General features: G+C 52.7%; 6 protein-coding genes across 18 annotated transcripts; 2 read left to right on the plus strand and 4 right to left on the minus strand.

Annotated features, from left to right (window-relative positions):
• Window positions 1–11843: 11843 nt before the first annotated feature.
• On the plus strand, window positions 11844–65601 carry PAK4 (p21 (RAC1) activated kinase 4). Of its 12 annotated transcripts, none has more exons than XM_031004347.2 (10): window positions 11844–12032; window positions 54370–54452; window positions 55671–55896; window positions 59103–59561; window positions 59763–60206; window positions 61148–61281; window positions 61529–61655; window positions 62789–62914; window positions 63874–64008; window positions 64623–65601. In XM_031004347.2, the coding sequence occupies exons 3-10, from the start codon at window positions 55693–55695 to the stop codon at window positions 64776–64778; spliced, it is 1785 nt and encodes a 594-aa protein (XP_030860207.2). In that variant the 5' UTR covers window positions 11844–12032; window positions 54370–54452; window positions 55671–55692; the 3' UTR covers window positions 64779–65601. The 12 variants fall into 12 exon arrangements, with proteins under 12 accessions (XP_030860207.2, XP_030860211.1, XP_030860208.2 ...); XM_031004348.2 differs by having other exon boundaries at window positions 11859–12032; window positions 54370–54442; XM_055369335.2 differs by having other exon boundaries at window positions 11888–12032; window positions 54003–54452.
• Window positions 65602–83045: 17444 nt separating this feature from the next.
• NCCRP1 (NCCRP1, F-box associated domain containing) lies at window positions 83046–88004 on the plus strand. Its single transcript, XM_004060702.5, has 6 exons — window positions 83046–83428; window positions 84149–84211; window positions 84298–84349; window positions 85295–85390; window positions 86466–86604; window positions 86734–88004. Exons 1-6 carry the CDS (start codon window positions 83092–83094, stop codon window positions 86872–86874), a joined length of 828 nt encoding a protein of 275 aa, XP_004060750.1. The 5' UTR covers window positions 83046–83091; the 3' UTR covers window positions 86875–88004.
• Window positions 88005–88965: 961 nt separating this feature from the next.
• SYCN (syncollin) lies at window positions 88966–90968 on the minus strand. Of its 2 annotated transcripts, XM_055369340.2 has the most exons (3): window positions 90892–90968; window positions 90004–90461; window positions 88966–89137 (listed from the first exon to the last, which is right to left on the minus strand). In XM_055369340.2, the coding sequence occupies exons 2-3, from the start codon at window positions 90396–90398 to the stop codon at window positions 89128–89130; spliced, it is 405 nt and encodes a 134-aa protein (XP_055225315.1). In that variant the 5' UTR covers window positions 90399–90461; window positions 90892–90968; the 3' UTR covers window positions 88966–89127. The 2 variants fall into 2 exon arrangements, with proteins under 2 accessions (XP_055225315.1, XP_055225314.1); XM_055369339.2 differs by having other exon boundaries at window positions 90004–90968.
• A 27449-nt stretch (window positions 90969–118417) lies between these two features.
• Window positions 118418–129840, minus strand: LOC109024085 (interferon lambda-3-like). Its single transcript, XM_063701190.1, has 5 exons — window positions 129817–129840; window positions 123732–123809; window positions 123322–123484; window positions 123109–123223; window positions 118418–118421 (listed from the first exon to the last, which is right to left on the minus strand). The coding sequence occupies exons 1-5, from the start codon at window positions 129838–129840 to the stop codon at window positions 118418–118420; spliced, it is 384 nt and encodes a 127-aa protein (XP_063557260.1).
• Window positions 129841–129973: 133 nt separating this feature from the next.
• Window positions 129974–131763, minus strand: LOC101153729 (interferon lambda-3). Its single transcript, XM_019014911.3, has 6 exons — window positions 131581–131763; window positions 131301–131482; window positions 130936–131013; window positions 130527–130676; window positions 130343–130426; window positions 129974–130249 (listed from the first exon to the last, which is right to left on the minus strand). The coding sequence occupies exons 1-6, from the start codon at window positions 131588–131590 to the stop codon at window positions 130151–130153; spliced, it is 603 nt and encodes a 200-aa protein (XP_018870456.3). The 5' UTR covers window positions 131591–131763; the 3' UTR covers window positions 129974–130150.
• Window positions 131764–132818: 1055 nt separating this feature from the next.
• LOC109024120 (interferon lambda-4) lies at window positions 132819–135360 on the minus strand. Its single transcript, XM_031004356.3, has 5 exons — window positions 134936–135360; window positions 134431–134502; window positions 134215–134358; window positions 133897–133971; window positions 132819–133739 (listed from the first exon to the last, which is right to left on the minus strand). The coding sequence occupies exons 1-5, from the start codon at window positions 135083–135085 to the stop codon at window positions 133641–133643; spliced, it is 540 nt and encodes a 179-aa protein (XP_030860216.1). The 5' UTR covers window positions 135086–135360; the 3' UTR covers window positions 132819–133640.
• Between the last annotated feature and the right edge of the window lie 3350 nt (window positions 135361–138710).

A 138710-nucleotide genomic window follows, 5' to 3' on the forward strand; every position in this document is an offset into this window, starting at 1 on the left:
TCTCGGGCTGGATTGGGGACTCTGGGCTCCCCGCTAGTTCCAGTCCTGCGCATTCTAGGCCATCACTGTTTGGGGATGGGTCTCCCTGACTCTCCCACTGGACTTCAACCTCAGAGGGATGGGGCCCAGAGCTGCATCCCAGCATTGCCCAGCACAAGATAGATACTTAATAAATATTGATTGCCTTAATGAAGGCCACCACATGCCAGGCTCCAGCCGGGCAATGCCAGGGACAGCAATGAATCAGCTACAGTCATGCCCTCTGGGAACTCGCAGGCAGGCAGGGAAACACAGTTACTCACAGGTGATGAGCAGTGAGAGAATCCCGTGGCGGGCCAGGCCAAGACCGTGAGGTCACAAGCTGGACAGTCATGGAGTGCTGTGGCCGCCGACTGAACTTGTGCCCTGTGTGGGTCTGGCATGCCCTGTCCCAGGCTGGGTGAGGCTGTGGACATGCCGGGAGGTGGCAACCTCCACAGAGGGCAGAGGTCGGACACTGGAGTCAAACAGAAACTGGTTCAAATCCCAGCCCCACCAATTCCTGTGTGACCATGGGCAAGTCGGCAACCCTCTCTGAATCTCTGTTTCTTCATCTATAACCCAAGAATGATAATACTCTGTGAGGCTGCCTTGGGGTTAAATGAGATTGAAAGCCTTGGGATCGATCTTGATTCCTCTCTTTCTCACACTCCACATCCAAGTATCTGGAAAATCCTGTTTGCCTTGCCTTCGAAATCGATCTAGACTTTTTTTTTTTTTTGACATGGAGTTTCACTCTTCTCGCCCAGGCTGGAGTGCAGTGGTGTGATCTCGGCTCACTGCAAACTCTGCCTCCTGGGTTCAAGCAATTCTCCTGCCTCAGCCTCCCAAGTAGCTGGGATTACAGGAGCGTGCCACCATGCCTGGCTAATTTTTGTATTTTTAGTAAACATGGGGTTTCACCATGTTGGCCAGGCTGGTCTCAAACTCATGACTTCAGGTGATCCACCTGCCTTGGTCTCTCAAAGTGCTAGAATTACAGGTGTGGGCCACCATGCCCAGGTTGATCTAGACTCTCTACGCTTTTGGCACCCCCAAAGCCCCCACCCTGGTCCTGTCTACACTCATTTCCTACAGACTCCTTGGACTTCCTGCTCCCTCCTTTTCCCGGGAGTCTGTTCCCCACACACAGCCCAAGGCACCTGTGAACACCTGCATCAGATCACATCCGCCCTTGCTCAGAGCCCTCCTGTGGCTCCGTCTCAGGTCCACGAGGCCCTAGACGATCTGTCCCCGTCACCCCTCTGTCCTCACCCCCTCCAATCACCCCCCTCGCCCACTCTGCTGCAGCCACACTGGCCTCTGCATTGGACTCCTCACCCACTTTTGCACTGGCAGTTCCCTCTGCCGGGGACACTGTTCCCCCAGGGATCTGTATGACTCCCTTTATCCCCCCCTCAGGCCTTTGCTCAGTGCCACCCTCTCTGACCCTCTTGTTTAAAACAGCTCCACCTAACCGGAGGTCATCAGGTTTGGTGAAATAAGCCAGGCACAGAAAGACAAACCTCGCATTGTCTCACTCATTTGTGGGAGCTAAAAATCAAAACAATTGATGTCATGGACACGGTGAGTAAGAAGGATGGTGACCAGAGGCTGGGAAGGTTGCTGGGAGGCTGCAGGGGATGGGCTTTTTTTGTTTTTGTTTTTGTTTTTTGAGACGGAGTCTTGCTCTTTCGCCCATGCTGGAATGTAATGGTGAGATACCGGCTCACTGCAACCTCTGCCTCCTGGGTTCAAGCAATTCTCCTGCCTCAGCCTCCTGAGTATCTGGGATTACAGGCACCCGCCACCACACCTGACTAATTTTTATATTTTTAGCAGAGACAGGGTTTCACCATGTTGGCCACGCTGGTCTCGAACTCCTGATCTCAAATGATCCGCCCGTCTCGGCCTTCCAAAATGCTGGGATTACAGGCGTGAGCCACTGCACCCAGCCTCGGTTTTGTTAATGGGCTAAAAAAAAAGAATGAATAAGACCTACTATTTGATCACACAACAAGATGACTATTCTCAATAATAATTGTACATTTTTAAATAACCAAAAGAGTGTAATTGGGTTGTAACGCAAAGGATAAATGCTTGAGGGGATGGATACCGCATGCCTGTATCAAAATATCTCATGTACCCCATAAATACATACACTTACTATGGACCCAACAAAAATTAAAACCTAAGGCTGGGCACTGTGGCTTATACCTGCAACCCCAGCACTTTGGGAGGCCGAGGTGGGAGGATCACTTGAACTCAGGAGTTTGAGACCAGCCTGGCCAACATGGTGAAACCCCGTCTCTAGCAAAAATACAGTTAGCTGGGCGTGGTGATGTGCACCTGTGGTCCAGCTACTCAGGAGGCTGAGGTGGGAAAATCGCTGGAGTCCGGGAAGTTGAGGCTGCAATGAGCCAAGATCGCACCATTGCACACCAGCCTGGATGACAGAGTGAGATCCTGTCTCAAAAATAAAAAAAAATTAAATAAATTCTTACAAAAGTAATAATTAATAATAAAATAAAACAGCTTTACCCTCCATACACCTCCCATCTCCCTTCTCTGCTTTATATTCCTTCAAGACACTGAGGGCTGGGAGCGATGGTTCGTGCCTATAATCCCAGCACTTTGGGAGGCCAAGGTGGGCGGCTGACCTGAGGTCAGGAGTTCAAGACCAACCGGAGGTCATCGGGCTGGCCAACATGGTGAAACCCCGTCTCTAGTAAAAATACAAATTTAGCTGGGCGTGGTCATGCACACCTGTAATCCCAGCTACTCGGGAAGCTGAGGCAGGAGAATTGCTTGAACCTGGGAGGCAGAGGTTGCAGTGATCCAAGATAGCACCACCTGCACTCCAGCCTGGGTGACAGAGCAAGATTCCATCTCAAAAAAAAAAAAAAAAAAGGCATTTAGATCTTGTGACCCACTATATAGATACATGTTTGATTATTTTTTCCTTTTCTCCCCCAAGAGAATGTGAGCTCCCTGGACCACAGGGTTTTTTTGTTTGTTTGTTTTTTGTCAGTTCTGTCCCCTGCTGTTACCTTGGTCACTGGTATATAGTAAGTGCTCAATAAACATGGTTTACGTGGAAGAAAGAAGGAATGAGAAATAAAGGTAAGCTGTGGCCTGGCACTGAGGGATGCTTATCAGTAGGAATGACAGTGACTTAGGTGACTCAGATAAAGGCTCAGCCCTCGGGAGCTCCCCGTGGCTGGGTGCGCAGCAGACAGGCATGCAGGACTGGTTGCAACACCTGCCCTGTGTGACGTGCACAGGAAGTTGCAGGTTGCAGGGCCAGAGACCCTGAAGCTTCTGAGAGGCGAAGCTGAGCAAGGTCTTTTTTTTTTTTTTTTTTTTTTTTTGAGGCAGGGTCTCACTGTGCCGCCCAGGTTGGAGTGCAGTGGCGCAACCATGGCTCACTGCAGCCTTGGCCTCCCCAGGCTCAAATGATCCTCCCACTTCAGCCTCCCGAGTATCTGGAACTACTAGGCGTGCCACCATACCCAGCTAATTTTTGTATTTTTTGTAGAGATGGGGTCTTGTTATGGTGCCCAGGCTGGCCTCCAACTCCTGGACTCAAGCAATCAGCCAGCCTTGACCTTCCAAAGTGTTGGGATTACAGGCGTGAGCCACCACGTCCCCCGCCACGAGGCTTTCAAAGGCCACACAGATGCCTACGCTGCAGGCTGGGGTTGGGAGGTAGCGGGTGGTCCCAGAAAGGGAAGCAGGGCCACAGGGAGAGCTCATGGGAAGGCTGGGGGATCCATGGGGCTCTGGATTCATTCATCAATAAGTATTTATTTATTAAACTCCTTTGTTGCTCAAATCAGCCAGAAGTGGTTTCTGTTGATGGCAACTGAGAACCATGAAAGAAACGTGGACCCCCTATGAAGGGAAAACATTTGAAACTGTGTTTTTCTCTCTGCTCTCACACCACAACGGCCGGGCGCAGTGGCTCACACCTGTAATCCCAGCACTTTGGGAGGCCGAGGCAGGCAGATCACTTGAGGCCAGGAGTTGGAGACCAGCCTGGCCAACATGGTGAAAACCCGTCTCTACTAAAAATACAAAAATTAGCCAGGTGTGGTGGCAGGCGCTTGTACTCCCAGGTACTCGGGAGGCTGAGGCAGGAGAATCCCTTGAACCTGGGAGGCAGAGGTTGCTGTGAGCCGAGATCGCACCACTGCACTCCAGCCTGGGCAACAGAGCAAGACTCTATCTCAAAAAACAAAACAAAACGAAACACCACAACAACAATCATCAACATAGACTGTGATCAAACGCAGGGGGCGGGTTCTTCCACAGACCAGGCAGCAGACACCAGCTGGGTGTCCTCCAACTCATTTCTGACACTATCTACCCAAAGACGGCCTCAGATCCCACAGGTTGAGGGTTCAGTCCCACACACTGCTCCCTCCCTCCCTCCCCAGCTGCACGTCTGGGTCTCCGGAACTTCTGACTGGCCAGCTTCAAGTTAGGGTTTCCACGACCCCCTCTTGGGGTTCGATTTATTTGCTAGAGCGGCTCACAGAACTCAGGGAAACAGTTACATTTGCAGGTTTATGACTAAGGATATTTTAATGAAGAGATGCATAGGGCGAGCATAGCAGCTTCTGTCCCCATGGAGTTGGGGCGCACCACCCTCCCAGGACCTGGATGAGTTCTTCTTTTATTCTTATTTTTTGAAATGGAGTGTTTCACTCTTGTTGTCCAGGCTAGAGTGCAGTGGCGCAATTTTGGCTCACTGCAACCTCTGCTTCCTGGGTTCAAGCGATTCTCCTGCCTCAGCCTCCCAAGTAGCTGGGATTACAGGTACCTGCCACCACACCTGGCTAATTTTTGTATTTTTAGTAGAGACGGGGTTTCACCATGTTGGCCAGGCTGGTCTTGAACTCCTGACCTCAGGTAATCCACCCACCTTGGCCTCCCAAAGTGCTGGGATTATAGGCGTGACCGACTGCACCTGGCCTATTTTTATTTTATTTTTTGAGACAGGGTCTTGCTCTGTTGCCCAGGCTGGAGTGCAGTGGTGCAATTACAGCTCACTGCAGCCTCAACGTCCAGGGCTCAAGCAATCCTCCTGCCTCAGCCTCCCAAGTAACTGGGACCACAGGTGAGTTCCACCATGCCCGGTTAATTTTCTAAATTTTTTTTTTTTGTAGAGACAGCGGTGCGGGGCGAGGGGTAGGGGGCGGGTCTTGCTATGTTTCCCAGGCTGGTCTTGAACTCCTGGGCTCAGGTGACTCTCCTGCCTCCCAAAGTGCTGGGATTCCAGGCGTGAGCCACCACGCCCGGCCTGCATCTTATATTTTTATTGGCTAAATTTGGCCATCCTAAGATTGAGCAAGGGGGACATGGAGGGAGATGAGAATAGAGCATGTGGAGTGGGCAAAAAGTTGAGAAGGAGACTCGTAGATCCTACAAACACAGCCAAAGAGACAAACCTCTTGGAAGTTTTTTGCAAGGGCTTCTGTTATATGGGCTCCCTCCTTGGACAGGAGTCCCTCCTCCCAGCCCCTTCCTCCCTCCAGATCTTCAGTGCTTCTTTTCAGCAAATTTTAAAAATGGCAATAGTTTTATTTTATTTCAGGTGAGAAAGCAACACACTCATTGCTAAAAATATATCAACTCAAACCATGCAAAAAAGAATAAAGCAGACACAAACACGATAGTTATGTGAGGTAATGCATATGTTAATTAGCTAGAGTTAGTCATCCCAAACTGTATATATACTTCAAACATCATGTTGTACACGTTAAATACATACACTTTTATCTGTTAATTTTAAAAAAGAGGGCTGAAATCCCACCACTTTGGGAGACCAAGGCAGGAGGATTGCTTGAGGCCAGGAGTTCAAGACCAGCATAGGCAACAAAGTGAGACACTCTCCCCGTCCTTGCTACCTAGCTAGCTAAATAAAAAAGAAATAATAAAATAAAATAAAAAGAATGTAGGCCAGGCGCGGTGGCTCACTGCTGCAATCCCAGCACTTTGGGAGGCTGACGAGAGCAGATCACCTGAAGTTACAAGTTCGAGATCAGCCTGGCCAACATGGTAAAATCCCGTCTCTACTAAAAATACAAAAAGAAATTAGCCAGGCATGGTGGTGTGCACCTGTAATCCCAGCTACTCTGGAAGCTGAGGCAGAAGAATCAATTGAACCCGGGTGGTGGAGGTTGCAGTGAGCCTAGATTGCACCACTGCACTCCAGCCTGATGAGAGAGAGTCCGTCTCCAAGAAAAAAAAAAAAACAAACAACATATTAATATGGCCTTTTGTTAAAATTGATAAACCAATATTGATATATTATTATTAACTAAAATCTAAATTTTATTCTGCATTTTAAAAACATTTTAATATAACTCTATTGAGATATAATTTTTTTTTTTTGGAGACGGAGTCTCGCTCTGTCACCCAGGCTGGAGTGCAGTGGCGAGATCTCGGCTCATTGCAAGCTCCACCTCTTGATTCATGCCATTCTCCTGCCTCAGCCTCCTGAGTAGCTGGGACTACAGGCGCCCGCCACCACACCCAGCTAATTTTTTGTATTTTTAGTAGAGATGGGGTTTCACCGTGTTAGCCAGGATGGTCTCAATCTCCTCGCCTCGTGATCCGTCCGCCTCGTTCTCCCAAAGTGCTGGGATTATAGGCGTGAGCCACTGCGCCCGGCCTTTTTTTTTTTTTTTTGAGACAGGGTCTCACTCTGTCACCCAAGCTGGAGTGCAGTGGTGTAATCTAGCTCACTGCAACCTCTGCCTCCCGGGTTCAAGTGATTCTCCTGCCTCAGTCTCCCGAGTAGCTGGGATTACAGGAGTGTGCCACCATGCCCGGCTAATTTTTTTTTTTTTTTTTTGAGACGGAGTCTCGCTCTGTCTCCCAGGCTGGAGAGCAGTGGCGCGATCTCGGCTCACTGTAACCTCTGCGTCCCAGGTTCAAGTGATTCTCCTGCCTCAGCTTCCCTAGTAGCTGGGACTACAGGTGCCCGCCACCACGCCAGACTAATTTTTTGTATTTTTAGTAGAGACGGGGTTTCACTTTCTTAGCCAGGATGGTCTCCATCTCCTGACCTCGTGATCAGCCCACCTCGGTCTCCCAAAGTACTGGGATTACAGGCGTGAGCCACTGCGCCTGGTAAATTTTTTGTATTTTTAGTAGAGATGGGGTTTCACTATGTTGACCAGGCTGGTCTTGAACTTCTGGCCTCAAGTGATTCACCTGCCTCAGCCTCCCAAACTGCTGGGATTGTAGGCGTGACCACCACGCCCGGCTTAAGCATCAGTTTTGAAATCAAGATTTCCTGGTTACAAGCCCAGCAGAGTTGCTTCCAGGTGGTGGGACTTTGTTCTACTTTCCACTCTATTTCTGTGCCTCAATTTCCTCATCTGTTAAGTGGAGCTAAAGATCCCACTTTAAATATAAATAGTGACAATTAGATAAGATCACGTAGTTAGGCTGGGCACGGTGGTTCATGCCTACAGCCCAGCACTTTGGGAGGTCAAAGTGGGAGGATCACACGAAGCCAGGAGTTGGAGACCAGCCTGGCCAACATATCGAGACCCTGTCTCTACATAAAATTTAAAAATGAGCTGGGTGTGGTGGCGCATGCCTGTAGTCCCAGCTACTCAGGAGGCTGAGGCAGAAGAATCACTTGAACCCAAGAATAAGAGGTTATAGTGAGCTTTATGATCCAGCCATTGTACTCCAGCCTGGGTGACAGAGAGACCCTGTTTTTAAAACAAAACAAAAGATATGTAGGTAAAGTGGATTTAGAGAGGGTCTGGCATAGAGGGTAGGGAAAAACTCAGAAGCAACCCAAATGTCCAATAATAGGGGATTCAAGTACTTTTTTTTTTTTTTTTTTTTTGAGACAGGGTTTTGCTCTGTCACCCAGGCTGGAGGGCAGTGGCCGATCTCAGCTCACTGCAACCTCCACACACACCCCCTCCCCAACTGGCTCAAGTGATCCTCCCACCTCAGCCTCCCAAAGTGCTGGGCTATAGGCATGAACCACCCAGCTAATTTTTGTATTTTAGTAGAGCTGGGGTCTCGCTATGTTGGCCAGGCTGGTCTTGAACTCCTCATCTCAAATGATCTGCCTGCCTTGGCCTCCCAAAGTGCTGGAATTATAGGCATGAGGCACTGTGCCCGGCCCAAGTACGTTATGATACATCAATAATATTACATATAAAAAGCAATAGTTATAATAAACATTAAAATAGTACTTACTAATGATGAATATTTGCATATATACACCTTTATCTATGTTTTTTTTCCTAAAGACAGCAACACTAGTCTTTCTTTCCCTTTAAGATCAGTTCCTAGAAGTAGAATTGCTGTATCAAGAGGTAGATAGGAATATTAAGTCTCTTGATAAATATCACCAAAAAGCTGCCCAGATCCAGTCCACAGTGGGGTATGAGAGTGCTGATGGCGTGTACTCTCATCAGCACTAATTATATATTATAATATATTAATATTTAAAAACATTTTTCTGAGAGACCAAAAGCAAATCTCAGTTTAATACTTATTTCATTAATTGCTTGTTCACCAATTCAATTTTTTGTATTCACTGATATTTATTTATTTTAGGTCCTTTGCCTGTTTTTTTCTGTTGTATGTTTACCTTTTTCTCTTATTGATCTGCAGATGTTCTTTACATATGAAGGACAGAAAGCTTTGCTTGCCATCCATATGTCACAACTTATCTTTTTCCTTGATGTACTGAAATGTATCATTTTTATGAAGCCAAATCCTCGTCACCCTCCTCGCCTTTTTCCATCCCTCAAGGGTCACCTCCTCAACACCCCCACTGGGAAGCCTTCTGTAGGATGCTCTTTGGAGTCTGATTTTCCTCTCCCAGGGTCCTGGAGTAGCAGGGCCTGATTGCTCACCCTGAGTAAGCCCTTGGGTTAGATCTGTCCCTGGGATTGTTCCAGGGGTCTGACTATTGATGCAATCCCCAACTAGTTACAAGGGGACTTCCCCAAAAATGAGTTCTAGAACCTAAGGCTCTGAAGTTTGTGCAGGGCGTTAAAGAGGCAAAGGCTGCACCTGCCCCTCCTCCCATTACTATGACCTGAATAAGGTGTTATCATCTCAGCTCCTGGTCTTGGTTTTTTGGTTTTTGTTTGTTTTGTTTTTTGTTTTTTTTTAAATGAAGATTCTGCAAGACACACAAGCATTTCAAAAGAGTGCAAAAACAAGAATGTTTCATGCTGACAAGGATTATTTTTATTTATTTATTTATTTATTTTTGAGACAGGGTCTTGCTCTGTCGCCAGGCTGGAGTGCAGTGGTGCAATCTTTTTTTTTTTTTTTTTTTTTTGAGACAGAGTCTCGCTCTGTTACCAGGCTGGAGTACAGTGGCTCGGTCTCGGCTCACTGCAACCTCTGCCTCCTGGGTTCAAGCGATTCACCTGCCTCAGCCTCCCAAGTAGCTGGGATTACAGGCACGTGCCACCACGCCCGGCTAATTTTTGTATTTTTAGTAGAGATGGGGTTTCACCATGTTAGCCAGGCTGGTCTTGAACTCCTGACCTCGTGATCCTCCCGCCTCGGCCTCCCAAAGTGCTGGGATTACAGGCGTGAGCCACTGCGCCCAGCCAAGTGGTGCAATCTTGGCTCACTGCAACCTGCACCTCCGGATTCCAGCGATTCTCCTGCCTCAGGCTCCTAAGTAGCTGGGATTACAGACGCCCACCACCACGCCTGGCTCATTTTTGTATTTTTAGTAGAGACAGGGTTTCACCAAGTTGGCCAGGATGGTCTCGATCTCTTGACCTTGTGATCCGCCCACCTCGGCCTCCCAAAGTGCTGGGATTACAGGTGTGAGCCACCACGCCCGGCCCCCAGTGCTGACAAGGATTCTTTAAAGGGCGCATTCTCTCTGAAGGCTGGTGGGAGCGTGAGTTGGATCCCTACAGCACAATTTGGCAATGTGTGTCCCAGGCCATGAGGAGGCAGCAGAGGGCAGTCAATGAGAACAGTGCCCGGGAGTCAAAGCTGGGTTTGCCCCATTGGTCCTTGAGTTTGAGCAAGTGAAGTTACTTCTCTGAGCCTCAGTTTCCTCCTCTGGAAAAGGGATGAATATTCACAGCTTTAGCTGTTACAATTACATGGCTTAGCACCATGCCTCCTGATGCACAGAAATGCTTGAAACATGGGAACTGTTACTATTCACTCACTCTGTCACCCAGGGTGGAGTGCAGTGATGCCACCTCTGCCACCTCGGCTCACTGCAACCTCCGACTCCCAGGTTCAAGCGATTTTCCCGCCTCAGCCTCCTGAGTAGCTGGGATTACAGATGTGCACCACCACGCCCGGCTAATCTTTTGTATTCTTAGTAGAAACGGGGGTTTCACCACGTTGGCCAGGCTGGTCTCGAAATCCTGACCTCAAGTGATCCGCCTGCCTCGGCCTCCCAAAGTGCTGAGATTCCAGGCGGGAGCCACCACACCCGGCCACTGTTACTATTCTTAATTCTTAAAGATACACCTTCTCCTTGACCCAGAAGTTTCATTTGTAGTAGGAACAATAATTAGAGACAGGCACAAGGAAATAGAGATGGGCACAAATATTTAGCTGCTTGGATTTTGCATGACAGGGAGGGGGATTATTTATAATGGCAAGGTACTACAGCATAGATGTTCAAAAGGACAGTGATTAAACAAATTCGAGTTCATTGATAGGATGGCATCTTATGCAGCCATTAAAACTAATCTTCTTGAAGAATATTTAATGACATGGAAAGACACTGGTGATATTTACAATCTTGTGGTTTAAAAGACAACATTCTAGGCTGGGTGTGGTGGCTCACGCCTATAATTCAAACACTTTGGGAAGCCAAGGCGGGGCGGATCACCTGAGCCCAGGAGTTCAAGACCAGCCTGGCCAACACAACAAAACTCTCTCTTTAAAAATAAAAGAAAAAGGCCAGCTTGGTGGCTCACACGTGTAATCCCAGCACTCTGGGAGGCCGAGGCGGATAGATCACCTGAGGTCAGGAGTTCGAGACCAGCCTGGCCAACATGGTGAAACGCTGTCTCTACTAAAACTACAAAAAATTAGCTGGGTGTGGTGGTGGACGCCTGTAATTCCAGCTACTCAGGAGGCTGAGGCAGGAGAATCTCTTGAATCCGGGAGGTGGAGGTTGCAGTGAGCTGAGATCGCGCCATTGCACTCCAGCCTGGGCAACAAGAGCGAAACTCTGTCTCAAGACAAATAAATAAGTAAAAATAAAATTAAAAAAAAATTTTAAAGAAGATGTCTGCTGTTTGTTTCCAATATTTTGACCAATTACTTCGTAAAAACTTATCTAAAAATTGAAGAGCAAACAGTCTCAGGTTCCCGGGCTCAGACAGACCAGCGTTCAAAACTCATTACCTTCTTTCTGTGATGCTAAGCCAGCTATTTCACCCTCTGAACCTCTGTTTCTTTATCTGTAAAATGGGTATTAATGATATTATACCACAGGGTTGTATATGCAGCGAGAAAATGCAAGTAAAGCACTTATCCCGGTGCCTGCCTCCTAGTAGGTGCTTAAGAACTGTTTCTCCCCATTAACTCATTACTTTCTCCCAGCCCCTAACTCCTTCTTGGGGGGAAGTTAGAAAATCCGTATCACACGAAAACAGTCATTTCCCCTTTAAGGACCTCAGTGGGCCGGGAGGCAGCCTTCCCGCACCTTTTCCAAAATTTCCAATCCCCGCTTGGCATTTTCTGCCCGAAGGTCTCCGATTGGACGCTCTCTACCAATCGGAGGCTGGAGCGGGCCCTGAGAGGCACCCGACTCCGCCCCCGCACTGGCCCTGCCCACTGCCCGGTCAGCCTCGTTGCTATGGGGACTGGTGGGCGGTGAGGGGGGAAAGCCCCGGATGTTCGTTGGGGATTCAACATGGCGGCGGGAGTGGCCGCGGTGGTGGCGGTGCAAGAGAGCTGAGGGAGGCGCGAGGGCGCGGAGTTCCAGGCCGAGCAGTTAGGCCGCGAGCGACTGCGGCGCCGAGCCGGTAGGATAAGGGGTCCGGCCAGGGGCTTGCGGTGGGCCGGGCGCTGGCGGCGGGACGGAGTTTCCGCGAGGAGGGGGGCGGGGCCGCCGGGGTCAAAGGTCACTGGTGGAGGGAAGGGTCGCGTCCGAGGGGTCGGGGGTTAACGCAGACTGGAGGGAGTTGTAGTGGAGGTCGGAGATCAAACCAGCGAAGGGGGCGTGGCGAAGGGGAGTGCAAAGTTTGAAATTCGAAGTGGGGGCGCGTTCGAGGGGATCTGGGCGAGTCTCAAAAAAGGCAGGGTCAAAGTTAATAATTTGAGGGAAGGCTGCCCCCACGAGGGTCACAGGTCACAGCCCCAGGGGCGCCAGGTTGGAGGTTTAAAGCTGCCCCCAGCGGAGCAGATGAATGAGTTTTAGGTTCGGGGGCGTCTTTTAGGGGTTCAAAGCTGGGGCGTGCCTAGAAGGTACAAAGGTGAGAATCTGACAGCGGGGCAGCTGTTTCCCAGAGTCAAAAATTAAAACCTAAGGAGGGCGTATTGCGGGGGACGGGGGGGCGGGGCATCCAGGGGCGGGGTCAGAGATGCTTCCTGGTGACAGGAGAAAGGGGAACCCTCCCACAAATAATAATGGCAAACACTCATGAAACACTATGGGCTAGACCCTCTTTTTAACGCTTTACTTGTATTAGCTTATTCAGTCCTCACTATAGTCTTAGGGGGTCTTAACCTGGTATTAAGAGGTTAAGTGATTTGCACAAGGTCACCCGATGCATAAGTTGTGCGCTGGGATTCTAACTCTGGAGTTCTGGCCCAGAGCCCTGCTCTGGCCGACCGCCTCTCAAATCATCATAATGTCGGTTAATGTTTAATGAGGGCTCACACTGTGCTCCACGCCCTGTCCACGCCCTGTGTGCCCGGTCGTATTTCACTCCTGCTGCAATCTTGTGGAGTGCTCAAGATGAACCTACTTTACAGACGGGAAAAATGAGGCTCAGAAGCTTCTGCTGAAGGCAGAGTTAGAATCGAAGCTGGGCCTGGGTGATTCCAGGGCTCCTGCCCCTGGTCGCCACATTGTCCGGTGCCAGCCATTAGGTCTCTCCTGGAAGCAGGGGGCTGGGCAGGGCTGGGCCACTCCCTGGGCGGATCGGATTGTCTGCTTGGTTTCCTTGGAAGGGTGTGATCTGGCAGGGAAGATTCCTGTGAGCCTATGGGAGTAGGGTGTTTGTAGGTGGTCTGGAGTCCGAGCAAGGGAGTCCGATGGGCTTCTGACTGGGGAGAGTGTCCCTGGGTTGTACCCCGGGCAGAGCGGGGTGTTCACTGTTCTTAAAACCCTAAGCTCTCACTGTGGTCCTCAGTCACTCCCACGTCACTTCTTATGGCTCTGCCCATTTCTCCCCAGCCCCTTTACTGTTCTCCAACTCCAGGCCCATGCCTCCCGCCCGGTCTTTGACCTTCCTGTTCCTTCTGCTGGGAATCCTTTCCCCACCCTGCCCTCTCTCACTGACGGGTCGCTCACTCTCAGCTGGCCCGGGACCACCCTGGCTCGCACTTGCTGCAGGCTCTTTTTCTCTCATCTGACCAGCCCTTACCTCCCTCCTTACCTTAATTATTAGGGTGCATGGCGGAATTGCTCTGTGGGGTTCCTTGCCTCGGTCCCCACTGAAGCCTTGCCTGGCCTGCAGAGGATGTGACATTGCTGGGGGTTGACTGTTGGGCACTATGCCGGGTGCTGGGAGTGTGGCAGGGGACGAGATCCACAGAGCCCCTAGCCTCAGAGGGCACTCAGTTCCCTGGTGGGAGCAGAGTGGAACCAGCCCCCAAGCCAGTGACACAAGACTGCGTCTCTGCAAACGGTGATGTGGCTTGCGAGGGCATTTTCAGAGAGCCAGGAGAGTGCCCCTACCCTGGGCTGAAGCCTGAGTCCCTTTCCCCTGGGAAGGCTCTGAAGGATGGGGAGGAGGGCTGGGAATGGGCTCACCAGGCAGGAGGAGCAGTGTGTGCAGAGGCCCTGGCATGAGTGGAGGTCAGGACTCGGGTGCACAGTTGGGGATCTGGGCAACATGTAGCCTGTGCAGGTTCAGGGCAAGACCCTGAGGGGACTCAGCCTTGGAGGGATGGTGGGAGCAGGGGAGGGCTGAGGAGTACCTGTATGTGTGGAGCTGCGTGAGGCCGTGATGGAGCGTGGTTCAGAAAGCAGTGCTGGGCCAGGGATGCCTGGTACGCACCCCTCTCCATCACTCACAGAGCATGTGAGGACCTCCGTTTCCACTTCTGCAAGATGGGCATAGTGTTAGCGCTGCCTCATAGAATTGCTGTGAGGATGCAGTCTAGAGAGCCTTGGCCCAAGGCCCGGCATACAGTAGTTGCTGTGTAAGCATTAGTCTTGCTGCTGCTGCTGCTGCCACCCCACCACTGCCTGGGGAGGGCCTCAGAGACAGTGGAGGCCCTCGCTCCACCTGCCTCCTGGCTTTCTCTGGCAGCCACCCCATCCCCACCTGGCTCTGGCAGGGTCAGGGAGCCGGCACGCTGCCAGGCAGCCCTCTGAGGCTGGCCCAGCCTCCCAGCCTTGCAGTGCCAGCTCACTCAGCGTCTCAGGGTTTGGCACAGATAAAGAAGGATAGGGTTTGGGCATTGGAGACCCATATTCAGGTCCCTCCCTTGTCACTTACCAGCCATGGGACAAATGATTTATTTGCCACTTTTATTCCTTCAACACGTTTGGCTAGGGGAAAAAGGGCGTTCAGTATAATGAAACACTCATGCATCCGGCCATCGTCTGGCCTGGGACAGAACACACCGTGATACAGTTAGAGGCCAAGGGTCTCCTCCTCACCCCCCCTCCTCCCTCCCTTCCAGGGGCAGCCTCTGTCCTGGGTGTGGCAGTCACCATTCCTCTGCAGCCTTTCATACTTTGACTGCCCTTGAATGTATTCACCAACAGTACAGCAACAGCTCTTGCCCCTGGCTGCACATTGGAACTCCCTGGAGAGCTTTGAAAAGATGCTTTGGCCCAGGCCCGCCGTGGAAATTCTGCTTCCAACTTACTTGGTCTGGGCTGGGGCTGGCCTCAGGCTTTTGGAAGCTCCCTGGGCAGTTCTTATGGCCAGCAGGGGCTGACGACTGTTGTTTCACAGTTCAGATAAATGGTGTCACCATAAACATGCCTTTCTGCAAGTTGCTGTTTTTGTTCAACATTATAGGTATATTTGAGATGGGATCTTGCTATGTTGCTTAGACTGGACTCTAACTCCTGGGCTCAAGCTATCCTCCCACCTCAGCCTCTGGAGTAGCTGGGATTACAGGCACGCACACCTGCTCCCCGCTTTGAGCTGAGCATTGGAGTCTGGATCTCTCTCGGTGGGGATGTGTGTAGGCCTGGGACAGGCCATTTGTTTTTCCTGTTGGTGTTTCTTTTTGTGATCGTGTCACACAGGAGTTGCCTGTTCACCTGTTGATGGCCACTGAGGTGGTCCGTTGGGGCTATAACAGTGCGGCAATGGGCCTTCTGGAACGCATGTTCCTGTAGACCATGGCCAGAGTCTCTCTGGCATATGCCTAGTAGTGGAAAAGCCGGAGCTCCCCGCTTTCCTAGCGGTTGCCAAGTCACGCCCCCAGTGGCTGGACCACTGTACTCCCCAGCAGGCTCCGGGGCTCCCTTTATTCCAAGTCCTGCTTTGGGCAGCTTTGTGGCCCTCACTGAAATGATTTCCTCGGCCGTGAGATGGGAGGTTTATGGGCCCACCCACCTACCCAGCAGGCTGTTTGGAAACAGATGGGGAGATGGTTCACACAACTGGCTTAGCTGGGACCTCGTCCCCACTGATTCCCTACACCCAGAGGAGAAGACAGGATGGAAGGGCTTTCACCTTTACCCCCTTGGGCATCCAGGACGGTGACTGCAGCTTTGCCCCAACTGCCCTTGGGGGCAGGTGCCAGGGGTGACAGCTGGGAAAGAGAACTATACTGATTCGAACCTCTCAGGAGGGAGGCAGGGAGGACGGAGGTGAAAGTTGGAGGATGGGTGAGGCCTTGTAACATTCTTTCTGTGTATCTGACTGTTGGTCCCAGTGGTAACCAACACAGCCCAGCTCCACCCTTTGTAGATTATAGTACAGTGAAGGAGACAGACCTGCTGTCCCCAGACGGTGACAGCCCAGAGAGGCCAGGGCTGTGAAGGAGAGGCCTAGGCGAGGGTCAGGGCGGGATGTGGGGGGGACCCAGGCAGAAGGGTCAGGGCGGGATGTGGTGGGGACCCAGGCAGAGGGGTCAGGGTGGGGTGGTGGGACCCAGGCAGACGGGTCATGGCGGGATGGGGGCGGGGACCCAGGCAGAGGGGTCAGGGTGGGATTGGGGGGGACCCAGGCAGAGTGGTCAGAGAAGGATGGGGAAACCCAGGCAGAGGGGTCAGGGCAGGATGGGGAAACCCAGGCAGAGGGGTCAGGGCAGGATGGGGAAACCCAGGCAGAGGGGTCAGGGCGGGATGGGGAAACCCAGGCAGAGGGGTTGGGGCTGGATGGTGGGGAGGGGCACAGAGAGGGATTGGGACTGGGATGGAGGCGCAGGGACTGTAGGAAGCCCGAGGAGGCATGTGGCCCAGCGTGGGGAGTTGAGGAGGGCTTTCTGGATAAGATGACATCTGACTGACGAGAACATATGAGCGAGGCTGGAAGGAGGTGGAAAGAATGTAACAGGTCATGGGTACAGAGGTGCCAAGGCCCTCAGGGTCGGAATGACCTCGGAATGGTCGAGGATCATCAGATAGGCCGGTGTAGGCTACGCTGTGCACCCTGACTGTGTGGTAGCCTTGCTCTGCAAAGAGCAGTTAAAGAAATACATAAAATATAAAATAAATAAATGAAAAAGCAAAAAAAAGAAGCCAGTGTGGCTGAGCAGGGGGTGGGGTCAGAGGCTTGGAGGCTGTGTTGGATACAGCAGGGCCTAGCAGAGCCAGGTGGGGTGTGTGGATTCCTTTCTGTGCATAATGGGAAGTCATCAGAGGCTTTAGCGACATCTGGTTTTCCCCTTATAAAGATTGCTCAGGCTGCTGTGTGGGGGACGGATCGCGGGGGGTGGCGACAGGGAGGCTGTGGGGAGGCTGCTGTGACAGTCCAAGCAGAAGAGGGTGGAGAGGACGAGGGGACAGTGATGGAGGAGCGTCCTCGTGCCAGCCGAGGTCATCAGCGCTTTACCCCTGTTACCTCACTTCATCGTCACAGCAACCTGTGAAGTAGGTGCTAGTATCATCCTCACTCTAGAGATGAGAAAGGAGGCCCAGAGAGGTACGGGACTTGCTTAAGGTCACACAGCAGGCAGTGGCAGAGGTAGGATTGAACCCCAGGCCTTGGGGCTTCAGTGTCACTGATTACTGGGGCTGCCCTCCCGTGATTTGGAACTGGCTCGGACAAGACGGGCCTGATTCCTGTTCAGCTGGTTCTTACCCAGGCTCCTTTGTTAACAGAAGGTCCGTGGAGACCTGTTCCCCCTGGGTAGTTTCTGGGCGCTGGGTCCCTACCTCCCTCAGGGCCTCCCTTTCCTTTCTCATCTACTCCTCGTCCCACTGGCTCGTGGTGAGCCAGACTTCCTGGCCAGACACCGGTCAGGGGTGTCCCCAGCAGCTGTTTCTCCCATCACTGAGCCCAGCCCCGCACATGCTGCCAGCAGGAAGCAACCTCCTTCCAAGTCACGGCCAGGGAAGTGGGACCCTTCCCGCCTAGTCACCCATCCGGGGCCAAGGCTTCTTGTCTGCCAGACGCCTTGGCCCACAGGAAGGTTGGGGGGGCCAAGGAGGGTGAGAAGGGGAACACTCTCCCATCCCAGGGGAGCCAGCGCTGGCGGATGTGACAGAAGCCACCGCTCACTGAAGCCTCTCTCCTGGGGCCCTCCGGTCCTGCCCTGACCCTTCCCAGGCTGGGAGGCCATCTGCTGCCTTCCCGAGGGGCAGTGGAACTTCCCTGCCAGGGCTGCTCAGTCCACACACATCCCTTAGCCTTTCCCACTAGCTGGGAGCCCCTGGGGAAGAGACAGAACTTCCCTGGGCCTCTGATCCCTCACCTGTTACAGGGAGTATTGGTGGCCACCTCTCAGGGCTGTGGGAGGGCGGAAGATCACGTGTGTGCGTCGTGCTTAGCCCGATGCTCGGCACTCAATAAGTGCTTGGTAAATGTTGAACTTGGTGCTTTTGATGGTTTCCGTCCCTTGCACCCTGTCCCCCTCTGGGTTCTCATCCCGTAGTGAGCTGTAATAACCCCAGCCCCCCGGGGTCCCAGCTCCACGTGCCAGGCACGCGTGTGCTGTGAGTCTATGAGCATGGTCATGTGGCTGTACCCAGAGACCCTGAGGAGGAGGTGTTATTAACCTCGTTTCTCTTTTCCTGTGTTTTAATTTTCAGAAAGCACGTTTTTCCTGCATGTGCATGCATTACCTATTCCCCTAAATAATCACTGAAAAACTGCACACAGCACAAAAGGATGTACAGGGACGAGCAAATCTCTTTCCCACCCGCCGCCTGCCAGGCCCTTCCCAGAGATAGCATCATCACCCCCGGTTTCTTTTCTTTCTTTCTTGAAATATTTGTTCCCCCAAGTGCCCGCCCCTCCCTTTTGTTTTTACTCAAATGGGGCGGACTTCCCATGTTTATATTCTGTCCTGTGCTTTGCGTTTCCCACTCCGAAGCTCGCTGTCAGGACACAGAGTGCCGCCTCAAGTGTCCCACACACACGCGTGCCCCCACGGACAGCACAGCCATTCTGTGCTGATGGCCGTCAGGCCGTTCCCGTCTTTCCGTGCTGTGAACGGGGCTGCGCCCGCCTGAGTGTGGCTGTGCACACGTCTCTAGGTGTGAGTCTGAGCTTGTGGCCTCGTGGTCTGAGACAGGCGCCCTGTTAGCTTTGCTGGTAGTGTTAGTGTTTCACCCTGCTGGGGAGGTTGTCTGGCTCACACTCCCACCCCCCAGTGTCTGATGACACCGGGGTTTCCTCACTCCCTTGCTGGAATAGACGGGTGTCACCTGACATTCTCACCTTTGCCGGTCAGATAGGTGACAAACAGTCCCATCATGGTTCTGATTTTAATCAGAGCAAAGTGGGACAGCTTTGTGTTGTTGAAAGCCATCTTGAGCTTCCTTTTCTTGGAACTGTCTATTCCTGATAATTTTACTTTCTCTGAGAGGGGAAACTGAGGCACAGGCCAGCAGTCCCACAACAAATACATGGCAGATGTGGCACTCAAACCTTGGCTCCGTTCTGGAGCTCCTAACCCGTCTGACACAGAAGAGGTCAAGGGCTTGGCCTCCAGAGCCAGCTTTGTCTCTTACTAGCTGTGTGACCCCAGACAAGTCACATCACCTCTCTGTGCCCGGGTGTCCTCATCTGTAAAATGAGGGTGCTAATGTTATCTACTCTTAGAGTTGTTTTGAGGATATAAATGTATATTCGGAAGGCAAAATGTATAGTAAGTGCTCCAAGACTGTTAGCTGCGTTACTAATAGCCGTATTATTAATATTATAGCTATGTCACCAATAGCCGTGTTATTAATATGAGCAGGCACTGTTTGAGTGCTTTCTGTGAACTAACCTACTGGACCCTCCCATCAACTCCAAGACACACGTGTTCTTATGATCTCCCTTTTCTAGGGAGGAGACTGAGAGCCTGGGGGACCTGCCCCCGGTCACAGAGCAAGAGGAACTGGGATTTGGATGCTGGAGGCCTGGCTGGTAATCGCTGTGGCCGCTTCCCCTGCTACCCGGGGCTAAGCCCGAGGGTTACAAAGCTCTCCCTCCTGCTTCCCCCACCCACCTTCTGCTGTCTGCATTCCAGGCAGGCTGCCCAGGAGCTTTCGAGCAGACACCTTGAGGGTTGGGAGCACCGGGTGGGCAGGGTCCTGACCTAGAGAGCTCCCCTCCCAGACCTTCCCTGCTCCTGCCACCTGTCCTGGGAACTCCTGATAAAGCGGCATTGTGCAGCAGTTTTGAGTTCACTTCCCAGCCCGGTTTTGCCACTCCCACACTTCACTCCCAGAGGCAGAAGGCGGCCGGTCTTCCTGGGCTGCGTGGGGTGCCAGCCCCCCTCCCCTTCCCTTCCCTCCCTCACTGCTCCCACAGTCACCGGTCAGCACTGGGCATGGGGAGAAAGTAGGACCCTGCGGGCCACTGGCCCCTCCGCAGACCCGTCCCCAGGTGAAGACCCTTCCCTGCCCTCCCCACAGGAGGCCCCTGTCCTTCTCTCCCGAGGAACCTTCCTTCCCTGCCACCCACAGGGGCCTCCATAGTTCTGTCGTCCCTTCCCTGCAAATCTTCCACTGCAGCCTGGGCCCACGTTATTTGACTCTGAAATGCTATATATATACACAGCGCTTCTAACTCCACTGCTTTTAAAAAACCTTTAATAATTGTCAATTATAATATGCCCACAGAAAAGTGCATAAAATGCACAGGTAAGTTTAGCGAAGAATTACAAAGTGAACAACGCTTCCCCACCACCTCGGTAAAGACAGAACACAACCTCCCAAAAGCCGCCTGCCCATAACCCCTGTCCATCACGACCACAGTCGTGAGTGCTCTCCTGACCTTGGTGGTCACTGTGTCCTTGCTTTTCCTGATAGTTTTTACCATGAGGTATGCATCCTTGAATTATAGAATGTCATCTTGCCTGCTTTTGAACTTGACATAAATGGAATCTTCCAGTATGTCCTTGTCTGTGCTTTCTTTCGCCTTTAGGCCTGTGAGATCCATCTGTGTGCTGAGTGTATCTGTAGTCATTCGTCTTTGTTGCTGTATAATATTCTTTTTTTTTCTTTGACACAGAGTCTCGCTCTGTCACCCAGGCTGGAGTGCAGTGGTACAATCTTGGCTCACTGCAGCCTCTGCCTCTTGGGTTCAAGCGATTCACCTGCCTCAGACTCCCGAGTAACTGGGATTACAGGCATACACCGCTATGCCTGGCTAATTTTTTTTTTTTTAATTTTTAGTAGAGAGGGGTTTCACCACGTTGGCCAGGAGAGTCTTGAACTCTTGACCTCAGGTGATCCACCCACCTCAGCTTCCCAAAGTGCCAGCATTACAGGTGTGAGCCACCGTGCCCAGCCCCATATAATATTCTGTTCCTCCATCTCCTGCTGCGCTGGTGCGAGCCATCTCTTTGTAGCATCTCCTGGGGTGCTGGTGCCTGCGTTTCTTCAGGGAATATACCCAGGAGTGCGTAGCCCATGGCAGAGGGTAGGGTAGCTTCAGATTTAGTGGGCGCTGCCACACAGCCTCCCAAGGTGGTCAAATCTGTGTATCCTCCTAGCAGTGGTGACTGAGGATCTTAGTTGCTCCACCTCCTCGCCAACATTTGGTACTGTCAGACTTTTTGGTTGACCTTGGAACATTTTTATTCTTTTTTCCTGCAAAAGTAACACCACTGGTTATCATCGGGCTGAGCCCCTCATGTTATTTTGTCCTTCCCTTGCTCTTGTCCATTCCGACTCTCACCCATTCTGTGGACAGGAGTCAAGTGCTTATTCTTTTTTTTTTTTTTTTTGAGATGGAGCCTTGCTCTGTCACCAGGGCTGGAGTGCAGCAGCGTGATCTCAGCTCACTGCAACCTCCTCTTCCCAGATCCAAGCCATTCTCCTCCCTCAACCCCTCAAGTAGCTGGGATTACAGGCATGTGTCACCACGCCCGGCTAATTTTGTATTTTTAGTAGAGACAGGGTTTTACCATGTTGGCCAGGCGGGTCTCAAACTCCTGACTTCAAGGGATCCACCTACCTCAGCCTCCCAAGGTGCTGGGATTACAGACGTGAGCCACCGCGCCCTGCCCAAGCGTGTATTCTTTGACCAGCTTTGTGCTGGGGCCCAGCGACTGAAGGGTGAACCCAAGCAACAGGCAGCCCTACCCGAGCTCAGTCCGGTGGGAACACAGACCTCGACTGCAGAGCAACAGAAAGATAAGCCGGGCTGGAGGCTCCCGGCCCCCATCTTCCCACAGTGACCCCATTTTGGGAACAGGAACCCCCATCCCTCGTCTTGTTTCGGGATTAGGCTTCTCCAAATCTGGCACCCTGTCACCTTGACTCCTCTCTTGCCCCCACCCCCCTGCCACATCCAAAGTGTCTGGAAAGCCTGTCACTCTACATGAGAATGTAACCTGGTGCTGCGGGCTCCTCTTCCTTGTCACTCCCCTTCCTCGTCATCCCTCTTCTTCGTCACCCCCCTTCCTCACCACCCCCTTCCTGGTCACACCTCTTCCTCGTCACCCTTCTTCCTTGTCACCCCTCTTCCTCGTCACCCCCCCTTCCTCATCATCCCCCTTCCTCGTTACCCCCCTTCCTTGTTACCCTCCTTCCTCGTGGCCTCCTAGTTCAAGCCACCCTCATCTCCCTCCTGGACCATTGAGGCGTGCTCCCTGCTCCCTTCTCCCCCACTGTCCCCACAGTTGTCCCCACACAGCCAGAGGTAGCCGTGCACACCTGGTCAGGGCAGGAACCCTCCCCTGGCTCCACCTCTCCCAGGAGAGAAGCTTGCAAGGTCCCAGGCAACCTGGCCACTTTCCTGCCTGCCCTGCTTCCCTCTTCTCCTGCCGCCATTCCTGGAACATTCCAGGCAGGTCCTACCCCGGGGCCTTTGTTCTTGCTGCCCCCTGGGCAGGCAGCACCCTCCTTCCTTCCGTTCAGCCAGCCTCTGCTAATAGTGGCCCCCTTGGGGAGATGTTTCTTCCCGACCATGGGTCCCCAGGAGCAGCCCCTGTCACCCTCCCTCTAGCACCTTCCCCTGGTAACCCTCATGATGGTTACTTACATTATGACATGTGGGTCTGTTGGTTTATTTTGTCTCCTGGCATAACATAGCCTCAGGGCATGGGGGTAGGGGTAGAACCACAGGGCCTTGCCCTGCCCCTTGCTGTGTTCTCAGGGATTGGAGTGTGGTAGTCTCAGTAAATGCTGGTTGACTGACTGACTGACTGACTGAACTGTAGTAAGCTGGGCTGCCAGAGCGTCTAATGGGGACCCGCCCTGGGTGGGGCACACCGGGAAGGTTTTCCTGAGGAGGAAATGCCACTTGAAGGATGAACTTGGCCTCGACTAAGGGAGGAGGCTGAGGCAGCTGCCATTGCAGAGGTCTCCCGGCAGGGGAGTGCAGGGGGCCTTTGAGGAATTGAAGGAAGACAGGTAGGTCGGTTCTTGGGTTGGTCTGGATTCCAGTCTTGACAGCTGCTTGGGCCTCTCTCTGCCTCAGCGTCTTCCTCTCTAGAAGGTGGCTGCTTCAGGTGTTCCTGGACATTCCTGAAGTTCTGCTCCTAACACACTTATCCTGGTGCCTGATACATAAATATAAATGTGATTGTTTATTTTTTTCCAACAAATTTGGTGGAGTGCTGACCCGTGTGGCCTCCAGGGATGCGGTGGTGGATAAACAGACCCGGTTGCCACCCGTTTGGAGCCTGGCCTCTGGAGCCATCTGGGGCACCCCTGCTTGGAGGCAGGAGAAGGCCTGGTGTGACCTTGGGCCCGGGGAGTCCTTATTCTAGATCTGGGAAGCTCTTCAGGGTGATGAATAGGAAAGACGAATGGAGGGTTTGTGCGTGCCGGCCCTGTGCCCCGGCCAGTGCTCCCAAGCTGCTGCCTGGGCCTCCCTGAAATCCCAGGAGGTAGCCGCACCCGTGTGACCCATTTCACAGATTAGCAGGTGAGGGGGGCACCAATGCTAAGTCCTTCGCCCATTTTGCAAACTAGAGTAGATCTGGTGGTGTTTCCTCTGTGGTCTGATGTGTTTTTCTGGTAGCCAGTCAGGTGGGGCAGCTTTCAGTTTGTTTTTCCAGACTCCTGTGAAGGAAGGGCCAGTTCAGGTCACTTTCCTTTTTTTTTTTTTTTTTGAGACAGAGTCTCGCTCTGTCACCCAGGCTGGAGTGCAGTGGCACAATCTTGGCTCACTACAACCTCTGCCTGCCGGGTTCAAGCGATTCTCCTGCCTCAGCCTCCCGAGTAGCTGGGACTACAGTCGTGCGCCACCATGCCTGGCTAATTTTTTGTGTTTTTAATAGAGATGAGGCTTCGCCGTGTTAGCCAGGATGGTCTCGATCTCCTGACTTTGTGATCCGCCCACCTTGGCCTCCCAAAGTGCTGGGATTACAGGCGTGAGCCACTGTGCCTAGCGTCTTAGCCATTCCTGAGGTTTTTTTTTTTTTTTTTTTGAGACAGGGTCTTGCTCTGTCACCCAAGCTGGAGTGCAATGGTACAAGATCGGCTCACTGCAGCCTCCGCCTCCTGGGTTCAAGCAGTTCTCTTTCCTCAGCCTCAGTAGCTGGGACTGCAGGTACACGCCACCACGCTGGGCTAATGGGCTAATTTTTTTTATTTTTAGTAGAGGTGGGGTTTCACTATGTTGGCCATCCTGTTCTCAAACTTTTTTTTTTTTTTTATATTTTTATAGAGATGGGATTTCACCATGTTGCCCAGGCTAGTCTCAAACTCCTGAGCTCAAGCCAGCTGCCCGCCTCATCCTTCCAAAGTGCTGGGATTACAGGCATGAGCCACTATAATGGGCATCCAGCCCATTCTTGACTTTTTGTAATTCCCTTTAAATATTAGACAAGCATATTGTCAGTGTACGTACGTGTGCTCGTGCGCACACACCCGACACTGAGTCTCCCAATCCATGAACGTGGTATGTCTCTCCATTTGTTTATGTCTTCTCATTCATACTTTTCCAGCCGAGGCCTTGCCCACCTCTTGTGGGGTTTTTCCCAGGGTAGTTCATGATGTGGCAGGGAGTCTGTGCCCTCCACTCCCACAAGATGCCTTGCACCCTGGGTTTAGCCTTGCTGGCTGAGGACCTCATGGCGGCGGCAGGAGGCCACTTCTCCCATTCTCTGCTTCCTCCCTGGCACCGCCCCTGGACCCTGGCGGAGGGCGGGCAGGGTGCCCAGAAAGGAGGCTGTAATTTTCCTGAATTATTTCAAGGGCTAATTAAAGGTTTGCCTTGACTAATCAGCTTACGGTTTAATTATTAGGGAACAGGCTCTGGGATTCGGGAAGCAGCTCAGCTGGGGTCTCCCCACAGCGTGGCAGGAAGGAGCCAGGACCCAGCCCTACTCTGTGGGGGTGGCAGGATATGGGGATACCCCAGCACCCTCCAGTGGGTCAGTGGGGGGTTCTCCATCCCCCACTGCGCTGTGACAGGTGGAGGGCAGCAGGTGTGATGGAGATTACAGCCGATTCCTCCCCTGATTCACATCGTCCCCCACAGCCCATGGCTGGCTGGGGAGGGGCTGGCCCTGTCCCTCCAGCAGCTTTGGCAGGGCCCGTCCCTCCCCACTTTCCTGCAGCACCCCAGCCTCGCTGGCCTTTGTGGAGTGCTTGGACTTCATTTATTCTGTGGGTCTTGGCTTAAAGGTCAGCACCTCTGGGAAGCCTCCTCGGGCCTCCCTCCTGTCAGAGCTGGTGATCAGCCGCACGGCCCCTTGCCAGCTCTTGGGATCATGGTTGTTCATCCGCTGCTCCTCCTGCAGACACTGAGAAGTACACTGAGGGGGATGCCTGAGCTGGGCCAGTGTCAGGGTACCCAGCGGGATAAAGAGTTCGGGACCTGGGCTCCAAGGAGGGGGCTGGGAAGGGGTGTTCAGGGAGGACTGAGTGATGGCTTGGAGGCGGCTGGACCAGGAACACCTCATGGGAGTTTGCGAAGGGGGAGGGGACTCTGGAGATGGCTGTGCCAGGCCTGGCTTCATTCCTTGCATTCCTCAGCAGGCCCCAGACTCCTGATGGTCCTAAATGGGGGAGGGTGAGCGAGAGAGGGCCTTCTGGGTACTGCCCTCCCCCCACTCCATCGGTCTGTCTCAGTCTCTCTTTACACCCTCCCCCATCCAGGTCTCAGGGCTGGATCCATCCTCCTGCCCACTCCCCAATCTCCTTATCCTTTGGCTGCGCCTTAGGGTCACCCGGGGTGGGAGTCACTGCAGGGGCCCAAGCTGGACCATTTGAAGCTGACTCTACAGCTGTGGGGTCTGGGCATTGGGGTTTTTTAATGCTCCCCTGGCGACTCTGACATGCTTCTGAGCTGGAGTGAGGGCTGCTGGCCTGCAGGAATGGCAACAAACGTGTTTTAGCTTTTGGCATGTTCTGGGTGCTTTTCTAGGCTTCTGACATGGAGGGGTTAAGTCACGGCACGCTACGGGGACATGTGACTGTGATTCCTGTGTTCCAGATAAGGCAACTGAGGCCCAGAGAAGGCCTCAAGCTTGGCGATGGCAGTCTCTGTCACTGTCTTATCTTCCCATTTCTGGTCTGTCCAGATGTCTGTCTGGGCCCTCACTGTTTCACCTCTGTCTCTCTCCCTCTTATCTGCCTTCCCCACCCCCACCCCCCCCCTGCATTTCAGCTTCCCTCCTCCCCTGGCAGAAACTTCCCAGATTTCTATGTTTTGAGGCAGGATCTGGCTGAAGCCACAGAGGGGAGATGGGTTCTGCAGGCCCGGGACATCCTTCTGAGGGGAAGGATGCTGATGTCACCACGCTGGCCTCCCTTACAGCTCCTGACACGTGGAGTCTGGGGCTGGGGGCAACACGCCATCTGACTGACAGTCCAAGGGTGCCTAGGGCTGGCTCTGCAAGCTTGCAGGGAGGACTGTCCCCACGGGTTGACTCTGACATGCCCTGTGACACCAGCCGCCTCTACGGTCCCGGGAGTCCTCTACTGCCAGTTAATGTTTCAGCTCTTGTGGGTAGGACTGCCTGTCGGTCAGTAGTTTAATTGCAACAAAGGTTTGTGCTAAAAAGGCGAATATTACATTGCAAGAGCCTTTATTATTTGATGGGACTAGGGGGTACTGATAGCTGATGGTCCCATATGTCCCCACTCACTGAGGGCTGAGGGCTCCCCTTGCCTCCTCTCCCCCTACCCCTCTCCAGGGAAGGGCTCAGGAGTCCACCTCCACCTCCAGCCTCTCCCTGCTCCAGCACAGCATCCTCTGACCTTGGGCGAGGCCCTGAGCCTCAGATGTTTCTGAGTTCCCACATCTGGAGCAGGAGGATAATGATTCCTGCTGCCTCCCAGGGTTGCTGGGAGGATGAAGTGAGTCTGCTGTGTGATGCTCAGAACAGGGCCACTGTCATTATGCCATTCTGGTTACTAGTACTCTTATTACCATTACACTTATTAGAGAGGCAGGATCCGTGCTTGGATTTAGTAGTTAGGATTCACAGGGTGGGTGATCCATAATTCTTTGCCATTACGATGAGGTCACATTTCCTTTGGTAAAATGTTGAACACCTTTGTATTATGGAAATGTTCACACATACCCAGAAGAATAGTCTCGCGCCCTCCTGGGGTCCCTGTCAGCAGCTCAGCAGGTAGCAGCTGTGGCCAGGCCTTGTCGCCTGTGCCTGCTCCTTATCTCCCTGCTTATTTCAGAGCAAATCCCAAACGTTGTACAGCCAGAAATATTCCACTTTTCCAGAACAAGCCTGCCTCAGTGTCCTCATGCTTCCCCAGTTGTCTTATAATCCTTTTTTTTTTTTTTTTTGAGACAGAGTCTCACTCTGTCACCCAGGCTGGAGTGCAATGGTGCAATCTTGGCTCACTGCAACCTCCACCTCCTGGGTTCAAGTGATTCTCCTGCCTCAGCCTCCCGAGTAGCTGGGACTACAGGCGCGTGCCATCACGCCCGGCTAATTTTTGTATTTTTAGTAGAGATGGAGTCTCACCATATTGACCAGGCTGGTCTTGAAGTCCTGACCTCAAGTGATATACCCATCTCAGCCTCCCAAAGTGCTGGAATTATAGGCGTGAGCCACCGTACCCTGCCATAATCCTTTTTCATTTGTTTTTTGTTGTTGTTGTTTGAGACAGTCTCACTCTGTCTCCCAGGCTGCAGTGCGGTGGCACGATCTTGGCTCACTGCAACCTCCGCGTCCCAGGTTCAAGCACTTCTCCCTGCCTCAGCCTCCCGAGTAGCTGGGATTACAGGCGCCTGCCACCACGCCTGGCTAAGTTTTGTATTTTTTAGTAGAGACAGAGTTTCCTAGGCTGGTCTCGAATTCCTGACCTCAAGTGATCCACCCGCCTCGGCCTCCCAAAATGTTGGGATTATAGGCGTGAGCCATGGCGCCCGGCCCATTTGTTTGATTTGGGTCTAGACAAGGTCTACACTTTGCATCCGGTTGATAGGCCTCTTTTTTTTGTTTTGTTTTGTTCCCTTTGTCACCCAGGCTGAAGTGCAGTGGAGCGATCAGAGCTCACGTGCAGCCTTGACCTCCCCTGCTCAAGCAATCCTCCCGCCTCAGTCTCCTGAATAGCCGGGACCACAGGTGTGCGCCGTCATGCTCAGATACTGGCATCAGCTCTTTGGCGTGCATGTTGTGGTAGTTTTTCTACAGGCGACCTAGGCCATTTGTCCTGGAGTTTTGCAGTCTGGGGCCAGCTGATACATCCTTGTGGTGTCATTGCACGTGTTCTCTGTCTCTGTGCTTCCTGTAAGTTAGGACTTAGGTCTAGAAGCTCGATCTGATGCAGGTTCAGTTTCTTCTGGCAAGCACGCTTTCTTAGGTGGTGCTTGGATGAGCATCAGAATTACTTAAATGTCTGTATGACTGTCAAGTTCACTTTTCAAGTAAAAATTAATTTTTTTTTTAAAAAGCGAGTGGGTTGAGAAGAACACTCTGAAGTCACTCCTAGTAAGGCTGGTACCCAGATCCAGCAGAAGTAGGGTGGGAGGGACCAAAGGACTGAGGCTCGGGTCCCCCCCTTCCCCACCCCCCGGGGCCTGGGAGCAATAGGCTGGGTGCCCCGGCTTCAAGTAAACCAGTGGCATTAACGTGGGCCTTTGGTTCCTGCTTTGCTAGGGCCACAGGCTTCCAGCTGAGAGCTGCTGCCACCCACCCTGGCAACCCCTTCCGCATCACATGGTGGTGACACCTTCAGAACAGAGTGGTCTCCCACCCCAGCTCTACCCTTGGCTGCCTGTGTCACCCTGGGTGGCTTTCCCAGCCTCTCTACCTGCTTCCTTCTTGACAGCCTGATGGTGGCCATACGTCCCTTGGGCTGTGGTGACTGGGCCTCTGGGAACTGCCCTTCCACTTCTGCATTTTAACATAAACCTCCTTGACCTCAGCTGCTCCATTCTCTGCTCCCTTCCAGCCACTCGGATTCCAGTCCTGGGGGCCTCCTCACTGACCATGCCCTCCACCCTCAGTGCTGTTCCCCGGTACTCTGCATGGCTTCCTCACCTGTATCCCGTCTTTGCTCAGACGCCACCCCTTTAGAGACCTCCCTGACTGTGCCCTCTGAAAGAGCACCTTGTCACTCTCTGTCCCTTCTCCCACTTGTTTACTTGTATATTGTGTTCCCACTAGAATGTCAACTCCAGGAGAGCAGAGACTCTTGTCTTATTCACTGCTGTGTCCCCGGTGCCTAGAACAGTGCCTGGCACCTGCTAAGTGCATGTTAAGGAGTCGTTGCTCACTGGGTAGAAGCATTAAAAAAAAAAAAAAAAAAAAAGGCTGGGTGTGGTGGCTCACGCCTGTAATCCCAGCACTTTGGGAGGCAAAGGTGGGTGGATCACCTGAGGTCAGGAGTTCGAGATGAGCCTGGCCAACACAGTGAAACCCCATCTCTACTAAAAATACAAAAAAATTAGCTTGGCAAGGTGGCAGGTGCCTGTAATCCCAGCTACTTGGGAGGCTGAGGCAGGAGAATTGCTGGAACCCAGGAGGCGGAGGTTGCAGTGAGCCAATATCACACCAATGCACTCCAGCCTGGGTGACAGAGCAAGACTCTGTCTCAAAAAAAAAAAAAAAAAAAAAAAAGAATTTTTGAGTGCATGAATGAATAAAAGAAAGAAAATGACTGGGCGCAGTGGCTCACATCCCAGCACTCTGGGAGGCTGAGGTGGGCAGATCACTTGAGCCCAGGAGCTTGAGACCAGCCTGGGCTATAGTGAGACCTCCGCTCTACAAAACATTTTTAAAATTATTGTTTTAAAATAATTTAAACATTATTTAAAATTTAAAAGGGCATGGTGGCATGTGCCTGTGGTCCTAGCTACTCAGGAGGCTGAGGTGGGAGGATTGCTTGAGCCCAGGAGTTGGAGGCTGCAGTGAGCTATGATGGGGTCCTAGCTACTCAGGAGGCTGAGGTGGGAGGATTGCTTGAGCCCAGCAGTTGGAGGCTGCAGCTCTGATTGCACCACTACACTCCAGTCTGGGTGACAGAGCAAGACCTATGATGATGGATAGATAGATAGATAGATAGATAGATAGATAGATAGATAGATAGATAAGATAGAGCGAGCAAGACCCTATCTCAGATAGATAGATAGATAGATAGAGAGAGAGAGAGATAGAGAGATAGATTAGATTAGATAGATAGATATGGTTAAGTGAGTGGACTTTGGTCCTGGTCAGACTTGCCACGGAATCCCAGTTCTGATACACTCGCCGTGTGACTGAGGGCTGACATGTCTTCTCTCTGAGCTTCACTCTACTGCTCTGCAAAGTAGGGTGTGAACGGCACCCTCCTCGCTGCCTTCTTTTGCACCAGGATGGAGCCTGCATGTAACACTTTGTAGTGGTCTCACTGCTGTCCTGTCTCCAGCACGGGGCACCGATGAGCCAGCCAGAAGCCGTCCCTGCCAGGGGGATGCTTGACCCAAATCTTCAGTAATAACTCCTTCCACTCTGGGTGACCAGCTGTAGTGCCCCAGGGCAGGGACTTGTTGATCTGGGTTTGTTCTGGAGGCCAGAAGGGTTTCCTGGGGACTGGGATTGGAGCAGGATTGAGAGTGCCTGGTATGTGGAGAGACCTGGCTGTTGTGGCGTGAGTCCGAGGGCTCAGGGGCCGGCTGCTTCCCGGCCTTTGTCTTCCTTGCAGGAAACAGGCCAGGAGTTACAAGGGGCCAGAGGATGCTGCTGTGGTTATGGTGGAAGTTAACAGCTTTGGGAAGTGTGCATGTGTGTGTGTGTGTGTGTGTGTGTGTGTGTGTGCACTTGTGCTCATTGTAAAGAGAGAGACGGTAAAGAAATGAGAAGAGACTGTTTGCAGGCACATGCAAATACAGAGAAAGCTTTCAGTTGTCAGGATCGCTCTCCCAGTTTTTCCTGCATGGTGGTGTAAAATCTGACATGTGTACAGAAAAGTGCGTAAAACCTCCATGTTCAGTTTAATGAATAATTATAAAGCAAACAGCCATGAAACTACCACCCAGATCAAGAAGACAGGCATCACCAGCTCCCTGAAAGCCCTCTCCTTCACCTGCCCTTCCCAGTGCTAACAAAAACATTCTCCTCCCTTTCTTTTCATTGTTACCTCTTTTTTGGTGAATTGTGAAAGATTTCAGACAGCCCCAAGAGAACAGAGAATCACCTGCTGACCACCCTCAGGCCCGCTGCCCAGCTAAAAGACTAAACACTTGCTGCGGGTGCAGCCCCCAGGTGCCTCCCCCAGGGCCCCAGGCCTCGCTGGCCCTGCGTCTGCTTCCCTAAACAGTGTCCCGCATTGTTCTGCAGGATTTTAAACTGCGTGTAAATGGTACGAGGCCAGCGGCACTTGGCTGCAACTCTCTCAATATTTTGTTCTTGAGATTTCTCTGGGTGGAGTAATGAAGCTCTGTGCCAGGAGGAATGGTTCCCAGCGGGGGTCAGGGCACCCCTACCCCTGGCCAGAGGAAAGCAGCTCTGCCCTGGGGGGGCCCCAGGAGGACGCTCTGGGCTCCTCTCACCCAGGCCCGCAGCCCCCTGCTCCACATGGGTTTGAGGCGGCCACCTCCGGAAGTGGTAGAGCGCCGTTGGCTTCCTAGGGCACCACATGGGACCCAGTTACAGCCGTGATGTGAAGGGGCCCTCCCTGAGCTTATGTAAGGTGTAATGGGGCACTGGTGCCGCCTGGGGCCTGTGTGTACCACGGAGGGGCCTTCTCTGGAGGAGGGCATGGATCAGCAGCTGGGGACAGGAGGGCCTCTTCTCTTCCCATACTGCCCTCCCCCGGCGCCCGCCCACTCCCCACCCTCCCTCACCCGCCCTGTTTGCCAGGCTCACACAGCCTTTCTTGGGGAGGCCCTCTGGCGGGGAGTTTACTCTCAAAGGCTCTATATCTAGCTGGCCTGGGATTGCCACCCAGCTCCGCCACCTTCTAGCTGGATGACCCTGGGCATGTGTTGACCCCTGCCCCACCTCTGTTGGCCTCAGTTTCCCCATTTGTAAAATGGAATTGTGTAAGGGTTATTTCATCCATGCAAAGCACTCGTAGAAGCTAGTGTGTGGAAGCCTCTTAATGAGCCTTAGCTGTTAGTATCTTTGTCGTGCTTGCCATTCATTCAGTCATTTTTGTTGATAGTCACTTTTTGCCTCCTCTGAGTCCAGCCCTGTCAGGCTGAGGTCCTGCCTTCATGGAGCTTATAATACAGTGACGGAGACAGACATGGAGACAGACATGGTACTAGGCAGTGACAAACCAGAGTGACCTTGGAAGGCACAGGCCAGAGTGTGACAGCTGTGATGGGAGAAGACCCAGAGGACTGTGGGAGGCCCTGGCTCCAGCCTAGGAAATCAGGGAAGGCCTCCTGGAGGAGGAGACTTCAGAGCTGAGGCCTGAAAGAGGAGCAGGGTTAGTTTGCGGAACATTGTCCCAAGGAGAGCAAATAGCATGTTCAAAGGCTAAAAGATGGGAAAGGGTCTAGCATTTTAAATAAACCATTACTATTTTTAAGAAAACTTTAAATTCTGAGATCATTGGAGATTCTCCTACAGTTGTAAGAAGTAACTCAGAATGGCCAGGCGCGGTGGCTCATGCCTGTAATTCCACCCCATTTGGGGAGGCCAAGGCAGGAGGATTGTTGGTGCCTAGGAGTTCGAGATCAGCCTGGGCAACCTGGGGAGACACCATCTCTTCACAAAATAGAAAAACTTATCTGGCTGTGATGCTGTGCACCTGGAGTCCCAGCTACTTGGGAGGCTGAGGTGGATCACTTGAGCCTGGGAGGTTGAAGCTGCTGTGAGCTGTTAATGGCACCACTGCACTCCAGCCTGGGCGACAGAATAAGGCTCTGTTGCAAAAGAAAGAGAGAAAGAGAGGGAGAGAGGGAGAAAGGGAGAGAGGGAGGGAGGGAGGGGGGGAAGGAAGGAAGGAGAGAAGGAGAGAGGGAGAAAAGAAGAGAAAAGAAAGAAATAATACAGAGAGGAGGTCTGGCGCACCTTTACCCAGTTTTCCCCAATGGTAACACCTGCGAGACTGTAGTACCAGATACCAGAGTGTCAACTGACATTGATACAGTTAAGGTACAGAGCATCCATTCAATCACAAGGATCCTTCCTAATACCTTCTCATAGCTACACCCTTCCCCTGCCCATCCCTAACCTCTGGCAACCACTCATCTGTCTATTCCCCCATTGTTAGGATTTTGTCAATTCAAGAATGTTATGTAAATGGAGCCACCCAGTATGCACCCTTTTTGCATTGACTTTATCCCTTCAGCATGATTCTCTGGAGGTGCATCCGCATTGTTGTGCTGGTAGTGACTACTGAGTAGTATTCCGTGGTCTGGATGCCCCACCGTTTGTTTAACTATTTCCCATTGGAGGACATCTGGGTTTTTCTAATTTTTTGGCTATTACAAACAAAGCCACTATAAACCTTGACAAACAGGGTTTCGTGTGAATGTCAATTTTTGTTTCTCTGGGGCCAATACCCAGAGGTACATACAGTTGCTGGGCAGCGTGCTGGTTGCATGTTTTAAGAAAACCATCAAAACCATTTTCTAGAGTGGCTGTACCATGTTATATTATCACCAGCAGCAGGTTCCCCACATCCTCACCAGCATTTGGTGTTGTCACTATTTTTTATTTTAGCTCTTCTAATAAGTGTGCAATGATAACTCACTGTGGCTTTAATTTGCATTTCTCTAATGGTAATGATGTTGATTAGCTTTTCACGTGCTTATCTGCCATCTGTGTATCCTCTTCAGTCAAAGGTCTCTTCATGTCTTCTGCTCATTTTCTTATTGGATTGTTTGTTTTCGGGTTTTTTTTTTTTTTTTTTTTTGGCTGTTGAGTTTTGAGTTTTCACTGTTCTTTTTTTTTTTCTTAGCCCCACCAGGTTCTCATATGAGATCTTTATCTATTCTCTCTCTCTTTTTTTTAGACAGAGTCTCACTCTGTCGCCCAGGCTGGAGTACAGTGGTGTGATCTCGGTTCACTGTGGCCTCCGCCTCCTGGGTTCAAGCGATTTTTCTGCCTCAGCCTCCCAAGTAGCTGGGATTACAGGCATGTGCCACCACATCCAGCTAATTTTTGTATGTTTAGTAGAGACGGGGTTTCACCATGTTGGCCAGGCTGGTCTCGAACTCCTGACCTCAGGTGATCCGCCTGCCTCGGCCTCCCAAAGTGCTGGGATTACAGGCGTGAGCCACCGTGCCGGGCGAGATCTTTATTCTATATACTAGTCTTTTGTCAGATACGTGGTTTGCAAATATTCCCTCCCAGTTTGTAGCATGTCTTTTAATACTTTTCGTATGGACTTTTGCAGAGCAAAAGTTTTTAATTTTGTATTAATTTTTTTCTTTTATGGATTGTGCATTTGCTGTCAAGTCTCAGAACCCTGTGCCCTGTCTTAGGTACCAAATAAGTTTCTTCTGCTTTTTTTTTTTTTTTTTGAGAGAGAGTCTCGCTCTGTTGCCCAGGCTAGAGTGGGCTCACTGCAGCCTCTGCCTCCTGGGTTCAAGTGATTCTTCTGCCTCAGCCTCCCAAGTAGCTGGGACTAGGGAGGTGCCCACCACCATGCCTGGCTAATTTTTGTATTTTTAGTAGGCACAGGATTTCACCATATTGGCCAAGCTGGTCTTGAACTCCTGACCTCGTGATCCGCCTGCCTCGGCCTCCCAAAGTGCTGGGATTACAGGCGTGAGCCACCACACCCTGCCTGCTTTTTTTTTTTTCCATAAAAGTTTGATAGTTTTACATTTAAGTCTGTGATCCATTATGAGTTAATTTTTGTACGAAGTATAAGTTTTGGATTAAACTTCTTTTTTTTCCCCCGTTTGGCATATGGATGTCCAGTTGTTCCAGCCAGCATTTGTTGAAAATGCTGTCTTTCCTCTGTTGAATTGCTTAGGCTTCTTTCACAAGAATCAGTTACCACGATGAGATACTACATCACACCTACTAGGATGGCTGCTGTCAAAAAAACAAAAATAACAAGTGTTGGGAGGATGTGGGGAAATTGGAGCCCCGTGCATTGCTTGTGAGAATGTAAAATGGTGCTGCCGCTGTTCGGCATAGAATTACCTCGTGACCCAGCAATTCCGCTCCCAACTGTTCGTCCAAAAGAATTGAAAGCAGGGACTCGAACAGATGTTTGTACACCCAGGCTCATCACAGCATTATTCACAAGAGCTAAAAGGTGGAAACAGCTCCGTGTCCATCAGTGGATGAATGGAGGAACAAAAGATGGTATACATGATGGAATATTATTCAGCCATAAAAAGGAATGAAATTTTGAGTAGAAAGCTATCATGTGGATGGTCTTGAAAACATTATGCTTAGTGAAATCAGCCAGACACAGAAGGAGAAATCCTCTATGATTCCACTTGTATGAGGGACCTAGAGTAGGCAGATACAAAGAGACAGAAAGCATGCATGGAGTCCCAGCTATTCGGGGGCAGGAGGATCACCTGAGCCTAAGAGGTTGAGTCCAGCCTGGACAACATAGTGAGACCCGGTCTCTTTTAAAATATATGTATATAGGCCAGGCGCGGTGGCTCATGCCTGTAATCCCAGCACTTTGGGAGGCCAAGGCTGGCAGATCAAGAGGTCAGGAGATCGAGACCATCCTGGGTAACACGATGAAACCCCCTCTCTACTAAAAATATAAAAAATTAGCTGGGCGTGGTGGTGGGCACCTGTAGTCCCAGCTACATGGGAGGCTGAGGCATGAGAATGGCTAGAACCCGGGAGGCGGAGGTTGCAGTGAGCTGAGATTGCACCATTGCACTCCAGCCCAGGCAACAGAGAGAGACTCTGTCTCTAAATAAATAAATAACAAAATATATGTTTATGTATATATAGAGAGAAAGACAGTAGAACAGAGGTTATCAGGGTTTGAGGGGAACAGGGAGCTGTTGTTTAATGGGTACATAGTTTTTGTTGGAATGATAAACATGTTTGAATATAGATGGTGGTGATGGTTATACAACATTGTGGATATATTTAATGCCACTGAATTGTATACTTACAGATGGTTAATGATGATAAATATGCTGTATATTTTACCATAATAAAAATAAATTTTTGAAACCAGCTAGGTATGTTGGTGTAGATCTGTTTCTGAGTTCTCTGTCCTGTTCCGCTGCTCTGTTGCTGTGACTGTCCCACCCCATCTGGGTTACTTGCTGCAGCGCTGGGAGAGGGGTTCCTCTGGCTTCCTCTCTCTCTCTTTTCTCTTTTTCAAGATTGAGCTCTTGAAAAAAGAGCTCTGGGAGCTGGCATTTTGGAGCTCCTCTAGGGTTGCGCGTGTAGAAGACGGCACTGTGTTGGGCCTAGGTTCAGAGTCATCCTTGACACCACCTCATCCTCAGCCCGTGTCTGACTCGTCGGCGAGCATTGCCTTTTCTTGGTAGACATAGCCCAGGTCTGTCCCCCTCTCTCCACTGCCGCTGTCCTGGCTGCCTCACAGTTGCCCGAACAGCGCTGCCTCCTTGTCACTCATCCTCACGCCCACTCAGGCCCCTTGATTCCGTCCTTCACAGGGCACCCAAAGTTACATCTGTAAAACCCAGGCCTGGACCAGGTGGAGTGGCTCCCACCTGTAATCCCAGCACTTGGGGAGGCCGAGGTGGGCAGACGGCTTGAGCTCAGGAGTTCGAGACCAGCCTGGACAACGTAGTGAGACCTTGTCTCTAAAAAAATAAATTAATAAAACTTTAAAAAATGTAAAAACCCAGGCCTGTCCTTGGCACCCACGTTGTCTCCCCTTGCTCTCTCATGATCTGCCTCCACCACACCGTCCCCGTTCAGGGCTGCTGCCCCCCCCATCCCTCCAGCCAGTGTGTGTCCGCTGGACTTTCACATTTTTTGCGTGTGGTGCTTGACTATAAGCCTGATGGGGTAAGGCCCACACTGCACTTCTGCCCCCGCACAGGCGGCACGTGACGGACGTGCATTAGATTTCTGTCGGTGGACGCCATGAGCGTGGGAAGGAGGTTGTGTGTGGCCAGAGCTGGTGATTGGGGGCGGAGAGTGTGCAAAAATGAGGACAGAGAGGTGGGCGCGACCTCGGTGAGGAGACGGCTTTAGCTCTGTGGGCCCGAGTAGGTTTTTAGCAGGAGAGGATACAATCAGATTAGATTTACAAAGGTCTCCCTGACCTAGCAGAAAAAGGCAAAGGCTTTGAATAGACACTTAGCGGAAGAGGACATTCTGATGGCTTTTATAAATATGAAAAATGCTCAACCCTACTAAATAGAAAAATACAAATGAAAACTAGGCTGAGGGGGGCCACACCTCACATATCAGCAGAGATCAGAGAGACTGGCCACGCCCCGTGCTGCAAGGCCGAGGGGAGATAGGTCCTGGCACCGCCGAGGGGCTGTGAGTGGGGACAGGCCTCACGCAGGGCCGCTTGGCAGTGGTGAACTTTACTGGACATTTACCCACAGACAAACTTGCACACCTGTGAAATGACAGCTGCACACAGTGAGTGTTGCTGCACCATTTATAAGAGCAAAAGACAGGAAACCACCACTCTGGCCCCATGGGGACTGGCTCCAGACATCACGGTCCTTCCACACAGCTGCCAAAGCAGCAAGGCAGTGCTCTGCCAAGATCAAGGCAGGGAAAGATCACCAAGACACACATATATATGCAGCATGTCTGTGGTTTCAGTTACCTGTGACCAACCATGGCCCAAAAGTACATGGAAAATTCCAGAAATAACCAATTCATATGTTTTATTTATTTATTTTTTTGAGATGGACTCTCTGTCACCCAGGCTGGAGTGCAGTGGCACCATCTCAGTTCACTGCAACCTCCGCTTCCTGGTTTCAAGCGATTCTCCCACCTCAGCCTCCCAAGTAGGTGGGATTACAGGCATGCGCCACCACGCGCGGCTAATTTTTGTATTTTTAGTAGAGACAGGGTTTCACCATGTTGGCCAGGCTGGTCTCAAACTCCTGACCTCAAGGAATCCACCCAAAGTGCTGGGATTACAGGCATGAGCCACTGCGCCGGCCCAATAGCTCATACATTTTAAATTGTGCACCATGCTGAGTTATCGTGATTTTTTTTTTTTTTTTTTTTTGTAGAGACGAGGTCTCCCTATATTGCTCAGCTGGCCTCGAACTCCTGGGCTCAAATGATCCTCCTGCTTCAGCCTCCCAAAGTGCTGAGATTACAGGCAGGAGCCACCACACAGCCTCGTGATGAAATCTTGAGCCATCCCACTCTGTCCTGCCCGGGACGTGAATCACCTTTCTTACCCCACATATCCATGGTGTATGTGCTACCCATCTGTGGCTACTCAGTAGCTTTCTCGGTTCTCACATCTACTGTTGCGGTATCACAGTGCTTATGTTCAGGTAGCCCTTATTTCACTTAACATTGTCCCCAAAGTGCAAGAGTAGCGATGCTGGCAATTTGGATATGCCAAAGAGAAGCTGTAAAGTGCTTCCTTTGAGTGAAAAAGGGGAAAGTATTGAACCTAATAAGGAAAAGAAAAAAAATTGTATGCTAAGGTTACTAAGCTTTACAGTAAGAACGAACCTTCTATCCATGAAATTGCGAAGAAGGGAAAGAATTTGTGCTGGGTTTACTGTCACACCTCAAACTGCGAAAGTCAACAGCCGCAGGGCATAAGGGCTTGGTTAAGATGAAAAAGGCATTACGTTTGGGGGGTGGAAGACAGGAACAGAAACGTGTTCCAACTGATGGCAATCGGGTTCAATGTTATCCACAGTTTCAGGCATCCATTGGGGGTCTTGGAACATACGCCTTGCAGATAAGGGGAACTGCTGTATATATAGTTGGCCCTGGGTATCATGGGCCCTCAGGATCACGGGTTCTGCACCCACCCATTCAACCAACGAAGGACTGAAATTTACTATGGAGGGCCAGCTTTTCCATCCGTGGTTATGGAGGGCTGACTGAGGGACGTGAGCATCCCTGGATGTGGTACCTCCTGCGGGGGTTCTGGAGCCAATCTCCCTCAGCTACCGAGGGAGAATTGTATAGATACATAAATTTTTTTCTTTCAAATCATAATTATAAATTGTTAGGATACACAGTGAAAATTGCATAAAACATAAATGTATAGCAAAACCAATTACTATAAAGGGAAAAATCTATGTAGCCACCCCTCCAGGTGAAGAAACAGATGGTGCCAGCGTCCCCCAACCCCCAAAAGCTCCCAGTCCCTCCCTTCCCCCAGAAGCATCCACTCTTTTTAATTTTAATTTTTTTTGAGACAGAGTCCCACTCCATCACCCAGGCTGAAGTGCAGTGGCACAATCTCGGCTTACTGCAACCTCCACCTTCTGGGTTCAAGCAATTCTCGTACCTCAGCCTCCCGAGTAGCTGGAATTACAGGCATGTGCCACCACACCCGGCTAATTTTTGTGTTTTGTTGTTGTTGTTTTATTTTTTTGAAACAGAGTCTCACTCTGTCACCCAGGCTAGAGTGCAGCGGCACCATCTCGGCTCACTGCAACCTTCGCCTCCCAGGGTCAAGTGATTCTCCTGCCTCAGCCTCCCGAGTATCTGGGATTACAGGCGCCTACCACCACGCCCCGCCAATTTTTATATTTTTAGTAGAGACGGAGCTTCACCATGTTGGTCAGGCTGGTCTTGATCTCCTGACCTCAGGCGATCCACTCGCCTTGGCCTCTCAAAGTGCAGGGATTACAGGTGTGAACCACCCCACCTGGCCTTAATTTTAATTCTCTAAAAATGTAGAGATGGGGTTTCACAATGTTGGCCAGGCTGGTCTCAAACTCCTGGCCTCAAGTAATCCTCCCGCCTCGGCCTCCCAAAGTGCTGGGATTACAGGCATGAGCCACCGTGCCCAGTCAAACTCTCCTGACTTTTGAGGCCATCATATGCTTGCTTTTCTCTCTGTTTGCCACCTCTGTCTGCAGCCTGAAGCAGTTTCCTTTTGCCTGGCTTTGAACCTTAAAGTCGGAGGATGGAGTATTGTTCGATGTTTTTGCCTCTTCTGTGTGGCGTCTTCTTTGATGCTTATCCACATGTAGCTGTAGTCATTCATTCATTCTCCCTATCATGTGCGATGCCATGGAGCCTTCATTCACCACCTCCTGGGGACGAGCATTTGTCTTGTTTCTAGTCTCTTCTCGCGTGTGCTCCCTGCCCCATGGGCCTGCATTATGCTGGAGTGTGTACCCAGGAGAGCTCTTGCTAGGTCAAGCGTGTGTCCCCACTTCCGCTGGATGCTGCTAAGCTCCTGCCAAATGCCAGCAGCGTGGGAGAGCCACGGAATGTTTTCGAGAAGAGCAAAGTACAGAATATTGTGTGTCGTGTGGCTGCCATTTCTCTTGTTTTTTAAAAAGCAGGTAATCATGTGTATACCCATACACACACGTAGGATCTCTCAGAAAGGAAAAGAAAAAACCTGAAAGTCTAGTAGTGGTTGCCTCCAGGGCTGAGCTGGGCCAGGGTGGGAGGAGGACGTCCTGTCACAGTTTACCCTTTGGCGCCTTTTGTCTTTTGAACCGTGTGCCTGTATTACAAAGACAGAGAGAAGGAAAAGGGGTAGATGAGTGTAAATGTGGTAAAGTGAGAATCACTGAGAATCGCCCAGTGCAGCTCCCTCTCCGTCCATTGGGGACCTCGTTTCCTGTGGCTGTCCAGAGCTGTCCAATCCCCACCCACTCCCCGCCAGAGCCCAAACCTGCCCGTCTGGTTTGCAGAGCTGCCCCACCTGGCTCCTCTCCGGGTGGTTACTCGACAGATGCCCCACCCCCCACCCCATGGGGAGGCAGTGGCCTGAGATCTGGGACTTCTGGATCTAGGCCCCTAGACCTGCCCTGCTGTGGTCCAGAGCCTGGCCCAGCCCCTCCTTGGACTTCCTCCTCACTGTGACAGGGGGTGGACAGAGGTGGAGATGGGAGTTCCAGGCCCTGAGAGCAAGCGCTGGCCTCCCAGCCCACGTTCTGTGTGTGGAGATAACATCTGCCCTCAAGGAGTTGGCTGCAGGGGCAGGGGTGTGCCAGAGCAGGGTAGTGGGAAGGACCCAGGCACCTCTGTCTGCCGTGTGCCGGGGCGCTTGCTCACTGTTGTCCCTGGATTCACCATGGCCTGGGCGCCCATCCTGGGTCCGGGCACCCAGCAGCCTTGGTCCCTACCGCCTACCAGACTGGAGTCCCTGGTAGAGCCCCTCTAGGATGTCAGCTCCCGTGGGCAGGAAGTTTTGTGGAGTTTGTTCAGTGCTGAATTATCAGGGCCTCCCACAGGTGTGCCTGGTATGTGCCTGGAGCTCAGTGAATGAATGAGAGGCGGGCAAGCTGCAGACAGCGACAGCCTGGGTGCTCAGGGCTGGCATGGGGAGGTGCAGGGTGGAGTGCACAGGGCTGGAGCCCAGAGGATACCTGACCCAGCCTGGGGTGGCAGGGAGGGCTTCGTGGAGGAGCAGATGCCTCAGGTGGGGCCGGAGGGTGAGAAGGGATGAACCAAGCAGCCCTCCGGAGGCCTCGAGGGGAACAGACAGTGTTCACAGGAGAAACAGTTACACCTGCGAGCTCTGCCTCGGGCCAGCCTTTGCACTGGAGGTGGGATTTGAAGGGGAGGGAGGGGTGCTGTGGAGCATCTTTTTCTTCTGTTCCTGAACGGGGGTTCTGATCACATCAGCCTCATGCTTGGAGCAGCTGGTTAAGGGCACAGACACCGGGACAGACATCCAGCCTGGGAGTCCCAGCGCCTGACCTCCCCTCGGGCATCAAGTCACTCCGCCTCTCCGCGCCTCAGTTTCCTCCATGATGAAAGGAGCCTGCTGAAGGACCTGTCTCATTTAGGGCAGCAGTGAGGCAAAGCCCCGGAGCCCACGCCTGTGCCAAGAGCAGGGCCTGGCCCAGAATAAGGCCTTGTCACATTGAGCTGCCTATTTTCAGCAGGGTTAGTTTCATCCTGGTGAGGCGGCGCCAGCATGGCGTTCCACCTCTTGGCCTCCTCTCCCTCCTCCTTTTCCTGCCATCCACACCTCCCAGCCCTATTCTGACACCTCAGGATGGCGATATGGGGGCTTCACCGTGGTCTCCCCTGACCTCGCCCCTCCCCCGGTCAGGCTAAGTCTCAGATTCCTCCTCATGGGTGAGGGGGGCAGAGTGGCCCCTTTCCTCTAGCCCATGCTGGGCACTTGCTAGAATCCCAGCCTTGGTCGGGGTGGAGGAGAAGCAAGTTCCAGCTCTCCAGTTCTGCCTCCATATCAGAAAGCCCACCCACCCCTCTCCCCGGTGCTCTATCCTGCACCTAGTGGCCCCTGTCACTCCCCAGCCGCCCCCACGTACATACCCTGGTCCCTTGTTTCAAACCTGGCTGCCCCTTAGCCGCCTGGCCAGCCACTTGCAGGCACTCAGCCTTGCTGTGTAGTCACCCCCTCCAGCCCCTGGCACCTAGCCTGGCATAGGGGGGTGAGACGGGGTGTGCCTGTTGGTGGGAGGCTGACCCTGCTGAAGCAAAGTCTGTGGCTGGGGTCCCCGCCCAGCCCTGCCCTCTGTCCAGGCAGCTATGAGCCACGTGGCCCAGGCCCACCCACCCCAGCTCCAGGCCCAGCCCCGCCTCCCTCCCGCCCTCCGTGGGTGGAAGCCACAGCCGAGGCTCAACTCCTGGCCGCGTCACCACCGCTGCCCTGGAGGCTGGAGCATAGAGCCCAGGCAGCCCTCCTCGGTGGGTGCCCATGTTGAGGGCCTGGGGAGCCCTGGATCTACTCTGCTTTCCCAGCTGGAAGCCTGTCTGTCCACAGGCCCGCCCCATTGAGGCTGGCCCAGGAAGTGGGAAAGAGCGTGGTGGAGGTGAGCTGGCCAGGCCTCGGGAGGGGAGGGGGAGGGCTAGACTGGCTGCCGGGGAACAAGGGTCTGCCCCTGGCCACTGGAGCCAGGGTGAGTGTGTGCGAGGGCCGCACCTTTCTTGGGGTTGGAGCGGGGTCACTGTGTTTCCATGTGTGCGAGATGGCAGGTGCCTGTCTGCTGGGGACTTGCAGGCATCTGAGCATAGGTCCCTGAGCCTCTCTGTGGGAGCACGCTCCTGGGGTCTGGCTTGCATGAGGGCAGAAGTTTCCGTGAGACTGTGCCTCACTCAGTCACTCTGGGTGACCCTGGAGTTGACTGGGTGTGCCTAGGTCCATGGAGGTCTCCTTGCCTACTGTGTGTGGTTTTGGGGTCGGGGGAGGCCTCCTAGTGTAGCTTTGTATCTTGGGGGTTATTCCTAGGTGCGTGTGTGTCCTGGGGTGAGGTGCGGCTTTCCCTCGAAGTCATGGAGTGTCTGCGGCATTGTGTGTATACACACGTGTCCCTGTGTTTCTATGTGTGGATCTCTTTGGGAGTCTCTGCATCTCTGGGTGCACGAGTCTTTGCAGTGTGTATGAAAGGGTCGCAGTCCACGGTCCATCCATGGCTCTTCTGGGGCCCATGTGCAGGCTGGCTGAGCCGCGGCCTTCCCATTTGCTGCGCATGTACTCTGAGCCAGGCTGGCTTTAAGAGCCGCTCCCCCACCTTCTCCCACTGAAGTCTCAGAAGCTCCCTCTGGGGCACGCTCTGCTGGTGCCCCATATTCTAGAGACATGAACGGAGGCTCTTGGTAAATGTCCTTTTCCCCTGCCCCACGGCAAGCAAGGCACTGACCCCTGGCCACCAGCCTCCTAAGCCCATGGTCCAGTACGGGCCGCCGCGAGGTGCTCAGGATGTTGTAGGGTTGAGGGTGGATTGTTGCTGTTGCCGGCTAGCCGGGAAGTTTTCTTTTTTTCGCCTAAGATAAATATTGGAGAAGAATGGCCAGGGAGCTTTCCATGTGACCAGTTCATGTGCCTGGAGGCCTGTGGTTTGTGTGGCTGGGTGTGTATCTGCATGTCTGTGATGGTCTTAGGACTCGGCTCTGTGAGGTGTCAGCTGTGGATGTCTTGCATGCTCTGGCATGTCATCACATGCATCTGTGTCTAGGGATCATGCATGTGTGTATGCATGTGTGAGAGTGTGCATGTGTGTGCATGTATGTGAGCATGTATTTGTGAGCGTGTGTGTGAGCATGCATGTGTGCGTGCATGTGTGTGCATGCATGTGTGAGCATTGTGTGAGTGCGTGTGTGCATGTGTGTGAGCGTGTGTGACCATGTGTGTGCATGTGTGTGCATGTGTGTGAGCGTGCATGTATGTGCATGTGTGAGTGTGCGTGTGTGTGCATGTGTGTGCGCACATGTGTGAGCATGCATGTGTTGCGGGATGGCTTCGCTCGCTGCTGTGTGTTGGGTGCGTGAGGAGAGGCCGTGGTTGCTGCCTGGTGTGTGTCCTGGCGTCTGTGCACGGCCTTGTGTGTTGCATGGCAGGGGAGGTAGACAGTGAGAGGGCTTGGGTGCTGGAGCCTGAGAGGGGCAGGGCCTCTTTCCTGCCACATCACCCCCTTCCCCCTGCCCAGCCTCAGGCGAGGAATAAATGACGTCTGCTCTGATTTCCCAGGCCGTATGGGCTCCCACACACTCTGTTGTGGTGTCCATCCCCACCCTGAGTACCTCTGGGGGGTGAAGGGCACCAGCAGTGCCCTTTGTGTCTGTGCCCTTTTGTGCTGGGCCAGATTCGGGGCAGGAGGGCTTGGCCCTGGCATCACTGGGGGCTCTGAGCGCCAGCCTGGGCCTGTCTGGGTAAAGGAAGCATCATCTCTTCATTGAGCCACACTCTCTGCGCTGAACCTTACCTTGTGCTAGGCAAGCCTGGGGACACAGAGATGGCCCCAGGCCCCGCCCTCCTGGGTCTCCCAGTCCAGTGGGAGAGGCAGACCTGTTATCAGACAATAACAGCCCATCAGGCTCCTCCCTCCCAACCCTGGAGAAAGTAAGACTAGCATATTTGCTCTGCAGAAGGGACCATGCCCGGCATCCTCTGTAGTGTGTTTGTTCATTCATTCATTCATCATTCAGCAGCAAGAATGCAGTAATGATAACAGCAGCGAGCCTACAGTGAGGCCCCACTCGGCACCAGTCACTGTTGTAAATGTTTTACATGTGTCGTCTTATTCGCTCGTCCAACATGCCCAGGAGGTAGGGACTATCACTACCCCCAGTTTGCAGATGAGGACACTGAGGCCCAGAGAGGTTGAGTCACTTGTCCAGGGGCACACAGCTTGGAGTAGTAGAGCCAGTACCTGGGACTGGGCAGTCGGCTCTTAACCACCAGTACAGGCCTGCTGAGCCCCTGTACTGCCCCAGGCCTCTGCTGAGGACAAAGCAGTGGCTAGGAGAGACAGGCCCTGTCCTCGTGGGGCTGCCCGTTCATTGCAGGAGACATACTAATTAAGGACTATAAGGACAAAGGTAAAATTACAGCTGTGACAGATGCTGTCAAGGGGAAGGCACGGGACATGCAGGGTTTTTTTTAGAGTCTCACTCTGTCGCCCAGGCTGGAGTGCAGCGGCGTGATCTTGACTCACTGCAACCTCCGCCCCCTGGGTTCAAGTGATTCTCGTGCCTCAGCCTCCCAAGTAGCTGGGACTAGAGGCACATGCCACCACGCCCAGCTAATTTTTGTATTTTTTTTTTAGTAGGGATGGGGTTTTGCCATGTTGGCCAGGCTGGTCTCGAACTCCTGACATCAGGTGATCCACCCACTTTGGCCTCCCAAAGTGCTGGGATTACAGGTATGAGCCACTGTGCCCGGCCATGGACCTGCAGTTTGAAGGAAGAGGAAGGGATAACAAGGTGAAGGTTGAGGGGGCAGGGGGCTCTTCAGGACCCAGGCTAAGGGCACAGTCCGTGCAGAGGCCTGGTGGCGGGGACGGCGCTATACCTGGAGGAACGAAGGAGAGCAGGGCTGCCCCCTCCACCCTCCACAGACGCTGCTGAATCCAGGCCCCACTCCAAAGGCGTCCCCCCCGCTGGATCTGTGTCTTTATGGGCTTTTACCCATTGTGGGGGCTCATGGATTTCCAGAGGCACCCCCCATGTGATTTGGCTTTTGCCAGGATACACTGCCACTTCCTGAGATTCCCAGCGTAGGCCACGTGGCTGGGTGGGCCCCCCTGCAGTGGGGAGGGCCTGGGCGTTCACAGCGGGGGTACCTTTTGTGGTGTTGGGACACACACCAGCTTACTTGCGGAACAGCCAGATTCAGTCTCTGAAGACCCATTTTCTCCCCATGCGTCAAGGTCAGACTTCCAGGGAGTGAGTGTACGAGGCCCAGGGACTTGTGTCTGTCTCGGCCCCATCCCCATGCCCTGCGCCTCCTCAGGGACCGGGCTCATTACTTTGGTAATGGCATCACCCATTTGTTCCACAGATATGTCTCGAGCACCTACTGTGTTCCAGCCACTGCTCTAGATGCCAGCAAGAACCAGACAGACAGACAGGTCCCTGCCCTCAGGGCACTGACATTCTGCTGGGGGCACTGCCAGTCAGTAGGTGTAGGATGCCAGGGGGGTGGTAAGTGCCACAGAGACATAAAAAGCGGGGTGCACATTTTGTTCAGGGGTCAGGCAGCCTCTCGGAGGAGGTTTTATTTGCACTAAGACCTGAATATCAAGAAAGGCTGAGCAGTGCAGTTCTGGCAGAGGGAAGATAGATGCAGAGGCCCGGAGGCTGGAACAGCTGTGATGAGTCCAAGACATATACGGAGGCGGCCAGCGCGGCTGGAGAGAAGCGAGGGGAGGAGATGAGGTTTGCGAGGTTGGCAGGGCCCTCCCAGTCAAGGCCGTATTGAATCAGTGTTTGAGCCAAAGTGGGAAGCCCTGTAGAACTGTGTGTGTACATTTGTGTAATGTCTTCAGATTCCCTTCTAACCACGGTGGCTTTTCTGGTCTTGGTCTGGTCATTGTCAGGGACATTGTCCCTTCCTGTTTTTGTCCCATAAACCCCCAAGGTCCTTTCTTTAGAGTGGAGGCCTTGGCTGGAGCCGGAACCACTGGGGAACAGGAGGCTGGGGGATGTTGACTTGCCTTCTCTGTGGGACAGAGTGGCTGCTTTTGTGACCTGGCACTGGATAGCCCTGGGCAGTGAGTTCCCCTCTCTGGGCCTCAGTTTCCTGGTTTGGGGAACAGGAAGGAAGAGGACTCCCCACCCAGCACCCAGCACTGTTTAGAGGGCTCCGCGTGGCCTGGTCTGTGTGCCTGGCACAGCCTGGGCAAGTCCACAGCCACGAAGGGGAGCCCTTGTGAGTCCACGCCCTGCTGTAGGCACTGAAATGCAGCCATCATGAACCAAAACGCGGTCCCTGTCCACATGAGCCACTGACTTAGCGAGGAAGATGGCCACAGACAGGCAAACAACTGTAATGTGTGAGGCAACGCTGAGGGCCCTGGAGGGAACGGACCTAGGCTGACTGCGCCAGGCTCCGCGCCAGGTGCTGGGGGTGCCACATGGAGCAAGACCAGGCCAAGCCCCTGCCTATGAGCTCACGCTGCAGCCCTCGGCCAGTCCTGCCACCTCCACCTTTACAGTGTGCCCAGAACCTGCTCATGCTGCCCCCTCTGCAGCCCCCACAAGGTCCTGTCCCCTTGATTTCCACTGGGCCATCACAGCCTTCTCCTCCCTGGTCCCCCTTTCGGTTCTGCCCCCACAGACTGTTCCCAGCCAGTGGGAGCCTGTGAACTCCTGAGTCAGGCGGTGGCCCTCCTGGGCTCAGAGTTCCTGCAACTCCGTCTCACTCGGGAAAGGACCAGGCCTTCCCGGTGGCCCCCAAAGCCCCACACGATCTGCCCCATTACCTCCTTGGCCTGTCCTTCCACTCGCCCCCTCGCCCACCCTGCTCCAGCCCCGTGGCCTCCTCGCTGTCCCTTGACCATATCCAGCAAATTCCTACCGCGCTGGCTGTTCCTTCCTCCTGGGCTGCCCTTCCTCCAGGGCCCTACATGGCTCCCTCTCCCCTCCTCACGCAGGTCCCTGCTCACGTGTCCCCTTCTCAGCAAGGCCTGCCTGACCACTTTATTTTATAATAATAGTTATTATTATTATTTTGAGATGGAGTCTCACACTCTGTCGCCCAGGCTGGAGTGCAATGGCGCGATCTTGGCTCGCTGCAACTTCCACCTCCCAGGTTCAAGCGATTCTCCTGCCTCAGCCTCCCAAGTTGCTGGGACTACAGGCGCCTGCCACCACGCCAGGCTAATTTTTTGTATTTTTAGTGGAGATGGGATTTCACCATGTTGGCCAGGCTGGTCTCCAACTTCTGACCTCAAGCGATCTGCCTGCCTTGGCCTCCAAAAGTGCTGGGATTACAGGCATAAGCCACTGCGCCCAGCCTGTTATTCTTATTTTTAAGACAAGGTCTCACCCTGTCACCTAGGCTGGAGTGCAGTGGCACGATCACTCACTGCAGCCTCGACCTCCCAGGCTCGGGTGATTCTCCCGCCTCAGCCTCCTCAGTAGCTGGGACCACAGGCGCACACCACCACACCTGGCTAAATTTTTATTTATTTTTTATTTTTGGGGTAGAGACAGGGTCTCACTAGGTTGCCCAAGCTGATCTTGAACTCCTGGGCTCAAGCGATCCTCCCTCCTTGGCCTCCCAAAGTGCTGGGATTACAGGCGTGAACCACCGTGCCCGGCCTTGACCACTTTATTGAGAATTCCAGCCTCCCCTCCCCTCAGCTCCTTTCTGATTGCTGCATTATTTTCTATGTCAGCATTTCTCACCCGACTTAGTAGATATTTTTCTGATTTATCTCATACATTGACTGCCTCCTTCCTTCTAGAATGTGAGTGCTGCAAGGACAGGGATGTTTCTGACTGTTGGGTGCACTGCTATGGGCCCCAGGCCCAGCAGAGTCAGCCCTTGGTAGATATGGATGGGTGCATGGGTCGATGCGTGGGTGGGTGTGATCGGGTCACTTGTGGGTGGAGTAGGTGTTTGCTAAGGAAGATCCTGGGGATGTGTCAGTCCCAAACCTGAGGACTCCTTGGAGGAACGAGGCTCAGTGTGGGAGGCCTGAAAACAGATGTGGATAGAGGAAGGTTGGGGGCCGTGCAGGATGGGGGCAAGAGCTAAGCCAAGGTTTGGAGGCAGGAATGGCGTGGGGGACTCAGGACAGCGAGGAACCTGCTGTGCCGGGACGGGAAGCCAAACTCCCAGCGCCTCCACCATCAGAGCACATGCCCAGAAGGTAGGAGGTAAACTGAGGCAGGGAGGGGCCCTCCCAGAGCTGGTACGTGAAGATTGTGGCAGGGTGGTGAGTGGGACCCAATGGTGGAAGGCTGAGTGCAGGCTGGAGGCAGTGAGTGGTCTGGGTCCCCTTCCTGATTCGAGTTTCATTTTGGTGATGATGAAAGGATGCCTGTGGTCCTGGCCACCTCCCCTGCTCTGCCCCTGGGCCCCTGGGTTCCGGCTGGGCCAGTCCCCTCCCTTCCAGGGGCAGCAGCTTTGATCAGAGCCTGGAGGGGGCGGGGCAGGAGGTAAGGGTTTTTGCACGCGCACGTCTGCTGACACTGACAGCTTTGTCGCACGGTGGATCTTGCTTTTCCATTTGCGCCAGTTAACCTTGTGGGGGAGAATGGGGGTGGTGGGACCCTTTTCCTCCCATAAAAGGTCAGAGGATGCAGGGGGTGACTGGAAAATCTGAAGTGTCTGCTAGGCCAGGCCAACGCTGCCTGTCCCGCATGTTAAAGAATTCAAAAGATTTTTTAAAATTTGAAATAAACATTTTAGAGTAGGATACAAAATGCGCCTGCATTTCTGGGATCAAATACTGGACTTCAGAGGCATCTGCGCCCCGGCTGGGGCAGAAGGCTGCACCTTCCTGCTGCTCTGGGACTACTGCCCCCAGGTCCCAGCTGCTTATCTGAAAGATTTCCCGGGTGCTGCTGGGCCTTGTCCAAGGCCTCTGAGCAGGGGAATAGTGCAGCGGACAGGGACGATCATTCCACGGAGTCCCTACTGTGTGCTGCCCTGGGCTACGAGGGGGCAAGACAGAGGACAGTCCCAGCCCTGTGAAGCTGACACATTCTAAGGGAGAGGCAGATGCTAAAGAATTACACACATGGCTGGGCCCGGTGGCTCGCGCCTGTAATCCCAACACTTTGGGAGGCTGAGGCAGGTGGATCACCTGAGGTGAGGAGTTCAAGACCAGCCTGGCCAACATGGTAAAACCCCATCTCTACTAAGAATACAAAAATTAGCCGGGTATGGTGGCGGACGCCTGTAATCCCAGCTTCTTGGGAGGCTGAGGCAGGAGAAGCACATGAACCCACTAGGCGGAGGTTGCAGTGAGCCAAGATCATGCCATTGCACTCCAGCCTGGGCAACAAGAGTGAAACTCTGTCTCAAAAAAAAAAAAAAGAATTATACACACACACACACAAGCACGCCATATATGTGGTAAGAGCCCTGAGGAAAGATAAAGCAGAGACAGGTGTAGAGGGCGACAGGACAGGAGCAGGGCTTGTGAGCACAGGCGGGCCTGGGAAGTCAGGGAAGGTGGGAGATCAGTGAGAGGAGAGTTCCAGGTGGGGCATTCGCCCATGCAAAGGCCCTGAGGTGGAACCATGTCTAGGATTTGAGGAACAGCAGGGGGACCTGTGTGGCCAGGGCACAGTGAGTACATGGGTGCTTGGGAGGAGAGGAGGGCAGCATGGTGATGGGCGCATCCTGTGGGGACTCTCAGGCCACGAGGAGGCATTTTGGGGGCCAGCAAAGGGTTTAAGGCTGTGAACTCTGGAGTGGGCAGGACTCTGGCTTCCAGGCCCAGCTCTGCTCGGTGAGCTTAGTGAGAGATTTTACCTTTGTGAGTCTCTGTTTCCACAGCTGCAAAATGGGGCTCAGAATGGCCACTCCACCGCGGTTGAGGGTGCCTGTGAGCTCAGCGTCAGCGTCTGCTCTGGGCCATGGGTCCCTTGTGGTGGTGGCGATGGTGGTGGGAGTACCGAGCTGAGCCTCAGGCCACATTTGGTGGGAGAGGTTGGTTTTAAGCATCTTTCCTGCTGCACAGGCCTGTGGGAAAGGCTGGTGTACAGCCATTGGGGAGGTGGGGGCCCCGGGGCCCACTTTGTGCCTCCTCCCACTACCCTGGGGTCCAGGACAGGTCACACAGGAGGGAGGGACCCTCACTCAGCAGAGACTAGGCCAGGAGAGGAAAGGCAAGGTCTGGGTGTAGACAGAAAGAATGGGAAGGGAGGGAGAGGGGAGGCCAGGACCAGCCTTGAGAGGATGATGATGATGATAAAAATAATAATAATAATAAGGCCGGGCACGGTGGCTCACACCTGTAATCCCAGCATTTTGGAAGGCCGAGGCAGGTGGATCATGAGGTCAGGAGATCGAGACCATCCTGCCTAACACAGTGAAACCCTGTCTCTACTAAAAATACAAAAAAAAAAAAAAAAAAAAAAATTAGCCAGGTATGGTGGTGGGCACCTATAGTCCCAGCTACTAGGGAGGCTGAGTCAGGAGAATGGCGCAAACCCAGGAGGCGGAGGTTGCAGTGAGCTGAGATTGCACCACTGCACTCCAGCCTGGGCGACAGAGCAAGACTCCCTCTCAAAATAAATAAATAAATAAATAAATAAATAAATAAATAAAATAATAATAGACAAAACCAACAGTGTCACCTCAGCCCTCCAGGGCAGCAGGACAGGCAGGTAAGAGCCCAGCCTTCAGTGCCTTCCACACACAACCGCCCAGGTTCAAATCCTGGCTGCTTCTTATGTCTGCTTCTCACTGGCTGCTTCTCCTGTCCATGCCCTGGACAAGGGCCTTCCCTTCTCTGGGCCTCAGTTTCCCCATTCGTCAATTGGGATGAGGATGCTTGTGAGGATGGAACGGGATTAGACGCACAGCAGGGCTGGAACCTGCGAATCTCTGCAGACAGGCCTGGAGTCTGGTGTCCACTCTGCCACCCTAGCTGGGTCACCTGGGTTAATGAGGTCCCCCTCTGTGCCTTGTTTTCCCTGTCTGTAATCCGGGGCTTATAACGGCCTCTCCCTCCAGGGTCATATGTGGGACTCCGGGTAAAGTGCCTGGAAGAGGGCTGGTACACAGTAGGTACTCAGTAAGTGCTGGCTGCTATTGGAATGGTGACCGGCACTTACTGAGCACTTACTGTGTGTGATTTGCCTTGGTTCTGATCCCAACCACTGTCTCTGGGCCAGGCCCTCCGTGCCCTCTGTTCTGTGTAATTCCTTCTAAAAATTCCAGGAAGGCCAGGTGCGGGGCTCACGCCTGTAATCCTAACACTTTGGGAGGCCAAGGCAGATCACTAGAGGTCAGACCAGCCTGGCCAACATGGTGAAACCCCATCTCTACTAAAAATACAAAAATTAGCTGGGCGTGGTGGCAGGTGCCTGTAATCCCAGCTACTTGGGAGGCTGAGGCAGGAGAATTGCTTGAAGCTGGGAGGCGGAGGTTGCAGTGAGCCAAGATCGCACCACTGCACTCCAGCCTGGGCGACAGAGCAAGACTCCGTTTAAAATAAATAAATAAATAAATAAATAAATAAATACTCTACGAAGCAGCTACTATTATCGCCGTCTTTGAACAGAGGAGGAAACTGAGGCACAGCGTGGCTGAGTTGCTCACCCAGGGCCACATATTGAGGTCCCCAGGTTGGGTTAGAGCCCCAGTTCACAGACACAGAAAGTGAGGTCACATAGGGCCGGTCGTGGCAGCCCTGCTGGGGTTTGGAGCCCTAGGCAGCCTGACTGCCAAGCTTGGAGCTGGCCTGGGAGCCCAGCCCCCACCCTTCCCTCCCTGCACCTGGGCAAGCCCAGCCTTTCTGCCTAGCTCTTCTCCCTCTTCCCAGGCCTGGCACGGCCTCTGTGGCCCCCATGAGGTCAGGAGCATCTGCTGGGAAGGGAGCACCTGCTGGGGAAGCCGGCAGGGCTTGGAGCTGCACAGGACGGCCCAGGGTGGGGTCCCTGCCTGGTCATTATAAACATGTTCAGTTCCTCTGTTTGTCCTGCCCTCTGTGCGGTGCCCAGAGGGAAGGGGTGGCCCCAGGCAAATATCCGGAGGCGTGCCCCTTGCCCCCTTCCCTTGGGGGTTTATGGGTGGGAGGGCAGGAGGCCAGGCGTCGGAGGGCATCCTCCAGACCCCATGCTGCCAGCTGGGCCAGCCGCCCGCCCTCCAGGCTGCTCTTGCCCCGTCCCTAGGTGTCCCCCACCTCAGGGTCTGCCTGGCTGTCCGCCCTCCGGGCTTAGTGAGGGGTCACATGGCTGATCCTCTTCCCGTGGCTGTGGGAACTGCCTAGTGCCCCGCAGTGGGGAGGGAGCGGGATGGGGCGGGGTGACAGGTTCACGATGAAGAGGCCTGGGCTGGGCATGGGGCCAAAGGGGGTGGAGGGACATCTGGGAGGACGGAGAGGCCGGAGGACATGGGACGCAGATCTGGAGTGACAGCAGGCAGAGTGGGCAGATGGGGACTGTTGGGGTATGTTGGGGTATGGGAGCTGGGCCTAGAAAGCCATGAGAGAGTAGGTCAGGGCCACCAGGGGTGGGCCGGGCTGGAAGGCCACGAGGGAGGGGTGGGCAGCACTCAGGGCGCCAGCATTGGGCTCAGAGAAGGGGCTGGGCAGAGACAAAGGAGGCCCCCCGTCAGCCCTCCATCCTGGGCCCCAGGGCAAGCAGGGAAACTGGGCCAACCCTGGGAGCCTTGGCCAGGCCCGGCTCTGACCACCCGCTGGCCTCTTGGGACCAGTTGAGACAGGTTGACTGCCGAGCCCCCACCCTCCTCCCACGGGGCTCCCGCTGCCAAACCGGTTCCCCTGGCTGGCTCCCATGGATGGTCCTAGCTCTGGGCAGGGCCTCACCTTTCCCAGCTGCTCCCAGGAAGGCAGCCTGAGCCGGGAGGAGAAGTAGGTGTGGAGGGGCCATGTGCATCTGCGCATCCTCTGTCCTCTCACTAGGGCCACAGGACTTGCTGTGCCACGTGCTGTGCCAGGCATGGGGGAGCCAGCTGGGAACAAGACAGAACAGAAACTCCACCTGCATGTCCCCTCGTCCTCTGGTCTCAACTCTTCTCCTCTTCCTGGAAGCCTTCCTGCTGCCCACCCCGCGTCCCTCCAGACTGGGTCCTGTGCTCCCGTCCCCCAGCCCTGACCACCCTGGGCTGCTGCTGCATGGGGACAGATCTGTCTGCCCCACACGAACTTCCCATGGGTCAAAGGCTGTCTGGGTCACTGCAGTGGCCACAGAGGAGGCCCATTGCTGAGTTCTTCCTAAATGAATGAATGAATGAGTGAGTGAATTGGATGCATTCCTCTCATTTTACAGATGAGTAACCCGAAGCCCTTAGAGGAGTGGTCACCTGCCTGAGGGCACTTCTGTCCCACCAGCATCAGACCAGGTGTGTGCAGGTGTGTGCGACTGCAGGGCCCAGGCCCGGGACAGCTGGGGTGGGGCCTTCGGGGGGAGCAGGACCTGGGCCCCTCCTCCCACAGGCACTGTGGGAGCCGCCCCAGCCATCACAGTGGTCCCCACCGATAGGCCCCCCATATTTGCCCAGCCCTGCACCAAGCTCTTTGCTCCCAGTCACCCATTACCCCTCGCAGCAGCCCTGTGGGGGTTCATCCACAGCACAGAGAGGTTGTCACCTGCCCAAGGTCACGGCAGCATGTGATGGAGAGTGGAACTCTGGCCTCTTGGCTCCCCCTCCCATCTTTCTCCAGGCTCTCTATGGGATGCCGCCATCAGAATGTCTCTCCCTCAGCCCCTTTGTTTTTTAAAGTGGATTTGGTCGAGCATTTGCTCTGTGCTTGGTACTGTGTCAAGGGCCCGATTGAAGACCACAGATCCTAAAGATAGGGGAGTGTCGCGGCAAGGCTGCCTGGAGTGCCCTCTTAACCCAGGGGATCAGTAACCCTGTGCTGAGTCAATATCCAAAGGTGTGTGTGTCCCCAGCCCAGACTCATGGCTGGACCAGTGGCAGTGGCCAGGCCATCAGTGACCGTCCATCGAGTACACACCATGTACCAGGCATAGCAGGGGATGTGGGGAAGCGGGGCGGATGAGACCCAGCCAGAATGTGGCACTGACACTCTAGCGGTGCGGTGTGGATGCTGCACTCATGAACCTAAGAAGGAACAACAAACAGGATTTCCATGAGTTCTGGGCTGTGACTGTGATGTAGAGCGGGGGGACTGTGGGACACGGGGCTGTTTGCCTTGGGGTGGTCAGGAAAGGAGTCACTGCTGCTCTGAGAACTGAAGGAGGGGACGGGGAGCCCTGTGCAGACACTGGGAAGCGAGCTCCTGGCAGAGGGGCCAGCCCGTGCAAAGGCCCTGAGGTCTCCAGGGGGGTGAGAACAGAGAGGTGATGGGGCCTTGTGGGCCTGCAGGAGACAGAGCGGCAGGAAAGTTCTGAGCAGAGGGACGTGACCGCTCAGGTGCTCACGGGTACCCTCTGGCTGTGTGTGCCACACAGATGGGGGCAGGGGGTGGGCAGGGAGACCCAGAAGAAGGCTACTGCCTCCTGTTGGTCCCGGTGTAAGATGAGGGTGGAAGGGACAGGGCAGGGGCAGAGGAGGAAGAGACATGGGCAGGCTCTCACTCACCCACCGTGATTCCCTCCCGCAGGCCGCACCGAGTCCCCGGCACCATGTTTGGGAAGAGGAAGAAGCGGGTGGAGATCTCCGCGCCGTCCAACTTCGAGCACCGCGTGCATACGGGCTTCGACCAGCACGAGCAGAAGTTCACAGGGCTGCCCCGCCAGTGGCAGAGCCTGATCGAGGAGTCGGCTCGCCGGCCCAAGCCCCTCGTCGACCCCGCTTGCATCACCTCCATCCAGCCCGGGGCCCCCAAGGTATGCGGCACCCACCACCACCTCCCCCAGCCCACCCCAACCCCCGAGTGGCCCCGGCCCTCAACCCCACACTCGACCCTGTGACCGACACCTCCTCACTGACATGGAAATGGAGACAAACCCCAGCCTTCCACCCCTATCCTGGGTCCAGTGCTGGCCTTTCACCCTCAGCCTTCCACCCCTATCCTGGGTCCAGTGCTGGCCTTTCACCCTCCACCCACTGGCTCCGAGTCCTAAGAACCCACGCCACCCCAACCTGAGCCCCCCCATGGCCCATCTGACAGCCCCCACACCAGCCTCCAAGCTCTGCTGTCTCCCGCAGACTCATGTCCCGGGGGCCATGCTGCTGTACCCCAGACCACACTCCCGTCTCACCCAACCTTGAGCCTTTCCAGAGCTCCTGGCAGTGGAAGACAGACCCATTCCCAGAGGGTGACAGCCCCAAGTGGTCAGGGCTTGGGTGGGGGAGCCCGGAGGAGGCACCTGACACAGACCAGGGGTCCAGGCAAGCTTCTGGGAGGAGGGGACACCAAGGCAGAGCCCAGGGCTGAGGAGGAGGAGGAGGAATTCCAGCAGATGCTGGGGAAGCCGGGCTTTAGTGGAGAAAATCACTCCTGTGAAACGCTGGGGGCTTTTTGGTTTTGGGTTTTTTTTTTTCTTCCTGCCATCTAGAGCAAAATGGCAAGGTTGGGATTTGAACCAATGTCTGTTTCCAAGGCCCATGCTCTTAACCCCTCTGCTGCCTCCATGTGAAATCATAAGAGTCGTGGAGCCGGTGTCTGGGTGTGGCCTGGCATGAGGCTGGCCTGGCCTGAGCCCGTGCTGGGCCTCGGAAGCCAGCCTTGGAGCCTGGACTCTCTCCCATGGTCAGTGGGGACCGGGAGGGGCCGCAGGCCAAGGGGAACTCGGCCAGGTTTGCATCCAGCGGGTGGAGATGGGTGTGCCTGGGGACTCACCCTCCCGGTGCCCAGCCCAGCCTGGCAGGGAGAAGCCCCAAGGCCCACAAGTTGGCCATAGACACAAGTGCAGCCTCAATGTGGTAGCCCACTGAGGGGTCCGTGTGGTCCTTGCAGGGTGCTTTTGAATGCTTTGACTTCTTTGCCTCCACTGAGAAAGTGACAGACTTCACTTCCAAAGCCGTTTCTGGCATCTGGTGACAGACCAGCTGGAGGCGAGTGGCAGCTGCCTCCACAGGCGGGGCACTGGCTCTTCTGGGCCACAGGCCGCACCCGACCCGCCTCAGCTCCATGCCCTGCCTGGCTCTGTGGCCACTTGCATGTAGGCTTTGCCCCCACCAAGGTGTCTCCAAAAACCCAGCCCCTGCCTGGCTTGCCAGATGTGAGGCCTGCCTGTGACTGTCCCAGCAGGAGGCAGGGCACTTGAATTCACACATGGGGCCTTGTGGCCAGCACTGTCCTGGGGCCCCATGGGCACTTGTGTTTGCTGCCCTTGACCGGGCCTCAGATCTCCCAGGACCTTCTCGACTCCCTGTTGGTTTTTTTGTTTTGTTTTTTTTTTTCGAGACACATTCCTGCTCTGTCTCCCTGGCTGGTGTGCGGTGGCGCCACCTCGGCTCACTGCAACCTTCCCCTCCTGGGTTCAAGCGATTTTCCTGCCCCAGCCTGCCGCGTAGCTGGGATTACAGACGCCCACCACTATGCCCATCTAATTTTTGTATTTTTAGTAGAGACGGGTTTTCGCCATTTTGGCCAGGCTGGTCTCAAACTCCTGACCTCAGGTGATCCTCAGCCTCCCGAGGTGCTGGGATTATAGGCGTGAGCCACTGCTTCTTGCCTCAACGCCCTGTTCTAACAGCAAAGTCTGGCCTTGTGTCCACCTTGACTTCCTGGGGCCCCTGGGCAAGGCCCAGCTTCAGGCAGACAGCCACGGCCAGGAGAGACAGGGCAGCGGCAGACCACAGATTTTGTGGGATCAGTGTTTTCTACACGTTACAGGCAGGCCTCCGGCTGGGATGCCTGGCAGCCCCAGGCAGGGTCCGGGTTTCGTGGGATCAGTGTTTTCCACACATTAGAGGCAGGCCTCTGGCTGGAGGACATCTGGCAGCCCCGGGCAGGGTCCCTGTCAGCAGGGCCCACGTTCTCAGCTCACTGTGGCCTTTGCACAGACACCTCACTCACTACGTGGTTTAGCAAAAGTTCACTGAGCCCCTGCTGTGCGCCAGATGCTGGTCTAGGTGCTGAGATGGAGCAGGACCCGAAGCAGACAGGAAAAAACAATCCCTGCCCGGAGCATGCACTAGGCAGAGCCGGGAGCAGGCAGATGCCTGTGTGCTCTGTATCAGCTGCTGTTAGGTGCTCTAGGTAGAATGCAGGCAGGGCAGGGGCCGGGGAGGGCAGGGGCTGGCATTTTAGATGATGGGAGGCCAGCAGAAGCCTCACTGAGAAGCTGAGTTTTGAGCAAAGACCTGAAGGAGTGGAGGGAGGGAGCCGCGGGGACCCTGAGAGCTGATGTTCCAGGCAGAGGGAGCCGCCAGCGGAGAGGCCCTGGGCGCAGGGGGGCGGGGGTGGGGGAGACACCCGTGTGTCTGGAAATGGAGCAGGGGCAGAGGGGGCCTGCAGGACATGACTCAGACCACAGAGGGTGGGGACAGGGTGACTCGGGATGCACTGGATGCTCTGCCTGGTCCCCATCTGCATTTGTATTTGCCACCCGGCTCCTGGGACCCCCTTGCCCTCTACTTTGGGACCAGGCCTTTCTGACTCTCCCTGTCCCCCACTCCGTGTTCATGGGAGCAGAGAGTGTGGTTTTGGGGCTAAGGAACACTGGCGCCCACATGGGAGGAAGTGCCAGGCCAGGCCCTGGCCCCAGCACCCTGTCATTTGCAGCCCTCGGGGCTGATTATGGGGTGGGTCAACTTCTGCCCTTCCTCCCCCCAACCCCGCAGGGCAGGACTATTCCACCAGTGTGAGGAACAGGAGAAAAACAAGGGGGGCCTTTCCAGGGTCCCACCGAGCCCAGGGGGCAGCAGCCTGGCCATGGCAATCACTCCTCCGGCCCCTGCAGCTGTGTCACCAGGGAGGGGAGGGGCTGCACTGCCCATGCCATTGTCACTCCATGGCATCTCTTCATTGCGTCTCTGTCTTGTCTCTGTGTGTGTCATGCTGTCCTGTCCCTGCGTGTCGGATGCACGTCCTGTGTGCCCCACTCCTTGCTGGGCCCCCACCCACCATTGCCTGGGACCCCAGACCATCGTGCGGGGCAGCAAAGGTGCCAAAGATGGGGCCCTCACGCTGCTGCTGGACGAGTTTGAGAACATGTCGGTGACACGCTCCAACTCCCTGCGGAGAGACAGCCCGCCGCCGCCCGCCCGTGTCCGCCAGGAAAATGGGATGCCAGAGGAGCCGGCCACCACGGCCAGAGGGGGCCCAGGGAAGGCAGGCAGCCGAGGCCGGTTCGCCGGTCACAGCGAGGCGGGTGGCGGCAGTGGTGACAGGCGACGGGCGGGGCCAGAGAAGAGGCCCAAGTCTTCCAGGGAGGGCTCAGGGGGGCCCCAGGAGTCCTCCCGGGACAAACGCCCCCTCTCCGGGCCTGATGTCGGCACCCCCCAGCCTGCTGGTCTGGCCAGTGGGGCGAAACTGGCAGCTGGCCGGCCCTTTAACACCTACCCGAGGGCTGACACGGACCACCCGTCCCGGGGTGCCCAGGTAACCCATCCCCCGCCCCAGGGCCCCCACTGTCCCCTGCCCATTGCTCCTCTGTCCCCACCTTCCAGCCCCGCCCCACCACCATGCATCTCATCCTGACCACCCATGTGCCTGTCCCATCGCTGGGTCTCTCTCCTGCTTAGGGAGCAGAGCTGCTCCCTGGCACCCATCACTGACAGCTACCTCTCTCTTCTGTTTCAGGGGGAGCCTCATGACGTGGCCCCTAACGGGCCATCAGCGGGGGGCCTGGCCATCTCCCAGTCCTCCTCCTCCTCCTCCCGGCCTCCCACCCGAGCCCGAGTTGCCCCCAGCCCTGGAGTGCTGGGACCCCACGCCTCAGAGCCCCAGCTGGCCCCTCCAGCCCGCACCCCCGCTGCCCCTGCCGCCCCTGCCGTTCCTGGGCCCCCTGGCCCCCGCTCGCCACAGCGGGAGCCACAGCGAGTATCCCATGAGCAGTTCCGGGCTGCCCTGCAGCTGGTGGTGGACCCAGGCGACCCCCGCTCCTACCTGGACAACTTCATCAAGATTGGCGAGGGCTCCACGGGCATCGTGTGCATCGCCACCGTGCGCAGCTCGGGCAAGCTGGTGGCCGTCAAGAAGATGGACCTGCGCAAGCAGCAGAGGCGCGAGTTGCTCTTCAACGAGGTGCGGGCGCTGCTGCCCTGCCACCCTGCTGGTCCTCCCACCCCTCCCTCCTGCCCTCCTTCCCCTCCTCCCTCCCCGCCCACCCTGCGCTCCCTCCTCTCCCTGCACTCCTCCGTGCTGGGCCAGGCTCCCCTCCTCCCCTCACTCCTCTCCCTGCCCGGGCCGTCTCCTCCGCCCCAGCTGGGTCCCTGCCTCTGTCCTCACAGCACCCTCACCCACATCTCTGTCCCTGAGCCCCAGACCCAGGGTTCCTCGGGCCACTGACCCCCCACCCAGTGTCTTCCAGGCCCCTCGCACCCACTGAGGCCCGCCTGGGCTCCAGGGTACAGTGTTCTCCAGACCTGCCCCTCCTGGGTTCCCTGTGCCCCGCCCTGGCCTCCACTCCTGGGTGTCCCTCGGCACAGCCCACACAACCACCAAGAGTATGTTTCTGACGTTCAGGCCCACCCCGTCCCCGTCCCTCCTTAGAGACCCTGGCAGTGCCCCGTAGCACCCTGACGATAGGAAGCCCATGTCCCTTTGCTGGGTGTGTGAGGCCCCTCTTGACCCCGTTGCCCATCACAGCGCCGGGCTGCACCATGGAGCTCCTCGCCTGGGTTCCTCATCCTCCCCCACACACACGCCTCTTCTCTCATCCTTGCCCTTGTCCGGGTCTCAGCCCTGTGCTTGAACGCTCTCTTCCCACCTGCCCCCCAGCACTAGCCCAGGACTGACCTGAGATGGGCGTGTGCCCAGGGGGGCGCACCCCCAGAAGGGAGGCGTGGGCTTCAAGCTGGCTCTGAGGCCCACGTGGCTGTGGCAGTAGGGGAGGGCAGTCCAGGTGGCCCCAGTGAGCACAAGCTCAATGTGGAGCTGCAGGGGGAGCCAGGGGGTGGCGGTGGCTGGGTCTGGCACTGGCAGCCCTCCCGCCTCCCTCCACCACTGACCCAGCCCCTGCACAGGTGGTAATCATGAGGGACTACCAGCACGAGAATGTGGTGGAGATGTACAACAGCTACCTGGTGGGGGACGAGCTCTGGGTGGTCATGGAGTTCCTGGAAGGAGGCGCCCTCACCGACATCGTCACCCACACCAGGTATTTCTGGGGCCTCAGACCCCTCCTGTGACATGACCAAGTCCCCTCCAGACCACTAGGGGTGGGGCCACATCTCCAAACCAGCTGTGCTCCAGGCCCCCGGGATGGGGTCGTGTCTTCCATTCCTCCCACTCCAGAGTGGGGTCAAGTGGTCTCAGATTCCTCCCACCGCAAGGCAGGGCTGCGTCCCCCTCGGCACCCCGGGGTGCTGTCCACCTGGCTGCTCACCCCCAACCCCATCCCGCAGGATGAACGAGGAGCAGATCGCGGCCGTGTGCCTGGCAGTGCTGCAGGCCCTGTCGGTGCTCCACGCCCAGGGCGTCATCCACCGGGACATCAAGAGCGACTCGATCCTGCTGACCCATGATGGCAGGGTGAGGGGACGGGCGGCGGGGTACGGGGGCAGCAGAGTTCCGGCTGCAGGGCTTCCCTGCCTCTTCCCATCCCCTGTGAGGGTAGGTGAGCTCTGACCCCCAGGTCTGTGTGTTGAGGAGCTGGGAACTTCGTCCCTCCCTGGTGGAGCAGCCCAGAGTCAGGTTCCAGCTCAGTGGGGACTCTGTGTAGTGGGAGGGCACAGGCTGGCGGGGGCTCTGCCATCAGCACAGGACACTGGGCCCAGGGGCAGGGATCTGGGCAGACAGCGCAGCCCCCGCCACAGGCTTCTCCCTCCACTGAAAAGCTGCTCCCTGTCCAGCACCCAGGGTGGTCCGTGGACCCCAGTCCTGTCTTCCATACTTTGGACTGAGGTTCCGAATCTGAGGCTGTGACAATTATAACGTCGGGTGGACATGATTTTCTGTGAGAAAGGGCCCTTGACTTGAATGAAATGCTTGCAGAAGTGGATGACTCCATCCCCTCCCCCAAGGAAGATTAAGCCACACCATCAGTCCAGGCAGAGGCAGAGAGAGCTCTGTGTCACTGACAGTCTGTGAAAATCTCCAGATGTCTATAGATGTGTTTTGGGGGCGACATCTGTGGGCCACCTGAGATTGTCCACACACGGTTGTGGGGATGTTTGCTGGAGGCAGGAAGACCCATAGAAATCCTCAAAAATCGGAAAGGGACCCACAGTTCCTAAGAAGGTGTGAGGGGCCTGGTTGTCGCAAAGGCAGGCTGTGTCCCCTCACGGCCCTAGTGCAGGGCTACTTTCCGCTCCAGCCGAACTAAAGACTTGCTCCAGGGCAGCAGGGCCCCAGGGCACGGGGTTTGGGGCCACCCCTGTTCCCAGCTCCGGCCCTGCCTTTGCTATCTGTAGTACTCAGGCCAGTGTCCCCAAAAGCCCCAGAGGCTGTCAGGGAGGGAAATGGGGGGATCGTGGGGGACGTGACTTGCCCGAGGGCCCCCACCGGGAGGTGGTGGAGCTCCCCAGTGGTCTGGCTCTGGACCCCAGCTCTGACCTCTGGGCCGCACATCATGTCTGAAGCCAAGGAGTGATGCAGGCAGACGCCCCTGCTCGCCCTCCTGCTGTGCCAGCTCCTCTGACCCCACTGCGTCTGCCCTGTCCCAGGTCAAGCTGTCAGACTTTGGGTTCTGCGCCCAGGTGAGCAAGGAAGTGCCCCGGAGGAAGTCGCTGGTCGGCACGCCCTACTGGATGGCACCAGAGCTCATCTCCCGCCTTCCCTACGGGCCAGAGGTGAGCCCCGGGGTGGCTTGGTTGTCCTGCCGTGGACAGCGTACGCTGCCATTTTCCAGCTGCAGCGCTGGCGGGAGGTGGGGCCCAGTCTGGGGAGTCGTTGCCAGGAATGGTGCTCTGGACAAGGAGGTACTGCAGGCATGCATGTATTCATTCTTTTTTTTTTTTTTTGAGATGGAGTCTCACTCTGTTGCCCAGGCTGGAGTGCAGTGGTGCAATCTCAGCTCAGTGCAACCTCCACCTCCCGGGTTCAAGCGATTCTCCTGCCTCAGCCTCCCGAGAAGCTGGTTTTACAGGCACCCGCCACCATGCCGGGCTAATTTTTGTATTAGTAGAGATGGGGGTTTCACCATGTTGGCCAGGTTGGTCTTGAACTCCTGACCTCAGGTGATCTATCCGCCTTGGCCTCCTAAAGTGCTGGGATTACAGGTGTGAGCCACCGCGCCCAGCCTTGGCTCTGCTTTCTGAGCATTGTCTTCACAGGCCGGCTTTCCCCTTGTGGGAGCAGAGCTGGCCCCGGCAGCTCTGGGAAGTGTCTCCCACCTATGGGCTCCTCTCTTTCCGTGGGTGTTTTGGGTAAAGTCCCCAGGTTGGCTCTTATTGGCTCAGCCTGGGTCCTGTGCCTGTTTCTGAACCAATCACTGTGTCTCCACTGTGGTGATGAGGCCGCGTGGGTCCTGAACCCACCAGTGGATGCTACCTGGGCTGAGGGAGGGAGGACACCTGGGGGCAGTTGACAGAAAGAAGAGGGGTGGGTGCTGGGGGGGCAGCTCTCTTGAGGGGCTCCCTGGAGGACTAGTGCTCCGTGGACTGCTGGCTGGGTGCCCAAGAGGGAGTTCTGGGCCAAGGACTCCAGGAGCCAGAGGCAGAGACAGCGCTGGAGTGGTCCCTGCCTGCGGCCTCCCCAGGACCCACCATCCCCCAACAGCTCAGCCCTGCTGTCCCTTCTCCCGCCCCAGGTAGACATCTGGTCGCTGGGGATAATGGTGATTGAGATGGTGGACGGAGAGCCCCCCTACTTCAACGAGCCACCCCTCAAAGCCATGAAGATGATTCGGGACAACCTGCCACCCCGACTGAAGAACCTGCACAAGGTAGGCCCCTCCCTGGCTGGGAAACTGTGCGCCAGCTGGCGGGTGGCAGGGCACCAGGTAGAGCATGGGGTGTGGATGGGATGGGGACAGTGATGGCGCCTGGGATGGCGCTTACTGTGTGCTGGGCCCCCCACCCCCGGGCCTCATGTGTCTGTGCAGACCCCCTCTGTGGGGCCTGGGCAACAGAGGCAGCAGAGCCACAGGCCCCCTGCACCCTCACCGTTGCCCTGGGCCCCACCCAGCCCTAGAGAGATTTGCACATTTAGAAGTGGAGGACAGGGCCGGGACCTTCCTAGTGGAGGACTCGCCAGGAGGGAAAGGGGCACCTCTGGGCCCCAGTTGCTTTCAGCTTCTTGCTAAACCATGGAAATAGGGAGTACATGAGCCCCCAGGGTTTGTCGCTTCCTCTGGGGCCACACAGTAAGTGCCATCACAGGTGCCATCACTTTCCCTGTCCCGTCTACACCCCAAGCTCTAGACACCCATGACCTCTGCCTCCTGCCTTCCTGCACAGTACATGCCGCCAGCCGACTTGGCAGAGGCGGACACTGCGGCCCCACAGCAAATGAACAGTGGGGAGCCTCGCCCCCTGACCCTCCCCTCCTTCTCGACAGGTGTCGCCATCCCTGAAGGGCTTCCTGGACCGCCTGCTGGTGCGAGACCCTGCCCAGCGGGCCACGGCAGCCGAGCTGCTGAAGCACCCATTCCTGGCCAAGGCAGGGCCACCCGCCAGCATCGTGCCCCTCATGCGCCAGAACCGCACCAGATGAGGCCCAGCGCCCTTCCCCTCGACCAAAGAGCCCCCCGGGTCACCCCCGCCCCACCGAGGCCAGTAGGGGTCCAGGCCTCCCACTCCTCCCAGCCCGGGAGATGCTCCGCGTGGCACCGCCCTCCTTGCTGGCGGTAGATGGGACCCTACTACTGAACTCCAGTTTTGCTCTCGTGACTTTTAGAAAAACACAGGGACTCGTGGGAGCAAGCGAGGCTCCCAGGACCCCCACCCTCTGGGACAGGCCCTCCCCCATGTTCTTCTGTCTCCAGGAAGGACAGCGGCCCTCCCATCACTGGAAGTCTGCAGTGGGGGTCGCTGGGGGTGGAGAGAACACTAAGAGGTGAACATGTGTGAGTGTGTGCACGCGTGTGAGTGTGCATGTGCGTGTGTGCAAAGGCCCAGCCACCCCGTCCTCCAGCCTGCAAGGGGTGTCTGGCGCCTTGCCTGACACCCAGCCCCCTCTCCCCCTGAGCCATTGTGGGGGTCGATCATGAATGTCCGAAGAGTGGCCTTTTCCCGTAGCCCTGCGCCCCCTTTCTGTGGCTGGATGGGGAGACAGGTCAGGGCCCCCCACCCTCTCCAGCCCCTGCAGCAAATGACTACTGCACCTGGACAGCCTCCTCTTTTCTAGAAGTCTATTTATATTGTCATTTTATAACACTCTAGCCCCTGCCCTTATTGGGGGACAGATGGTCCCTGTCCTGCGGGGTGGCCCTGGCAGAACCACTGCCTGAAGAACCAGGTTCCTGCCCGGTCAGCGCAGCCCCAGCCCGCCCACCCCTGCCTCGAGTTAGTTTTACAATTAAAACATTGTCTTGTTTTGTGTGTGTGTACGATGTGTGGGGGGCAGGGGGCCCTGCCCGGCTGTCTTGGGTGGGAATTTGCAGGGAGAGGGTCTGGATCTGAGAGCAAACCACGATTCCAGCCAAGGCAGGGCAAGGGTGGGGTGGGGAGTGGGGAGTTCAGGTCATAGCAGCCAGTAAGCTCCCCCAGCCCGCCACTCCCCAGAATGGGGCAGGATTGTCCCCACCCCTGGAAGCAGCCAGTTTGCCACAGTCCATGTGCAGACTGATCCCAGTTTGCCAAATCTGCAATTTCCTGGGACCTTTTAAAGGCTGTCTTGAGCGCGTTTGGTGAGTAGGAGCTAACCCGAATGGCCTTAGTAAATTGAAGGCCATTTGGCAAATTGGTCAGTGGGCAGATGGGCTTTTGGGGATTGACTGAGGCTGACTGGCCTGGAGCTGCTGGGTTCAGAGAGACCCCCTGTGAAGTGTGTCCCTCCATGCAGGAGCCCAGAGCCGAGCCCACGCTGGGGTGAATCTGACTGGCATGGAAGTGGCCATGCCGCCATCGCTGCTGCTGCTGCATCCTGGCACTTTGCGCCTCAGGCCCTGTTGGGCTCCACTTTCTGCATCCTCCCCAGCCCCCAGGGAGGCAGTGGAGTGGGGAGAGAGCCAGGAGTGAGCCTCCGTCCCCAAAGCCAGCCAGGTGTCATCAGCACCAGAGACCTCAGCCTGGTCCTCTTGGGAAGTGAGTGGCCAGGGCAGAGATTCCAGGTTAGTCCACGCCTCCCACCCTTCACAGGTCCTGACCCCAAGAATCAGGGCACTGTGTGTGTGGCAGGGCCTATGCCAAGTGCAAACACAGCCTAGATGGATCATCACAGAGTGAAACCCAGCGGTGCAAGCAGCTGTGCTCTCTGCGATGTGTTGGAGGCTTAGGTGAGGTGGATGCCTTTCTGGAAAAAAAAAAAAAATGCCAACATTGGCAAAAGAAGAAATAGAAAACAAGACCAAAATAACTGTCTCCTCACTGCACACACACTCCAGAATAAATAAAAGGTTTCAGGCTTGAATGCACTTTCAAATGAGATTTTTTTTTTTTTTTTTTTTTGAGACGGAGTATCGCTCTGTCGCCCAGGCTGGAGTGCAGTGGCATGATCTTGGCTCACTGCAACTTCTGCCTCCTGGGTTCAAGCGATTCTCCTGCCTCAGCCTCCCAAGTAGCTGGGATTACAGGCGCCTGCCACCACACCCAGCTAATTTTTTGTATTTTTAGTAGAGACTGGATTTCGCCATCTTGGCCAGACTGGTCTTGAACTCCTGACCTCGTGATCCACCCACCTCAGCCTCCCAAAGTGCTGGGATTACAGGCATGAGCCACCATGCCTGGCCTCAAATGAGATTTACCAGACTTTGAAGGAGCAGGTAATTCCTTCTACCTTGCGAACAAGTTGTTCCAGAAAAGAGGATAGCAGCTCAGGAGGCCTCTGTGACCATGGTTCCAGACCCAGATAAGGACGGTAAAGAACAGAGCATCTCAGAAACACAAGGCTCACAGCCAGGGTGCCCGGCGACCCCACGGGCACTGAGAACAGCTAGCTCTAGGAGCTCCACTCTCCTGCTGAAGAAACCATGGGCTCAGAGACGGGGAGCTCCCTTGCCCAGCCACATCTGTGACCCCACGGTGACTCTGCTGGTTTTGGTGCCTTCAGTCACTCACTGCAGGTTTGTTTTGTTTTGTTTTGGGTTTTTTGTTTTTGTTTTTGTTTTTGTTTTAGAGACAAGATGTTACTATGTTGCCTAGGCTGGTTTCGAACTCCTGGCCTCAAGGGATCCTCCCTCCTTGGCCCCACAAAGTGCTGGGATTACAGGCGTGAGCCACCGTGCCCAGCCCACTCACTGCAGTTTGAAGGCATGGCTTTGGGTGGCGTGGGGTGAAAGCTGCCCGAGGCCCCGTTCCTCCCCATGTGGCTGCCTCCTGCCAGAGCCAGTCAGGAAAACAGACCCCAACTAGAGTTGTTTCAAATGGCAGGGATTTGGTACCGGTGGTTGGATCATGACAAAGCTTTGAGAAGGCTGGAGGAGCCACAGAGGGCCAAGTGCCCAGCGATCATTAGAGGAAGGAGGCTGCTGCCACCTGTGTGGCTAGAGGAACAGAGGGGCCAATGGCATTCCCCAAACCCCACTCTCGCCTCTGCCTGGCCAGAGCAGAATGGCTTCTTCCAGCTTCACACCCTGGACTCTCACCCAGGAGCCTCCTACTGGCAGACCCTTCCTGACCCCACCGGCCCGGGGCGTCTACAGATCCATGTTTCAGGCGTCCGCCTGGAGCGGAACAGGGGAGTGCTTAGGACAAGGGTAGTGCCAGAGGATCCACTCTGCCCACATTTAGTTGACCAGCTGAGGCACTCCACAGGAATGAATGACACTCGACAGGTGCCGGAGGTGAGGAGGGGCCCGGAGGGCCAGGAGGGGCACAGGGATGGATTCGTCCACCTGGGGGCTGGAGGTGTGTTTACAGAGCCCCAAAATAAACAATGCAACCAGGTCAGACCAGCGGTTCTCACAGTGTAGTTCCCAGACCAGCAGCGTCACTGGGAACTTAACTGGACACGCAAATAAATCCCTGTGTGCCACCCCAGCTGCATCAGACGCTGGTGGGGCCCAGTGATCTGTATTTAACACGCCCTCTGGGGGATGCCGGTGCCCACTCAACGTTTGGGAACCCCTGCGATCCACGACTGCCCTCCCGTGTAAAAGGCCCACCTCTGTGGGACTCAGCACCCTAGGGTCCTTCCGTCTTTTTCCTTCCTCCTGGGACACCTGCCTCTCCCATGTCATATTAGAGAATTCCTTATGCTCCCAAGTGGGCACGGGGAGAGGAAGGCACTCCTCTTTAAGGACTGACCCAGAGGTTTTGCCATTGCTTCACTGGCCAGAGCTTAGTCACGCAGCCTTATCCAGAGGCAAGGGAGGTTGGAAAATGTAGTGTTTGTGTGTGTCTAACACAAATTCTATTACCATGCAGTCAGGATTCTCCACTCTTGCTGTTTCATTAGATTTGCTGGGCTTCACCCTGGACTTTCTGATTTAGTGACAGAACAGAGAACCCAGAGGCAGACCCAGATGTGTACAAGGGCTTCATATACAATCAGGAGATTTAATAATCATGCTAGGGGCCGGGTGCAGTGGCTCACGCCTGTAATCCCCACACTTTGGGGAGCCGAGGCAGGCAGATCACTTGAGGTCAGGAGTTTGAGACCAGCCTGGGCAACAAAGTGAGACCCTGTCTCTACTAAAAATAACAAAAATTAGCCGGGCGTGGTGGTGGGCGCCTGTAATCCCAGCTCCTCAGGTGGCTGAGGCATGAGAATCACTTGAACCCAGGAGGCAGAGGTTTCAGTGAGCTGAGATCACATCACTGCACTCCAGCCTGGGTGACAAGAGTGAGATTCTGTCAAAAAAAAAAAAAAAAGGTGCGGCGACTTACACCTGCAATCCCAGCAGTTTGTGAGGCCGAGGTGGGCAGATCACCTGAGGTCAGGAGTTCAGGACCAGCCTGGCCACATGGTGAAACCCTGTCTCTAGTAAAAATACAAAAAAATTAGCCAGGCATGGTGGCAGGTGCCTGTAATCCCACCTATTTGGGAGGCTGAGGCAGGTGAATTGCTTGAACCCGGGAGTTGGAGGTTGCAGTGAGCTGAGATCACGCCACTGCACTCCAGCCTGGGCAACAAGAGCAAAACTCCATCTCAAAAAAAAAATAATTTTCATTTGTAACAGGTATCAGAATGGGGAAAAATATTTGCAGAGTCTAACACTGATAAGATATCTTCTTAACAAGAAAAAGAGACCAGCCGTAACAGGACAATGGGCAAAGGATATGAACAGGCAATTTAGAGAAGAAAGAACTCAAAGCCCAGTAACGGTGTTCACAGTTGCTCAAATTCGTTAGTCATCAGAGACATGCACGTTCAAACCGTGCGGTGGTGTTTTACACCATGAGTCTGATAAAAACAGATCCGGCTCAGTCAAGTGTTGCATATATGTGTCTCCCAATGATTCCAATAGTCACACCCGGGTGACTTCCCAAAGAAACTCTCTGGACCTGAGGAAGAGTCGATGAGGACGTTCACTGTAGCATTATTTGTGGGGTGGAGCTGGAGGCGGGGGCATGTCCACCCCGGGGGAGTGGGTGGCTAAACAGAAGGGGTGCACCCCCAAAATTCCTGTGCAGACAGCAGGTAAGAAAAACAATAAGATTCATAATACAAGGCTGGGTGTATAAATAGCAAATTATGGACATAAAACAATGGTCCTCATTTTGCAAGGTTAGGAGAGTCATTTGCATATTAGCATGGCTGCCACTGGGGAGGGAGAGGGGTGAGGGAAAGAATGAATGAACCGCAGATCTTGGGAGAAATGAAGGCCTTGAAGGCCACACTGAGGCTTGGTTCTCTAAGCAAAGGGGAACTCCCTTTTGTGTGGCTTGGGGGCCTGGTCACAGATGTTTAATATAAAAATAACCCAGGTGATCCTAACATACAGCCAGGACTGAGAATGGGAGAATGGGCTGGGCAAGGTGGCTCACACCTGTAATCCCAGCACTTTGGGAGGCCGAGGTGGGTGGATCACCTGAGTTTAGGAGTTCCAGACCAGCCTGGCCAACATGGTGAAACCCCGTCTCTACTAAAAATACAAAAATTAGCCGTGCATGGTGGCGGGCGCTTGTAATCCCAGCTACTCGGGAGGCTGAGGCAGGAGAACCGCTTGAACCTGGGAGGTGGAGGTTGCAGTGAGCCAAGGTCGTGCCATTGCACACCAGCCTGGGCAACGAGCGAAACTCCATCTCAAAAACAAAAAACATTGATCAAAGTCTGGCTGTGTTCAGGGGCTTTGCTAAGCTCCTAGTTTTGCCCCATTTAACTCCTGTAGTGGTTACCACCTCCCAAGGAAAAGGTTCCCCCCACCGAAAAAAATAGATTCCCCCCACCCACAAAAAAAGATAGGTCCATGGAAAATCTGTGAGTGTGGCCTTATTTGGAAAAAGGGTCTTTGCAGATGTGTCCTGAGTTAAGGATCTGGAAATGAGGTCACCCTGGTGTATCCGGGTGGGCTCTAATCTACTGAAAAGTGTCCTTTAGAGAAATGCAGAGGAGATTTGGGGCACACGGAGAAGCAGCCATGAGTCGGGAAAAGCCAGGGGCCTTCCAGGAGAAGCCAGAAGGGGCCAGGAAGCAATCTGTCCTGAAGGCTTCAGAGGGAGGAGAGCCCTGTCCACACCTGCACTTCAGACTTCGGCTTCCAGAACTGAGAGAATACGGCCAGGCATGGAGGCTCACGCCTGTAATCCCAGCACTTTGGGAGGCCGAGGCAGGTGAATCACTTGAGGCCAGGAGTTCGAAACCAGCCTGGCCAACATGGCGAAAACCTGTCTCTACTAAAAACACAAAAATTAGCCGGGTGTGGTAGTGGGCACCTGTAATCCCAGCTACTCAGGAGGCGGAGGCAGGAGAATCGCTTGAACCTGGGAGGCAGAGATTGCAGTGAGCTGAGATCGCACCACTGCACTCCAGCCTGGGCAACAGAGCGAGACTCGTTCTCAAAAAACAACAACAACAACAACAACAAAAAACCAGAACTGAGAGAATACGTGGCTGCTGTTTCAAGCCACCACGCTGGGAATTTGTGATCGCAGCCCAGGAAACATGACCCTCGTAGCCGCCTTCTGCGGAACTACTGTACCTTCCTTGGCCTGTTTCACAGATGAGAGACAGGAACAAAGATGTCAACCTGAGGTCACAGAGCCAGGAAGTGATAGAGGCAGGATTCGAATCCTGGCATCGGGCCTGGGAGTTCCTGCACATCCTCACCATGCAGCACTGAGAAGTGGGTCAGGGCTCACTTCACTACCCCACTTGTGGGACCACAGTTACCAACAGAAAAGTACCTGTGTCTTCCCAGGTGGCTGGTCACGGAAGGAGGGCAGGCCCCAAGCCGCAGACTCCAAAAGGGAGGCTGTTGCCCTAGGGTGATCCAAGGAGACTTGGGGTGGAGAGGTGTTGGCTGGGGGATGAGATGGGGCAGCAAGCAGGGTCCTGGACTGCCCTTGGGGGACACGGGGGCAGCTCAGAGCCACGCTTGGGGACTGCTGGATTATACGAAGGTGAACTCTCTGTTCCCTCCTCTCCCTGCATCTTTTTTCTTTTCTTTTTTTTTTTTTTGAGATGGAGTCTTGCTCTGTCGCCCAGGCTGAAGTGCAGTGGCGAGACCTTGGCTCACTGCAACCTCTGCCTCCTGGGTTCAAGCAATTCTCCTGCCTCAGCCACCTGAGTAGCTGGGATTACAGGCACAAGCCACCACGCCTGGCTAATTTTTGTATTTTTAGTACAGACGAGGTTTCACCATGTTGGCCAGGCTGGTTTCGAACTCCTGACCTCAAGTTATCTGCCCGCCTCAACCTCCAAAGTGGTGGGATTACAGGCATGAGCCACCGCACCCAGCCTCTTCCTACGTCTTTATCTCTGCCTTTCTTTGTCTCTTTCTTTCATTCTCCTGCTTAGTCTTTTTCATTATTTGAACAGATGGCCCAAGCCCATGGTACAAAACGTAAAAGATCCCAAAGGGAATAAACGGGAAAATCAGCCTCCCTCCCACCTTACCTCCTTCCCCGTCCCCAGCCTCTCAGTTCTGCTCCCCAGAGGCAGCCACTGATACAAGTTTCTTGTGCTTCCTTCCAGAAATGTCTGCATGTACCAGGAAATACTTACATGCATATACAGACATCTATTTTCCTTCATACAGATAGCATAATGGGCCAGGCACGGTGGCTCACGCCTATAATCCCAGCACTTTGGGAGGCTGAGGCGGGTGGATCACCTGGAGTCAGGAGTTCGAGACCAGCCTGACCAACATGGTAAAACCCCGTCTCTACTAAAAGTACAAAAATTAGCTGGGCATGGTGGCTTGCGCCTGTAATCCCAGCTACTTGGGAGGCTGAGGCAGGAGAATCACTTGAACCCGGGAGGCAGAAGTTGCAGTGAGCCGAGATTGTGCCATTGCACTCCAGCCTGGGCGACAGAGAGAGAGTCTGTCTCAAAACATAAAAATAAAAAAAAAATATTGAATGTTAGCATAACGGGCACATGCCTCTGCCCCTTACTTTTTCCTACTTAACAATGTGTCTTGGTGGTTGTTCCCTGCTGGTACATAAAAAGCAATTTTGATCCTGTTAGTGGCTGTGTAATATTCCATTGAACAGGGGAACCATGAATGATAGGAACAGCCACTGTCACTGGACATTTAGGGGGCTTGGAGTTGTTTGGTGTTTTTTATTTTATTTTGAGACAAGGTCTCACTCGCTCTGTCGCCCAGGCTGGAATGCAGTGGCACAATCTCAGCTCACTGCAACCTCTGCCTCCTGGGCTCAAATGATTCTCCCGCCTCAGCCTCTCAAGTAGCTAGGATTACAGGTATGCGCCACCATGCCTGGCTATTTATTTTATTTTATTTTATTTTTTATTTATTCATTTTTTTGAGATGGAGTCTCGCTCTGTCGCCCAGGCTGGAGTGCAGTGGCGTGATCTCGGCTCACTGCAAGCTCTGCCTCCCGGGTTCACGCCATTCTCCTGCCTCAGCCTCCCAAGTAGCTGGGGCTACAGGTGCCTGCCACCATGCCCAGCTAATTTTTTGTATTTTTAGTAGAGACTGGGTTTCACCGTGTTAGCCAGGATGGTCTCGATCTCCTGATCTCGTGATCCACCCGCCTTGGCCTCCCAAAGTCCTGGGATTACAGGCATGAGCCACCGTGCCCGGCCAATTTTTTTATTTTTTGTAGAGATGGGGTTTCACCATGTTGCCCAGCTGGAACTCTTGAGCTCAAGCGATCCTCCCGTCTTGGCCTCCCAAAGTGTTGGGATTACAGGGGCCCTCTCTTCCTGTTTTCTGGCTCTTTGTGTATCTTTTTGCTCTCTCTGCCTCTCCCTGTCCACTCTTCCCTCCTTCTATCCAACCTCAGTCCTGCCTCTCTGTCGCCGCCTGCAGGGTGAAGCAGGCTCACTGCCCCTCCAACCTCACAAACCTCTGTGGTTTGTATCTGGGGCAGGCAGCACCCACCCCAGCCAACCTTTCTCCTACCCCCGCCCCCTCCCGACCTGGCTGCACTTTCCCACCCTCCACAGCCCTGATAGCCCAGGATCTGCTCCCCCAGCCCCAGGTGCCCACCCTCCAGGACCCCTGCCCTTCCCCCTCTACCAGCAGGCTTGGGCCCCAGGATGCGCTGACTCCTGGGGGTGACGGGTTTTGCAGCAGGTCCAGTGGGAGCTAGGCTTGGGCAGGTTGGAAGCGGTGCCTCGGCTGGGTCAGAGCCTCTTCCTCCTGCCGCCCAGCCGGGCCTTCCTGCCCTTCCTGCCCAGCAAGCAGAGCAACGTCAGGTCAGCCCTGGGCTGGGGACAGACAATAAACAGACCTGCCCAAGGCCCTGCCCTGGTGAGGATGACATTCAGGCAGGGTGAGAGACTGTGATCCAGTGACAGCCACATGCACAGATGTATTTACAAAGCATGCTGAATGCAAGAAAGGACGAATGGGGTGTGATAGAGAATAGCAGGGAAGGGGAATTTACCTGGCTTGGGGATGGCCCAGCTCTCTTTCTTTGTACCAGTAGAGAACAATCACCAAACCATCTTGTTAGGCAGAAAAAAGCAAGAAGGGTGTGTGCCGTATGACAAGGTGACTTGTTTTGTTTTGTTTTGTTGAGACAGTCTCTGTCACCCAGGCTGGAGTGCAGCGGCACGATCTTGGCTCACTGCAGCCTCGACTTCCCAGGCTCAAGTGATCCTCCCACCTCAGCCTCCCAAGTAGGTGGAACCAGAGGCACTTCCCACCATGCCTGTTTTTTTGTTTGTTTGTTTTTTTTTTTTTTGGTAGAGACAGGGGTCTCGCTATGTTGCCCAGGCTTGTCTCAAACTCCTGAGCTCAAGCCATCCTCCCACCTCAGCCTCCAAAGTGCTATAATTACAGGCACTGCACCAGGCCAGTTTTTTTGTTTTGTTTTGTTTTGTTGAGACGGAGTCTCGCTCTGTCACCCAGGCTGGAGTGCAGTGGCACTATCTCAGCTCACTGCAACCTCTGCCTCCCAGGCTCAAGCGATTCTCCTGCCTCAGCCTCCTGAGTAGCTGGGATTACGGGCACGCACCACCATGCCTCGCTAGTTGTTGTATTTTTGGTAGAAATGGGGTTTCGCCATGTTGGCCAAGCTGGTCTTGAACTCCTGACCTCAAGTGATCCGCCTGCCTCAGCCTCCCAAAGTGCCTGGATTACAGGTGTGAGCCACCATGCCCGGCCATTGGCCGGCTTTTATTATTTCATCTAGTTCCCTGGTTGTCGACAAGGTGATGCTTCCCAGATTTTCATCTCAGCCCCAACCCCTCTGTCAGACTCCAGCTGGTACATCCACTTGCCCCTGGCATCACCCCTGCGGATACCTCGTACTTCACATATATGCATGGAGTACTTGATTTCCCAAGAACCCCCTCAAAGAGCTGCCACATTCTCTGTCTGACCTCATCTCCCCTTCATTCTCTTCACCCCACACTGGCCTCCGTGCTCTTCCCCAACCCACCAAACCCCGTCGCACCTCAAGGCCTTTGCACTGACTGTTTCCTCTCCCAGAATGCTCCTCTCCTAGGCCTTTGTGCAGCTAATTCCTTCCCCTTCTTCAGGTTTCTGCTCAAATATCACCTCCACCGAGAAGCCCTCCCTGACCACCCCAACTAGGCAAGGCTTCCACCTGCTCTTCTCTGCCCTGACAGCGCATTCTTCACCTTCAAGGCACTTAGTGCTGTTTGTCAATTAACTAGTTACTTGTTGAATTGTAACTAGTTAATTGACATCCCTTCGCCCACAAGGCTGCAAGCCCCATGGGGACAGGAATGGTGTCTGTTCTTTCACCACATTACACCCCAGTGCACAGGGCTTGGCCACTGAAGGCATCTCATAAACATCTGTTGAAAGAACAGGTGGTAGAAAGCAATGAGAGGCTCCGGACCTTGTTTGCTTTATAAAAATTATATTTTTTATCAGCCTGGGTAACATGGGGAGACCTCCATCTCTACAAAACATTTAAAAATTAACTGGGCATGGTGGTGTGTGCCTTGGTCCCAGCTACTTGGGAGGCTGAGGTGGGAGAATCACTTGAGCCCAGGAGGTTGAGGTTACAGTGAGCTATGGTGGCGCCACTGCACTACAGCCTGGTGACAGAGAGAAACCCTGTCTCAAAAAAAAAAAAAAAAAAAAAAAAAAAAAAAAAAAAAAATTACACTTAGGCTGGATGTAGTGGCTCATACCTGTAATCCCAGCACTTTGGGAGGCCACGGTGGGTGGATCACCTGAGATCAGGAGTTGGAGACCAGCCTGGGCAACATGGTGAAACCTCGTCTCTAGTAAAAATACAAAAAAAATTATTTGGGCGTGGTGTCACATGCCTGTAATCCCAGTTACTGGGGAGGCTGAGGCAGGAGAATGGCTTGAACTTAAGAGGCAGAGGTTGCAGTGAGCCGAGATTGCACCACTGCACTCCAGTCTGGGCAACAGAGTGAGACTGTCTCAAAAATTACACTTAAAAGTGTAATACTTAGGCTGGGCGCGGTGGCTCATGCCTGTAATCCCAGCACTTTGGGAGGCTGAGGTGAGCAGATCACTTGAGGTCAGGAGTTTGAGAACAACCTGGCCAACATGGTGAAACCCCATCTCTAGTAAAAATACAAAAATTAACTGGGTGTGGTGGCAGGTGCCTGTAATTCCAGCTACTCGGGAGGCTGAGGCAGGAGAATCGCTCCAACCCAGGAGGTGGAGGTTGCAGTGAGCCAAGATCGTGCCACTTCACTCCAGTCTGGGTGACAGGGCGAGACTCCATCTCAGGAAAAAAAAAAAAATGTAATACTTAAAAGAAGTAATACACATAAGTGATACCAAATCCAAAAGTTTCAAAGGACATAGAGTACCAAGTCATTGTCCCCACCTTGCCTGTCTCGGCCGCCACCAGATCTCGCCCGCAGAGTCACTTTCTGGAAGAGATCTGACAAATCTTCATTTTATATACATATATATATATATTTATATATATATGTATATTTTCTTCTTCTTTTTCTTCTTCGGCATCCATTTTGAAGCACAAGGCCCACTGTTCCATATCTTGCTCTTCTACTTAATAACTGCCTTGTAGATACTTTCTTATTAGCAACATAGAGAGAATTGGCATACTGTTTTGTTTTGTTTCTTATTGAGGTATAATTTACATACAATAAAATACGCCCATTTTAAATCTACAGTTTGCTGAATTTTGACAAATGTATACACCCATATAATGACAACTGCGATTAAAATGGAACTTTCTCATCAGCCCACAGCATTTACTCTCGTGCCTTTTTGTAGTTAAGTCCCACCAGCCTCGTGAAATTACAGACCTGCTGTATTTGATTCTAGATTAGTTTTGCTTTTTCCAGAACTTTATATAACTGGAATCACATAGTCGGTGCTCTTTTATGTCTGGCTTCTTTCTTTCCTTTTCTTTATTTTTCTTTTGTTTATTTATTTACTTTGAGTCGGAGTTTCACTCTGTCGCCAAGGCGACACTGAGCAGTGGCACAATTTTGGCTCACTGCAACCTCTGCCTCCCGAGTTCAAGTGACTCTCGTGCCTCCCGAGTGGCTGGGATTACAGGCGTGCATCAACGCTTGGCTAATTTTTGTATTATTAGTAGAGACGGGGCTTCACCATGTTGGCCAGACTGGTCTTGAACTCCTGAGCTCAGGTGATTCGCCCGTCTCGGTGTCCCAAAGCGTTGGGATTACAGGCATGATCTGCCGCGCCCGGCTTTCTTTTTCCTTTATGCTCTAAAATCTATCACTGGCCAGGCCTAGTGGCTCACACCTATAATCCCAGCACTTTGGGAAGTCGAGGCAGGAGTATCTCTTGAGCCCGGGAATGTGAGACCAGCCTGGGCAACACAGTGAGACCCCCATCACTACAAAAAATACAAAATTTGTAAAATAAATAAATTTAAAAAATGTATCACTGTATTGCCTGGCTTCTTTCATTCATCACAATGTATTTGAGAGTCATCTGTGTTTTGTATGTACCCATAGATCATTCCTGGGCTGGGCGTGGTGGCTCACACCTGTAATCTAACACTTTGGGAGGCCGAGGCGGGAGGATTGCTTGAGCTCAGGAGTTCGAGACCAGCCTGGGCAACATGAGGAGACTCCCTGTCTCTACAAAAAAATACAAAAATTAGTTGGGCTTGGTGGTGTGTGTTTGTGGTCCCAGTTACTTGGGAGGCTGAAGCAGGAGGATCGTTTGAGCCCAGGAGATGGAGGTTGCATTAAGCCGAGATTGTGCCCCTGGACTTCAGCCTGGGAGACAGAGCCAGACCCTGTCTCAAAAAAAAAAAAAAAAAAATAGGTGATTCTTCTCCTTGCTGAAGCGTGCTCCACTGTGGCCATTCCAGTTTGTTTATGCACCCACCCGTTGCTGGGCACTCGGGTCCCCCTCAGTTTGCAGCTGTTATGAAAAAGTACCGTGACCAGATCTCTGTGTGGACGATGTTTTCATTTCCCTTGGCTAACTACTTCAGAGCAGGGTCACTGTGTCGTAGGTTGTGCGTATGTTTTGTTTTATAACAAATTGTCGGCCGGGTGCAGGAGCTCATGCCTGTAATCCCAACACTTTGGGAGGCCGAGGCGGGTGGATCACAAGATCAGGAGTTCAAGACCAGCCTGGCCAATATGGTGAAACCTCATCTCTACTAAAAATACAAAAAAATTAGCTGGGTGCGGTGGTGCATGCCTGTAATCTCAGCTACTCAGGAGGCTGAGGCAGGAGAATCGCTTGAACCTGGGAGGCGGGAAGTTACAGTGAGCCAAGATCATGCCACTGCAGTCTAGCCTGGGTGACAGAGCAAGACTCTGTCTAAAAAAAAGAAAAGAAATTGTGCAATCCTTTTCCAACGTGGTCATACCACTGCTCGTGCTTTCTGCAATTCGTGATATATGAGACGTGGCTTTGGGGAAGAGGGACTGTGTTAGTCACCCAGGCTTTGACGTATTTGGGAAATAGCCTGTCGGGGCTGAACCCCCATATTAGGGACTTTACCCTCCCCCTGCTGGAGAGAGGGGGACGTTTGGGACTTACTGTTAGAATGCACTTGGAGGCCGGGTGCAGTGTGGTTCACGCCTGTCATCCCAGCACTCTGGGGGGCCGAGGCTGCAGTGAGCTGTGATCAGCATCACTGCACTCCAGCCTGGACAACAGGGAAAGATCCTAACTCAAATAATAATAATAATAATAACAATAATGCACTTGGCTTTGCAGGGCCCAGCTGTGGCCCTAGATCCCTCGGATTGAAGTAAAAGGGTTTCTCATAGATTCTGGGGCCCATCACAATTACTGAAGCCGGCTCCTTGGAAATAAATGCACATTTCTCAGAGGCTCCCTGGGTGAATCTGACAGGACCTGCCCTAAAGTTTGGGAACCACTGAGTTTGGGAAACACAAAAGCCCTGAGATGCAAGAGAACAGGTCCTGGAGGCAGAGACCAGAAACCCAGGACCTTGGATGCTGGCCAAAGAGTTGGGATTTTTCTCCTGAGGGCACTGGGGAGTCATGGAGGGCTTAAGTCGGGGAGTGACGCAGTTCAGGCTTTAGTCCAACCCATGTGGCTGTCATGTGTATGGGTGTGTATGGAACAGATGTGAGCGAGGCACTCAGAAAGGAGATCATGTGAAAACCACAGCCAGGGTAAGGGTAGGCAGGAGGGGATGTCAATCTCTACAGACTCTAGTTTTCTTTATTTTCCTTTATTATTATTTTTTCAATTCTTTTTATTTTTTATTTTTTGAGACAGAATCTCTCTCTGTTGCCCAGGCTGGAGTGCAGTGGTGCCATCTTGACTCACTGCAACCTCCACCTCCCCAGTTCAAGTGATTATCCTCAGTAGCTGGGATTACAGGCATGTACCACCATGCCTGGTTAATTTTTTGTATTTTTAGTAGAGATGGGGTTTCACCATGTTGGCCAGGCTGGTCTCAAACTCCTGACCTCAAGTGATCTGCCCACCTCAGCCTCCCAAAGTTCTGGGATTACAGGTGTGAGCCACCGAGCCCAGCCTATTATTATTGTTTTTTGAGACAAGGTCTCGCTCCATCACCCAGGCTGCAGTGCAGTGGCGGCGCCATCTCAGATCACTACAACCTCCACCTCCCGGGCTCAAACAATCCTCCTGCCTCATCCTCCCAAGTAGCTGGGACTACAGGCATGTGCCACCACGCCTGGCTAACGAGGTCTCACCATGTTGCCCAGGCTGGTATCCAACTCCTAGGCTCAAGTGATCTGCCCGCCTCAGCTTCCCAAAGTGCTGAGATTACAGGCACAAGCCACCGCATCCAGCCACTCTACAGACTCCTGGCTGCCCTTCTGTCCTAGTCTCCTCTGGCTCCCAGGCACTCCCTGCCCTGGATTCTGACCTGGGCACAGCTCTGACTACACTCACCAGACACCCCTCCTTCTCCTCCTCCCCCATGGCGATGACAGGTCTCAGGCAGGGTGGGCGGGCAGCCAGGACAAGGGCGTGGGTTTGTGTGCGTTTGGTGGTGGGGGGAGTGTCTGGTCGTGCGTGTGTTGTGAGCTCTGCCAGTGTTTGCCTGGGAATCTGCTGGGGACTTCCAGGTGCAGTAATTGTTGATCTGCTCCCTCCCCTGGTTTTTCCCCACCCCCTGGGCACTGGTTAATTCCCAACTTTCCAGGGCAGTCACTTCACCTCTCTTGCCTCAGTTCCCTGATCTGTCAATAGAGATACAATTACCAGTTCCCACCTCTGCAGGGTTGTGAGGTTCAAAGAGTCCAAGACTCAATAAATGTAACCATCATCTCCTGCTTGCTTCTCTATGAGCCCATGTTTCTTCCCAGGGGCGATTTGTTTTTTGTTTTGTTTTGTTTTTGAGATGGAGTCTTGCTCTGTTGCCCAGGCTGGAGAGCAGTGGCACGATCTCAGTTCACTGCAACCTCTGCCTCCTGGATTCAAGCGATTCTCCTGCCTCAGCCTCCCGAGTAGCTAGGACTACAGGCACGCACCACCATGCCCAGCTAATTTTTTTTTTTTTTTGTATTTTTTTTTTTTTAGTAGAGATGGGGGTTTCACCATGTTGGCCAGGCTGGTCTTGAACTCCTGACCTCAAGTGATCTGCCCACTTTGGCCTCCCAAAGTGCTAAGATTACAGGTGTGAGCCACTGCGCCTGGCCTGTTTTTGTTTTTTGTTTCTTTGAGACAGGATCTCATTCTGTCACCCAGGCTAAAATGCAGTGATGCGATCTCAGCTCACTGCAACTTTGACCTCCTGGGCTCAAGCGATCCTCCCACCTCAGCCTCCTGAGTAGCTGGGACCACAGGTGTGTTCCACCAAACTGAGATAATTTATTAATTTTTTTGTAGAGATGGGGTCTTGCCATGTTGCCCAGGCTGGTCTCAAGCTCGTGGGTTCAAGTGATCTTCCTGCCTCAGCCTCCCAAAGTGTTAGATTACAGGTGTGAGCCACCACACTCAGCCCTTGGGGGCAATTTGAATCTGTGTCCCTGTGTATGTTCTCTAAGATTCTGTATGCGAGTGTGTCTAACTCGTTGTGTACCAGCTGTGCAACCTTGGGTGAGTTACTAGACCTCTCTGTGCCTAGTTTCTTCATCTGCTAAATGCACATGACTTCCTAGTCATGCTACTTCCTAGGGTGGATGTGGAGACTGAATTAATTGCCTAATTAATTACCTAAGTCCATTGCACCTAATGGACTTAGCGCAATGCCTGGCATGAGGGCAGCCTCAATTACATGATCATTATCACTGGGGTGTGACTTCTGTCCCCCACCCCCTGAGTGTCTGTGAGTGTCTGAGCGTTGGGGCAGGAAGTGCCTGTGAAAGCATGTGGAGTTATCGGACTATATGGGACCCGGCCTGGGAAGGCAGCTTCTGTTTCCTCATCTGTAAAATGGGAATAATAGTGGCACCCCTCACAGGGTTGTTGTATTGGAAAGACCCGTCCCAGAGGGCATCCGCCAGCACACAGCTGCACACACATGTTTGCTGTTACTTTTCCTTTACCTATAAAATGCCAGTCATAGTAGCACCCACCTTGTCCTTTGTAGGAGAATGAAATGAACTTAGAGGCGCTCAGTAGAAAGCACTCACGCCTGTAATCCCAGCGCTTTGGGAGGCCGAGGCAGGTGGATCACTTGAGGTCAGGAGTTTGAGACCAGTCTGATCAAGAGGGTGAAACCTCGTCTCTTCTAAAACTACAAAATTAGCTGGGTGTGGTGGCACATGCCTGTAATCCCAGCTACTCGGGAGGCTGAGGCAGGAGAATCGCTTCAACCCGGGAGGCGGAGGTTGCAGTGAGCTGAGATCGTGCTTCTGCACTTCAGCCTGGGTGACAGAGTGAGACTCCATCAGAGAGAGAGAGAGAGAGAGAAGCAAGCGCTCAGTGCTGAGCTTACCTGGGCCAGGTAGAGGGACGTGGCCACGGGCAGGAAGTGGCTGTGGGAATCTGGCGCTACAGGTTCCTCTGCCACCCCACTTCCTCCACACCTGACCTCCTGTCCCCACCTGTGCCCCATCCCTTGCTCCCACCTCCTCGTGACCTCTGATGGAGGAGGCTTCTGCAGCCCCCCACCCCAGTCCCAGGCAGGGGTGCAGGCCCCCAGAACACCCAGTTGGGATCACTGCTTCCCTCTCACTGCCATCTTTGTGCCTCCCTGAGGTCCCCCATCTCTGAGGCTCCTCATCTCTGGTTTTGGGTGTCTCTCTGCTCTCCTCACCTTGGTTTTCTGGACAGTATGTGTCAGGGCCCCAAGGGGGTGTCCCAGGTGAGGACAGAGAAGGAAGTGGCAGAGGCAGGACCTTCCCTTTGCACCTCAGCTCATCCATCCACTCCCCCTCTGCAGAGTGGGGAGGGGGAGGAGGGGGGTCTTCGTTAATTAGCCTCTTAATCCTGCCATGCTGGATCTTAATGAGGTGCACGGGTCCCATTAGACAGCCCGGAGCCCTGGCATTAGCGCATTTGTCACACGCTCTGTCAGGCTCACGCTGGGTCCTCAGCTGGCCCTGGGAAAATTGGGGCAGCAAGTCTGGGGACCTAAGGAGGGGGCTGGTGCCTGGACTTCTGGGTCTGAAGAAGGAGGGGCTAGCGCCTGGACTCCTGGGTCTGAGGGAGAAGGGACTGGGGGCCTGGATTCCTGGGTCTGAGGGAAGAGGGGCTGGTGCCTGGACTCCTGGGTCTGAGGGAGGAGGGGCTGGGGTCTTGAATTCCTGGGTCTGAGGGAGGAGGGGCTAAGGGCCTGGACTCCTGGGTCTGAGGGAGGAGGGTCCGAGGGACAAGATCCTCCCCCGACACGCCCCTCTCTTAAATGCCATTCAGGGTGCCCTGCCCCTTCCCGCTCCCAGTTAACCCCAGCCCTGCGAAACCGGGACAGTCGCGCAGCCTCGAGGGATGGAGGAGGTGCGTGAGGGACACGCGCTCGGTGGCGGGATGGAAGCCGATGGGCCCGCGAGCCCCCAGGAGCTGCCTCCCTCGCCACGGTCGCCTTCACCGCCGCCGTCGCCGCCACCACTGCCCTCGCCGCCGTCGCTGCCATCGCCCGCAGCCCCGGAGGCCCCCGAGCTCCCCGAGCCGGCGCAGCCGTCCGAGGCTCACGCCCGGCAGCTGCTGCTGGAGGAGTGGGGGCCGCTGAGCGGGGGCCTGGAGCTGCCCCAGCGCCTCACCTGGAAGCTGCTCCTGTTGCGGCGGCCGCTCTACCGCAACCTGCTGCGCTCGCCCAACCCCGAAGGTGCGCAAGGGCCCAGAGCAGCCAGGAGGCACCACCCTGACCGTCTGTCTCTTCCTCTTTCCCTGTTTCCTTATCTCTCTACCTCTTTGTCTCTCTCTGTCTCTGCATTTCTCTGCATCCCTCTGTCTCCTTTTCTGTCATTGTGCCTCTCCATTTTGTGCCTCACCTGTCTCTCTGTCATGTCTCTTACCTACCTCTCTCACACCTCTCCATCTCTCTTTCTTTCTCCTCCTCTTTCTCTCCCCCTCTGCCTATGTTTCTGTCTCTTGAGACGGAGTCTTGCTGTCGCCCAGGCTGGAGTGCAGTGGTGCAATCTCAGCTCACTGCAACCTCCACCTCCCAGGCTCAGGCAATTCTCCTGCCTCAGTCTCCCGAGTAGCTGGGATTACAGGCATGCACCACCATGCCTGGCTAATTTTTGTATTTTTAGTAGAGACAGGGTTTAGTCATGTTGGCCAGGCTTGGCTGGTTTCAAACTCTTGGCCTGTCTCTTTCTCTGGGTTCTTCTCTCTGTCCCTCTGTCTCTGTCTCACCACACCCCACTTACCCCTGGCATTGCCCTCTCCCCAGCCCAGAGCCCTGACTCACTCATCCCTGCTGGGCTTCCCTGACCTGGCACAGATTCCTGCCCTTCCAGTGTATAGCCCTGAGGGTAGGGAGGGGTGAGGCGGTGGAAGATGGAGGGGCTGCCCAGAGGCTCCACTCACCTGTCCATTTCAGGCATCAACATTTATGAGCCAGCACCCCCTACTGGTCCCACCCAGCGACCCCTGGAAACTCTGGGTAAGTGCTTGGAGGGCCAGGTTGCTGAGGGTGGGGAGGGTCCTCCAGCGTTGGAGTGTTCTATACCTTTGCTCCCCAACCTGCAGGCAATTTCCGTGGCTGGTACATTAGAACCGAAAAGCTCCAGCAGAACCAAAGGTGAGTTGCCAGGGCCAGTGTGGCTTACACTCCATTCCCTGCTCCACCCTTCCTCGCTGTGAGACCTGGAGAAACTGACTTGGCCTCTCTGGACCTCCATTTCCTGCTCTGTAAACAGGGTTAGCATAAGAGAGAATGCTTGTAAAACACACAGCATAGGGCCCGGCCAGGTCTGGCTAGCACCAGTCAATAGCAGCTATTATTGGTTTTTGGTTTTTGTTTTTAAGATGAAGTCTCACTCTGTTGCCCAGACCGGAGTGCAGTGACGCAATCTCAGCTCACTGCAACCTCTGCCTCCCAGGTTCAAGCAATTCTCCCGCCTCAGCCTCCTGAGTAGCTAGGATTATAGGTGTGCGCCATCATGCCCAGCTCATTTTGTATTTTTAGTAGAGACGGAGTTTCACCATGTTGGCCAGGCTGGTCTCGAACTCCTGACCTCAAGTGATCTGCCTGCCTCAGCCTCCCAAAGTGCTCAGATTACAGGCATGAGCCACCGCGCCTGGCTATTCTTGTTATTGTTGTAATTATTCTAAGGCTCTTTCCCTGGGAGGGGAAGAGTCACCCCAGGCCCCTGTCCTCCATGAAACAGAGCCTTGCTCCTGCACAGTAGATGAGCTGGTGTGACTTGGAGGCTCAGGGTCACACAGGCCAGGGTTGGGATCCTCGCTCTGCCACATGTTTGCTGCTTGACCTTGGACACGTCTCCATCCTCAGCCTCAGGTTCCTTGTCTGTAGCATGGGGTTCAGGATGCATTGCCCTCAGAGGGGCCCGTGGGAACTGAGAGTGGAAGGTGCTGAGGGATCACCCCACGTGTGGGGACCCAAGCTATCCCTAAGAAAGCGCTAAGACAGGGCTTCCTGCTCCCTGGAGCCAGGCCGACCGGGGAGATCCCTGAGGATCCTGGCAGATCACAGACTCCGCCTCTCCCGGCCCTTCTTTCACAGCTGGACAGTGAAGCAGCAGTGTGTGGACCTTCTGGCCGAGGGCCTGTGGGAGGAGCTGCTGGATGACGAACAACCAGCCATTACGGTCATGGACTGGTTCGTGCCCCTCCCCTGCCAGCCTGACCCCGTGATCACGCAGGGCTGCCCAGAGCATGAGCCTTACTCTGAGCTCCCCTTGCTTTCAGCCCTTCACCAAGACCCTCCTGGTGCTACAGGGTCCCGCCCTGCCCACCTCCCTGGCCCCTTCTGTTTGAGCCTTTCAGATTTTGAAATGTGCCAGGGGGTTACTGAGGCTGATCTTTATTTCTTTTTCTTTTCTTTTTTTTTCTTTTTTCTTTCTTTCTTTTTTTTTTTTTCTGAGACAGCTGACTCTGTCGCCCATGCTGGACTGCAGTGGTGCCATCTCGGCTCACTGCTACCTCTGCCTCGCAGGTTCAAGCGATTCTCCTGCCTCAGCTTCCCAAGTAACTGGGACTACAGGCACGTGCCACCATACCCGGCTAATTTCTGTATTTTTAGTAGAGATGGGGTTTCACCATGTTGCCCAGGCTGGTCTCGAACTCCTGACCTCAAGTGATCTGCCCGCCTTGGCCTCCCAAAGTGCTGGGATTACAGGTGTGAGCCACCGTGCCTAGCCTATTCCTTATTTCTTAAAAGCCTGTCACCTTCTATTCTCAAGACAAATTCCTTCTTATTCCTTAGGAGTCACTTATACATGGCTCCACCAGGAAGCCCTCCCTGATCACCCCTCAGCTGGGTCAGGTGCATTTTCTCCAGTGTCCTGTGCCTCCAATTCCAGCCCCAACCCCTCTGCCTGGGTCCCCAATTCCGACCCCAACCCCTCTGCCTGTGTCCCCAGTTCTGTCCCCAACTCCTCTGCCTGGGTCCCCCCCATCCTGGCCCTGACCCCTCTGCCCGTGCTTCCCATCCCAAACCTGGCCGTTCCTGGCTGTCATGTTTGGTGGCATGCCTGCCTCCCTCACTGGACTGTGAATCCCATGTGGCGGGGTGTGGGGCTGTCTTGGTCACTGCTATGTTGCCAGCACCACCCAGCTCAGGGCTGTGCACGGCATGGGTAGCAGCATGTCTGTTGAATGGGGAATGGGGCCAGGGGCTGGGGCTGGGTAGCTGAGACTGCAGTGACAGCCGAAGGCCTTGACCCCGCCTGCAGGTTCGAGGACAGCCGGCTGGATGTGTGCGTCTACGAGCTGCACGTCTGGCTGCTGGCGGCCGACCGCCGCACGGTCATTGCTCAGCACCATGTGGCCCCCCGAACTTCTGGGAGAGGACCCCCTGGCCGCTGGGTCCAGGTGAGACTCAGCCCCGGGGCCCTCAACCCCAGACGTGTGTTCTTGTCCCAAGACCTCACAGAGGGAGGAGAACAGGTCCGCGGGTCCTCAAAAAGGGCTCCTCCCTAACCCCGGGTGCTGTCACCACAGGTGTCCCACGTATTCCGCCATTATGGTCCCGGTGTGCGCTTTATCCACTTCCTGCACAAGGCCAAGAACCGCATGGAGCCTGGTGGGCTGCGGCGGACACGGGTGACCGACTCCTCCGTGTCTGTGCAGCTCCGGGAGTGACTGGCTGGCTCCTCTGTCCTGACCCCACAGCACCTCCCTGACCTTTAGGAGCCCCAACTCTTAGTTACCTCCTAGGCCTCTTATTTCTCCCTGGCCCTTGGCTTCTCACTTGATGGACAGCTTCACACACCCTTAAGCGGTGGACTCCAGCATTTTCCCAGCACTGTCTGAGCCCCATGAGGGCGGAGCCACTCCTTGTAAATTCAGTGCCTGACAGATGCTCGGGCACAGATGCTCTGTAGATCTCTGTTGAGAGAATGCATAGACACCTGTGCCCAAGGATGCTGAGGGCTGGTCTCTGCTTCTTTGAACTTCACTGAAACTGAATGCTCACTGCTGTGTCACCAGCACCACCCAGCCCAGGGCTGTGAACGGAGTGGGTGGCAGCGAATGTGTATTGAAGGGGGAATGGAGCCATTCACTTCGCTCAGTTCCTGTCCCATTTAACTGCCCCGATCCTTGATCTTCCATTACCTTCACATCCCGGGGTCCTTCTGAACTGACCTTGACCTCTGACCTCTTCACACATCTCCCGTTAGCATCTCCACTTACCTACCTTTTTTTTTTTTTTTTTGAGATGGCATCTCACTCTGTCACCCAGGCTGGAGTGTGGTGACACGATCTCGACTCACTGCAATTTCCACCTCTCAGGTTCAAGTGGTTCTCCTGCCTCAGCCTCTCAAGTAGCTGGGATTACAGGTGCACAGCACCTCGCCCGACTAATTTTTGTATTTTTAGTAGAGACTGGATTTCACCATGTTGGCCAGGCTGGTCTCAAACTCCTGACCTCAAGTGATCTGCCCACCTTGGCTTCCCAAAGTGCTGGGATTGCAGACGTGAGTCACTGCGCCCAGCCATTCCATGTCTCTTAAGTCTCAGAATCTCCCCTAGCTCCCTCCAGGTGTCTGCAGTGGTCGTCCCCTCAAAGCTGTCCCACACCCTCCTCCGAGGACCCTTTGTGTATCTCCTCCAGCTACCGCAGAGCCCACAAACCCAGGCATCTATCAAAGTCCCTCATTCATGAGGGTGGTGGGGACACAGACTGCGACCGGAACAGAAATATGAAAATGTGGATGACAGCGTCCCCCGTGTGTGGAATGTGGGGATTAAAAGCATTTATCAACCTCTAAGTCCTGATCTGATCACTTGCAGATCCTAGCCCTAGCACAGGGCTGGGTCCTAGAAGGCCCCCTGCTGTCCCCTACAGGAACCATGGAGGGAGTCCGGAGGCCCCTGGAGGCCAGAAACGGCTCAAGGAAGAGTGTTTGTTTGTTTGTTTTGAGACAGAGTGCTCCCTCTCTTGCCCAGACTGGAGTGCAGTGGCACGATCTCGGCTCACTGCAACCTCCACCTCCCAGGTTCAAGCGATTTCTGGCTAATGTTTGTGGGGTTTTTTTGTTTGTTTGTTTGTTTGTTTCGTTTTTGAGATGGAGTCTCGCTCTGTCGCCCAGGCTGGAGCGCAGTGGCATGATCTCGGCTCACTGCCAGCTCCGCCTCCAGGTTCACGCCATTCTCCTGCCTCAGCCTCCCGAGTAGCTGGGACTACAGGCACCCGCCACCACACCCGGCTAATTTTTTTGTATTTTTAGTAGAGACGGGGTTTCACCGTGTTAGCCAGGATGGTCTCAATCTCCTGACCTCGTGATCCGCCCGCCTCGGCCTCCCAAAGTGCTGGGATTACAGGCGTGAGCCACCGAGCCCGGCCCTAATGTTTGTATTTTTAGTAGAGACGGGGTTTCACCATGTTTGCCAGGCTGGCCTTGAACTCCTGACCTCAGGTGATCTGCCCACCTCAGGCTCCCAAAGTGCTAGGATTACAGGCCTGAGCCACCACACCAGGGCTAAGGAGGGGCTATTACTGAAAAGGATGGGGCATGTTTCATATTTAACAATCAGCCCGAGGTTCCCCTGCAGTTCACTCACGTGTCCTTCTGTGGGTGCGTGTCTTCGTGCACACCTAAAACCATGTCCGAGTCGATGGCGTGTCCTTATCCATGGCATTGTCCTGGGTATGGGCTGACCCAGGCCCAACCACCCTGCTGTCTCCTCCATCCCACCCGGTCCTTGCATCCCAGGGACAAGCAGATGACAGACGGGGACAACTGCACAAAGGCTGTATTGCAGGGGAGGTGGGAGGGGGCAAGCAGAATGCTCCTCCTCCTGGGTCTTGGGGCCCCGGAGCAGAGCCCAGGGATGGGCTGAGTGAGGGGCTTGGCACTCTGTGGAAGCTGCAGATGAGAGACCAGCAATGCGTCAGCTGCACCTGAAATGTAATCAAGAATTCCTTCCAGGGGCTCTCAGAGACCCAGAGTCTGGTGAGTTCTAGAAGCCTGAGACTGGGTGGGGGCTGGGGAGTCTGGGTCTGAGGCTCCAAGTTCAGGAACCAGGGATCCTAGCCTGGGAGTTTGGAGCTGGGGGCTCCTTGGAGCTCTTGGGGGACAGGAGTGGCTGGGGAGGGTTTGGGAGGGTGTCACCGCTGGATCTAGGTCCCAGGTCTGTGAGTGCAAGGTGGCCTCAGGGACCTCTAGGGTTGGGTCTTGGGGGTGGGCTGTGGGACCGGTTTTAGGGCTGAGGCTGGTTTAGAGGCTCTAGGGGAGTGGAGAGCATGAAGGCTACACACTGGGTGTTCCTATAATTGAGTCTGGGGTCTTGAGGTCTGGGTTCGTTTTGGAGTCTGGGAGCTTTGAGATGTGATGATCTGGGGGGGTGGGGGCTGGCTTTGGTTCTGGGGACTCCAAGGAGAGGGGGTCTAGGAGCTCTCAGTCCCCAGAATTAGCCAGCCCTCTCTGGGAAGTACAGCTGTGGGCGGGTGGGTAGGCGGAAGATTCCAGAAGGTGGAGGGTTGGCTCTGAATCTCAGAGTTGGGGCGGAGATCTCCGTCCCAGGGGCCTGGGCTGCAGGTGGAGTGGGGACCTGGTGCTGGGGGTGAGGAGAAGGAGGACCTGGTTTGGGTGAGGACTCTGAGATGGGGGCCTCCAGGGCTGGTTCTAGGGAGGCCTGGTGCTCCCTGTTCCAGTCGGGAGCTCAGGGGTGTGGAGCAGCCTCGGGGCTTGGGTGGTGGGTGTGGGGGCTTATGCGGAGCTGGGGCCTGGGCCTGGGGTGGGCTCGGAGCTTTGGGCGGCCGGGCACCTGCAGTAGAGCGCGGAGATAGCGTTGGACCAGTCTCCTAAGATGCCCCGGCGGTACTCTTCCAGGCGCGGGTAGGTGCCGGCAGAGAACTTGTGCGTCTTGCCCGCCTTGCCTTGCCGGGACCACACGGTGAGCTCGCAGCGCGGGGCCACCACAAGTGAGGAGGCGGTGTTGGCCCAGTTGGAGGGCAGGTAGGGCAGGTCTGCGCCCGGCTCCAGCGACAGCTCGGCGCCCCCGCAGCAGTTCTCATAGTAGGGGTCGCTCTTGTCATAGAGCTTGGCGCAAGTGCGCGTCCCGTCCGAGTGCTTGAGGTCGGCGGAGGTGGGGCAGGCGCCCTGGGCGCAGGGCACGGCGGCCAGGGCCAGGGCCAGCAGCAGCGGGCGCAGCGGGGACATGGTGACAGTGCCCTGCCGCAGCCCCGCGCGCTTTTATGCGCCCGACCCGTGAGAAGGGACAAGCTGCGAGATAAGGACTCATCGAGGGAAGGGGAGGGCGCCCCTCCCTCAGGAGCCGGGAGACCTGCCTAACCTAGGTCGGAAACCCACAACCCTGAGTACAAGGTGGACGCTGTGTATACAACTTAGCACCTTAAGATGTTAGGTGACCAACAACTTTATAGAGACAATAGACAGAACTTGAGGAGGAGTCATTTGCAACACAGAGGGTGGCATAGGTTAATAGACAGAAATGGGAAGAGCTCTTAAAAATTGACAAGGGGCTTGCTGGTGGCTCACGCCTGTAATCCCAGCACTTTGGGAGGCCTAGACGGGTGGATCGCTTGGGCCCAGGAGTTTGAGACCAGTCTGGGCAACATAGCAAGATCCCATCCCTACTGAAAAATAAAATTAGCTCAGCGTGGTGGCATGGCCTGTAGTCCCATCTACTCACAAAGCAGAGGCGGAAGGATCGCTTGAGCCCGGGAGTTCGAGGCTGCAGTGAGCCGAGATCGTTTCACTGCACTCCAGCCTGGGCAACAAAGACAGGAAAAAAAAAAAAGATAAGGAATGGAACAACCCTTATTCTAAATAAGGAAAGGGGAGGGGGAGGCAGGAGTGGAAGGCTGGGGCCTCCTGGCTGGGCAGGCTCCCTCCCTGGGAGGCAGGACCTTGGGAAAGGAGAAGCTGGAGATAAGGATAGAGGCCCTTGTGGTGGGGGGGGGGGGGGGGGGGGCAGGTAGAGAAGGAGATGGGGAGGAGCCCAACGCCCCACCCCCCACCCCCAACAGGCTCAGACTGGGCAATCTTCCCAACCAAGGCTGGCAATCCAGAATCTGTGAAGTACAAGATAGCAGTATTTGCATAACACGTTAAAAACCTTTTGCAAGACAGTGTACAAAGGCTTGAGGAGATATTTGCAACATTTCAAAAGCATAGCATTGCAAGCTATAATATATAAAGAGTGCACACAGGTTGGGCGCGGTGACTCACGCCTGTAATCACAATACTTTGGGAGACTGAGGCAGGTGGATCATTTGAGGCCAGGAGTTCGAGACCAGCCTGGCCAACATGGTGAAACCCCGTCTCTACTTAAAGTACAAAAATTAGCCAGGCGTGGTGGCACGTGCCTGTAGTCCCAGCTACTCGGGAGGCTGAAGGATGAGAATCACTTGAACCTGGGAGGTGGAGGTTGCAGTGAGCCGAGATCGCGTCAAAAAAAAAGAGTGCATACGAATTGACAAGAAATGCACTCCTCCCTCCCACATGCTAACGACAGGCCTAGGAGAGGGAGAGGGAGGGAACAGCCTGCAACTCCCACCCCAGGAGCCAGGAGACTTTCTTAACTAAGGTTGGAAATCTTCAATCTATAAAACAAATGGTGGACCTTTTGAGCTGTATAAAACTGTAAAAACTGTTATATAGCAAAAACAAAATCCACAAACCCATCCAGGGAAAAATAGACTCAATTCCTATCATATAAAATGAGCTCTTACCAATCAGCCAATAGAAATGAAACAAGGGCCGGGCGCAGTGGCTCACGCCTGTAGTCCCAGCACTTTGGGAGGCCCAGGTGAGTGGATCACTTGAGGTCAGGAGTTCGAGACCCGCCTGGCCAACATAGTGAAACCCTGTCTCTACTAAAAATACAAAAGTTAGCTGGGCACGGTGACACACAGAGCCTCGGGAAGCTGAGGCAGGAGAATTGCTTGAACCGAGGAGGCAGAGGTTGCAGTGAGCCGAGATCACGCCATTGCACTCCAGTCTGGGTGACAGAGTGACTCTGTCAAAAAAAAAAAAAAAAAGAGAGAAAGAGAAAAGAAACAAGCAAAGAAAAAATTAGAGCAGTATAGGAAGGAGAGGGAGATTGGAACCCTCGGGCTGAACAGGGACCCGGACCTCTGGGAGCCTGGCCAAAGCCCTTCCAAGGTTCTTTGGAGTTCCCAGCCTCTTCCCAAAACAGGGTCAAGTGTGTGGATGCGCTGATTAGAGAGACAAGGGTCCACTGGCTCTGTCAGTACAGGTGTGGGCCTTGGTTTCCTCATCTGTGAAATGGGTAATGTTTCCTCCTACGCCATAGGAATGTTGAAAAGGTTGCAGGAGATGGTAGAAGGGATGTGGTTTAGGAGGACAGTCCATGGAGTCAAACTGCCTGGGTCCAAATCCAAGCTCCTCTACAAGCTGTGCACATGAAGGCCTCAGGGACACATTGATGGTATCTACCTCAGAGTGCTGGTATAAGGAATAAATTAATTGGGCTGGGCGCAGAGGCTCACCACCTGTAATCCCAGCACTTTGGGAGGCCAAGGCAGGAGGATCACTTGAGGTCAGGAGTTCGAGATCAGCCTGGCCAACGTGGCAAAGCCCCATCTCTACTAAAAATACAAAACTTATCCGGGCGTGGTGGCAGGTGCCTGTAATCCCAGCTACTTGGGAGGCTGAAGCAGAAGTATTGCTTAAACCTGGGAGGCCGAGGCTGCAATGAACTGAGATCGTGCCATTGCATTCCAGCCTGGGTGATAGAGTCAGACCCTGCCAAAAAATAAAAAAGGAATAAATGAATTAACCCACATAACAGCACTTAGAGAAGGGATCGGCCTTTGCTAAGTGCCATATGAGCATTTGCCATCATCATCACCACCATATTTTTTTTTTTTTTAAGAGATAGTCTCACTCCGTCTCCCAGGTCTGCAGCCTCAACCTCCTGGGCTTAAGCAATCCTCCCACCTCAGCTTCCTGAGTAGGGAACATGCCACCACAGGCCCGCGCCACCACACCCTGCTAATTTTTTGATTTTTTTGTAGAGATGGGGTTTCACCATGTTGCCCAGGCTGGTCTCGAACTCTTGGGCTCAATCAGTCCTCCTGCCTCCCACAGTGCTGGGATCACAGGTATGAGCCACTGCACCCGGTGCATCATTATTATTATTAAAACCTTTAGCACAGTGCCTGGCACATAGTAAGGACTCAATAAACGTAAACCATCACAACAACATAACACCAACAATTTGCTGTTATCCGTGGTCGCTCAGCTAAACCTATGCCCTGCTGGTCCTCCTTAGATGCTGTGGCTTCCACCTTGGGCGGGGTAGGGCTGTTGTAAAGAGCCAAAGACTGGAAACACTTGGAAGTGGATTCAGATGTTGACTCTGCCACCTGCTTGCTGAGCAACCTTGGGAAAATGAACTTACCTCTCTGAGCTTCAGTTTCCTCCTACCTTCAATGGGATAATAGAAAATGAGGTCTCATGAGCCAGGCACGATGGCACATGCCCGTAGTCCCAGTTACTTAGGAGGCCAAGGCAGGAGGATCACTTGAGTCCAGGAGGTCGAGGCTGCATTGAGCTGTGATTGCACCACTGTGCTCCAGCCTGGGCAATAGATGGAAACCCTGTCTCAAAAAAAAAAAAAAAAAAAGACGTCTCTATAAAGTAATTTACAACCGATATAATACATTATGAACAATCCATATAATTGTTATTTATATATATAATATAGGCTGGGCACGGTGGTTCATGCCTGTAATCCTGGCACTCTGGGAGGCCGAGGCTGGGAAATCACTTGAGGTCAGGAGTTCCGAGACCAGCCTGGCCAACATGGTGAAACCCTGTCTCTACTAAAAAAATACAAAAATTAGCTGGGCGCGGTGGCACATGCCTGTAATCCCAGCTACTCAGGAGGCTGAGGAAGGAGGATCGCTTGATCCTGGGAGGCGGAGGTTGTAGTGAGCCAAGATCGTGCCATTGCACTCCAGCCTGGGTGACAGAGTGAGACTCCGTCTCCAAAAAAAAAAAAAAAGAAAGAAAAAAAAGAAATATATATACATACATATATATGTACATGTATGTAATATGAATACTTAATATACAATATTGCATTAACACAATAGTATAAATGCAAATACATAAAGCATGAAGTACAGTGCCCAACACATGATAGGTACTCAATACATGGGAGCTACTATGACTGTTCTCCTAACAGCTCTGAGACCCTGGCCATTGGCCTGGCCCTGCCCAGGGATCCTTCTTTCTCATTTCCTTTTGTGATCCCTTGAAATCTAATCTCCAGCTGCTGACTTCCCAGAGAGCCTCCTTGGTCCCAGGGACACAGAACACCCACCCTCTGGCTCTGCACTGGCCCAGACACAGGGATGGAGGACAGCAGAGTCACGTAGAGTCCCGCCCACCCCGGAGGGCCATGAACTTCAGACACAGAGAGCGACATGGCTAGGGAGACCCTGACAGGGAGACAGACGCAGGCACAGGAAGGAACACGGAACCCACTGAGGCACAGTACACAGCCCGCGTCTGACAGACCCCACAGAGACCCAGGGCCTGGGCACAGCATTTTCAATCCCGCCTCACACACGGGCAGGGAGTAGGGACACGCATCACACAGCCAGCCACTGATGGTCCTGGATTCTCACTGGTGAATCCTAGGGTAGACACATGCACAGATCTGGGGCAACACATACCCCTGTCCCCCAACGGAACCACACACAGCCATTGTCACAAACAAGCCTCCAGTCTTCCTCCACTCCCGCCCTACACTCTACAAATCTCACAATCTCACACCTGTGAAATATTTTTTTTTTTTTTTTTTGAGACAGAGTTCCGCTCTCGTTGCTCAGGCTGCTGCAGTGCAATGGTGTGATCTCAGCTCACTGCAACCTCTGCCTCCCGGGTTCAAGCGATTCTCCTGCCTCAGCCTTTCAAGTAGCTGGGATTACAGGTGCCTGCCACCATGCCCAGCTAATTTTTTGTATTTTTAATAGAGACAGGGTTTTGCCATGTTGGCCAGGCTGGTCTCAAACTCCTGACCTCAGGTGATCCACCCACCTCTGCCTCCCAAAGTGCTGGGATTACAGGCGTGAGCCACTGCGCCCTGCCTCTTTTTTTTTTTTTTTTTTTTTACATTGTCGGGGTCTCGATCTGTTGGCTAGACTGGTCTCAAAATCCCGGCCTCAAGCAATCCTCCCACCTGAGCCTCCCAAAGTGCTGGGATTATAGGTATGAGCCACCACACATCATGTGAAATCTCACACACACACATCTGACTTGTTCACATAAGCACACGTCACACACAGACAAACACACACACACACACACAGGCGCACAGCGTCCTCACCCAGAAACAATTTCCTCAGTATTTATTAACACAAACTAGACAAATAGTAGAAAAGCGAACATCTTATTACACAATTTTTTCTAATAGGAGAATGTCCTGCCCTTGAGGAACCATGAGCCGTTGAGAATGTCAGATGGTAAATAAATCAATAATTTGAACACAACGTGAAAAGAGTTAGAACAGGGGCATACAAAGGAATGCAATGAGAAGAATGACAGGTTGGTTTGTTTGTTTCATATCCACTGATATATTTTGGTTTGTATAATAAGGAATCCTCTTTTCAGGTTTTACAACCTTGACTTGACATTTTTCAGCGCAGCATAAAAAGAGAGATTGCTTATACATGTGAAATTGCCACTAGAAGAAAAACGAAAGTATTTGTCTCCATCAGGGTGGTACTTAAACATAAACAACATTATAGGTGGCACATAATTTAAATGAAAATGCTGTGTGTTGCATAAATACGGGAAAATACTCAGATCGGTACTTAAGTTCATACTGGGTCATCAGAATGCATTACAATTTTGTAAAGATATGACACTGAATGACATTTTCTTTCTTTTTTTGAGACAGGGTCTTGCTCTGTTGTCCAGGCTGGAGTACAGTGGTGCGATCACAGCTCACTGCAGCCTCAAACTCCTGGCCTCAAGCAATCTTCCTGCCTCAGCCTCCTGAGTTGCTGGGACCACAGGTACACACCACCAAGCCCAGCTTTTTTTTTTTTTTTTTTTCGAGACGGAGTCTCGCTTTGTCGCCCAGGCTAGAGTGCAGTGGCACGATCTCAGCTCACTGCAAGCTCCACCTCCCGGGTTCACGCCATTCTCCTGCCTCAGCCTCCCGAGTACCTGAGACTACAGGTGCCCGCCACCACACCCGGCTAATTTTTTGTATTTTTAGCAGAGATGGGGTTTCACCGTGTTAGCCAGGATGGTCTCGATCTCCTGACCTCATGATCTGCCTGCCTCGGCCTCCCAAAGTGCTGGAATTACAGGCGTGAGCCACCGTGCCCGGCCGGCCCAGCTAATTAAAAAAATTTTTTTTTTTTTTTTAGAGATAAGGTCTTGCTATGTTGCCCAGGCTGGTCTCTAGCTCCTGGGCCCAAGCGATCCTCCTGCTTTGGCCTCCCAATGTGTTGGGGTTACAGGTATGAACCACTGCACCAAGCCAGATTATTTCCATATAATTCTTTTTTTTTTTTTTTTGAGACGGAGTCTTGCACTTGTCACCCAGGCTGGAGTGCAGTGGAGCGATCTCGGCTCACTGCAAGCTCCGCCTCCTGGGTTCACGCCATTCTCCTGCCTCAGCCTCCCGAGTAGCTGGGACTACAGGTGCCTGCTACCACGCCCAGCTAATTATTTTGTATTTTTAGTAGAGATGGGGTTTTACCCTGTTAGCCAGGATGGTCTGGATCTCCTGACCTTGTGATCTGCCCGCTTCAGCCTCCCAAAGTGCTGGGATTACAGGCGTGAGTCACCACACCTGGCTATTTCCATATAATTCTTAAGGGATAGTATAATCCCAAAGCAGCCGTAACTGTGTGGTTTGGAGACAGTGGTTCTCAAAGGGTACTCCCTGGACCAACAGCATCAGCATCCTGTCAGAACTTGCTAGAAGTTCAAATTCTCACCCCCACCCCAGCCCTACTCTGGGATGGGGCCTTGCAATCTGGGTTTTCACAAGCCCTCCTGGTGACTCCAGTGCACACTCAAGTTTAAGAACTGATGGCTTAGGGCTTCAGTCTGAGGCTTCCTATGTCACGAATGGTTTATTATACCTAGAATTTTCTTTTCTTTTTCTTTTTCTTTTTTTTTTTTTTGAGACGGAGTTTTGCTCTGTTGCCCAGGCTGGAGTGCAGTGGCATGATCTTGGCTCACTGCAACCTCTGCCTCCTAGGTTCAAGCGATTCTCCTGCCACAGCCTCTCAAATAGCTGGGATTACAGACACACGCCACCATGCCTGGCTAATTTTTGCATTTTTAGTAGAGACGGGGTTTCACCATGTTGGCCAGGCTGCTCTCGAACTCCTGACCTCAAGCGATCTGCCTGCCTCGGCCTCCCAAACTGCTGACATTACAGGCATGAGCCACCACGCCCAGCCTACATCTAGAATTTTCTGTATTGATACTTCAATTTGTTTAGATCCTTTAAAAGTATATTTCATGTAATTTTCCTGATTACAGAAAAATATTGTCATTAGCAATTAGAAAAGGGAACATCTCCAGTGCCTGGAGCTCCAAATGCCCAGACTGAACTTGAATCTCCTGCAACACAGACAAAAGATTGGTCATCAGCTAACCTCAGGACACAGCTCACCTCCATTTTCTCAGATACACCTGTGGCAGGGGAGGTGCCTTGTCTTAAAGGTCCCCGGGGTCCCACAGTCCCTTTCTGGTCTAGGCCAGAGCTACTCAACTTTTAAGGTGCTGCCAACCTCCTAGAGGGAGAGGGAGAGGGAGACGGGAAAGGTCTTAAGCTACAGATTCTGCTTCAACAGGTTTGGGCTTGGGTTTAGGTCCTGAATTTCCTTTTTTTTTTTTTTTTTTGACAGAGTCTTGCTCTGTCGCCCAGGCTGGGGCACACTGTAGACAGGATTTCACCATGTTGGCCAGGCTGATCTCAAACTCTTGACCTCAAGCGATCCACCCGCCTCGGCCTCCCAAAGCGCTGGGATTATAGGCGTGAGTTACTGCGCCCGGCTGGGTTTAGGTCTGAATTTCCTACAAGTTCCCAGAGCATGCCAGGCTGCTGAGGGCCATTGCTTGAGTGGAGAGGCTGTCTGCAAACTGACAGTCTGAGCTGAGACAGATAATGCAAGAATATAGCCCAAATTTGGAACCTGCCACCAGGAGGAGGTGGCAGGAATACAGAGGGAAGCCAGGCCCAGAGAACTCAGGGAAGCGATGGAGATGGAAACTCAGATTAAATTCTGAAGGAAGCCGGTGAAGGAAGCTGGATCTGAAACTCTTCAGGGCTGCAATAGCGTTGGTCCAGGAGCCCCTGCGGGTGGGGAGTGAAAACCCTAAGCCAAGCCCAGACTGGGGACAGGGTTTTGCTGGTAGCAGGGCCCGGGAAGGGGGAACCCAGAAGCTCTCAGGAGGTGGCGCCATAGCACAGAGATTGAGCGGGTCCAGGACTGTGGGTTCAAATCCTGCCTCTGCCTTTTATGGGCTGTGTGAGTTTGAGCAACTTAGCCTCTCTAAGCTTCAGTTTCCCTCATGCATGAAGTGGACACAATACACACACACAGACTGCTTACGTGTTCTTAGAGTTTTGAGATTTGTAGGGAGGTTTCCTGTTTCTTATTGCTTAATATTGGTCATCGATACATTCTGTCTTGCTCTCTCTTATTTTTTAAAATGTTATTAATTTTTATCAGGCACTCTCTGAGCCAGAGTAGTCTCAAAGACTCCCTCATTTTTTCTTTTCTTTTCTTTTTTTCTTTTTTTTTTTTTTTTTTTTGAGACAGAGTCTCGCTCTGTCACCCAGATTAGAGTGCAATGGTGCAATCTTGGCTTACTGCGACCTCCGCCTCCCAGGTTCAAGCAATTCTCCTGCCTCAGCCTCCTGAGTAGCTGGGACTATAGGTGCACTCCATGATGCCTGGCTTATTTTTTGTATTTTTAGTAGAGACGAGGTTTCACCATGTTGGCCAGGCTGGTCTCAAACTCCTGACCTCAGGTGATCCACCCGCCTCAGCCTCACAAAGTGGGATTACAGGTGTGAGCCACCACGCCCGGCCTCATTTTTTCTCTATCAGTTTTGATTTATAATTGCAAAACTTTTTTTTTTTTTAGATGGAGTTTTGCTCTTGTCGCTCAGGCTGGAGTGCAGTGGTGCAATCTCGGCTCACTGCAACCTCTGCCTCCTGGGTTTAAGTGATTCTCGTGCCTCAGCCCCCTGAGTAGCTGGTATTACAGGCACCCGCCACCACACCTGGCTAACTTTTGTATTTTTAGTAGAAACAGGGTTTCACCACGTTGGCCAGGGGCTGATCTCGAGCTCCTGACCTCAAGTGATCCACCCGCCTCAGCCTCCCAAAGTACTGAGATTCCAGGCATGAGCCACCGCATCTGGCCTTATAATTGCAACATCTTTATTAGACTCTTCACCAATGATAACTAACAGTTGGCTTTGTGGGTTCGGGTTCTCACTATTGTACATTTTTTTCTTTAATTTGATCTTATTTCATTAATGAGAAATAGCATTAGTTACCATTGTGGATTTGGTTATTATACCTTTTTTTTTTGTTTTTTTTTTGAATTAAGGTGTTGCTCTGTCACCCAGGCTGGAGTGCAGTGGTATGATCACAGCTAATTGCAGCCTCAACCTCCTGGGTTCGAGCAATCCTCCTGCCTCAGCCTCCAGAGTATCTGAGAATGTGCCAGCATACCCAGCTATTTTTTTTTTTTTTTAGTACAGATGGGTCTCACTCTGTTACCCAGGCTGTTCTTGAACTCTTGGGCCCGAGCAATCCTCCTGTCTCAGCCTTCCCAGTAGCTGGGACTACGGGCGCATGCCACCATGCCCAGCTAATATTTTTTCTTTTTGTAGAGATGGGATCACTCACTGTGTTGCCAAGCTGCTTTCAATCTCTTGGGCTCAAGTGATCCTCCTGCCTCGGCCTGCTAAAGCACTGGGATTTCAGGGGTGAAGCGCTGCTCCCAGCCTATTATATCTTTCATGCTTGCTTTCTTTATTCTTTTTTCCTTTGAGTTTTTTGTTTGTTTGTTTGTTTGTTTTTGAAACGGGGTCTCGCTCTGTCATCCAAGCTGGAGTGCAGTGGTGTGATCTCGGCTCACTGCAACCTCCGCCTCCCAAGTTCAAGGGATTCTCCTGCCTCAGCCTCCCAAGTAGCTGGGACTACAGGCATGTGCCACCCACACCCAGCTAACTTTTTGTAGTTTTAGTAGAGATGGGGTTTCACCATGTTGCCCAGGCTGGTCTTGAACTCCTGACCTCAAGTGATCCACCCACCTTGGCCTCCCAAAGTGCTGGGATTACAGGCATTAGCCACCATGCCTGGCCCTTTTCTTTGAGTTTTGCATGCTGTTCTTTTCCTCACATTTAAGATAGATGGTTAGCTGGCTTATTTTCAGCCTCGTTCCTTTTCCCACATTTGTATTTAAGGCTTTACACTTTTTTTGTGGGATTGTTGTGTGTCTTACATAAGCAAAAAGTATAGTGGGTTGAGGTTATTTCAGGCACATGGAAAGTGCTCAGTGTGTTTACTGACATGGATGATGGTTTTGATTATTATTTTATTTATTTATTTATTTTGAGACAGAGTCACACTCTGTTGCCCAGGCTGGAGTGCAGTGGCGTGATCTCACCTCACTGCAACCTCCACCTCCCGGGTTCAAGCAATTCTCCTGCCTCAGCCTCCTGAGTAGCTGAAATTATAGGTGTGCACTACCACACCTGGCTAATTTCTGTATTTTTTAAAATAGAGATGGGGTTTCCCTATATTGGCCAAGGTGGTCCTGAGCTCCTGATGTTAGGTGATCCACCTGCCTCAACTTCCCAAAGTGTGATTATTATTATTCTTATTAATCAGGAGCTTTAGAGTCAGAGAAAGATTCAAGCAAGAAGTTTGGATTAATTATGAATCAGTTTCCTATTGCTGCCGTAACAAATGATTGCAAACTTAGTGCTTTACAACAACACAGATTCATTATCTCACAGTCCTGGAGGTTGGAAGTCCAAAATGAGTCTCCTTTGGCTAAAATCAAGGTGTCATCGGGCTGCCTTCCTTCTGGAGGCTCCAGGGGAGAATCCTGTTTCTTGCATTTTCCAGATTCTAGAGGCCACTTGCATTCCTTAGCTTGTGGCCCCTTCCTTGTTGAAGTCAGCAACAGAGAATCTTTAAATCCCTCTATGACTCTGCCCTTTTCTGCTGCCTGCTCTTCCACTTTAAGGGATCCTTACAATTACTCTGGTCCTACCCAGATAATCCAGGATAATTTCCTTTGTTGTTGTTGTTTTTTGTTTTAAAGACACAGAGTCTTACTCTGTTGCCCAGGCTGGAGGGCAGTGGTATGATCACGGCTCACTGCAGTCTTGATTACCCAGGCTCAAGCAATCCTCCTGCCTCAGCCGCCTGAGTAGCTGGGACTACAGGTATGCACCACCACACCTGGCTAATTTTTGCATATTTTTGTAGAAACAGAGTCTTGCTGTGTTGCCCAGGCTGGTCTCAAACTCCTGGGCTCAAGTGATCCTCCAGCCTCAGCCTCCCAAAGTGCTGGGACTGCAGGTGTGAACCACCACACCCAGCCTAGAGTCCATGTTTTTAGCCACTCAGCTCCAGGATACACTGAGCCTGGTTACATAGTCAATTTCTTTCTTTTTTTTTTTTTTTGAGATGGAGTCTTGCTCTGTCGCCCAGGCTGGAGTGCAATGGCATGATCTCAGCTCACTGCAACCTCAGCCTTCCAGGTTCAAGAAATTCTCCTGCCTCAGCCAGCCTCCCAAGTAGCTGGGATTACAGGCACGTGCCACCATGCCCAATTTCCTTATTTTAAAATCAATGGGACATGCGTGGTGGCTTATGCCTGTAATCCCAGCACTTTGGGAGGCCGAGGCGGGCAGATCACTTGAGGTCAGGAGTTTGAGACCAGCCTGGCCAATATGGTAAAACCCCATCTCTACTAAGAATACAAAAAATTAGCTGGACGTGGTGGCATGCACCTGTAGTCCCAGCTACTCAGGAGGCTGAGGCATGAGAATCGCTTGAGCCCGGGAGACAGAGGCCGTAGTGAGCCAAGGTCACACCGCTGCACTCCAACCTGGGTGACAGAGTGAGACTGTCTCAAAAAATAAAATAAAATAATGATTAGCGACTTTAATTCCATCTGCAACCTTAACTCTTCCTTGCTGTGTAACATAATATATTCGCTAGTTCTGAGGACACCTCGGGGGGCTGTTATTCTGCCCAAAAATTAGTATTTTGTTTTACTAATGAGGAGTATTCTTGTCTTTCATATGAAGGGAGACAGCTACCAAGGCTGTCTGGGGCTCCAGTGTCAGGGCCCAGGCTCCTTCTGTCTTGTTGCTCCAGCATCAAATGTGGCTTTTTCTTGTGGCCCAATAGGGCTGCTTGAGCTCCATCCTTCCCATCTACATCCCAGTCAACATGTGGAGGAAGGGAGGGAGGGAAGAAGAAGGGAATGCTCTTCCAGGAGCATGGTACATGACACTCCTGTCTACATCTTGCTGCCAGAACTTAGCTAGACATGGGCACTCAATGCCTCAAAAAGATGAATCTGGGCCAGGCGCAGTGGCTCACACCTGTAATCCCAGCACTTTGGGAGGCTGAGGCAGGCGGATCACAAGGTTAGGAGTTCAAGACCAGCCTGGCCAACATGGTGAAACCCCGTCTCTACTAAAAATACAAAAAATTAGCTGGGCATGGTGGCAGGTGCCTGTAATCCCAGCTACTCAGGAGGCTGAGGCAGAAGAATTGTTTGAACCCAGGAGGCAGAGGATGCAGTGAGCTGAGATCACACCACTGCACTCTAGCCCGGGCGACAGTGCGAGACTCCATCTCAAAAAAAAAAAAAAAAAAAAAAAGATGTATCTGGGCTTGGGTTAGTTGTATGCCTGGTCACAAATCAGATTTCCTATTACTGAAGGAAGAACAGATATTGAGGCTGTGTCACAGATTGAAGGAATAAGAGTCACATTGAAGGGATGACAGAGTCAGAGAGGACATAGATGTCCAGGAAAAAGTGGAATCCAGCCTTTCTACAATCTGGGTACAGTAGAAAGAAGCGGGGTGTAGTCACTGATAATGGCTTTCAAGATATCCCCGAACCTGTGGGTGACCTTATTTGGCAAAAGAAACTTCACAGACGTGATTGAGTTCAGGATCGTTCAATCAGAGGTTGTCCTGGAATATCTGGGTGGACCCTAAATGGAATCACTAGGCTCCCTAGAAGAGGGAGGCAGAGGAAGATTTGGCTACAGAGGAGGAGGCAAGGTGAGGATGGAAGCAGAGTTTGGAGAGATGTTATTTGAAGATGGAGGAGGCCGCGAGCCAAGGAACGCAGGCCAACACTGGAAGCTGAAAAGGTCGGCTGAGCAGGGTGGTTCACACCTGTAATCCCAGCACTTTGGGAAGTCAAGGCAGGCAGATCACTTGAGGCCAGGAGTTCAAGACCAGCCTGTCCAACATGGCGAAACCCCATCTCTACTAAAAAATACAAAAATTAACCGGGCATGGTGGTGCATGCCTGTAATCCCGTCTACTCTGGAGGCTGAGGCAGGAGAATTGCTTGAACCCAGGAGGCGGAGGTTGCAGTGAGCTGAGATCGTGCCACTGCACTTCAGCCTGGGCAACAGAACGAGACTCCATCTTGAAAAGAAAAAAAAAAAGAAGCTGAAAAGGTCAAGAGCATGGATTCTCCCCTGGGGCCTCCATAAGGAACCAACCCTGCTGACATCTTAATTTTAATCTTGTAAGACCCAAATCAGACGTCTGACCTCCACAACTGAAAGAACACATCTCTGGTGTTGTAAGCCACTAAGTGCATCGCCATCGGTTACAGCAGGCACAGGAAATGAAAACAGTAACTCTGCCCTAAAATCTCCCTTATTCCCTAAGAGATATAACTGGGGGAGGAGATCCCCTGCGAAGATGGGTGTTGGCTGAAGTCCTTCAGGGAACCAAAATGATTCTGGGGGGCTGGGAGAGGGGACTTCCAGTAGGCAAGGGGCAGATTCGAGTGACTGGTGTCACTTTGCTCAAAAGTAGTAGTAGGCTGGGTGTGGTGGTTCACACCTATAATCCCAGTACTTTCGGAGGCCAAGCCAGGAGGATTGCTTGAGCCCGGGAGTTTGAGACCAGCCTGGGCAACATAGTGAGACCCCGTTGCTACTAAAAATTTAAAAATTAGCCTGGCGTGGTTGCTGTAGAGAGGGAACAGCCCCTGCTACTGGGGAGGCTGAGGTGGGAGCATCACTTGAGCCCAGGCGATCCAGGCTGCAGTGAGCTATAATTGCACCATTGCATTCCAGCCTGGGCAACACAGCAAGACCCTGTCTCAAAAAAAAAAAAAAGGAAGTAGTAGTAATAAAAAGAATGATAAAAATGGCAGTAATAAAAAGAATACCAATAACAACTACCGGCATGTGCATCTTTATTGCATGCCGGACTCTCCACTAATAGCCTTACACACGTGTTCTTTTATCTTCATAGCTACCCTGTGGGACAATGAGTCCATCAAAATGGGCTGCATTTTCCTGCAGTAACAAATGACCTCAAGTCTCAGCGGCTTACGCCTGCGAAGGCTGATTCCCTGCTCACACCGTGTGCTCCTCCCAGGACAGTTTGGTGCTGTGCTTGTCATTGTCCTCACCCAGGCTGAGAGAGCAGCTAATCCCTGGCTCATTGCCAGTCTCTGATCCCAGGGAAAAGCAGGTGGGATAGGCACTGGCACTTAGTGCTTAAAGCTTCATTCCCAGATGACATGGGTCACACCACTCTCTACCTTTTTTTTTTTCCCTTTCTGAGACAGAGTCTTGCTCTGTCACCCAGGCTGGAGTGCAGTGGCGTGATCTTGGCTCACTGCAACCTCCACCTCCCGGGTCCAACCGATTCTCCTGCCTCAGCCTCCCAAGTAGCTGGGATTACAGGCACACGCCACCACGCCCTGCTTATTTTTGTATTTTTTAGTAGAGACGGGGTTTCACCATGTTGGCAAGGCTGGTCTTGAACTCCTGACCTTGTGATCCACCTGCCTCAGCCTCCCAAAGTGCTAGGATTACAGGCGTTAGCCACCACGCCCAGCCACATTTTAAAATTTTACAAGTGACTTCACAAAGTAGACGAAAACGTTGCCCTTGTGGAGATTACACTCCAGTAGAGGGAGACAGGCAATAAACAATTTAAAATAAATGTAGTTGCCAGGCACAGTGGCTCACACCTGTAATCCTCGAAACTTGGGAGGCTGAGGCGGGCGGATTGCATGAGGCCAGGAGTTCGAGACCAGCCTGGTCAACATGGTGAAACCTCATCTCTACTAAAAGTACCAGAAATATTAGCTGGGCGTGGTGGTGTGTGCCTGTAGTCCCAGCTACTCAGGACACTGAGGCATGAGAGTTGCTTGAACCCAGGAGGTGGAGGCTGCAGTGAGCTGAGAATGTGCCACTGCACTGTAGCCTGTGCAACAGAATGAGACCCTGTCTCATAATAATAATAATAATAATAATTGCAGTGATTGAATGCCATGCCCAGTAGGTGCTATGGAGATAAGTACAGCCAGGAGGGAGGATGGAGTGAGGCGGGTGCCCTTTTGAATAGCATGATCAGGGGACCCTCATGCAGAAGCATTTGGTTGAAGACTCAAGGAGGAGAAGGAGGGAGACATGGTGATACTGGGGGAAGAGCATTCGAGGTAGAGGGAACAGCCAGTGCAAAGGAATATTTGAGGAATAGCAAGGAGTTTGGGTGGCCAGAGTGGACACAGGTAGACGGAGAAAGGGAGGAGATGAGGTCAGAGTGGTCACGGGGGCAGGTCATGGGGGGCCTCATGTAAGGTCTTTGCCACTAAATATATAAAGTGAATGATTCAGGTCACTCCCTTTACCCTGAGTGACATGGAGCCATGGGCAGATTCTGAGCAGGGGAGGGACATGACCTGCCTCAGGTGTTCACTTCTGGACATCAATGTCGTGGGCTTAAAACAGTCACATGGCCAGATCCAACATCAAAGGGCAGAGAAGTACACTCTGCCTTTGGCAAGTCCATGGCGAGGGTATAGATGGAGGGAGGGGTGAAGAATTTGCATCAGTAATTGGATCTTCCCCAGGAGTCATCACTGTAGCAGTGGGGTGGGGTTTTAAACCATGAGAATAGACAACTGCATCACAGATAGATGCGGGAGAAGGCTGGGGCTGAGCCCTGGGGTAGTCCAGTGTTTTTGATTTTTTGTTTTTGTTTCTGTTTTTTTTTTAATTTTATTTTATATATATATTTTTGAGACAGGGTCTTGCTCTGTCGCCAGGCTGGAGTGCAGTGGTGTGACCTTGGCTCACTGCAACTTCCACCTTCTGGGTTCAAGCGATTCTCCTGCCTCAGCCTCCCAAGTAGCTGGGATTACAAGCGGGCACCACCACGCTGAGCTAATTTTTGTATTTTTAGTAGAGATGGGGGATTCACCATGTTAGCCAGGATGGTGTCGATCTCTTGACCTCGTGATCCGCCCGCCTTGGCCTCCCAAAGTGCTGGGATTACAGGAGTGAGCCACTGCACCCAGCCTGTTTCTGTTTTTGAGATGGAGTCCCAGTCTGTCACCCAAGCTGGAGTTCAGTAGCACGATCTCGGCTCACTGCAACCTCCACCTCCCAGGTTCAAGCAATTCTCCCTGTCTCAGCCTCCTGAGAAGCTGGGATTACAGGCACCTGCCACCATGTCCGACTCATTTTTGAATTTTTTAGTAGAGACTGGGTTTTGCCAGGTTGGCCAGGCTGGTCTTGAACTCCTGGCCTCAGGTGATCCACCCGCCTCGGCCTCCCAAAGTGCTGGGATTACAGGCTTGAGCCACCAGGCCTGGCCTTTGTTTTTGTTTGTTAACATAGGATCTTGTTCTGTCATCCAGGCTGGAGTGCAGTGGTGCCATATCATAGTTCACTGAAGCCTCCGCCTCCTGGGCTCAAGAGATCCTCCCACTTCAGCCTCCCAAAGTGCTGGGATTACAGGCATGAGCCACCATGCCTGGCAGATGCCAATGTTTAGAAATGAGGAGGGAGAGGAAGAATAAGCAAAAGAGACCGAGGAGGAGCAGACAGAGTCAGGAGGGGACCTAGACCGTGGAAGGACGTGAAGAATGTGTCTCAGCAGCAGAGGGTCATCACCCATGTCACCACTGCTGACACATCAGGAAAGATGGAACTGAGAAGTTAGTTACTCCTGGATTTAGCAACATGGAGGTCATTGGTTGTCTTGACAAGAGCTGAATCTGCACTGGTTGGGGCAAAAGCCTCATTGGAACGTGTGGAAAAGAGACACAGGGGAAGAGGAAGTAGAGACCCTGATGGAGACAATGCTTGACAATTGTTGCTGAAAAGACAAGCAGAGGAATGGAGTAGAAGCTGGAGGGGTAGGGGTGGAGATAGAATTTCTTTTCTTTCTTTCTTTTCTTTCTTTTCTTTTCCTTCCTTTCTTCTTTCTTTCTTTCTTTCTCTTCCTTCCTGCCTTCCTTCTTTCTTCCCTCTCTTCCTCCTTCCTTTCTCTCTTTTACTTCCTTCCTTCCTTACTTTTCTTCTCCTTCTCCTTCTTCTCCTTTTCTTTCTTTCTTTCCTTTCTTCTTTCTTTCTTTCTCCTTCCTTCCTTCTTCCTTCCCTCCTTCCCTTCTTCCTTCCTCCCTTCCCTTCCCTTCCCCTTCCTTCCTTCCCTCCTTTCCTTCCTTCCCTCCTTTCCTTCCTTCCTTCCTCCCTTCCTCCCTCCCTCCTTTCCTTCCTTCCTTCTTTCTTTCTTTCTTTCTTTCTCTCTCTCTCCCTTCCTTCCTTCCTTCCTTTCTTTCTTTCTCTCTCTTTCTTTCTTTCTTTCTTTCTTTTCTTTCTTTCTTTCATCTTGCTCTGTCACCCAGGCTGGAATGCATGATCATAGCTCACTGCAGCCTCCAAACTCCTGGGCTTCAGTGATCTTCCCACCGCAGCCTCCCAAAGTGCTGGGATTACAAGCATGAGCCACTGTTCCTGTCCAGAATTTCATTAAATAAGGTGCAACTGATGATGCAAGAATGTGGGGAGAACTGTGGAGCGTGTTCTTGAGAGAGAGGGTGGGACACAGAGGCCAAGTGGAGAAGTTGGGCTTGGAAAGGAGGTTGGGGATCATATCAAATTGGAACAGGAGGATAGCAGAGTATCTAGGCCTAGACGCTGGGAAGTAAGTAGAGGTGCTGGTGGGAGCACAGGGGATTTCTCTTCTATGGCTTCTGTGTTTTCAGTGAAAGAAGCAAAGCCATCCGTGAGCGTGGACATGTGGGAAGAAGAGTTGGAGGTTTAAGAAGAGAGGACACAGCTGAGAGCGGTTGCCCACGCTTGTAATCCCAGCACTTTGGGACACCAAGGTGGGCAGATCACTTAAGGTCAGGAGTTCGAGACCAGCCTGACCAACATGGTAAAACCCTGTCTCTACTAAAAATACAAAAATTAGCCGAGTGTGGTGGCACACACCTGTAATCCCAGCTCCTCAGGAAGCTGAGGCCAGAGGATTGCTTGAGCCCAGGAGGCAGAGGTTGCAGTGAGCCAAGATTGCACCACTGCACTGCAGACTGGGGGACATAGTGAAATTCCATCTCAAAAAGAAAAAAAAAAAAAGCAAATCTGGCTAGATGGGCAAGGCAGGAAGATTGCTTGAGCTCAGGAGTTTGAGACCAGCCTGGGCAACATGGCGAGACCCCGTCTCTACTAAAAATAGAAAAAAATAGTCAGGTTTGATGGTGTGCACCTGTGTTCCCAGCTACTTGGGAGGCTGAGGTGAGAGAATTGCATGAACTCAGGAGGTGGGGGCTGTAGTGAGCCAAGATCGTGCCTCTGCACTCCAGCCTGGGTGACAGAGTGAGACCCTGTCTCAAAAAATAAAATGAAATAAAATAAAATAAAATAAATAATAAAATAAAAAAATTAAAAATAAGCACATTTATGATAAGTTAGAAGGTGATATATGCTATAAAAAAAAGTAATACAGTACAAGATATCAGGAGCACTTGTGTGTGGTGGGGGAGGGTTTGCAATATTTTTCTTTTTTTTCCTTCTTTTTTTCTCCCAGATAAATCAGACAACTGGTCAACCTCTTCATGCTTCACCCAGTTTTTTTGTTTTTTGTTTTTTTTTGAGACGGAGTCTTGCTCCATTGCCAGGCTGGAGTGCAGTGGCACCATCTCAGCTCGCTGGAACCTCTGCCTCCAGGGTTCAGGCGATTCTCCTGCCTCAGCCTGCCAGGTAGCTGGGACTACAGGCACGTGCCAACACTCCCGGCTTATTTTCATATTTTTAGTAGAGATGGGGTTTCACATATTAGCCAGGATGGTCTCAATCTCCTGACCTCATGATCCACCCACCTTGGCCTCCAAAAGTGCTGGAATTACAGGCATGAGCCACCGTGCCCGGCCCAAAAAAACTTTAAAAACGGGGGACACTGGGTGCGGTGGCTCACGCCTGTAATCCCAACACTTTGGGAGGCTGAGGCAGGAGGATCACTTGAGGTCAGGAGTTCGAGACCAGCCTAACCACCGTGCTGAAACCCCGTCTCTACTAAAAATACAAAAATTAGCCAGGCGTAGTGGTGCACGCCTGTAATTTCAGCTACCTAGAGGCTGAGGCAAGAGAATCGCTTGAACCCAGGAGGTGGTTGCAGTGAGCCGAGATCGCACCACTGCACTCCAGTCTAGGCAACAGAGTGAGACTCTGTCTCATAAATAAATAAATAAATTTAAAAAAGAAACTCTAGCCAGGCATGGTGGTTCATGCCTGTAATCCCAGCATTTTGGGAGACCAAGGTGAGGGAATCACTTGAGTCCAGGAGTTCAAGACCAGCCTGAGCAATGTAGTAAGAATCCATCTCTACAAAAAAAAAAAAAAAAAAATATTAGCCACACATGGTTCCAGTTACTCAGGAGGCTGAGTGGGGGGCATCGCTTGCCCCTGGGAGATTGAGGCTGTGGTGAGCTGTCATCACCCACTGCACTCCAGCCTGGGTGACAGAGCCAGACCCCATCTCGAATAAGTAAATAAACAAAAAACAAAACAAAACAAAACAAACAAAAACAGCTTGTAGAGATGAAACAAAGCACCCTGCTCTAGCAGACAGTGGAGTTCAGAACCACGGAGAGCAGCCCAGTGGTGCTGCCTTCCCGGCAACTGTACTAGCTCCTCTCAGGGGGGTTTCCATTGGCCAATCCCTTCCTTAGATCATTGTTCTGAAGATGGCAAGGAAACCTTTAGGATCAAAGTCTTTGCTGCTATTGGCTTGTCAGGTGGCCCAATTTGAATCTGAACTGGAGATCGTTTGTATACACAATCATAAAACTAATTTGTCCTTTTTGACATCAGAATTGGAGATACATGAATGTAGGATGTATTAGACTGCCTTGTCATTCAAAGCAAGGAATTAATTCTTCCCTTACAAAGCAAGGAATTAATTTCTTGGGGAAAATTATAAATCTCTGACTTATTTACCTCAGGCTTGGCTATGTCACGTGTTTTTGCCAGTGAAATGGGAGAGGAAGTAAAGTGGTTTGTATCATTTCTTTTCTTTTCTTTTCTTTTTTTGAGATGGGGTCTCAATCTGTCACTCAGGCTGGAGTGCAGTGGCACAAGCATGACTCACTGCAGTCTCAAACTCCTAGGCTCAAGCAATCCTCCTGCCTCAGCCATCCCCCTCCCCACCCAAGTAGCTGGGACTGCAGGTGTGAGCCACCATACCCGGCTAATTTTTTGTATTTTTTATAGAGATGGGGTCTCACTATGTTGCCCAGGCTGGTGTCAATCTCCTGAGCTCCAGGAACCCTCCCACCTTGGCCTCCCAAAGTGCTGGGATTTCAGGAATGAGCCACTGTGCTCGACCAAGTGTGTATCATTTCTGAACAGAAACTCCAAGAGCCAGTGCATCATCCACCACGGGCTCTACCATAAGACCAGCAATAAGATGCTTAAGATGATTTTGGCTGCAAGTAACAGGGCAAGACCCTGTTTTTTAAAAAAGGAAAGAAACAAAGAAGAGGAAAGAAGTTTTGAAAAATAGAGGAAAAGGGAGGGGCAATTTATGGAGGAATGAGACAGGAGGGGCCAGGGCCAGGCACCGGCCCAAGTTAGGAAGAAAGGGCACTCATCCCTCATGACAGGGAGCAGGGCAAGTGTGGGGCCAGGTAGGAGAGGAGGAAGGTCCACCCAGCAGCTTCTGTGAAGTAGATGGCAAAGTAATGCATTTGGAGAGGGGCGGGGTGACAGGTGGCAGAGAAGGGTTGAAAAAGCCAGAGTGAAACTTTGAAGAGACAAGTGTTTGAAGAAGTGGTGTTGCCACAAGAGGGGGCAGTTGAAAGAGCCTGGTACCCCCAGATGATTCATCCCTTCTCCGACCCCATGGACACCAAACACAAGAACGCTGACAGCTTCATACCGTGGCAGCTTTGGGGAATGGTGATGGCAGAGCAGGCTCATTGAGCCAGAGTTCTTCAACTTTGAGGGAAACTCATCTTTCCTTTTCATGGGTTTCATCAAGGATGCTTTTGGCTGCAAGTAATAGAAAACCCTAACTCATTTGGGAGGCTGATGTAGGCGGATCATGAGGTCAGGAGTTCGAGACCATCCTGGCTAACATGGTGAAACCCCGTCTCTATGAAAAATACAAAAAAATTAGCCGGGTGTGGTGGCAGTTGCCTGTAGTCCCAGCTACTCAGGAGGCTGAGGCACGAGAATGGCATGAATCAAGAGGCGGAGCTTGCAATGAGCTGAGATCTCGCCACTGTACTCCAGCCTGGGTGACAGAACGAGACTCTGTCTCAAAAAAAAAAAAAAAAGAAAAAAAAGAAAACCCTAACTCAACTGGCTTTTAAATTTGTATATATATCCCAAGTAGCTGGCATTACACCATGACACCCAGCTAATTTTTTTATTTTTAGTAGAGTTGGGGTTTCTCCATGTTGGCCAGGCTGGTCTCGAACTCCTGACCTCAGGTGATTTGCCCGCCTTGATCTCCCAAAGTATTGAGATTACAGGCGTGAGCCACCACGCCCAACTGACACAGAAACTCTTAACAAAAGATTTGCACATAGAATTCATCAATAGATCAAAAGAATTATACACCATGACCCAATGGGGTTCATTTCAGAGATGCAAGCCTGGTTCAATATTTAAAAATAATCAATATAATCCACCAAAACAGGTGGAAGAAGAAAAATCACATGATCATATCAAAGAATGCAGAAAAAGCATTTGCCATACTTCAGCACCCATTCATGATTAAAAAGAAAAACTCTCAGAAAAAGTGGAATGGAGGGGAACTGCCTCAACTTGATAAAGAACATCTATAAAAAGCCTATAGCTGTGGGGCCAGGCACGGTGGCTCATGCCTGTAATCCCAGCACTTTGGGAGGCTGAGACAGGCAGTTTGTTTGAGCTCATGAGTTCAACACCAGCCTGGGCAACATGGTGAAACCCCATCTCCACAAAAAATGCAAAACTTAATGACGGAAGACTGAGTGCTTTCTCCCTAAGATGAGGAAGAAGGCAAAGATGTCCTCTATCACCATTCTTATTCAACCACCGTACTGAAAGTTCCATCTGGTGCAATCAGGCAAGAGAAGGAAATAAAAGGCAACTAGATCAAAAAAGAAGAAATAAAACTGTTTGCAGGCTGGGTGCAGGGGCTCACACCTGTAATCCCAGCACTTTGGAAGGTCGAGGCAGGTGGATCACAAGGTCAGGAATTCGAGACCAGCCTGACCAACATGGTGAAACCCCATCTCTACTAAAAATACAAAAATTAGCCAGGCTTGGTGGTGCATGCCTGTATTCTCAGCTACTCAGGAGGCTGAGGCAGGAGAATCGCTTGAACCTGGGAGGCGGAAGTTGCAGTGAGCCGAGATCACGCCACTGCACTCCAGCCTGGGCAACAAGAGTGAAACTCTGTCTCAAACACACACACACACACACACACACACACACACACACAATCTGTTTGCAGATGACATAATTGTCAACATAGAAAATCCAAGTAATCTACAAAAATTCTCATAGCACTGAGTCCAGCAAGATGAGAGTATATAAGACAAACATACAAAGATCCACTGTCTACATTAACAACAACTGCACTCATTCTATTAACAAATACTTACGCCTAAAGTGTACCAGGCACTGTTCTGTGTGCTGGGGACATAAAAGTGAAAAAAACAGACAGAAATCTCTTTTGATTGTTGGTTGTGTGGGGTTTTTTTTGTTTGTTTTTGTTTTTTGGTGTTTTTTTGTTTGTTTGTTTTTGTTTGCTTGTTTTTGTTTGCTTGTTTGTTTGTTTTTGAGACTGAGTCTCTCTCTATTGCCCAGGCTGGAGTGCAGTAGCACAACCTCTGCTCACTGCAATCTCCGTCTCCTGGGTTCAAGCAATTCTCATGCCTCGGCCTCCCAAGTAGCTGGAACTACAGGCGCCTGCCACCACGCCCGGCTAATTTTTTTGTATCTTTAATAGAGACAAGGTTTCACCATGTTGGCCAGGCTGGTCTCAAACTCCTGACTTCAAGTGATCCTCCTGCCTCAGCCTCCCAAAGTACTGGGATCACAGGCATGAGCCACTGCGCCTGGCCCAGAAATCTCTTTTGAACACCAAAACAAAAAATACAGCTAGCCTCAGTGGTTCATGCCTGTAATCCTAGCACTTTGGGAGACCGAGGCAGGCTGATGGTTTGAGGGCAGGAGTTTGAGACCAGCCTGGGCAACATGGCAAAACCCCATTTCTATTAAAAAAAAAAAAAAAAACCTGGGCATGGTTGCACGTGTCTGTAGTTTCAGCAACTTGGGAGGCTGAGGTGAGAGGATCACCTGAGCCCAGGAGGTGGAGGCTGAACTGAGCTGTGATTCCGCCACTGTGCTCCAGCCTGGGCAATAGAGCAAGACCCTGTCCTCACCAACCCCCCAAAATACCATTTATAATAACTTTTAAAAAAAGAATCGCTTAGGTGAAATCTAAGGACTCATATAGTGAAAGCTATAAAACCCTGATGGAAAACATTAAAGGAGACCAATTAAAAGGAAAGACACACTGCGTTTGTGGATTGGAAGACTGGACGGAGTAAAGACCTCAGTTCTCTCCATATTGATATGTAGACTTAATGCAATCCCTATTCAAAACTCCAGCAAGACTTTTCAGATATAGACAAGATTATTCTACAATTTACATGAACACTATAGGAACTAGAATAAGTAAACCAATTTTAAAAAGAATAGGCCGGGCGTGGTAGCTCACACCTGTAATCTCAGTACTGTGGGAGGCCGAGGCAGGTGGATCATCTGAGGTCGGGAGTTTGAGACCAGCCTGGCCAGCATAGTGAAACCCCACCTCTACTAAAAATACAAAAATTAGCCAGGCATGGTGGTGGGTGCCTGTAATCCCAGCTACTCAGGAGGCTGAGGCAGAAGAATCACTCAAACTCAGGAGGCAGAGGTTGCAGTGAGCCGAGATCGCACCATTGCACTCCAGCCTGGGTGACAGAGTGAGATTCCATCTCAAAAAAAATTTTTAAATTAGCAAGAGAATCACTTGAACCCAGGTGGCAGAGGTTGTAGTAAGCCAAGATCGTGCCACTGCACTCCAGCGTGGGCAACAGAACGAGACTCCATCTCAAAATAAATAAATAAAATTAAATTAAAAATTTTTAAAAATTAAAAGAAGAATAAAATAAGAGGAACTAGCCTGCTGATTTCAAGACTTAGGATACGCTACAGTAACGACAGTGTTGTTTTGGTAGAGGGAGAGACACATAGACCAACGCAACACAATAGAAAACCCAGAAATAGACCCACACAAATACGCCCAACTGATTTTTGGCAGAGGTGCAGAGCCAACTCAATTGAGGAAGAATAGCCTTTTCAACAAATGGTGTTTGGACCAATTGGACATCTATAGGCAGAAAAGTGGATCACAATATAAACCTCAGATCTTACGCTCAAAATGGATCAAAAATTTAAATTTAAAGTGTAAAACTAGGCCGGGCACAGTGGCTCACACTGTAATTCCAACACTTTGGGAGGCCAAGGTGGGCAGATAACCTGAGCCCAGAAGTTCGAGACCAGACTGGCCAACATGGTGAAATACAAAAATTAGCCAGGCGCAGTGACATTTACCTGTAATTTCAGCTACTCGGGAGGCTGAGGCAGAAGGATCACTTGAGCCCAGGAGGCGGAGGTTGCAGCGAGCCAAGATCACACCACTGCACTCCAGCCTGGGCAACGGGAGTGAAACCCTGTCTCAAAAAAAAAAAAAAAAAAGAAAGTGAAACTAGAATACATTTTTAAAAGAACATAGGGGAAAATCTTTGGGATCTGAGGCTTCGGGAAGAGTTTTTACACTTGACACTCAAAGCACGATTCATAAAATGAAAAGCTGAGAAGTTGGACTTCATCAAAATTTAAATTTTTAATCTGTGGAAGACCCCATTAAGAAGATATAAAGAGTTGGCCGGTGCGGTGGCCCACACCTTTAATCCCGGCACTTTGGGAGGCCGAGGCGGGTGATCACTTGAGGTCAGGAGTTCGAAACCAGCCTGGACAACCTGGCAAGACCCCATTTTTACAAAAAGTACAAAAATTAGCCAGGCATGGTGTTGCATGCCTGTGGTCCCAACTACTCGGGAGGCTGAGGTGGAAGATCATTTGAGCCCAGGAGGTCGAGGCTACAATGAGCCAAGATCGTGCCACTGCACTCCAGCCTGGGCAACAAAGCAAGACCCAATCTTAAAAAAAAAAGAAAAGAAAAGAAAGAAAGAAAAGAAAAGAAGAAGATAGAAAGACAAGCTACAGACTAGGAGAAAATATTTGAAAACCACATATCTGACAAAAGACTAGTATCTAGAATATATATTTATTTTTTAAAGCCTCTCAAAACTAAAAAGTAAAAGAAAAACAATAATCTAATTAGAAAATAGGCAAAAGGCCAGGCATGGTGGCTCACACCTGTAATCCAGCCCTTTGGGAGGCCAAGGTGGGTGAATCATTTGAGCCCAGGAGTTTGATACCAGCCTGGGCAATATAGTGAGACTCCTGTCTTTACAAAAAATAAAGAATAAAAAAATTAGCTGGGCATGGTGGCACACACCTGTAGTCCCAGCTACTCAGGAGGCTGAGGCAGGAGAATCGCTTGAGCCAGGGAGGCTGAGGCCACGGTGAGTCATGATCCCACCACTACCTGCAGCCTGGGCAACAGAGCAAGACCCTGTCTCAAAAAAAAAAAAGGAAAGGAAAGGAGAGGGCAGGGGAGGGGAGGGGAGGGAAGGGGAAAGGAGAGGGGATAAAGGAGAGGAGAGAAAGGAAAGGGGGGAAGGGAAAGGGAAGGAAAAGAAAGGAAAGGAGAGGAAAGGAGAGGAGAGGAGGGGGAGGGGAGTGGAGGGAGGGGAGGAAGGAAAGGGGGAAAGGGGAAAGGAAAGGAAAGGAAAGGAAGGAAAGGAAAAAGTCTGGGGTTGGCAGATGCCAGACACAGAATGTTCATAATTAATTACGTCATCCTAATTCAGTCCCAAGCCCCTTCCAGCTCTGTGTGTGTGTGTGTGTGTGTGTGTGTGTGTGTGTGTGTGTGTGTCTGTTTGTGCGTGTGTGTGTGAGAGAGAGAGAGAGAGAGAAGATAGGGTTTCACTGTGTTGCCCAGGCTGGTCTTCAACTCCTGGCCTCAAATGATCCTCCCACCTTGGCCTTCCAAAGTGCTGGGATGACAGGCGTGAGCCACTGTGCCCAGCCCCTTCCAGCTTTGTTCTGTCATTTCAGTATTTCAGTTGGTCAGCCTGAGCCTCAGCCTGTCTCGCCTCATAGGCACAAGGTGGCTGCCACAGTTCCAGGCATCACATACAAAGAGGACAACACTAACAAGAGGAAAATATGCTCCCTTTATCTTTCTTCAGAGCTGAGCTCTAAACCCAACGGGTTTTATTTCACAGCCTGTGCCCTCCAACATTTTGCCATCCTGAAGAAAGGACAAGAGGCAGCACTCCAATCACCACTCCATTCCGATCACTAGTTCCAGGCCTTTCCTCGTCTTTGGGTATCTCCTTTTCTTTCCTTTCCTTTTCTTTCTTTCTTTCTTTTTTTTTTTTAAGAGACAGTCTCACTCTGTCACTCAAGCTGGAGTGCAGTGGTGTGATCATAGCTCACAGCAGCCTCAAACTCCTGGGTTCAAGCAATCGACCCTCCCACCTCAGCCTCCTGAGTAGCTAGGACTACAGGTGTGTGCCATCACACTTGGCTAATTTTTTAAAGTTTTTCTGTAGAGATGGGGTCATGCAATGTTGCCCAGGCTGGTCTGAAACTCCTGGGCTCAAGCGATCCTCCTGCCTTGGCCCCCACAAAGTGCTGGGATTACAGACATGAGCCTCTGCACCTGGCCTACCTTTGGGTATTTTCATTTTCATTTTTAGTTTTGAATATAAAATATTTGAGACCCGCAAAAGAATATTTGAAGTGCACATGAGTCACGCATCTTAATGATCAATGAATATTTATAAACCCATCACTCAACTTAAAACCTAGAACATCATAATACTATTGGAGCTACCTATGTGTCCTTCCTGACTTTTTTTTTTCTTTGAGATGGAGTTTCACTCTTGTTGCCCAGGCTGGAGTGCAACGATGTGATCTTGGCTCACTGCAACCTCCACCTCCCGGGTTCAAGCGATTCTCCTGCCTCAGCCTGCATAGTAGCCAGGATTACAGGCGCGCACCACCACGCCCGGCTAATTTTGTATTTTTAGTAGAGGCAGAGTTTCACCATGTTGGTCAGGCTGGTTTCGAACCCCTGACCTCAGGTGATCCGCCCGCCTCGGCCTCCCAAAGTGCTGGGATTACAGGCGTGAGCCACCGCACCCGGCCTCTGACTTTTTGTTTTGTGTTGTGTTATCCTTCCATCGATTTTTCCTTCTGTTTAACCACACTAGATGGGTCGTTTTGTTGCTGAGCCTTACAAAAATGTTATCTTATTATATGTAGTCTTCTATAGGTTGGTGTTTGAACTCAACATTGTATTCCTGCGTCTGTTGGCATTAGATGCTAAGACAGAGCTAGGGGTGTGAAGTTTTTTGGTAGGTGATGCCTAAAGAAATACAAGGGGGAGGAAATAGAATCTGGCAGGAGGAGCCTGAGACCATGATGTTGATCTGATTCATCTGGGAGAGGAAAAAGGTGAGGTGGGATTGGGCAGGGAAAGGCTCAGAATGTGATGTTATTTTTTTCCCTGTAGACACGGAGTCTTGCTGTGTTATCCAGGCTGGTCTCAAACTCCTGGCCTCAAGTGATCCTCCCACCTGGGCCTCCCAAAGTGCTGGGATTACAGGTGTGAGCCACCATGCCTGGCCTGAATAAGATGCATTTCTGGCAATCTTGACCAATGCCATAGGGAGCTCAGAACACAGGTCATTCATTAGAGGAGCCTCCCATTGGGTAGGCACGGCCTGATCTGAGAAGCCATGCTCAATAATCACTGATGTCTTCCCCAGGTCTTGGCTCAAAAGCTGGTGCAGATCCTGAAGGCACCGCCCTGCTTGCAACAGAATGGCACGGTCTTTTTTGAAGGGATGGCTGGGCTCAGTGGCTCACACCTGTAATCCCAGCACTTTGGGAGGCTGAAAGAGGCTGATCACTTGAGGTCAGGAGTTCAAGACCAGCCTGGCCAACATGTAGAACACCCCACCTCTATTAAAAATACACACATGGCCGGGTGCAGTGGCTCATGCTTGTAATCCCAGCACTTTGGGAGGCTGAGGCGGGAGGATCACCTGAGGTCAGAAATTCGAGACCAGCCTGGCTAACATGGTGAAACCCTGTTTCTACTAAAAATACAAAAAATTAGCTGGGCATAGTGGCACATGCCTGTAATCCCAGCTACTCAAGAGGCTGAGGCAGGAGAATTGCTTGAACCTGGGAGGCAGAGGTTGCAGTGAGCCAAGATCGTGCCATTGCACTCCAGCTTGGGCAACAAGAGCAAAACTCCGTCTCAAAAAAGAAATACACACGCCTGTAATCCCAGCTACTTGGGAGGCTGAGGCACGAGAATTGCCTGAACCCGGGAGGTGAAGGTTGCAGTGAGCCAAGATCATGCCACTGCACTCCATCCTGGTGGCACTCCTCTTTGGTTGCCACAGTGCTAAGATTTATCCATGTGGAAATGTGTGGTAGTTCATGTTCCTGCTGCATGGTATTCCACACCCCTCATTTCAGTGATTCATTTGTTAGCAGCTATTTGGGTTGTTTCTAATTTTTTGCTATTACAGCAAACACTGCAAAGAATATTCTTTTTTTTGAGATAGGATCTTGCTCTGTCACCCATGCTGGAGTGCAGTAGCTTGATGATGACTTACTGCAACCTCCACCTCCCAGGGCTCAAGCAATCCTCCCACATCAGCCTCCTGAGTAGCTGGGACTACAGGCATGTGCCACCCCGCCCAGCTAATTTTTGTATTTTTTTTTAATAGAGACAGGGTCTTGCCATATTGCCCAGGTTTGAACTGCTGGCCTCAAATTATCCTCCCACCTTGGCCTCCCAAAGTACTGGGATTACAGGTGTGAGCCACCTCTTCTTTTTTGAGATGGAGTCTCACTCCATCTCACCCAGGCTGGAGTACAATGGTGTGATCTTGGCTCACTGCAACCTCCACCTCCCAGATTCAAGCAATTCTCCTGCCTCAGCCTCCCGAGTAACAGGTGTGAGCCACCACGCCCGGCCAAGTCACCTTTTTCCTCAAAGAACATTCTTTACCACATGTGTCTCTATTGCATGTGTACAAGAGTTTCTGTTGATATATCTTAGATTTGGAATTTCTGGCTCATACAATCTGCATATATTCGACAAGATAATGCCAAAATGTTTTCTATTAGATTCTTTAACACAGCCTTTAACCTTGTACTACATTCCTCTTTTCATTTAAGCTAGCTTGAGTGGGTTTCTATTGCTTGCAATTCTAACCTACCTAACTCATCAAAAATGACTTTTTGATGACAACTCTGTGACATTCCTCCCAAGAGGTCCCCACCCTGACAATAGTCACCTCAGGTTTAGAACTACAGGAGGTTATGGGTGAATGAGGCACAAACACAAGTTTGACACGTCCTTAGCAATACACTCACACTGGCTGGACACGGTGGCTCACACCTGTAATTTCAGCACTCTGGGAGGCTGAGGCAGGAGGATCACTTGAGCAAAGGAATTCAGGACCAGCCTGGGCAACGTAAAAATGTTTAAAAAATGTAAAAAATGTAAAAAAAATGTAAATGTAAAAAACAAAATGCAAAAAATAAAATGTAAAAAAAATAATAGTAGGCCAGGTGCCGTGACTCACACCTGTAATCCCAGCATTTTGGGAGGCCGAGATGGGTGGATCACAAGGTCAGGAGTTCGAGACCAGCCTGGCCAACATGGTGAAACCCTGTCTTCTCCACTAAAAATACAAAAATCAGCCTGGTGTGGTAGTGGGAGCCTGTAATCCCAGCTACTCAGGAGGCTGAGGCAGGAAAATTGCTTGAACCCCAGAGGCAGAGGTTGCAGTGAGCCAAACTTGTGCCACTGCACTCCAGCCTGGGCGACAGAGTGAGACTCTGTCTCAAAAAAAAAAAAAAAAGTAATAAAAAGACTTTTAAAAAATAAGATAAGACATACAGTCACACATGCAGATCCTCGGTCCATGATGATGCCATTTTCCTGCTGCTCTGACCCAGGCACAGCCTCCCTCTGGACATCTTATTAGTTGGCCTAATGACTGCTTGTGATGTTTAAGTCATTTGCAATTAAATCTTCCACAACTTGTAACTGAAAGCATCCTTAGTGATTTTTTCCCTCTTCATTCATTCTTTCATATTCTTACTCTCTGTCCCTCCCTCTTTCTCTCTCCCTTTCTTCTTTTTCTTTTCTTTTTTTTTTTTTTTAAAGAAGGGGTCAGCTGGATGCAGTGGCTCATGCCTGTAATCCCAGCACTTTAGGAGGCCAAGGTGGGTGGATCACTTGAGGCCGGGAGTTCGAGACCAGCCTGGCCAACATGGCAAAACCCCGTCTCTACCAAAAATACAAAAATTAGCCAGCATGGTGGCACACACCTGTAGTCCCAGCAACTCAGGAGGCTGAGGCAGGAGAATCGCTTGAACCCAGGAGGCGGAGGTTGCAGTGAGCTGAGATGGCACCACTGCACTCCAGCCTGGGGGACAGAGTGAGATCCTGTCTCAAAAAAATAAAAATAAAAACAAAAATAACAAAAAGCCAGGGTCTCACTCCATTACCCAGGCTGGAGTGCGGTAGTGGGATCACACTCACTGCAGCCTCGACCTCCCTGGCTCAAGTGATCCTCCTGCCTCAGCCTCCTGAGTAGCTGGGAATACAAGTGCACACCATCATGCCGGGCTAATTTTTTTTATTCTTTGTTTTTTATAGAGATTGGAGTCTTGCTATGTTGCCCAGGCTGGTCTCAAACTCCTGTGCTCAAGCACTCTTCCCAGGACGGCCTCCCAAAGTACTGGGATAATAGGCATAAGCCATCCTGCCCAGCTTTCTCTCTCCTCTGTCTCACACACACACACACAAACACGCACACACACACACACACACAAACACATACAGCTACAGTCACATATGCAGACAAGTGGCGTTCAGTCATTAATAAAGTCACATATACAAGCAAGGTCAATGTCACAGACAAATTACTTTTCTCATTGTTTGTTGTCACAAATTGTATAAAAAGAACAAGAGCAAACATTTTTGGGGGGCTTCACAAACAAATAGGGATCTGGAGGTGGTAATCTAGGCAAGGTAGTTGGTGCATAAATACCTAAGGTAATGGATGGTGCTATGGTTTGAATATTTATCTCCTCCAAAGCTCAGGTGGAAACCGAATCCCCAGTGTGGCAGAATGAAGAGGTGCGGCCTCTAAGAGGTGACTGGATTATGGATTTGTGGACTAATGGATTAATGGGTTGATGTGTTACTATGAGGGTGGCACTGGTGGCTCTATTTATTCATTTATTTAGACAGAGTCTCGCTATGTCACCCAGGCTGGAGTGCAGTGGCATGATCTTGGCTCGCTGCAACCTCCACCTCCGGGGTTCAAGTGATTCTCCTGCCTCAGCCTCCTGAGTAGTTGGGATTACAGGCTTGAGCCACCACAGTCAGCTAATTTGTTTGTATTCTCAGTAGAGACAGGGTTTCACTATGTTGGCCAGGCTGGTCTCAAACTCCTGACCTGAAGTGATCCACCCACCTTGGCCTCCCAAAATGCTGGGATTACAGGTGTGAGCCAACTGGTGGCTTTATAAGAAGAGGAAAACAGACCTGAGTTGGCATGCTTGGTGCCCTCACCCTGTGATGCTTTGCACCACCTTAGGACCCTGCAGAGTCCCCACCAGCAAGAAGGCCCTCAGCAGATGAGGCCTCTCGACCTTGGACTTCTCAGCCTCCAGAACTGTAAGGAATAAATTCCTTTTCTTTATAAATTACCCAGTTTCAGATATTCTGTTGTAAGCAACAGAAAACAGACTAAAACAGACAGATGGCAGGTGGGTCTCAGGGGCAGACACACGGGTCTCCACTGACCACACACTTCAGGTCCCAAATAGAGAGGCAGAAAAGGCCAGGTGTGGTGGCTCATGCCTATAATTCCAGTGATGTGGGAAGGCTAGGAGGGAAGATCGTTTGAACCCAGAAGTTAGAGGCTGCAGTGAGCTAGGACCTCACCACGGCACTCCAGCCTGGGTGATAGTGTATGTCTTTCTTAAAAAAAAAAAAAAAAAAAAAAGGAGAAGGGAAGGGGAAGGTTCAAGACAGTGGAGGCACGAGCAGCCCCAGAACTCTGTTGGGGAGACACTAATTCGTACACCTGCCATCCTCCCCCAGGACCCAAAGGACCCGGGTCTCTCATCTTCCTCGGGGCCTCCTGGAGCTGGTGCAGCCAGTGGTGGAGGCGGCCCCGGGGCCTGGGCCTTGCTGAGGCTGGACCTGTGGGCAGAGGAGGGCGGTGTGTGAGGCGGGGCCTGGGCCACCACAGGGGAAGGATGCTGCTCAGAGCCCACAGATCTGGGTGCCCGAGCCTCGAGGACTCACACAGGCCCCGAGCTGGGAGAGGATGTTGTGGAGGGTGTGAAGGGGCTGGTCCAGGACATCCCCCAGGGCCGGATCAGCATCAGCGGTGACCTCCAGGACCTTCAGTGTCAGGGCCAGCTCAGCCTCCAAAGCCACAGGGCGCTCCCTCACCTGAAGAGAGGTGAGAAAGAGCAGGTGAGGGGAACAGATGGGGGGAGGAGGATAGAGAGGAACAAGTGAAGGTGACAAGCACAGGGGAGAGGGCACAGCCAGTGTGGTCAGGTGGGAGCAGAGGGAAGGGGGAGCAGGTGTGGGGAGAGGAGAGAGGGACAAGGGAGAAGGAGAAGATGAAGGGGCCACTACAGAGTCAGGTGAGCGGGGCTGAGAGGGCAGGGGTGGGCCTGACTCCCCCTCTCACCTGCAGCTGCCTCAGGTCCCAGGTCCTGGGCAAGAGGTGGGAGCGGCACCTCCAGTCCTTCAGCAGAAGCGACACTTCCTAGACAGCAAAGGCACAGGTTAGCCCCAGCAGGAGGGGTGGAGGTTAGACCACTCTGATGGGATTGGAGGATGGCTGACAACAGGATGGGGAAGTTAACTGCTGGGAGGATAGTAGAGGACCCTCTTCTACAGAAGAACATGCGTCAGTCCCTGCAGTAGGAGCATGAGATAGCCCACTGCAGGGAGGGTGGAGGCTAGCCCAGTGAAGGAAGCTGGAGGTCTTCACTCAACAAAGTCAGCATGGTGACCCATAGAGGGTGATGGAGGCTAGCCCACGGCAGGAGGGGCAGGGGGAGACTCACACAGGCCTCGTTCTGTCTATTAAAGCCTGAGCTGCATGGACTTCCTGTCTGGTTCCTGCGCCTTTTTCACCAGGGGGATGCAGTGTCCTGGGCTCCACGGCTTTGGGTCTCTATTCAGTCTTATTCAAAGTCTCTGGCTTCGGTCTCTTCTTCTGGATCTCCACCTGCTGCTCTGGGTTTGGCTGTTTCTGATTTCCAGCTCGGTCTGGGGTATCATTCCTGCCTGAGCTCCAGGGCACACTGTTTAGCTGGGACAGAGGCCAGTCCCACGGGTGCAGAGCGGCCTGAGGCACCGGAAGGGGCAGAGTGGGGGAGGCCCAGGCTGGAGAAATCCAGAGCAGGGTGGGGCCAGGTGCCGCAGCTGCCCCTGGGGAAAGAGAAAGTGACACATGCCCGGGCCGGGCTCTGTGTTCGCCTACAGGAAGGTGACTTCCTGAACCACACATGCCTGGGGCTGTAGCAGCTTCAGCCTCAGGAGGAGGATGCCCCCAGGGCAGGACTAGGGTTTGAGGGGGGGGTGAGGGGCTTGTGTGTCTGCAGATTGCTCAGATGTGGAGGGGGGTGGCTGAGGGAAACCCAGGAAGTATTTCCCTGAGGGGTGGAAGGGGGGACTCTAGAAGGAGACTGCTTAGGGTAGGGGAGACCACCGAGGGAAAGGGACACTGTGGGGATGGGAGGACGGAGTCAGTGAGGCCAAGACCACAGAGTATAAAGAAAAGGACAGGCCACTTTGGTACGCCAAGGCGGGAGGATCACTTGAAGTCAGGAGTTCGAGACCAGCCTGGGCAACATAGCGAGACCCCCGTCACTACAAAAAAAAAATTTTTTTCGACTAACCAGGCATGGTGGCATGCCCCTGTAGTCCCAGCTACTCAGGAGACTGAGGCAGGAGGATCACTTGAGCCCTGGAGTTCAAGGTTGCAGTGAGCCATGATTGCACCACTGCACTGCAGTCTGGGTGACAGAGCTAGACCTCATCTCAAGGGAAAAAAGGAGAGCCCTCCCTGCACTCCCAACTCTCCCCAGCCTGCCATCAGTTGGGGGGTGGGGGAGGCAGGAACAGGGGAGTGACAGTGTCTACTCAGGAATTCAGGTACAGCTGAGGGCTTCAAAGGAAGCAGGTTGATTGTAACAGACCCATTCCTTTATTCATTCATTGAATCTGTCATTGATTCAAAAAGTATTTATTGAGCAGGAACTATGGGCCAACACTGTCCTGTGCACTGAGGGCCCAGCAGAGAACAAAATACACAAAATTCCCTGTCTCTCAAGGAGCTGACATACCAGTGGGAGAGTCAGGCAGTAACAAATAAGTTAAATATGTACAATGTCACTGAGAGAAGCGCTTTTGAGAAAAATTATGCTGCAGATGGAGCCGGCTGAACCCAGAAGAAGTTGCCTGCTCTAAGGCAGCCAGAGAAGGGGACATCTAGTTGAAAACCTAAAGGAGGAGGGAGGGTACAGCATTCTAGGCAACGGGAACAGCCAGTGCAAAGTGAGGACAACGACAAGTTCCTCTAACGCATGCCACCCTGTCCCGGAGGCTTTACACATGCAAGAGCAGTGAATTCTCCCAACACCTCTGAGAAAGGTACCATGCTTTCTTCTACCTTGAAAATGAAGAAGCTGGTACTCAGAAAGGTTAAGAGACTTGGCCAAGTTTACACAGCAGGTATGTGCTAAGAGCAGTCTGAGTTTTCCCTGACACTCAGGCCTTAACCCCTGCACCTCCTGCCTTCAGAGGTTTTGAGTTTTTCTTTTTTTTTTTTTTCTTTTGAGATGGAGTCTCGCTCTGTTGCCTGTCGCCCAGGCTGGAGTGCAGTGGCATGATCTTGGCTCACTGCAACCTTCACCTCCCAGGTTCAAGCGATTCTCCTGCCTCAACCTTCCGAGTAGCTGAAAACCATGTGTATTCCTGGGCCTGTGGATTTGGAAGGGCAGGGAAAACCATGTATATTTTCATTTGGAAGGGCAGGGAAAACCATGTGTATTTTCATACAGGCATCCGCCACCACACCTGGCTAATTTTTGTATTTTTAGTAGAGATGGGGTCTTACCATGTTGGCCATGCTGGTCTGGAACTCCTGACCTCAGGTGACCCTCCCACCTCAGCCTCCCAAAGTGCTGGGATTACAGGCCTGAGCTACCGTGCTGACCAGCGGTATTGAGTACCTTGAAGATACTTTTTTGAGTCCTTGGTCACCTGAATTCTGCCCATCCAGGGAGTCCCTTGAGGAAACCTGGGGGCTGATCTTGCCGTGTGCACATGTGCTCCGAAACCCTCTTGCCCCTCCATCCTCAGCATTATTAGATATGGAGACTAGTACTGGCCACCAAACCCAAGACTACGTTCTCTAGCATCCTGCATGCTAGGGATGACCATGTGACTAACCCATCACCATGATCTAGGCCTTAAAACACAGGGTGGGTGGTCCCTGCTCTGTTTCCTATTGTCACCACTGAAAAACATGTCTGAGAGCCGAATCCTGCTGTACAGGTGAGAACAATCTCCAGGGCAGGGCTTCTAACCTGGCAGAAGAATTCCTGGGCCTGTGGATTTGGAAGGGCGGAAAAACTATGTGTATTCTCACTAACCTCTGTCTGAAATTTGATATTTCCTGAATGTATGTTTCTTATACCTGCCGTAACAAATGACCCCCAACTTAGTGGGGTAAAACAACTCAGACTTTCCAGGGATGGATAGATGGATGGACAAAATATAGTCTACACATATGATGGAATATGATTCAGCCTTCAAAAGGCAGAAAATTCTGGCCGGGTGCAGTGGCTCCCACCTGTAATCCCAGCACTTTGGGAAGCCGGAGCAGGAGGATCGCTTGAATCCAGGAGTTCCAGATCAGCCTGGGCAACATACGGAGGCCTCATCTCTATAAAAAATTTAAAAATTAGCCAGATGTGGTAGCACACATTTGTAGTGCTGGCTACTCAGGAAGCTGAGGCAGGAGGATCACTTGAGCTGAGGAATTTGAGGCTGCAGTGAGCTGATTGCACAACAGTACTCTAGCCTGGGTGACAGAGCAAGACCCTGTCTCTAAACTTAAAGACAGAGAGAGAGAGTCCAGGTGCGGTAGCTCATGCCTGTAATCCCAGCACTTTGGGAGGCCTAGGCCAGTGGATCACCTGAGATCAGGAGTTCGAGACCTCTGGCTAACATGGTGAAACCCCGTTTCTACTAAAACTACAAAAAATTAGCTTGGTGTGGTGGCAGACACCTGTAATTCCAGCTACTCGGGAGGCCGAGGCAGGAGATTCACTTGAACCCAGCAGGTGGAGGTTGCAGTGAGCCAAGATCGCGCCACTACACTCCAGCTTGGGCAACAAGAGCGAAACTCTGTCTCAAAAAAAAAAAAAAAAAAAAGAGAGCAAGAGGAAGGAAGGAAGTTCTGTCACATGCTACAATAAAAATGAACTTTGAAGACATTATGTCAGTGAAATAAGCCAGTCTCAAAAGAACAAATGCTGTATGATTCCCCCTACATGAGGTGCCGGGAGAAGTCAAATTCCTAGAAACGGACGTGTCTAAATATTTGCCGGGGTAGCGGGAGGGGTTAATAGGAAGTTGTTGTTTAATGGGTACAGAGATTCAATTTTGTAAGATGAAGAGACTTCTGGAGATTGCTTGCCAAACAATGTAGCAAACACCACTAGGACCAGACGCGGTGGCTCACACCTGTAATCCCGGCACTTTGGGAGGCCAAGGGGGGCAGATCACTTGAGGTCAGGAGTTCGAGACCAACCTGGCCAACATGGCAAAACCCCATCTCTACTAAAAATACAGTAATTAGCCAGGCATCTGACTGGCTAATGGCACGCACCTGTAGTCTCAGCTACTCAGGAGGCTGAGGTGGGAGGATCACTTGAGCCTAGGAGGTCAAGGCTGCAATGAGCTATGATCATGCCAGTGCCCTCCAGCCTGGGTGACAGAGCAAGGTCCTGTCTCAAAAAAAAAAAAAATAGAATAAATAAATAATAAAATTGCACTACTGAACAATGTGCTTTAGAAAGGATAAGATGGTACATTTTGTGGGTTTCCCACAATTAAAAAAAATATTTAAATTACCTGAACAAAAAGAACAAAACAAAATGCATGCACATTTCTATTCCTACAGTTCTGACAGTCAAGATGTCAGCAGAGTGGGTTCCTTCTGGAAGCAGCAGGGGAGATCTCTCTCCTTTCTCAGCCTCTGGGGGTGTCCAGCATGCCTTGACCCTGGTTCCCTTCCTGACATCACTCCAACATCCTGTTTCTGTGGTTACATCTTCCGCTAATGATGCTGACCCCAGCCTCCTTCTTAGAAGGACTTTCGTGATGACATTGGGTCCAGGTGGACAACCCAGGATAACGCCCCCATCCCAAACCCTTAACTTACTCACATCTGCAGAGTCCCTCGTGCCATGGAACATAACATATTCCCAGGTCCAGGAATCAGGAACATCTCTGGGGACCAGTCTTGTGTCTAGCACGAATCCATTACAAATACAGAAACACACCACAACAGTGTTAGCAGAACTTGTGACTTTGTCACCAAAAGAAATCACAGGCATTTCCTATCACGTTATCTTCCAGCAGGCGCCTTGAAATATCATTTATGCTCATCTCTGCTTCTAAGTCACAGTGGTTATTAAAGCTGCCACAGGTGATTTTTTACTTAATGCATTCATGAGGAAGCACATGAATTGCTATGTCACAGTGTGAAAAAATATTTTGATCACTGTATTACAATCAGAGTTGGATTCCTTTGTCCTGCGCATGTTCTTTCATTCTGAGAAGGGTCCGTAGGCTTTTCAAGGCTGCCGTGAGGTCTGGTGGGTGAAGGTGATGAGGGAGCCCTGTCTTGGGGACTGTGGAGCACATAACTGCCAGGAACCAGGGCCCCTGGATGACTGGGTGGGACCATCCTGCCAGGGGGAGCGCTCACCTTGGGAGGAGGAGCTGGTGGAGAATGACACTCTGTGGTTTGTCATCCATGATCACTGTATTTGGGGGACTCTTTGTTCCAGCAGCTCAGCCAACTCTACTCAGCAGGGGTCCCTGATCCAAGTTGTCCTCCTCATTTGTAGGGGCTGAACCAGGGTTAGTGAGACCTCATGTTTGCTTATACAATTCAGGGGCTTCTTGGAAAGAGAATGGGCTGGACCCGGTGACTCAAGCCTGTAATCCCAGTTCGGGGAGGGGCTGGAGAGGGTGGAGGATGGTGCCAAGGAGAGAGAATCACTTGAGCCCAGGAGTTTGAGGCTACAGTGAGATGTGATCATGCAAGAGACAGGATCTTGCTGTTGCTCAGGCTGGTCGTGAACTCCTGACCTCAAGCAGTCCTCCCATCTCAGCTTCTGCCAGTAGCTGGGATTATGGGCTTGTGCCACCACGCCCAGCCAATTCTCTAATTTTTTATAGAGGCAGGATCTTGCTATGTTGCCCAGGCTGGTCTGGGCTCAAGTGATCCTCCCAACTCAGCCACCCAAAGTGCTGTGATTACAGGCTTGAGCAATCGCATCCAGGCTCTAAATTAATTTTAAAGATGCTTCATTTCACCCAATACATCCAAAGTGCTATCATTTCAACATCTAATGAATATATAAATTATAATTAAGCTGTTTTACTTTCTTTTTTTCTCCACAGTAATTCTTCAAATTCTGGGGTATGTTTTACACTCACTGAAAAAATGAGGTTGCACCACCTACATTCCAGGTGCTCGATAGTGACATGTGGCCCGGGGACCCCAGTGGACAGCACAGACTCAATGAACCTGCTGTTCTAGATGCTACTTTTAGGGTAATTTGTTATGGCAGCAATGCAAAGGAAATACACACCAACGCACACACAGTCCCACGTCATGGGTGTCTTTTCCTCATTGTTTATTTCAACAAGGATTATAAAAAGTAGAAAAATAAACATTTTCCTGGAGGTGAGTTGGATTTACATACACAAATACATAAATAGCGACTGGGTGGCAATAAATTAAGACAAGTGGCTAATTTATAAATAAAATCTCAGGTTGCATGACTGGTGGGAGGGTCAGACACACAGGTCCCCGCTGGCGACACAATTCAGGTCTCGCGTGAGGAGGCGGAAGAGGTTGAAGGTGACAGAGGCCTCGAGGCAGCCAGGGGACTCCTGTAGGGAGGAGGGGATGGGTCAGGGGCTGTCCAGGTTCTGGGCTCCCAGTGGCTCCCCAGACCTCAGTCCCTCTCTTCCCGGGTCACTCACCTTTTCTGGAGCCTCCTGGAGCCGGTGCAGCCAATGGTGGAGGCGGCCCCGGGTCCTGGGCCCTGCCGTGGGCTGAGGCTGGATCTGTGGGCAGAGGAGGGCGGTGGGTGAGCTGGGGCCTTGGCAAGGGGAAGGACGCTGCTCAGAGCTCACAGACCTGGGTGCCCGGGTCCCGACGACTCACACAGGCCCGGAGCTGGGAGAGGATATGGTGCAGCGTGTGAAGGGGCTGGTCCAAGACATCCCCCAGGGCTGGGTCAGTGTCAGCGGCGGCCTCCAGAACCTTCAGCGTCAGGGCCAGCTCAGCCTCCAAAGCCATGGGGCGCTCCCTCACCTGAGGAGAGGTGAGAAAGAGCAGGTGAGGGGGCAGGTGAGGGGAACAGGTTGGGGGAGGAGGATAGAGAGGAACAAGTGAAGGTGACAGCCACAGGGGAGAGGGCACAGCCAGTGTGGTCAGGTGGGAGCAGAGGGAAGGGGTAGCAGGTGTGGGGAGAGGAGAGCAGGACAATGGAGAAGGAGAAGGTGAAGGGGCCACTACAGAGCCAGGTGAGCGGGGCTGGGAGGGCAGGGGTGGGCCTGACTCCCCCTCTCACCTGCAGCTGCCTCAGGTCCCAGGTCCTGGGGAAGAGGCGGGAGTGGCACCTGCAGTCCTTCAGCAGAAGCGACTCTTCCTAGACAGCAAAGGCACAGGTTAGCCCCAGCAGGAGGGGTGGAGGTTAGAACATCCTGGTGGGATTGGAGGATGGCTGACAACAGGATAGGGGAGGTTAACTGCTGGGAGGATGGTAGAGGACCCTCTTCTTCAGGAAAACATGAGTCAGTCCCTGCAGTAGGAGCATGAGATAGCCCACTGCAGGGAGGGTGGAGGCTAGCCCAGTGAAGGAAGCTGGGAGTGGGAAAGCATGGTGACCCTTGGAGTGGAGGCTAGTCCATGGCAGGAGGGCAGGGGGAGACTCACTAAGGCATCTTTGGCCCTCTTAAAGGCCTGCAGCTCCTGTGGAGACAGGGACTTGAACTGGGCTATGTGGCAGCCCCTTGCATCCAGGAGAGCCCCGCGGAGCCTGGCGACAGGAACTGCTCCAGTCATGGTCAGCACTGCGGCCATCAGCACCAGCACTGGCGTGCAGCCGCCGGTCATGTCTGTGTCACAGAGAGAAAGGGAGCTGAGGGGATGGAGAAGCTGCCCCCTGAGGGCAGGGGCTGCAGGAGCTGAGCACGGACAGAGATGTGGGACTCACCTAGTTTCATTCCTGCTCTCTGGTCTTTGTCAGCAGAAGAAACACTCTGAGGCTGTCACCCAGGGTCTGTTTGGGTCTTGTTTGGAGTCTCTGTTCTTTTCAGTCCCCTCTTCTGGATCTCAGACTGTGTCCTGGCTTCAAGTCTTTCTGTCAGTTTTGAGCTCTGTCTGGGATGTAATTCCTGCCTGAGCTCCATGGGGCAGCTTTTATCCCTGACAGAAGGGCAGTCCCAGCTGATGTAGGAAAAGTGAAAACACAGCCTCAGGTAAGACACCGGCCACCAGGGGAGCCCCAGGCTGGGAAAGCCCAGAGCAGGGCAGGGCCAGTGAGCCAGATGAGGAGCTGGAGGGAAAGAGAAACTGATGGAGGCTCAGGGGTAACCTACAGGAAGGTATGTTCCCAAGAGGATTCCACCTGCTCTGGTTTTGTTGTTGTTTAAGACAGGGTCTCACTCTGTCACTGGAGTGCAATGGCATGATCACAGCTCACTGCAGCCTCAAACTCCTGGGCTCAAGCCATCCTCTCACCCAGCCTATTAAAGTGCTGAGATTACAGGCCTGAGCCACCCCTCCTGGCATATATATATATATATACATTTTGAGACAGGGTCTTGTTCGGTCACCCAGGCTGGAGTGCAGTGCAAAATCTTGGCTAACTGCAACCTCCGCCTCCTGGGTTCAAGCGATTCTCTTGCCTTAGCCTCCCAAGTAGCTGAGATTACAGATTCGTGCCACCATTCCCAGCTAATTTATATATTTTTAGTAGAGATGGCGTTTCACCATGTTGGCAAGGCTGGTCTCAAATTCCTGATGTCAAGTCATCTCTCTGTCTAGGCCTCCCAAATTGCTGAGATTTCAGGCGTGAGCCACCACGCCCAGAGGCCAATATTTCTTAATTGCCCAGGCAAGGAAGGACTCAGGAATATGAGGCTCTGCTCAAGAATTGAGGTGTGACGAAGGACTTGAAGGACACCAGGTGGGTGCTGTCTTTCTTAGGGAAGTTCAGGCAGTGGTGAAGAGCATGGGTCTTGGAGATGAAGGGTCTGGGGTTCAAACCTGGTTCTGACCCTCACTAGCCGTGTGACCTTGGCAAGGAGGGGTGCATTCAGCAACGCAGATTGCTGATGCACAGATTTGGAGAAAAAATTAATAACACAATTGTTTGTGTATTTATGTGAGTGATTATTTAATAGAATCCACTCATTAAGACCATACTAGGACCTCAGCTGGAGAGTTTAAAACGTGATCTCAACGGACACTACTCCTCCACAAGGCAAGTATGCTAACCCATCCTATAGGTGAGGAAACAGAGGCTCAGAAAAGTAATTTGCCCTGAATTCCACTGTAATTAACTGGCAGAGTCAGAACTGAAACTCAGGCCACCTGAGTCCCTGGCTCGGCCTCTTTTTTTGCTGTAAGGCGCACCTCACAATCATCATACGGAAAACAACCAATGCGATCAAAACACTCTTTAATAACTGGCAATAAATTTAAACCAGGAGACAGAATAGCAAATACACAGGAACTTCACAAATACAAACAACACACGTAAGGGAATCCAAAGAACCACAGTCGGTTAAGGACTCTTGGGCCTTTCACTACCAAATCCCTCATGGATTGGTGTCCCTTAGATGCCGGATCCAAGAGTCACGGATTCACAGAATCTCAAAGCTGGCTGTGGGGCTACAAATCCGGGGTTAGGACCTGGTGTTGGGGGTGTCCTGGTAACCACACAAGGAGGAACTGGTCCCTGTTGCCTGGGGTCAGCCACGGTTTCCAGAGCTCAAGTCTCTTCCTGCCATAGCAACCGTTGGAGGGTCGTACAATGCACCCCGAGGAAATATCGTGGCTTCCTGGAGAACTGTGGTCTCTTCCCTGTAGAAGGACCCGCTCCTCTTGTATCTGAGACAGTGGATCCAAGTCAGTCCCAAGGCTGCGAAGAAGTTCTCGTGCCTCAGCACCCATTGACTGAGAGCCTCGCCCGGCCAGCCCAATGGACGACAGGAGCTGCTTTCGGCAGCCAATGGCGTGGAGGTTTCGGCGGTGCCAGAGGGGGCGGGGTCAGAGGCAAGGCCCAGAGTGTGCAGCCAGCCGGAGCTCCCACGTGAGCAGGCGCAGGAGGTTGAAGATCACGCTGGCTTCGCGGCACCGAGGCGAGTCCTGGAGCCAGGGAGGGAGGGCAGCGGGGCTAAGCCAGGCTCTTCCCCCCGCCCCCGGAATCCCCCTCCAGTCCCGCTGCTCCCAGCCTCAGTCCCGTCCTTGTCAGCCTCGCCTGGTCCTCCCTGCGGGCTAACCCTGTATTGCCTGTTGCACTCACCGCTCTCCGCGGTTTGTGACGCCTCCTCTGGGCCCCGGGGACCTTCCTGGAGGGGGCTGGCCGTGCCAGCTCAAGCTGGAGGTGGGACATGAGGCAAATGGAAAAGGCGAAGGACGAAGCCCCCTCTGCATCTGCCCGTGGCCCTCCCAGCCGCAGACCCAAGCCCGGATTTCAGGACACCCAGAGGACCCGACTCCGGTCTGGATGGGTTTTTCCGCTAAGCAGGACAGATTGGCAAAGCGCTGGGGCTCGCCGTGGGCCTGAGGATGCAGAGAAGCTGGCGGGGGAGAGGGGCGGCGGGGCGCGGCCGTCACTCACGCAGGCCGCCACATCCCTCCCCGCGGCCGCTAACAGCTCCAGGATCGGGCCGGCGCCGGGGAGCAGCTCCGACCGGTGCAGGCCACTGAGCACTGCCTGGGCGTCCGCGATGCCCCGGGCCACGTGGCGGAGCCGAGCGCAGGACTGCGGGGACGAGAGGGCGTTAGAGCGGGCCGCGCCCGGGCCATGCCTCTCCCGCCCGCTCCCGGGCCTCACCGACGGCCGCGGAGGATCCCTCCTGGGGCGGAAGGAGCAGTTGCGCTGCCCCCAGCTCAGCGCCTCTTCCTCCTGCGGGACAAGCGGCGCTTATCGCATGCGGCTAGGCCCCCTCGCCAGGGCCCCTAACCTCTGCACAGTCTGGGATTCCTGGACGTGGATGGGTACTGGCAGTGCACGGTCGTGCCTGTCGTGTACTGAACCAGGTAGCTCCCCGAAGGCGTGAACGAGGGTTGAATTGCACCCCGCGCTCCCCCAGCAAAGCCCCTCGCCCCGACCTGGAGCCGAGTCCTCCCGGCAGGGCTCCCTTCTGTGATTGACCCTGAGCCTGCGTTCGCGCTGACGGCGGGGACTGCGGGGCTCTCGTGGTGGGAATTGTGGGCGCTGACATAGGAGAGGCGCCTGCTGGGCGCTAGGACGCAGGACCCCTTGGGACAGGAACGGGTGTGTGGGAACCCCGTGGGGCCAGGGTCCCAGGGGGCACAGGGGCTGGGCGGTGACTTACGTAGCGGTCCCTCAGCGCCTTGGCAGCCGCCAGCGTCCGGGGCTCCAGCGAGCGGTAGTGCGAGAGCAGGCAGCGCCGGGGGGCCGCTGCGACCACCGTGCACACGACCCACAGCCCCGCGGCCACTGCGGCCCAGACACTCGGCCGCATCTCTGCTTCTGCAGCAGGCGAGAGACGTCAGGGAAGCCAAAGAGAGGGTCCAGCGCGTCCAGCCCCCCGCCTTGGGTTAGGCTCCCAGGGAAGGCAATGCTCGGGGCGTGAAGGCACAGCACACACAGTGGGAGAGAGAGTGGGAACCGGCCCCCTCCTCGCCTTGGCCTCTGCCCTCACTCCTGTCTGCAGTGCACCCTCTGTGCCTCGTGCTGCAGCAGGTGCTGCCGTCCACTGTCCCCTGGGAGGCGTCCAGAGCAGTCTCCACCTGGGCAGCAGTGCCTCGACGGTCCATGCTGGCTTTTATGCGCAGGGCTGAGAATGGGGTTTGCAGCCGGGCTTTCCCGTCCAGGGCAAGCTTTCCCAACATCAGAGCTGGCCCCAGGCCTCTGGGATCCCAGTCGGGTGTGAGGACTTCAACCCGCGGTTGGCCTGTGCCCGGGATGGCTGCCCTCCAACACTCGGTTTCCAAATTGTCTCTGTCCCTGTTTCTACTGTCTGTTTCCTCTTTCTTTGCTTCACCCTGGTTGTCTTTATCTTCGTTCTGCAATCACAACCAGCCCTTGTGTAGTGTTGACTGTGCATCAGGCCCTCTTCTATGTAATTGACACAGACATATCATCTCATTTTTGTACCAGGGCGGCCCTGGAGGTGTAGCTGAGAAAGAGAACGCTTAATTTATTTTATATTTTATTTTATTTTATTTTATTTTAGAGACAGAGTCTTGCTTTGTTGCCCAGCCTGTAGTACTGGTGCAGTCACAGCTCACTTCAGTCTCAACCTCCCAGGCTCAAGCAATCCTCCCACCTCATTCTCCATAGTAGCTGGGACTACCGGTGGGTGCCACCACCGTTTTTTGTAGAAACCTGGTTTCGCCATGTTGCCCAGGTTGGTCTCTAACTCCTGAGCTCAAGCCATCTGCCCGCCTCAGCCTCCCAAAATTCTTGGGTTACAGGCATGATCCATTGCACCTGGCCTCATTATTTTCTTAAACCGTTTTTTTCTAGTCTCTTTATATATAGGTGCATTGATTAAAAGAACTGCAGATGCCCGAAAGGCCACACGAGCTTCAGGACGCTTCCTTTGCTTATTACTGGAGGAAGAAAAGGCTGGGGCAAAACAAGTGCAAACCAGACACAGTGACCCACGGTTACCTTTAGATCATTAATATATAATTATCATGGTAAACTCCCTACCCGTGGAGGAAAATACACTCACCGTTTGCTGAACATACATCATATGAAGAAGCATGCTTATGATCTGCACCTGCGTCTGGAGTTGCTCCCTGCGCATGCTTACATACCTCCCCACCTCACAGCTAACTCCTTAAAATTTCCCAGCTCCCCACAGCTGGGCGATAAGGTGTTTTTTGTTTTTTGGTTTTTTTGAGATGGAGTTTCACCCTCGTTGCCCAAGCTGGAGTGCAGTGGCGTGATCTCGGCTCACTGCAACCTCCACCTCCCGGGTTCAAGCAATTCTCCTGTCTCAGCCTCCTGAGTAGCTGGGATTACAGGCACATGCCACCATGCCTGGCTAGTTTTTTGCAGTTTTAGTAGAGACGGGGTTTCACCATGTTGGCCAAGCTGGCCTCAAACTCCTGACTTCAGGTGATCCGCCCGCCTTGGCCTCCCAGAGTGCTGGGATTACAGGCATGAGCGCGCCCAGCGATAAGGTGTCTTTAGAGCAAGAGTTCTCTCCTTCCCCATCCTAGCTAGGAATAAAACCTGCTTGCCTTTTTGTTTCCAATTGGGTGTTCTTTCTTTGCAACCAATGCAGAGTAGGGAAAGAACTACATTTACAGGTGACAATTTCATTGTCAAAAATGACACAAGCCTGGGTACAGTGGCTCAGGCCTGTAATCCCAGCATGTTGGGAGGCTGAGGAGGGAGGATTGTTTGAGCCCAGGAGTTCGAGACCAGCCTGGGCAATATAGTGAGACCCTGTCTCTACAAAAAGTAAGGGATTTAAAAATTAGCTGGGCATGGTGGTGTTACTGGAAAAGCATCCTGATCCAGACCCCAAGAGAGGGTTCTTAGATCTTGTGCAAGAAAGAATTTGGGGCGAGTCCACAGTGCAAAGCAAAAGCAAGTTTATTTTAAAAAGTAAAGTGGTGGCTGGGTGCAGTGGCTCACACCTGTAATCCCAGCACTTTGGGAGGCCGAGGCAGGTGGATCACTTGAGGTCAGGAGTTCAATACCAGCCTGACCAACATGGCAAAACCCTGTCTCTACTAGAAATACAAAAAAATTAGCCGGGTGTGGTGGTGCACACCTGTAGTTCCAGCTACTCAGAAGGCTGAGGCAGGAGAATTGCAGTGAGCCAAGGTTGCGCCACTGCACTCCAGCCTGGGTGACAGAGCGAGAAAAAAATAAGCAAAGTGGCGAAGGAATAGCTACTCCATAGACAGAGTAGGGTGTTCCTGAAAGTAAGAGGAGGAACGGGCCCACCCTAGGTACAATGCTTGTTTATATAGAGAATAACAAAAAATATCATGGGGAGATGTGCTCTGCTACCAGGGTTTGTGACAAAGGATTAAATTTATTAATTATCATATTTTGCAAAAACCGATATTACTATCTTTAAAGCAAAACGAGGAATGCTTCTGATGAGGAATGCTTCTGTTCTCAAGATACCGAGATTTCAGGACATTCCTGAGCCTGAGTCTCTTTAGTAAATGTTATCAATCTGTTCCATTAACAGTAAACATCTAGAGGCTAGGAATGCCTAACTTCTTAGAAATGCAGCTCAGCAGGTCCCAGCCTCCTTTTTCCTAGCCCTCACTCAAGATGGAGTCGCTCTGGTTCAAATGCCTCTGACAGTGGCACACACCTGTAGTCCCAGCTACTCATGGGGCTGAGATGAAAGGATCCCTTGAGTCTAGGAGGTTGAGGCTGCAGTGAGCTGTGATTGTGCCACTGCATTCCAGCCTGGGCGACAGAGTGAGAGACTGTCTCAAAAAAAAAAAAAAAAAAAACACAAACCAGGCACAGTCGCTCATGCCTGTAATCCCAGCACTTTGGGAGGCCAAGGTGGGCAGATCACCTGAGGTCAGGAGTTCGAGAGCAGCCTGACCAACATGGAGAAACCCCATCTCTACTAAAAATACAAAATTAGCCAGGCATGGTAGTGCATGCCTTTAATCCCAGCTATTCGGGAGGCTGAGGCAGGAGAATCACTTGAACCCGGGAGGCGGAGGTTGCAGTGAGCCGAGATCACGCCATTGCACTCCAGCCTGGGCAACAAAAGTGAAACTCCGTCTCAAAAAAAAAAAAAAAAAAGACACAAAAGGGAGGTTCTATTACCTTATTTTACAGATGGAAAACTGAGGCCCAGGAAAGTAAAGGAACTGTTCCAAGATACACAGCTAATAAATGGCAGAGGTGGGGTTTGAACCCACACACTCCGCAGTTTCAAAGCTTGTTCTCTATGCCATAACTGCCCTTATCTTTTTCAGCGTCTCCTCCTATGTCTTGCTTTCTCTTTCTCTCTCTCTCTCTCTGTTCCTGTCTCTGTCTCTGGCTTTGTGTGACTCCATCTTTCTTATTCATTTTTCCAACAAGCATCCTGACCCGGGTCGCTCTGTCTGTCTCAATCAATCTCTTTTTGTTAGTTTAAACATAAAATC

This window comes from Gorilla gorilla, chromosome 20 (assembly GCF_029281585.2).
Source record: "Gorilla gorilla gorilla isolate KB3781 chromosome 20, NHGRI_mGorGor1-v2.1_pri, whole genome shotgun sequence".
In the NCBI taxonomy this organism is placed as follows: domain Eukaryota; kingdom Metazoa; phylum Chordata; class Mammalia; order Primates; family Hominidae; genus Gorilla; species Gorilla gorilla.

Excerpts from the sequence above, each read along its gene's own strand:
- PAK4 (XM_031004347.2), top strand. The coding sequence starts at position 55,693 with ATGTTTGGGAAGAGGAAGAAGCGGGTGGAGATCTCCGCGCCGTCCAAC. Across the intron at positions 61,282-61,528 it reads GACATCGTCACCCACACCAG|GATGAACGAGGAGCAGATCG; the intron begins GTATTTCTGGGG and ends CCCATCCCGCAG. Across the intron at positions 64,009-64,622 it reads GACTGAAGAACCTGCACAAG|GTGTCGCCATCCCTGAAGGG; the intron begins GTAGGCCCCTCC and ends CCTTCTCGACAG.
- NCCRP1 (XM_004060702.5), top strand. The coding sequence starts at position 83,092 with ATGGAGGAGGTGCGTGAGGGACACGCGCTCGGTGGCGGGATGGAAGCC. Across the intron at positions 84,212-84,297 it reads GCGACCCCTGGAAACTCTGG|GCAATTTCCGTGGCTGGTAC; the intron begins GTAAGTGCTTGG and ends CCCAACCTGCAG. Across the intron at positions 85,391-86,465 it reads GCCATTACGGTCATGGACTG|GTTCGAGGACAGCCGGCTGG; the intron begins GTTCGTGCCCCT and ends CCCCGCCTGCAG.
- SYCN (XM_055369340.2), bottom strand. The coding sequence starts at position 90,398 with ATGTCCCCGCTGCGCCCGCTGCTGCTGGCCCTGGCCCTGGCCGCCGTG.
- LOC109024085 (XM_063701190.1), bottom strand. The coding sequence starts at position 129,840 with ATGTCACTATCGAGCACCTGGAAT. Across the intron at positions 123,810-129,816 it reads CACTATCGAGCACCTGGAAT|GAAGTGTCGCTTCTGCTGAA; the intron begins GTAGGTGGTGCA and ends TTTGCTGTCTAG. Across the intron at positions 123,485-123,731 it reads GGGACCTGAGGCAGCTGCAG|GTGAGGGAGCGCCCTGTGGC; the intron begins GTGAGAGGGGGA and ends ACCTCTCTTCAG.
- LOC101153729 (XM_019014911.3), bottom strand. Across the intron at positions 130,677-130,935 it reads GGGACCTGAGGCAGCTGCAG|GTGAGGGAGCGCCCCATGGC; the intron begins GTGAGAGGGGGA and ends ACCTCTCCTCAG. Across the intron at positions 130,250-130,342 it reads TCCAGGAGGCTCCAGAAAAG|GAGTCCCCTGGCTGCCTCGA; the intron begins GTGAGTGACCCG and ends TCCTCCCTACAG.
- LOC109024120 (XM_031004356.3), bottom strand. The coding sequence starts at position 135,085 with ATGCGGCCGAGTGTCTGGGCCGCAGTGGCCGCGGGGCTGTGGGTCGTG. Across the intron at positions 134,503-134,935 it reads AGGCGCTGAGGGACCGCTAC|GAGGAAGAGGCGCTGAGCTG; the intron begins GTAAGTCACCGC and ends CTTGTCCCGCAG. Across the intron at positions 133,972-134,214 it reads GGAGGGATGTGGCGGCCTGC|CTTGAGCTGGCACGGCCAGC; the intron begins GTGAGTGACGGC and ends TCCCACCTCCAG.